Below are 124,664 nucleotides of genomic sequence, written 5' to 3' on the forward strand. Positions count from 1 at the left end.
CCCCCCCCCCCCCCCCCCCCAAGAGAGCCTTACTCCAGGAGTAAGGTTCGTAGAGGTTGCCACCTGCTATACTGTTTCATCAGATGCTGTACTGTTTTACCTCCCCTTCTACGCATCAGAAGCCACAATGTTTATATAAATCACCCTGGTGAATTGCCACCCACTGTAGGTGCAAGTACAAGAGCAAGGCTGAGCATGAAGCTTGAAAATACTCAACAGCCTACTTTGAAACTAATGCGAAAAATTGATACTGGCAGAAGTTTATACTTGGTGTATACAGGTTATACGAACCCCAGCATTATAAGATTGGAGCACAGTAATCACAAGTGTAGGCTTAACATATCTTTGTCCTGATACAGGGTTGTTGAGAGAGGGAGACTTTGCATGCTAGTCTCATTCCCAGATACCAATTCCCAAAGGATCTTTTGCACAAGGTACTATACTGCTACCAGTTCTGTGCATCCCACCATCTCCTCAGCTGCCATCAAGCAAAAAAAGGGTGCTGCTGTTCAGCTACACTCTGAGTTTCATCGATTTTTCCTCTGAATTCCATAGTTCTCTGGCTGTCCTGTTCATTCCCACTGAAGGCAGTAAAGGAACCTAATGGAAAGAGCACGAAGGGATGCTCTGGTTTAAGTTGCTGAACCCAGGACAAGAAAAATTAATCTACTGAAATGAAATTAAAGAGACAGCAAGTTAATTTAAAAGGAAAGATAGGTGCAAGCTGGGCACTTTCTGGTTTCTTCTTCATGCAGAAATTAATGATCTGTGGTATCAGATAGGGATAAGAGAAAAGGAACCCTTTTTTCCTCCAAATAATAATACAGTAATAACTAGTTTATTGCTTTCTGCAGCAGCCCCGTAGTTTGGAAGCATTTCTCTTCTAAAAGATTTAAAAGTGATTTGAAGAAGAGAAATAATGGAAGGAATTTTAATACTCCCTAGTACCTAGCAGCATCCTGCACAGACAGCACTGGAATTTGTTTTGAAAGTCTTACCCCCCCGTTGCCTACGTTTTAACAAAACTCTCTCTCTAAAGCTGAGTTTTCTTACATAAACCAATCAGGGCTGTTTATTAGCAAAAAATCATTCACTGCAACTGAGTTGTTATTCACATTTACACTTGTGCCAGAGATCCCAGGCAGTGTCTGAAAACCCCAAACACTTCCTAGTCAAAACTTCCCTGTTCAGAATATATCTGTTATCCAGGTGGAAATGGGAAGATAAAAGAGGGAGAACATTTACGCCACATGACCCAAGAAGACCATGTCATGAAAAGCTAGTGCTCTGGTGCACTAACCCTTCCTCCATATGGTAAGGACTTCTAAATGCATCCAAATAAAAGGCACCGCAAAGAAAAGTGACCACCAACAAACTCCAGGCACCAAGACCAACAAATGCTTGAAGACCCTGTGCAAACCAACCAAAATCTGATGCTCATCGTAGTGCTCACAAAGATTAGAAACATGCACATGTAGCCCAGTCTCACTGAAAAAAGCTTTATAGAAGCATTAGTAAATCACTTACAAATAATCTGCGGCTGAAGAAACCACCTCCAATGACACAGGATTACACAAAAATTAGAGTAAAATTTAGACAAAGTGGAAGATAACACAGTAAGAACACAAGGCTGTGTTGCAGCAGATCCTCCACCAGGTTCCTGTATGACCTTGGTTAAGTAATTTACCTTCACCATGTCTCATCCTCATCTCCAGTAACATGAGAATGAACGAATACTGAGAACTACTCAGATATTAAGGGGTCACACAGCTATAGAGAGATAGCATTTGAGATAAAAAGTACCAAACAATTTTTGAAGCAGAGAGGCCGACTACATAATTTTCAACTAAATCCCCACTGGAAATACCTTGGTCCCAGAATCATATGGCCACAAAACTCAAAGCTGACCTTGTCTCTGCTGGAATCCAGTGCATTGTTTCTCTGGGTTGCCTTTTCTTTTAAAGACTCAGTTTTAGCTTAAGAGACCATCAGAAAACAAGAACAACCAACACACCCACTCTCTTAAGTTAGTAAGAGCTTGTGAGCTTACAGGAACAAAAACCTCAAAAAAGCCTAACTTTAAATGAATGGCACCTGAAGGCTCTTAAAAGCACATTATTTTTAACAAGTAGGACTGGAAGCTTTTAGAGGCTTGTGCTGTCACAGCCAGAGTCAAGGTAAAAATTTGAGGGGGAAAAAAAAAAAAAAAGGGGAGAGACTAGAAATGTTCCAAATTAGCAGAAAAAAAAAAAAAAAAGGCCTGAAAAAAATAAGGAACAAACAACAACAACAACAAAAGGTAACAAAAAACATCAACAGGAGATGCTGATGAAACCATAAGCTCAGTGAAGTGAGAAGTTCCTCTCAGGGAATCGAGCAATTGATTGATTACAGGCATTTTAATATACTCTATTTTAGTTACAATTCAATCAAATGTATGATTTAAAGTGGGAAAGCAAGCATCTTGAAGGAAGTAATCTATATAAATGTAATGGATGTGGATAATATTGCAAAACATAAATCAGGATACAGGTGCCAGTGGGCTTGATTTAATTGTAGGGGAAAAGAGTGGCCATTTCCTGGCAGAGAACTTGGATGTACTTGTGAAAGAACTCACGTTTTCAAAATCATCATGTGCATCATGAAAAGGGCAACAGCCGCACAGCAGGAACTTGACAGGCAGATTCCTGCTTTTATTCAGTCCACATATGCACATGCTGATAATAGAAACATAAAAATATTCCTTTTGCATTATCATATGCAGGAGGGATATAGTCGTTTACTCTGGAAAAAACTTGCTTTAACCCAAGAAAAAAATGCTACTTCACAAGCAAGCATCAAAACAGTAGTGCTTTCACTGCTGCTTTAGACTTATGAATAGAACTGGACTATGAGGGATATGAGCTGACCATAGGCTGACAAAGATGTTATGATAGCAGAAATTTCCGAAAGGCCACACTAAGCACTAATCAGGGACTGAGTTTTAATACGTCACTGCAAAGAAAAATCCAGGTAAACTGTTCTCCCCACTGAAACAAAATGAAGCTGGCTAGATGTGGCTCATACCACACTAAGCTGCATGCTTGTCTTAGCACCTTTCAGCACATCAGATTGTTCAATTACATGAAAAACTTCTATCAATGAAATAAAAAAAATAAACAAATGAAGCAAGTATGCTTTAATGGAGACTAAAGTGACAAAGGAGGTCACAGACATGCACCCGATTCCTAAATCAAATTTAGCAGCTCTGAAAGTTCCTCAATACACAGCCCTGCAGAAGGAAGTCCCTCATCTATAAAAAAAGCAGAGCAGATATATTAGAAACACAGGCTGAGCTGTATGAAAAAGTCATAAATAATGCAACTCATTGAATTCCTTCCCACCTCCTGCCAGAATGGAGCAGGAACAGCTCATGATCTTCAGATAAGTTTTGTTATTCAGAAATCATATATGGAATTATCTCCAGGAATTCCTATTTACTTATACCTTCTCCCTGAATAGATAGGTGCTCTTATTTGCTGTTGGAAATTCCAGCTGTTTTCGTTGGCACTTAGCTCACATCGCACATCTCTCCTCCTCCCCTGAGCACAGGCACTTACTAGGAATTCATACAATTATCTATTTTAATCTTAAACCTTATCCAGGGATTTGTTTTCTGCAAACCTGGTAGAATGTTTCCTTGCAAGCAGAGAGCATTCATACCACTGCTACAGGCTACGCAGCCACACTGAAAGAGCTATGAACACAGAGACCTGGGCTCTAGGTCTTGGGCAGATGGTCACCTCTCAATACTCAAGTACTACCTGCGTCAGAGCAGCTTCCTTTAACAGCCACTACCAGTGAATGAAAGTGTGCTGTAGAGGACTCGGGTATTAACAAACTCATACAACAGGTATGAACCTGGAAACATTCACAAACCTGTGCCATATTTACTCCAGCTCTATCAACACAGATACACTGCTCATTTCCAAAACCCTCCTGCCCATGTGTGAATAGAATGGTCTTGGGCTGAAGGCTACATTAGCTGTGCAGAGGGTTGGACAACCCAGAGGATGTTCCAGATGACTGTTTCCAACATACCAATGTAACAGATGTTAGTGTACTCTTTACAAAAGTGTATCTAGTTTTCATGGGTTTTTTTCTGGATTTTCCACCATTTTTAGTCAGATACTTACTTTATTCATTCACACAAAAAGCACTTGTCAAACATATGGCCTGAACTTCTTAAAGCTTTATCTCCAGATGTGAAGTCTTTAATCTGCTGTCAAGTAATCTCCAAATAAAGCCTTTGAAATTGGCTCTCATTCAGGATCCTAGTATAAAAGTGCCCTTAATTTCTGTGTTAGGAACTTGAGAGAGGAGGTAGTTGTTTGGTTGTGGGGTTTGATTTTTTTTCTTCTTATTTAGAAAGAGAATCCCCCTTACGACCAACTTTTTTGCCTCTTTGGGAAGCAAGGGGAGCTGCTGAGCTGAAATATAGTTGCTCAGGATAGCCTGTGTTCAAATCAGTCACTTCTGCAACCTGAATCCTGCAAAGCTATCCCTAGAGTAGTCAAAACCCCCACACATTTCAAAGGAATGTGTTTATTTTATATGGAGAAAGTGGAACTTCAATAGCATTAAAATATTTTGGTTTACTTTTATATTGAAAAAATTTAAAATGCAACTTTCACTGTTTTTTTCCAGAGTTTGAGGTATGCACAAAAAATTAACAGAATACAAAAGTAAAAACGTTATCACTTGGTTTCAACTCCAGCAGAAATACCTTCATGATCTCAGATAAGCTGGAAAAGACAGAGGAAGGGATTTGATATGTTTCAAAACTCAGCTTGGCTTTCCAACGAAAACAAACTCATAAAGGTAAAACTTCCTGACCAAGCTTGGGTCCAACAACCAGTCCAGATGACAACTCTGCTAAAAGCAGCATTACTTCTATTTGGGAACAACCCACCAAGGTCCAAAAAAAAAAAAAAAAATGCATACCAAAACAATGGGCAAGCATAGAGAGAGGCTTATAGTAACTAATATTTAGTTGTAGGCAACATGCACTTTGCATCCTACTTCCATACAGGCGTCACAATGAAATCTGAACATTAGGCTCATCCCCATTAAAGTGTCAAAGCAATTTTGGGATGAATGTGAAGGAGCTAAGTGATCCAGGGCCAGTTTTTAAAGGTCAAATGCCTCTAGAAATAGTACATTTGTCAGCACGTCGCTGATGCAAGGAATTGCACTAACACAGAAATTTAACTACTACTCATCAGCGCTACCCCAAGTCCCTGAGGAGCAATGCTAAGGTACATTAATAGGGCAATGTGGAATAAATAGTTTTAAAATGCGAAGTTGTACTTCTGCCAAAGCAATTCACAGGCCTTCAAGCGAGACAAGTATGTCGTCCTTAGCACACCAAGGATTCCTGTGCACTAAGGATTACCTACACCTAGGTAATACCTAGGATTGTTCTTAATAAGCAACGCCTAATGGAAAAAGCAATGATCAAAAAGCATCCTCCTTGATGCAAAGGACAATTAAACCATACAGAAAGGCAGTATGCACATTTACAGCATGTGTTGCTGGAATCTTTCAGCTACAGGTGTCCAAACACTTTCCAAGCAACTTGCTGTGTGTTCTCGCAAGAAAAGGCACAGTAACTTGGAGAGGTTATGCAATTTCCTCAAGAATATTCAAGGTTGGGCATCAACAGCTCAGTGACAGCCCTATGAATAGACTCCTGCTCTCCTGATTTCCAACTCCCCATCCCAGAAAGCAGGCCAGCAGCACCTCTCTGCAGCAGCAAGCCTTCCATTAAGGGCTGCCTATCAGGTAAGTTCTCTACCCACAGAAGATATATTAACCAAGATGTTACATATACTCCAGCAAACACATCCACAGGGTAATGAGAGGATGACACAGCAGCATTTGCATGAAACAACACCTCACCAAAGTGAGTGATGCCAATATTACATCTTTTCTAAAGGCCTTGGCTACAAACTTAAAATATTTGGAAGTGTAAATATTTCCTCTGCGTTTTATGACACAATAAAAACTGCTTTAATACAGCAATAAAAACTCAAATATGCCTTGACAAAGTTACTTTTAAGCTATGAGCTTTAGAACTGCGTTTAAGTTTTAGACAGATATAATCTCATTAGGGCCTTGACACAAATGCCATTTAAAATGAAAGTAAAGTATTCTGCATATCAAGACTTACTAAATAAATCTCAAGGTTTTTATGGCACTAATGAATGAGTATGAGCACATTGGGATTGTTGAGTAATTTGCATTAAAGCTATATATTGCAGATGCAAAAGCAGAAAGTGGCATAGGCCTTAGTACTGAAAATGGCGTTATTCATGCATACATACACGTGTGCACACCCCGAGCTCTCCACTTCTCCGACCCTTCCCACATTTAGCAAGCAGTAGAAGTGTCAGAATACTCTTGACAAGTAATGCTTGTGTCGACAGGAAGTTTTCCACTCCATGCTGCCTTCAGGACTACCAAGTTTACTGCTCAAGGTCAGAATTCTGGAAATAGCTTGCCTGTTTTTTTTGAAAGTGATAACTGAAAGAGTGATCAAAGTCATAAGGGATAAGATTATGTTGTCAACCAAAAATACCCCATTTTGATGAATTCCAGTTTGTACTTGACTTTTTAAAATGCCATTCAGGATGCACAAAAACGTAGGAGAACCTTTCTTTCAAAAGAAAAAAAAATTAGACTGCTTTTTGAGACCTCTAACCACGTATTTTTTAACACTTTAAATATGAAAGAATGCCCATTTTTAAAATACTGCTCAAAAATTAGCTGATTTGCTTTTCATCAGCATTAACAGCTGCTCAAAGGAGCAAGAGATGACCTGAACTCCTGTCCTCCCCTGACTTGTATGCCAACTCCAGTCCAATGGCTGTATAAAGCAGCAGCCCTAGGGTCAAGGTGGCAGACCCTGCAAGCATGATCACTGGGCTAGTGCCATGATGACAAACCTGCCAGCTAGAGCAGTCTCACAGCTGATCTTCCTGTGCAGAGGAATGTGGTTCTGCCTATATAACATCCATGTAAAAATGCTTGCAGCAAAACTCCAACCTAACATACATTAGGAGCTTATCTACTCATGGCATGCTCAGGAAAGTCAAAGCAAATCAGCTGAAGGCCAAAGTTAAAGCCAGGAAATGAGAGTATTATTAGATGATAGCTACTTCTAAGAAGGAATACTGAGATGATACTTTAAAGCAATATACCCTTATTTCCAATTCGCAGTCCCAGTAGGGAACTTAGGGAATAGACGGGCACATAGAATACGCTGATTCCCATGTACTTGTTACAAAACTTCCTGCAGCAGTAGCTCCAACTTTTGGGACATTGAATTTCATTTGCTTCCCACCACATCAAAACCCTCCACACTCCAACAGGGTTAACCAGACACTTCAATGAGATGTTCTGCCTCTTTCCCCCCACTGGCTCTTGCTGCCAATTAAGTTTTGCCAGTATACGAGAAGTCACACCATGGATCTGTATTCTTGACTGACTTCAAATGCTTGACCTCATGCCAGACTCATGGCTATTATGGCCACAAGACTATCATGGCTGTATTTCAATATATTCATCCTTTTCACTATATACAGAAGCATACTGCCCAATTGAGCACAGAGTTACAGGGTTAAACACCATCGATTCTGCACCTGAAGCCTTACCTCCTTAAAACTCGCCCTGCAGTCACACCCTATCACATTGAAACAAGCACAAAATCAAACCCAAAACCCTGGAAGACTGGCTTGGTAACACAACCTAACCAGGCTTGCTCAAGAGCTGTGTGTAAATTTTTGGCACACATAACACTGGAGAACCTACGTCAAGCTAGTTCAAAAAGCATAGGTAAGTATTGCTGGAGGCTGGCAATTTGACTACAGGACTACCTAGGTGACCTGGTTTTGGGTAATTGCAACACCCAGACCTCCCCTGGGAAAATGGCCAAGTCCTATTGATTGCAGGGAGGTAAGAATCACTTTCTCCTTCTTTCCAGGTTTTACTTTGCAGATTATCCTCATTATCCCACAACAGGCACTTCACAAGACAAATCTGTTTAAGAAAGGTGCTCAGATACAATATGATTATATACCACCAGCAGTTAGAGAAGGTATTACTTTATTTCCAGTGGTTATCTACAGCTCTTACAGCTCTCCACAAATGTATGCTGCCCAGTGTATCTGTGCTAAAACAAGTAATACATATTTCCCTTCAAGAGCCTATAGGAAAAAAAACCCACTTATTTTACAGCATCCATCATTAGAAGGTTTCTGGAGCCCACCCAGTAGTAGTAATAAAAAAAAAAAAAAAAAAAAAATCAAAACAGGCTAATTCCTCACTTATTTTCCTCCCAAGGCGTTCAGAAACAATCTCCTGCTGGTCTGCGCATTTGAGTTTATTTACTTATCCCTCTTTCCTGTTCCCTCTCTTTCCCTATCCTCCTTACTTATTTGTATTTCCTCACCTCCTTTACATTGTTGTCCTTCTTTTCACCTCTCTAATTCATTATGGTCTGCAGGGAAACTAAGTCAAATTGTATGTTCCAGCCTGAGCACAAGAAGACCGGTCGCTCTCATCTCCTCTCAAGATGAGTTTGAAAACTTAGGTCTTCATACCAAAACTGCACTGTCTGTGAAAAGAAGCATAAAGCAGAACAGTAGTAAGAATTGGGAAATACCAAATAATAGAGTTACAGACAACAGGGTGCCTCTGGGCTCTGACACATGCTCTCCCACCACACACAGATACAAGAGGACAACCTACTTGGCATTGGCAAAATCCAGGCTCTGCAATAGTGCTTGGCCAAATAAAAAAACCAAACCTCCCATCGGAGATCGGAAAACAGTGGCAGGTCACTTTATAGGCAAACACCTAAAAGCAGGAATGTACCTGGACAGGGAAAAGTCACACAGCTCCTGGGCAGCTCACTAAGAGAAATGCATCCTGAAATCCTGCTCAGAGAGTTTCAAGTAAACACATCAGTGGTAAGGACTATTTGTGCAGACAATTAACAAACGACACAGAAGTCAAATATGGGCTTTCTGTAAATCCAGTTCTATTACTAACCCTATTTCAGAAGTCAGTTGATTTACTTTCTCTTTTCAAAGGATGGGTGTGAACAGAAAGACAGAAAAGAAAGCAGTAAAGGCACAGTAAAAACCAGTCTTTCAGAAAGTACTAGTCATATAGGTATCATCCAAATAAATGTAATTATATGCAAATTCCATTCTAAAACAGAACACAATAAAGTTACCAGAGACTGGGGGGGTTCTATTTTGAGGCAATGTGCATTCATTCCCAACACCAAACCTGAAAGAAGGAAGTTTGGGAACCTCTTTTGGAAACCCTTGAGAATGCTCTCTGTTCTAGCACCTCTGTTGCTACTGTGGTAGGTCTATGTTTCTGTTTTCCTAAAATCAGGATTATAAAACTACAATCTTACTGCAATTTACCACCACTGAGTCCAGTAGGTCTCACTTCAGTACAACATCAGCCACTGCCTTTTCAGTCTGGAACAGCAACATTATAAATCAGTGTGAAGATGGAGGCACGGACCCAGAGGTAGAGTGCAAGCTGGATCGTTTATTGCAAAGATTACATGATATTTATATGCTTCAAAGCAATTAGCCAAGCACATCTGTGTTTGCCTTGCCGTTACACCAGGTGAAAGGTCCATCTGATTTTCTTATCGACATCCTCTTCCCAGTTCCAATGTCCTTGCTCCTTGCCAGTTCCAACATCTTCCAAGTACCAGTCAGGGATGGCTCACTCCTGACTGCCTACTGTAGTTCCTAATTCCCATGGTCACTCTTAATTGCCTGCCGTAGCTTCTCCTTCCCATGGTCTCTGACAGTTTCGATACATTCCACCCCCACAAATCAGGGACCTGACATCTTGCGCAAGGCAAAGTGACATTTAGTTTTAAAACAAAAACCAGAATTAAAAAAATCTTCATAAAAATACAAATGTGCACATTTATCAAATATTATATACCAATTACATGGGACCTTGGGCATGAAGACAACTTCATGCAGCTCACTACTGTCCTGTGTCCCTTAAGAGCCCCCTGAGCTCATTTCCCAAATGCTTCTTTAAACTCTTTCACCTCCTGATGCTCAGATTCTTCACCTACAACTACAGCAAATTAAGTCTAGAGAAATTCTTGCAGTGCAGAAAGAACAGTGCCATTTAACCTTTTACTGGTTTGCATTATTTAACCAATAATCTGAGCCAAGAGTTAATCCTTATAAAGTCCTTCCAAGCCTTGTAGAGTCTGTTCCTCATGGCAAAATCATCCTACACATACCAGGAGTTAAACCTCCAAGTTTTTCTTCTCTTGAGATTTTATATCTTTAAAATGAGATTATCTAAGCTTTGTTCAAAGCATTCTGAATTCAGTTTCAAGGCACAATCCATTAGAAGAAAAAATTTCACACCGCAAATTAAAAAAAAAGGCTGGGTTCTGCACAGCTTTCTACACGATTCCATTTTGGTCAACTAACTTGAAATTCATACATCAGTTTGTGCAAAACGGGACTGTAAGTATTCAATAAGACACTGAAACTGTGCATGAATTTAAGATTATGCATCAGTTTCTGTTCCTCGCTGAACTGGTCTCCTATATGTGATTCTTTTATGGAGATAAATATTTCAGAGGAAAAAAAAAAAAAGAAGACTTGCTAGAACTCTTCCATCCCCAAATACAACATGAAGACAAGAACACGGAAATAATCGTGGCCTGATATTTTGGTCACAGGTCTATTTTACTTTGTTCATCTGCATAAAATGCAGGTACCATCTGAATTCTGCTGATTTGATTGTTCTCCCTCCTCCTAGTAAACTGATGCTGCCTTTTTGTTAGGATTTCACAGGATTAAATTGTCAAATAGAAAGCAACATGAACTCAGCAGGAGGGAGGAAGACAATTAAATCTTTCTCCATATCTTGAGAAGAGAGCAGCCAATGGAGACAAAGTCCCAGGCTTGACTACTACAATAGTGTTTATTCAGACAAAACAAGGAGTGGCAAATTTTAAGTGCTGTGACTTTAAAAACAGATGTGTCTTGTGTCTGTGTGACCATATCACAGGATTTGATCAAGGCAGGAAGGGGTGGTGGTGATGAAGTCTAGCTAATCACACTTGGCTGAGCTACAGGATCTTCTCTCTGCAGGTGCAGTGTGTTACAACTGGCTCTTCCCTGCAGTCCTCTCAGAGTCTGGCACATGTCAAAAAACTTTTCAGAATTTTAAGAACAGAAACCAAACAGATCCGGGACTGCAGCCATAGGACAAGGGGTGATGGGTTCAGACTGAAACAGGGCAAGTTGAGGTTAGATCTAAGGCAGAAGCTCTTCCCTGTGAGGGTGCTGAGGCGCTGGCACAGGGTGCCCAGAGAAGCTGTGGCTGCCCCATCCCTGGCAGTATTCCAAGGGCCAGGTTGGACAGAGCCTTGGGCAACATGGTTTAGTGGAAGATGTCCCTGTTCATGGCAGAGGGGTTGGAACTAGATCTTAACCTCCCTTCCAACCCAAAACAGCCTGTGATCCTATGCTACAGCATACAGAAAAATCATCACTAAAGTATATCTGTGCTAACCATCAGTGATGCTATTTCTTTGTGATAGGATTTTAAAGCTTCAGCAATGCAAGACAATGCCGAACTGTAGTTGTCCTCCTGCAGCCCTGTCAGACACTGTTCTGCATGGGAGAACTCCTTCAAGCTGTTCAGCCAGAAGTAGAAGTGTTCTGATGCCACTTGAGTGAGCAGGCTTTGATACAGTTCTCTGGCCATGTCACGGTTGCCCTGCAACAACGAGAATGTTTTTAAGAGGCAACATTCATGAAGGCTGTGCATTTCTATGACACAAATATACATAACAGAACAGTAACATCTCCAGAACTACTCTTACTTTAACGTTAGAAACAGTGACATTTCTTCCAATCATTTGATCATGACAATACTAACAATAAATAAAAGCACAAACGCTTATTTTATGGAAACAGCAGCCTGTGTATCTACTTATCTATATGTATATATATTTATACTCAATAAGTGTAGTACTTAATTACACAAGGTAATTCAACAATATGAGAAACAGATACTAAAATTTACTTTTATGACAGCATCTCATACTAGGGTTTCTACATCATTCTAACCCCACCTGTGAAAAGGGAAATAGTATCTTTTCTTTCCTTTTATCACATTGAAAAGAAGAGAAGCACACATCAGGATGGCCTATATCACCGTCTGAAGAACAGCTAGACAATGCAGATTAGGCATGTGCTCAAGAAAGTATCAGACTGTTACTTCCTTTCCAAATACTTCAAAAAACAAGTGAAAAACCATCCCAGTGGGATGACTGCCCTAAATGCCATATATCTTAATCAGCATTCCAGGGAATTAAGATGGAGGTTTCCAAATCCCCCATTCATTTCCTCCTCCCAAGTCCTACCACGTTCCTTATTTTCTTTTTCCAGTTCAAAGAAGTCAGTAGCACCCTTCCAACTGCACTAAACCATTTTCCTCCAGGTATTTCACTTACCATTCTGGAAGCCTGCCTAGCTATCCTGTAGGCGGTCCACCCATTGGAGGCATTCTCCAGCTGCTGTTTGATAACAGTTTTCATTTCTGAAGATAAAGCTTTCTGGCTGGAAACAAATATCACTGTGGCGAGAGAAACCTAATAAAGAATGGTAAGGAAGAAGGTTATATAGCAGGAGCTAAATAAAAAGGAAAGAAAAAGCCAGTTCTCTTTCCTAAGCTACCAGAAATGATCTGCTTGATTTTAGACTCAAAACTACATAGAAGATTACATAACCATTTTAACTGAGGAACTTCTCAGTCATGTATCTTTTAAGTATTTATTTAAGTAGCTTCATTCTTGGAGATGAAAGTCACTTTCATGTAAAGAATCTTTACTGTGGCTTTTAACTGAGATGTTTCAAATGCAATGAATGAAGTAACAAGAAGCTTGTAATTTCCTTCTTAAAATTCAAATTCATTTCCAAACAGACACAATAAAAGCATTTTCTTATCTCTTAGAGTGTATTAAGTCATGTGCATGAGAGTTACCAGACATGAAGTGAGCTAACTGCACTGAGTTAAAGCACAACTGAAAAGGGTGGCTATTGACTGGCACATCAACTCAGGCATAACAAATTACTTAGCCGACTTTCTAATAAAATCAATCCACGGTAGTTTGCACAGATGTTGGTGCAGGGCCTGCAGCACAAGTGTGATGGGGAATGGCTGAGGGACCTGGGGGGTTCAGTCTGGAGGAGAAGGCTGAGGGGGGACCTTATCACTCCCTACAACTGCCCGACAGGAGGACGGAGCCAGGAGGGGCTGGGCTCTGCTCCCAAGGAACAGGGATGGGACAAGAGGAAATGGCCTCAAGCTGCACCAAGGGAGGTTTAGATGGAGATGAGGAACAAGTCCTTCCCCAGAGGGTGCCCAGGCACTGGAACAGGCTGTGCAGGGTAGGGCTGGAGTCACTGTCCCTGCAAGCGTTCGCACACCACGTAGACCAGGCCTCAGTGCCAGGGGTTAGTGGTGGCCTTGACAGGGCTGGGGAACGGTTGGACTTGATGAGCTTAAAGGGCTTTTCCAACCTGGTTGATTCTATGACTCTATGAATATAAGGCCTGTTTAGCAGAAGGAAGTCTTACCAAGAGTTCCTGTTTTTTATCTGTGGCAGATTGTCCAGTTAATTTATAGAGGTCCATCAGGTCTCCTAGCATCCCATCTGCTAGGACAGGCAGCTGCATGGCAATAGCTGCTAAGCAATGGCACATGAGAATCCTGGCAGCATCCTGGGCGCTGTGTAGCTGGGTCAGCAGGGATTCAACTACTGACTGGCTCAGGTGAGGACGGCACTTGACCAGCTTCACCATGCAAGTTAACGTGATCTGCAACTCACACAACCAACAGGTACAATAAACATAATGTCTACTTAAAACTAAAAAAGCCAGACACACTTATCTGCAAGTATGGTTGCAGAAATACAGAAGACAAATTCAAGAAATTCTGATCTTTCTCACACCACCAGCCTTTACAGGAAAATAACCAGATAAAATTACCAGGAGCAGCTTATGAAGTGGGAAAATTAAAATAACAGTTTAGAGAAGTGTTGTAGTCATGTACCTTGCATCCCCATCTCCAAAGAGCAAGCTCTCTCCAATATTCTTTGTCCTCCAGAGACACCTCCATGCCATGCTCAACTTTATGTTTTATTATAGCTGTTCCTCTGAGAGGAGTATTAGTGTAGAACTTACAGCTGTGCTAGGGGATGACAACAGTAATATCACCTTTAAGGCTGCCTGAGCTCCTGGACTGTCATCTTGACTACAAAGAACAAGAAGAGCTTCTAAGCCAAAAACTGCACCTTGCTCCAAAGGCAGAAGATCTAAGAAAAGAAAACCAGAGTAAGTTAGTTCTCAGTCACATTTTCTGACCACAGGTGCTATAAAGCTTGGACTGGTGCTGCATTCACGACCAGTATCTTCCCAATACCTCTGCCTCACCTTATTTTGATTAGAAACAATTCTGCTATTCCATATCTCAGGTAACTTATCCTGCAGTCACACCAACTGTGGCATTTGTAGAGTGTAAGCCTCTGGAACCAAGGCTTCTAAATGCCCTGTTACTCTTTTGCAACAGGCTTTGTGCAAAGAGTTTTCAAAGGCTGACAAACAATTCTAAATCAAAGATGGAATTTTTCTAACCATTCATAAAATCATACAGAGTATTCTCTGCTAGATTATAGGCCCCATTCTCCCAAACCAGCATGAAGGATCAGACAGATCTACAGACAGGTTCTCAGACATGACCAGTTAACACATGTTAAGTGCATAAGCCTGACTGTAAACAGACACATTTCACTGTCCTTGCTTTCATTTACCTTTTTCCTGACAAAAGGCTGATATATTAGTCAGAATTCTCACACCATGAGCTGCAATGCCACGGTTATTATGGTAACAGCACTCCTGTGCCAGTTTTACTAAATCAAATGACCTCGCAGTTGTAGCTGCTGCTCCTAAACAAAGACGAGGCAAACAGGACATAAATCAGCACAGTCCATAATTACACCACAGATCTCTTCAAGTACATTTCTACAGAAAGTCTATATTGATTTAGGATTATTTCTTTTCTTATGTTTAAAGGACAGGATGAAAGCATCTCTTTCTGCACGCACAGAGGCTCTCCCTCCATTCCTGAAGACTATACAAGTTAGAGATAAGAAAGAACATTTGGGTCTAAAGGCTGATGTTTCAGGGACTCGGAGAAGTATTGCCTTAAGAATTATTATATCTCATTAAAAAAGCTGGTGAACATATTAATTATTAAGACGCACCAGAATGACTGAAGAGGATGTACTATTTTTCTCTGTTTCTGCAGCCCATGTAGTTGGGCTTGTAATGACTCATTAGGGCAGTCTGGCTTTTGGGAAGAAAAAGAAAACCATGTGATCATCATTTTAAGAACAAGACACCCTGAATCACTTTTAAGTACCTGCTCTATTTCTTCAAAATACAGTCACAAGGCAGAAAGGTTCACCTCGTACTGAAGCAGGTCATTCCCACAAATGTGGCAAAGCTTCACTGAGCCAGGATAATATGTCAGCCCACACTCACCACCATTAAGTCTTCATGCTACTCAAAAACTATGCAAATCCATGGTTTCAAAGCAGAACGCAGGACAGCCACTTGGGAGGTATTACATTTCTTCATTTGATGAAGAAAAGTTGAAGGATCATAGAATCAACCAGGTTGGAAAAGACCTTTAAGATAACCAAGTCCAACTGTTACCCCAGGATCGCCAAGACCACCACTAAACCATATCACTGAGGGCATATAAGACCCAAAGGTAAGAAAATCTTTCATAAAGCACATTAACCACAAAATCAAGAAGAAAATCTTAGACCATACCATGACTATGCATGGGTATGCAAATATCCCATTTTAAGTTTTCATGTGATGAACACATTCAGACTCTCACCTAGTATCCTGAAGTTCAAAACCAGTTTAAGAACACACTACAAAATGTTTAGATGAAACTGATTATCAGTAGACAGACAGGTCAAAGCATCCAAAATGCCAAAGATAATCATATGATCTTGTTTTCTTACCTGGGGCAGTGATGACGTACTGTTTAATGGCAGTGGTCCCCAGTAACACGGAAAGAACAGAGAGCATGCCCAGCTTCAAGCTGTCATAAGGAGTGTGAAGAGCAGATTCACAGAGTGCCTAAAGAGTTGCAGGAGAAAAGACCTAGAGGGAAGGAAGTCCCATGAGTTACCTTTGTTCAAAGTTTAGTTGCACTTGGCTGTGAAGTTTTGAGAGTCAAAATAGACTATACTGAAATCAAAATTAGAAGTCATGTCCTGAAGCATCTGTTTTAGTAGTAGACTTAGAACATGGTTTAGAGAAAAAGGACAGAGGGTTTCATATGCTAGGAAACACCAACTCTAAGTCATTTCTTACTTAAAAATCAGTTGCAAAAATGCTATCAGTTCTCACTGATCAAATATTGGTGTAGATGTTAAGACAGTTCTCCAGTCTTAGAGACATACATCAGTATTTTGCCTTGTAACAGTTTGTTTACCTCCAAAATTCTTCTTCTGGAAAGAATCCTGCAGCTAATTGCAAATTTCCGTAACAAACTATAGCTTAAAAGAATGCATCAACCTGAATATTTTCTCCACGTATGTAGTGTCTTATTGGCCAACAACTTTAAATCTTGGATTGCAAGCCTCTTCACAGCCTTCCTGGGGTCATTCTTTAAGTACTGCAACAAAAGCTGGATCTGCAACAAAGTAAATTCACTGTTTAAGAGAGATGCTACTAGAAGGAAGGTCTTTTTAAAGGTACTTGCGAAGGAATTTTGAGCATACTCAGCCAAAACTAACTTGCCATATCTGTCCAATTGCTCACCACATGGAAAAGCCACTGCTCAGGCTGTAATGCCACGGCAAGCTAAAATAGTCTGACAGCTGATTTCTCCCATGCTGCTCTGCTTGTTCGAACATCCTTCTCTATCTTCTCTCACACCGCATACCTGAGAAGCCTTGAAAGCTGTTTTGACACTCTCAGAACTATCATAAAGTATCTCCAAGAAGCTCAGTAAAAAACCTTATACTGTTGTGATAATGCTCCTAGCAACTACTCTGGGATTTGAAGCAAATTTGGGTGGCTGCAGGTAACAGACAGCAACACAGACATCTTCTATGTAGTTGTCAAAAACAACCCCTGAAACCAAATCACACCCAACTCCTACCCACCCCCTTTGAAGCCTTGACCTCAAATTAAATGACACTTAACTGCATGCCCCTTGTGGTGTTCTTTTCCTGGAACTTCACAGAGATGGAAAGATGGAATAGCCAGCACATGAAAAAGCATGAATGTGCTGGCCATGGTTTTGCTTACCATCCCCACCCTGGCTGTATCACTTTTAAGCAGCACTGGCTGTTCTGTTACAGAAATACAGCCTAAATCACCACTCTTACCTCATAAAGGTAATAAATCACCACTTTTTTACCCATAGAAAAACCCAGAAAAGCCTGTAGAGTGTTCTAATGTTATTTCAGTTGGCTTAAATTAGGTACTGTTGAAACATCCTCTGAAATACAGAAATCAGCCACATCAAAAAAGAAGTTTCAGACAGATCAATGTCACTGATTTAACAGTAACAGACACCAGCCTTTCACAGCTGTACAGGATGGAAAAAAAGCAGTGACTTTCATGACTAGAAGGAACAGTTAGTCTCAAATGTCACTGTGTTCAGACCTGCTACATAAATCATGTCAGCAAAGCATATTATCAGAACACAGAAGTATTGTATTTTTCTATCACTGTTTTCCCACAACCTTGGTTTGTAGCCCTAAATTATAGGAACAGATTCAACCTCCTCAGGGTTCTTCAAGAAATACATTTTTAAAATGCGCTCTTTGCTACTGAAATATTCCTTTGCTTGCACGCAAGGAAGGCAAAACACACACCCAGGACCTGAGAGAATGCACAGTAGTGAGAAGGGAAGCCTGGGTTCTACAGGTAAAGTTCTTATTTTCAGCATCAGCTAGAATCTGAGGTCTTTTAAATGTACTTTAAGTTGAAAGATGTAATTAGGAAGAATTACCTGCTTAGGAATGTCAACCAAAGAAGCAGCAGCAAGCAGAGTAAAAGTGTGCAGAGTAACAGTGACCATCTTGGTAGAGGGATATGATGTTACCGGCTGCTGGAGCAGCTGCCGGGAGCTGGAGGCCAGGCTAGCATCATGATGCATGTGCTGTAGAATAGGGATCAACTTCAAGTCCACAGGTGTGGCCAAACCTGCAACAGGGAAGAGAAACACAGGCAGTGTTAGTCCTATGTACTGGCTTTTGGCACTACTGAGGCACAACTAAGTCTGCATTGCTACCACTGCTGATCGCCCAATAACTGATCTACCAGCATAAGGACAGCCGTACCAAGCACTTCCACGGTTCTTGGAGAAGACTATTCCTTGCTTCATTGTACGTAACACACATCTGGTGTCAACATAAAGAGGACATGGAGCTGTTAGAACAAGTCCAGAGGAGGCCACAAGGATGCTCAGGGGCTGCAGCACCTCCTTTATGGAGACAGGCTGAGAACACTGGGGCTGTTCAGCCTGGAAAAGAGAAGCTGCGTGGAGACCTCAGAGCAGCTTCCAGTATCTGAAGGAGGCTAACAGGATTTAGCAGGGACTGCAGCAACAGGTCAAGGGGTGACGGGTTTAAACTTGAACAGGTGAAGTTCAGGTTAGATCTAAAGAATTTCTTTACTGTGCAGGTACTGAGGTGCTGGCACAGGGTGCCCAGAGAAGCTGTGGCTGCCCCATCCCTGGCAGTGCTCAAGGCCAGGTTGGACACAAGGGGCTTGGAGCATCCTGCTCTAGGGTGAGGTTTCCCTGCCCATAGCAGGGGGCTGGAACTGGGTGATCTTAAGGTCCTTTCTAATTCAAACCATTCAATGATTCTATGATTAACTTACCTGAAGCAACCTGTGCTAGGCTATGCAAGTTTATTCATCATGCTATAGATGAGCTTTCACTCTTTACCAAACAGGTGTTTTGAGAACTTAGATTTTAAGAGGATGTAAGAGCCAGGCATTAGATTAATGGTTAGCTAATTTAATTTAAAACCAGGAACCATTGGAGGATAAGGGCAACAGCGTCTAATATTTACATAAAGGTAATAAAGAATTCTCAGAGAAATCAGGTTTTCCCTTTTATCACTTAATATACACACGTACCTTGTATCATCTCACTGATTTTATTACATATGCCAGCAGCAAAATCCCTGTAGAGAAAAGACAAAGTATTAGGTGAGATAAATACAATAGGAAAATCATTACAAATTAAACTCAATTGAACTACCAAACACTGTGCTTTAACAATAAAAGCTTTCACAAAAGAGCCCTTGCCAAGATCTAGGTTCTTTTAGAAACCCTGCACACGGGCATGATCAAATGCAAGCTTCTAAGAACATGTCAAAGTGACAAGTAGCACTATGTTTTGTTCCAGAATACGATTTATGTAAAATAATCATTGATTAAAGCTGCTATTCCACTTTGCATTCCCATAGTTATGTGCTTTCCATTACTATTTTAGAAAAAAAAGAAGTATCTGTTAAACTTGTGCTCAGATTTCTTTACAATATTGTTATTCCACACAATTAAATGTTTTGCTAAAAATTACACGGTTGGCACTACCAAAGGTTTGTGAATGCCAGTGCTAATGGAGTTTCCATTCTCTGTGATATGAAAAACTGAAAACAGAAATGACATCTTACTTTGTGCAGAAAAATTGGCAGCAGCAAATATTGCAGCTTCGAATTCCACATTATCATGGGAATCCAAACTTTGACGAATACTGTGATGTGTATCCTTCCTTTCTGGAATGATAGATGCCATGCTGCCCAACATCCTACAGAGAGATCACAGAAAAATCAGGAAGAACAGTGATCGTGGAGAAATGCAAGATGAAACCAAATAGAAACTGAGAAGGACAACTGGTTAAAAGACTATTTTGATACAAATACATTAGTTTCTGTAATAGATGTGGATGAGCACAAACAGAATCACAGAATCAACCAGGTTGGAAAAGCCCTTTAAGCTCACCCAGTCCAACCGTTCCCCAGCCCTGCCAAGGCCACCACTGACCCATGGCACTGAGGCCTCGTCTCCACGCTGTGTGAACACTTGCAGGGATGGTGACTGCAGCCCTGCCCTGGGCAGCCTGTTCCAATGCCTGAGCACTCTCTGGGGAAGGAATTGTTCCTCAGCTCCACCTACACCTGCCCTGGGGCAGCTCCATCCTCCTGTCAGGCATTTGCAGAGAGCAATAACGCTAAAAGCAGGCATATAATTAAAAGTTAACAAGTTTTGTCATGTGGGTTATAGCAGTGGTTTAATAAAACATGAATTACAATTTGATACCTTTCACCTTGAAATGGGCGCAGTGAGAAACATCCCACTATGGCACTCAGAACAAGTTTTTTTAAGGGGCTTTTACATTCAAGCTCTGGTATCAACACAAGAGATTTAATGCTGAAGTGCACCCTAATAATGAGATTATCTAAGCTTTGTTCAAAGCATTCTGAATTCAGTTTCAAGGCACAATCCATTAGAAGAAAAAATTTCACACTGCAAAGTAAAAAATAAAGGCTGGGTTCTGCACAGCTTTCTACACGATTCCATTTTGGTCAAACTAACTTGAAATTCACACATCAGTTTGTGCAAAAGGGGACTGTAAGTATTCAATAAGACATTGAAACTGAGCATGAATTTAAGATTATGCATCAGTTTCTGTTCCTCGCTGAACTGGTCTCCTATATGTGATTCTTCTTATTGAGATAAATATTTCAGAGGAAAAAAAAAAAGAAGACTTGCTAGAACTCTTCCATCCCCAAATATAACATGAAGACAAGAACATGGAAATAATCGTGGCCTGATTATTTTGGTCACAGGTCTATTTTACTTTGTTCATCTGCATAAAATGCTATGAATTAATCTGTTTATTTAGATGGAAAATGCAACTCCTAATTAATTAATGTATTTGAACAGCATTTCAACTACTGCTTTTATATAAGGAGGCTTATGTTTCCCCCCTCTCCCTCCCAAAAGACTACGCATTCCTTCCTTGCTCATCTGCAAGGAATTTACAGGCATTAAATTAGCCACAGCAGCCTTACCTTTTATTCCCTGAATGCTATCAAAACATATTGAGAATTATAATAGAAGCATATTGAGAATTACAGAGGAAAAGTTAATAAAAACTTAAGCACTAGAAAGTTCAAACAAAAGATTTTTCCCCAGTTTATACCAAGACCTGGCTGCATGCAAAACTACACAAAAACCAGAGTCTAAAGACAAGTTCTCTCAGTGTCAGCTTTCAATTGAGTTTAGCTCATAAATGTCATCTGAAAGCAAATTTAAGATTGCTGCCTCCAATATTCATACTAAAATAGCAAGTTTTATGTTAAAGGCCACTGTCTGATACACAGGAAGAACCTTCTCCCCGTTTCTCAACAAAGCTTCGGCACCCAAGTACTGCGATTAACAAGGCAAGGATCTGATCACACTCCTTATGGAAAGGCTGATGCACATCCATTTATTTATTTCATTTTACAGTAACCAAAGCTGAAAGCTATCCATACACCTCAGAAACCATCATTGTTAACTTCTCCTCTCAAACATTATTTTTCTACCACAGCTTCCTTAAGGCAGATTTGATTAAGCATCACTGGGGAGTGTTCATGATTTCAGTTTCTGTGGCTAGTACTAGTAGTTTATCTAGAGTTTCGTGCTCTGGCATAAATTCAGTACAGGCTCTGGGACAGTAACTCTTCCAACATGAAGCTGGCATGAAAGAGAAGGATTAAGGTTTATAGTAGTGCTCTTGCCATAATGGTGTTGAGAGGTAAGATTGCTAAAGAGTGATAACAGCTTTTATTTAATCATCCACTATAACTGGGTAGAAAATTAAAAAAGGTACTCACATAAATGTTGAAGACGTTAAGAGCCAAAGTAGAACATATTGCCAGGAGAGCACAGATAGAGCATGATACATCCTAGAAAGCTCAAGCATAGAAGACCTGACCATTACACTGCCCTCACCTGGCACCACTACAGAATATTATTTAACAGGTACCACCCGTTAGGTTCTGCTCTTTTCACTTAGCATTTGCACTCCTGTCTCTCCATCTTTGCCAAATTCTTATTCCAAGCCTACAACCTGCTTTCTCCAGATGAAAACACTCCAAACTAAAGCAAATATATAACCCAGCAACACATTTCCACAGTAACAACAAATACTCCTCTCCTGCAGCAGCCATCAAAATCCATGCATCCTACACATAGACTTTCTAGAACATGCTACACTTCATTGCATCGCCCTAAGGAAGAAACTAGGCAGCCACTATGCTGACAGTAACTCATAGACATGTCTGTGAAAAACAATCACCAAACAGTTAGCATGACAACTCACAAAAAACTCCAACTCAGCTCTCTGTCTTCAAGGAAGACCTAGAAACGTCAAGTGATTAAGATTAATAACTCTAGTAGATATTACATACCCAAAATGGGAAGTAATCAAGAATTTAGAGAGATCCTTCGGTAACCCATTAAAATTTCCCCTCTTTTCACCCTAAGGGAACCTCTCCATGCAGGGAGGAAAACTGCCACCCCCACAGAGATAAGCAAGTCTCTTAAAGTGAGATCATGAACTTTTCAAGTGATGTGTGCAACAGTTAAGTATAGAAATTAAACCCTGTGTTTGTTTATCTTCTACTAGGCTGGGAGTGATTTAAAGGTTTTGTCCTGATAAGGAAAAATGCAGCTCAGAAGCTGAAGGTCAAGGAAACTGCTCAGCTTCCTTCCCTGGATTAAAAAAAGGGACAAATACTGAATTGTGTAAAAGCCTCTGACAAGTACTAAATTCAAGAAAACTGCTATCTGCCTCTGACCTTCTCAGCAGTGAAAAACAGAAGCTCAGTAAATTGTTAATTTCTAATCACATGCACAGTTAGAACCAAATGTAAAAGTAGCTAGCATTTGGGCATTGTTTCCTCTCTCTCCTCGTAACTTCACAGGCTAATCCTCCAGCACTTGTTTCTAGAAGCTGGGAATCCCATGCTGTGTGCAGGTTATGCTCACAGGCACAAAGACTCAGAAAAATATTTCAGGAGCCCCAGTCCTGTGAGAACTCAGTTTCATGACTAACCCTGGGAACCTGGGCCAAAATCAATTCGATAGAAAGTCCAAGTTACCCAGAACCAATGCAGAAGTACAAAATAGCCTAATGTAACAAGGACTAACTTTAAACAGCTGTACATATACAAATAATCACAAGACATGCTTTTTAACTACATGATAGACATACAACAAAGGGTCTCAATACAGAAAATCTAGCATCACTGCTATATAGTCTTAAGCACCTCTTTAGCAACATAATCATTACCACCACACAGGTACACTTCCTTTCCATAAGGCATTCCCTCCCCAGCCAGCATAGAAACAGGGTTAGACACAGCTGTAGCCTCCCAGACAGAAGGATTCACTCACTGCCCTGAGGAAAGGTAAGGGAAACCTCACCAGGCTGAAGAAGATGGAGCAACACCTGCATCACAGGTTCAACCAGCTCTGGCAGGCCTGTAGCTCACCTGAGGAGACAAACACCATGCAAAGATGTCTTTTCCAAGCCAAACCGAGAACGTGCAGTATTGTGTAGCTGTGCACACACAGTAATACTTGCTCAGTTACTGAGACCCGTAGAAAGCTTGATTAGTATCTGTATGTTTGCTTTCAGTACCCTCACAGCTCCTGCTAAGTCTTACTCTGAAGGGCTTTTAGCACCTGGTAGCTGTACCAACCCTGAGGAACACCAGAGCACACAGACACACAAAATAGCTTTCAGATGCATTTGAGATGCATCAATAGAAGTTATATTTGCAAATATACATAGAAGCATTTACATATGTTCGGCATACTGCTTTAAAAAGTAAAGTCTTATTAGTAAAAGCAATAAAGCTCAACCCTTTACCTTGCTTTAGCTGCATTAGAAATGACTGCTTGAGATTGGCTGAAGCTCCTCTTAATGGATTGTGAATGGAGAACTCTTTCTCCACCTCCTGTTTTAGAAGCCTCTTATCCTCTTTCGATGGACATCTCTCCATGTCTCTCCAATTAGCTGGTTAACTCGCAGTCAAACTGGGAGTTGTGGCAGCCTCAGCAAGACCCCCCCCACAAGCTTGACCTGAAACATTGCAATTAAATGCCACTTCCAAGTGAAGTGACACATACAGCAGAGCACAGGGCACACCAGTCCCACATGGTCAAGCCAGGCAGTCAGGCTATAGCTTGAAGTCCAGAATAAGAAACTTCACAGGCACAAACAGAGCTCAAGAGCAGCCTTCCCCCAACAAAGCCCACACAGAAAGCAAAGGCAGACAGCTGGGTTTAAATAGGGCTCCTGGGTGTGGTTCAATGCACAGGTGAGGCTGCTTAGGGTCATTAAGGCTTACTGATGCCCTCAGGGCCTTAACGAGGCCACCTGAGAGCAAAGGAAAAATCCAAATCTATCCACTGGGCACATTACCACAGAGTGAGGGGTGATTGCAGTGCTGTGATGGGGTTTTATTCCCTCAGCTAGCTGCTTGGTCTTCCTCCTCACCTATCCCCAGAAGCATTCTATCAGATCAATGTTCTGTGCATGAGAAGACACAGCCAAGCAAGCACTTTATTTCTTTGTGGTCCAGTAAATTCTCTTGGAGGCTTTCTGATTCTGTTCACTTCTGGGAGACTTTGGAAGAGTGGGTACATAAACACAACCCTCAGCAAGGCAGGCACCATTCCGAATGGGTAGTTCGTAGTAGCCCCTGTACTATTTATCTCACCCTACAAGGAGGCAAGGTGTTGACTTTCCATTCAGATCTGAACAGAAATCTAAGACAGGAATTTTGCCCGGTCTCCCAGAAGGAGGAAGGTAGAGAAACAGAAGACAACAACCTGATGTCAAAGCTGGAGGAGGGATCAGGATGAGGGTTAATGTGCAACTCTGGCAACCTGTTTGGCGGTTGTTCTGCATTACTGCAGAATTTGATAGTCTATATTAAACTTTTATAAGCAACAAGGATAAAAAAAAATCAGCTACGCAGAACACAAAGCCTATGTCTACTCTTGAATGAATTGACGCTCCTTGAGATAACTTTTCTCCCAGCAGATGCCAAGATATTTTTCTTGACGCTTGACAAAGAAAATGCTGTCACTTTCACAGAAAAAAGAGAGGTAGAGGAAACAAGCAAAAAGTAATACAAGTGTTTCAAATAGAAATACTGCTGAAGAATTCCTGGAACAGGTTGCTTATGAAATAAGCAAATGAACACTTGCCAATTGTGCTTTCCTGAGGCAACTGGTATGGTATTTTGGGTTTGCTGGTAGTCCTTCTCCAGCTGAATTAATCCCCTTTGGATTTTTTCACCTTGATTCACCTAAGTGGTCTTGAAAGAGCTTTTTTGGCTGTCTTGACTGCAATTATTACTTTCAAGGAAAATCAAAACAATTGTGCAGTCATCAGCGTATGGTAAATCTTGCTCCTTCCTGCAGCTCGCGCGCCTGAGGTCCTCAGAGAGTAAGGGTTCAGTTTCATGAATCACTGAAAGGGAGCAATGTGTTCTTACGCTTTATCTCCCAAATCTAGGTGATGTTTCTCCGTACACGCTATACGTTTTGCCTCATAGAAAGGAGGTCTGCCAATGAAACGTACGCAATTGCAGAGAAGTCTAAAAAGAGAAGAAGGAAGAAACCTTTGTGCTATTACATCACTTAAAGTTGCTGAAGTAATGATAAATCCTTTATCAGGTTTTTAAGCCCATCCCAACATAGGCAAAGCTTCCAGTTTTCTGCTTGGTCTGTGCTAGACTGCTCCATTGCTTATAGAAAGGAATCACATTTTACACCCAGGTACACAGAATCATAGAATAGTTAGGGTTGGAAAGGACCTTAAGATCATCAAGTTCCAACCCCCCTGCCATGGGCAGGGACACCTCGCTCTAAACCGTATTACCCAAGGCCTCGTCCAACCTGGCCTTGAACACTGCCAGGGATGGAGCATTCACAGCCTCCCTGGGCAACCTATTCCAGTGCCTGACCACCCTAACAGGAAAGAATTTCCTCCTTACATCTAATCTAAACTTCCCCTGTCTAAGTTTGGACCTGTTACCCCTTGTCCTGTCACTACAGTCCCTAATGAAGAGTCCCTCCCCAGCATCCCTGTAGGCCCCCTTCAGATACTGGAAGGCTGCTATGAGGTCTCCACGCATGGATGACCATGTAGTGACAAATTTCCTGGCCTGTCCTTCTGCAGCCCCATGTTTTATACCCCATTGTCACTGTGCTCTTTTTTATTTTTTCCCTCTGCAGGTTCCTCAGATATTTTTGAGGAAATCAACTGGAGAACAGTAGAAATTAGCATAGTGAGGCAGAGGCTCATTGCACTGATTAGCTGCTGGATGCCCAAGGGAGACTAAGAGACCAAGGCCAATTAGAAAAGAAAGGACAGGTAGAAAAAGGTCTCTCCAGGTGGTAAAAGGTATGAAATTTGTATGCATGCAGTGCAGCTAATGGTTGAAACAGGTTTTGGTGTCTTCTGCCAGTTTTACAAAGCCGGCTGGTAACGTGACACTTCTTCACCTATCTAAAGGAAAAAAGTAATCTGGTTCTCATGCATGCAACAGTGAGGCTGACTAGCTAGGATTACCTCTTGTTGCCCCATGAAAAATTACATTCAATTGCCAGAGAAAAGGCTATGAAACTGTGGGGAGACGATGCTTCAATATGGCTCTCAGAGAAGGCCCATGTATCATAAGGCTACTCTGAGTTTGGCTCACACTTGGTAGAAAGCACTTCAGTATCCTCCTTCTCCTCCCCCCCCCGCCACGCAAGCAGAGTGCATCAGTCAAAAGGACAACACCTAGAAGAAAAATGATAGTACTAGCTAGTTCTGAAAGAAAAAAAAAAAGAGTTTTCAGTAAACTCAGACACATGAGGCTAATTTGAGAAGGATGTTCCTACTCAGAAAAGTGAAACAGTTCAGAGAGGAGTTTTAAAGAAACAGAGGGTGAAAATCCAGAAGAATTTGTGACTGGTTTAAGGCTAAAGAGCTAATCCTGCAATTGCAGTTAGCAGTCACGGTAATTGAGCTCGTGATTAGAGACCAGACGGTGATTACAACTGGGAGAAAACACCCAGAGAAACTGATTACTAAAAGGTTTGGTTTCACTTGAAACTTAAAATAATAATAACACATGAATTAAAAAAAAAAAAAAATAAAGAGAGACTATAGCAAAGACATTTATTTACGTCAGGTAGGTGCTGGGAATGTCCAAAGTGTTTGTTGCTAAAGCCACCACAGAGAGCGTAAAACTGACAGAAACAGAACAGCATGAATGACTCAAAGAACTCAGAAACGTAGCACAAAGACCTCCTCGCAATGCTCTCATAAAATGGTAAATCTCAAGTCCCGTAAGCCCGGGAATGTATAAATGATTTTCCCACAAATGCTTTCAACCAAGGAAGTGTCAGAGTCCTCCTGAAAAGATGAGGTCAAACCCAGAGACCACTGATTTACATCCCACAGGTTGAATAGCATCCCACATATGCTCAAGCACAGAAGGTGACTGGGACTTCGCCCACATGTGGAAAACGTTAACTGATTACATAAAGCCCAGATGAGCTGAAACAGCTATGAACAATTTAATGTCTTGGTCAAAACGGGCTTGGCAAACAGCCTACTTCCCTAAAATAGGAAGATGAGGTTTTCCATCTGCAACGTATGAGCTCTAAAAGTCATGCAAACTTGAAAAAGATTTAATCGCTAATGGCACAAACACATCACCTTTGACAGAAATCTGAGGAGCCGAGTTTAAACCTGCAGTACCTACATGTCACTGGCCATTTCTTCAAGTTCAATTTCAAAAGGAGCGTCAATTGCTAGGTCATCTTCCAAAGCTGGAAATACCTACAGAAAGAAATGACCGAAATCATCATCATCATCATCATATTCTGATCTAAAAAGAAAACTGCAATAAATTGAAATGTTGACCTTCAGAAAAGAGAGACATGGAGAAAGAGGTTTTGCAAAGTCAACCAACCAAGTCCGTCATGGCAGCAGAGGAATAAATGATGCACTGGAGTATAGCAGGCACATATATAATGATGCTTAAAAAATAGGAAAACAATTGCCCTATACAAAACAATCTCATTTCCAATTCAGCCTCTCTAAAAGTTTCTAGAAATAAAGAGTTGATTGTCAAATCCTGTTTTTATTAGACCCACTGGTAGGATTCATATAATTTAATATTAGCTATCCAAAAGTGAGTACCTGGTCTAAGCTAGTAAGTTAGCTTCCTTCTCCAGTAAGTGAAGAAAATTAGGTACTTTGAGAGGATACATACTTTTCATATCATTCTAGGACGGTTATCTAAGGTAGTAGAATCAATTGCTCTCTGTAGCAATTGATCTTTACTGACTACAGACGGCTACTGCCCAGTTCTCCCCAGTCTATGATGGGGGCGAAAGCAGGACACACGCCAGCCACAGTACTGCACACCTCATCCGTTGAGCCCCAGACTGTTCCTGGTCCTCCAGCAGCAGAAAGATGCTGTTTTACAGCCATCTCCATCCTTTTCTCACAGCTGCATGCTGCTGCCACCTTATCTACCCCACCGTAAAGCATTTCCAGCAGCCACAGGAGATGCTAGCTTATCAGACTGCACCTCTTTAAAGATATTTTGTGCTCACCCATACCCCATCTGTGCTACATGGCCTGCTTTAAAACTCTCTGCTCATTTCCTCCCTCCTCCCACCAGTCTCTGATCTGCACAATCTGGAGCACTTCTGAGCCCCGGCGCTGGGAACTGCATTTGGGCCACACCTCCAGCTCTAAGGGTGGTGTCAGCCACAGCCCTTTCATGCAGCAGAGCACACCGGTCCGGTTTGCCTGCCTTGTACTCGAGCACAGAGGCTGCTGCTGGCACTGCAGACCAGGGCTGATGAAAGCAGTCTGGGCATCAGCCATGCCAGCAAAGACATCTGCCTGATGCGGTTAATGAGCGTAACAATGCGGCAGCTTCAGCCTCTGATGTAAGCTATTTCCCTACTGCTACTTACTGTAGTTCAGAGAGGTTTTCCTCAGGTGACAGCCAACAGCTTCCCTCCAGCGTGCAGGCAGCGAGCAGCAAGCCTCTGTTGGGAAACCCAGAGCTGAGCACACAAGAACTGGAGACAGCTCTGTGCAGGAGTCACATCAGTGCCTGTGAGTGCCTAAGACACTTACCTATCCCCCAGCAACTGAGTTAGTTATTTGTGCGTTTATCGGTCACTGAAGCCTGATTTTGCAGCAAGTGCTCTCACCAGCTGACCACAGGGAGGTCTGAGTTGCTTGCAGAGGCAAATAACTGCTTAACCAGGCCTGTTCGGTCATGGTGTTCCTTCCTAAATCTCTAAAAGCTGCAGGGTTTCACCACTTCAGTCTCCTGTAGGAAAGGCAAAAAAAAGGTACTTCAAATTCAGAGGTTAAATTCCTTCCAAAGCGCATTTAGGTGCAAGCAGAAATTCAGGGACGTATACACAGAATCACCAGTTCAGAGAACTGTTCCTTCCTGCAGGCCACACATACAGCCACCGTGCACAGGATGGGCCCTGACAAAAGCTGGTTTTTATCAGCCCGTGAACTCACACTCTCCACACAACCGGTTTGCTTGCAGAGCATCCTGCAGCCAGTGTGACACAGACTCGATTGCTACTACTTACTTACATCTGATGGACTTGGCGGGGTGGCAGAATGCCTGCCTTGAGCAGGAGCCACCTCATGCAGCCCTTAATGGCAAGTTCCTTGTTTTGCACTGGTGTTCCCTCTTTCAGGTGTGTTCGTCTGCTTTACATCCAGAGAATCCAACTCTCTCCTGGAATGCATGGGCTTACAATCAGGTTAATCCTTGCACCTCCCCACTGCCCTCACAAGGCGTGGACAGCTACATGCCTCACTCACTTAGGGTTTCAAGCATGCCTTTGGGATGCAAGAACTCAGATTCATCTCCCTTCCTCAGCTCTGAGCAGGAGCTCCAGGTTTGCAAGGCAGCCCAAAGGCTCAGAAACCTGCCCAGTTAGAGCCAGAGCACGAGCATGTCCACCAAGAGACATCTGCTATGCCCCTCCAGGCCTTCACACTGCTCCTCTGTCTCCCAAGCCAGCAGACCTGCTAGAAGAGCTTTTGCTCATGGGCTGTGCTGGGCTTTAGGTTTGGTTGCTGCAATCCCTGCCTAGCTCATAACCAAGCTAAGGGTAATCTTACCTCACTTGCACAGCCTGGCCTAAGGAATCCCATTCTCACAGAATGCCCTCACTGTCTCTTGGGGTTCTTCTCACTGCTATTCCACCCCTCCATTCAAGATGCCACTATTTAATACAGACTGTCTGTCGTGTCCTATTGAAAGCGTACTTGGAGATATTTACTCCTGAACTGAGTAAATACACACAAAGCTTGACAAAGGACGCGTCCCAGGTAGAGGCTGACTGAGGCAGCCAGCTTTGTAGACTCAAATTCACATTTGTGATGGGCAAAGTAAACAGTTACTTAAACACCTCATTTTCTACGCGATACGCATCTATCAAGAGGCAGGAAGACAGTCTTACCATGTCTTTTCCTATTCCAGGTCTCAGAGCATCACACAACTTCTGCACAGCACGACAATGACTGTGTCCAGCAACTGCAGTATCACAAGGCTAGAGCTTTATCACCGTGTGTCTCTTCGAACTTGCTCTGCATAACGTCATTGTCTTTTTTTGGAGCTCTATTTAATGCCCTTGCCCTCTGGGTGCTCTTCTGCAAGATAAAAGAGGTGGACAGAAACAAGGGTGTATGTAATCAATTCAGTCTTTGCAGACTGTTTTGTCATCTGCACCTTGCCTTTAATGGCTTATCTGCTCTGGAGTTAAGTCAGCCTGGGATGAACTCTGCCAGTTTACAGAGACGACACGTTTCATCAACATGTTAGTGAGTATCTATGTAGTTACATTTACCTCCACTGACCGATACATTGCTTTAGCTGCACGAGCCTAAACAGGAGGGTCCCTGCATGCTCCTAAGAGAAGAGCTTGTAAAATCCCTCTCCTTCCTTACGGTTTCTGAAAGAAGAATGGGTAAGAAGGCCGCCAAAGAAAACCATATTTACGTTTTAAAGGCCTGACAGTTTATTCGACGCTTTTAAAATCTGCTAAGAATTCACAGCAATTTTCCCCTGAAGTGAATCTATTAAAAAAGTGAAATTTGAGATTAAATTGCAAAATGAGCTTTTCATACTGATGAAATAAAGCTGTTTGGTTGAATTTGCATCCCTTGGAGAAAATCAGTTCCCTTCTTAGGATTTAAAAGGCAAATGAAAGAGAAAACCCAGCTCTACAAATCCTGTCAGAGGATAAATGCAAATAGATCTACTCCTTTCCTTTCCTAGGTACCACAGCAGCATTATTCTTGGTGTCACAAGGTGGTGCTCTTCCTTTCAAGTCATCTGTTTCGCCCTAAAAACGACCCCAGTGATTTAAAGAGGAAAGCGCACTTACTGTGACTTATCCACATACACTGTTACTGAAAACGAAAAGCATCTCATCTCTAGCACTATTTTGGCACAAAGATGTACAATAGCCACTTCTTTTCTTCATAGGTGACATGCTTGTTAACTTGGACATGGTAATGCATGACCTGCACCAAACTATTTTATAGTCCTAAGAACCCTGGCTTAATTGAGTATTTAAAACTTGCAGTTTCGTGGTTGTTTTGCAGGAAGTTCAACTTACCTAAAACTTTCGGCTCTCTCCAAGTGATGTTTTAATGATTTAAGCACCAAACCTATACCTGGTTTCTTCAGATTCACAACTCGTAATTCTAGAGAAAAGTTCCATGGTCACAGAAAGATGGAACGGCTGGGGCACTAATTATTACCATAGGATCACCCAGGTTGGAAGGGATGTCAGCATGCAGTGTAGCATCTAGCTAGGAGATTAATGATTACTGAACCTCTGGACTGAAACTGCAACTGCAAATAATGCTGTATTAAACACAACAGAGAAGGACAGTGCTTGCCTTATACCCACAAGTTATAAAGCCACAGAAATAGCTTAATACATTAAAATTTAAACAGGGCATTAATATATTAACTGATGACACAGCAAACATGTAAGCTAGGCCAACTGCAGCCAACAGAAACAAAGCACTGCCAAAAGCGAGGGACATCCTGTTAAAACAGGGCACTGCAGATAGTAGATACAGCAAGAGATGACACACAGCAGAAGGCCACATGCAGTGAGGCATGAGAAGGAGTGGTGCTCAGGGAGGACAAGTACGTTGAAGTCTTTCACTGCCAATTAGTATCTGTGGAGGACAGATCTGTAAGCCAGAAAGGGTTCCTGGAGCATGGGATCTAACCTTCAACACATTATACTCCAGTATGTTTCATTAAGCTATCTCATCTTTCAAACTGCAGATTGCAAACGGACCTTGGCAAACACTCAGGTCTTCCAATGCCAAAAGAAAGTGTTGGAGAGGGTGTAAAATCAGAGTCCAAAGTCGGATCCCAGACTCCGGAAAAGGCTCTGTTAGTCTGTTTGGACGACTGGCCTAGAAACTGCTCCCACCGCCAGCCAGCATCCAAGCTGACTGCTTGCAGCTGTGGGAGACAGAAAGCAGGGCTGGTTTTCACCCAAAAGGTCCCCAGCGCCACGGCAGTGGATGAGCTGTAAACAAAACACTTCCAAGTAACATCAGTGTCGTCCGGTTTTGAGCTGAGTGGGGAAGAAATAGGACAGAAATACATTCTGTTGTATTTAGCATCTGATTCCAGCACGTCCTTCCTAAAGATAACTGGGGTGGAAGGGTCTGATTGTCAAGGAGACTAACATCCAAAAAGCTGATGTTGCTTGTTCAGAGATGCTCTTACATCATAAAGTTACTAACAGCAAACAGGTTAAGCTACTTGAGACTGACAGACAGGCAGAGAAGAAGAAAACAAAAGGGAAGGATGGAACACAGGCCTGCTGCTGTTTATTTGCCACTCCGCTGAGAACAGGCATCGCAGAAACTGCCACCACTCATCCTAATTTCAACAGCAGCAAGAGAGCTCGCTAGAAGTTTTACAGCAATACAGGCATAAAAATCTCCAGAGCAGGTTCAAAGTAGTGGTGGTAAGACAGATGCGTCACAAAGAGAGTTTGCCGCAACACTGAACGAGCAATAGCCAAGAATTCTTCCATCCTTCAACTTTCTTCAAACAGAGCTACAATGAAACAAGATACAAGATGAGATACAGAGAACACAGGAATCAAGAATCTCGGCAAAGCCAGGCAGAGGACTCGGGTACGAACAGCATACTGAACAAGATGAGAACAACGGTCTTAAGTCCCTGCTGGGGAAAAAAAAAAAAAGTAGTCAAATGAAGTAAAGCCATGTCTGCTTTGCTAGCATTAGCTACGAGAGAAGATGCTAAATATGTTACTGCCAATCAAATCAAAACAAAGCCAAAGATGAAACAGATCACTGCAGACTTCTTCTACTGACAAACCTTAGTGTTGTCTTGCAACATACAAAATACCACAGACTGGCTGGATGTTGGTTTCTCTCCACAAACAGCACACAGATGAACTTGCCTGCTTTAGGATATTCTGTCCTCATGCTAACATCCTGAAGATGACTGTGGAAAGAAAGGTCAGCTCCATATAGACTAAAAGATACTTTTTCTTTCCTCGCATCTCAGAACTCATTTTGCTAGGAACTGCGCTAGGAAAACTGGATGTTTCCTTTACGAATGATAAGTGCAACTCTGAGGGCTTAATGTAAAGAAATGGCAATGGACATCTTAAGTTCCTCACACATCTAGAGATAAAAGCATTAAAATGCTTTTCAGATACTTAGCCCTTTTGAAATTAACAGGATCACTTAAGCATTCTAAATGCCTTAGAGCTTGCAAACCCAAGGCCAAGAGCTCTCAAGCCAGCAGTGGTTTCTGACTGACCCAGACACATACAGCACAAACATTTCCACTAGACTGGTATTCCCAGAACGAAGCAAGTAAGTTCCCCTGCTACCTACTGAGAGCAGAAAGCTCCAATTGCTGCAGCACATGGTGGCACCAAATGGAACCACGTCAGTGCCAGAATGAACGGCAGCCACTTTGGAGGCCTGGGAATACTTAAATGTGGTTCTTGGAAGGCAAAATGAGAAGGCAGACACACAGAGACAGGAAACTAGCACACTTGATGTTTTTTCTTAAGCTTCATCAGAAAACCATCTATTGTAGTCAACTACAGAAAAAAAAGTAAAGGGAAATCAACAGCCCAGGGGTAAAAAAAAAAGCTGTATTAAAGCTATCACTTCCCTGCAGGATGATGAGCAATATCTTTTGACGTGACTGTCACAAGACAGCTGAGAAAACGAAGCATCCCTACAGTTGTCAGGAAGGTTGAAAATAATGCAGATGGATACTTCTTAAAAGGGTACTTTAATACTGGAAAAAGGCAAATGATCAAATGCTTCACATTCCAATCAAATTACACCAATTGCACAACGTGTTGGCCCAAATCAGAACTCGGCTGCTCACAGCCTCAGAAGGCAGGAGAACATTTGGGCAGAGCAGAAGCAGGATAGGCCAAAGTGCCAGGCAAGGCACGAGACTGCAGCCTCTGCAAGGAATTGGAAACTGGGCCTGTCACTAGCATGCACTTAACCTGAAAAGCTTGGAGGAAATGGTGTCCTCCGCTCTCATGGACAGAGGCAGCAGAAAAAGGGAAAAAGGAAAGGTCAGGCCTCCCAAAATTACACTTCTTTTTTTTTCCTTTTCTTTCCTTTTTTTTTTAAAGACAACTTTTTTTCAATACCAAACAAACAACCCAAAGTGAAAATGCCTATTCTTTCGGCTAACCACACTTGCTTATATCCATGCTCCCTTTTGACTCCTGCCGCTTCACCATACGCTGGACACATCTGAAAAGGAATCTGGTTTCCAAGTCTCAAAAACGCAGGTCTGCATAAAACTGTGCGTTTTTTCTGGATTTCCACCCTGCCTGGACCGCTTGCTCTTTGACCAGAGGGAAGTCCTCTGTCAGGCAGAAAATCCAGTGCATTTCTTTCAGATATATGTAAGTATCAAAACAGGAAACATTACCCTGTGAGCTGATCACATGCATACGTATTTCCGTCTCATGTCTCGGCCCTCATCTACCTCCCAAATCATGGAATATGCAAACAAGAATAAGACTTTTCACCCAGCAAACGCACTGCATAGGCTCCTCTGCTGTCATTAAGCCTGTGTAAAATGCTGTGGAGGGAACACATGCTGCAGTCAGTGTAGATCACAATAAAACACTGTTATTGTCTCTATGTTCTAAAACGTAGAGAACGCTTCTTTGAAGACATACAATATAGAAAAGAGGAGGAAAGAAAAGAAAGAAAAAGCCTAACACTTTGAATTGTAGCTTTCATTAAACTTGGAAGAAGTCATCTAGGTCAAGCCTAAGAGAATGCTGTCAATCAACCCTGACATGACACTGGAATTCAAGGAACTGCTATTCTCTCGCTGCATATTGTACATATTCCATTTCTAAACCTAGTACGATTGAGACCAACAGTTCTGAGTTTTGTGACAAAGCGAGGATTATGATCTTCTTATTAGCTCTTATTTCCCTCAAGTTACTTGCTTTCCCTATGCCACTCCACAAAGGCAGCTACTTATAGACTTTTAATCGTAAGAAGGAGAACAGATTTGTTAGAGGTGCTGCCCCATAGCGGAGGTCCCACACTGATGGACCACGGACTATGATCAAGTGTGAATTTCACAGTATTATATAGCCTCACTACAAGCTACATTCAACTGCAAGTCCAAATCCATCTACTCAGGAAGGATAAAAATATTATTTTCTTCATGGCTCACCGAGTGTAAGAAATTCCTGCTCACAGTTACTCACTACCAGCTCTCCTTCCCCCTCCAAACAAGGCTGGGATAAAACTCTTAAGTTCTCAGGATGCTGGGGATAGAAAGCTCCAATTAAGGGGACAGGACAGAGGGAAAGACGAGCCACTGAGAGTGCAGGAAATAACAGTAAGGGAGACGGTTCTCATTTACCAGCTGAGCTCAGGAGAATCCTGAGCACCCTGGTGCCCAGGCGCCAGGACCAGGATGGAACAAGCTGCCAAGACCAGTGCACATCTCGCCAAGTGCTGCGAAACACTGCCCTAGAAGTAGCAGAACTCACTGCCAACTACAGTACCAGGTAAAGCTAAGCTAAGGAATTTCAGAAGGTTACCGTACCACTACTAAGGCGGTATCTGAAGTCTTCACAGAGATTCCAAGTCTGAGCTGCAGATCATTTCATTGCCTTCGGAGGCGAGAAAAGAGTATCGCAAAAATTAGAAACTGCTCACTTCATTTTGCCAAACTGACAACCTCCAACACTTGCAGCTATGAAATTGCCTTTATCTTCAACAGTATCTCAAGATTCAGCTCTCTCAGTAAAACAATTACTTTCCTACCATAAAGCAGTATTTTTCACATGTTCCCATTTCACTATAAGTACCAATAAGGTAGTGTCTTTTCATACAAGTCACACATTAAATATCCTGGCTCTAAGATGGAAGGAAAAGTTGGCCATCCGTTAATTGCCTACCGACGAGACTTCATTCAACCAGCTCTGGGCATTTCATTATAAAAGAAGGTTGGAATTAATGTGATGATTAATACGTCTTTAAAATTGAGAAAAATCAATTCTCCCTGGACTGGCAATATAATCAAGTTCTCAGTAACTCTTATACTGATATTAAACATCCCGACTTTAACATTTGCTTTTGCAACGAAAAGGAATACAAAAGAGACTGCAGAAAAATTAGTCAACAACTGGGGCTTCTAATTTCTCATTTCATTTACAAAAAATACGGGTACAGTGGAATTATGCTGTTTTAGAAAAGCTGAGTTACAAACGTGATTTTTACGCAGTCTCCTAAGAGTGTCTGGCAAGTGAAGAATTTGCCATTCAAGTACAGTGAAACACTGGCTTTTCTGGCACATTATTCCGAACACAACCTAACCTGTTGAGAGTGTAACAACTCGAGTCAATAGATTTAGTCTCATAAACTTGACCTGACCTTCCGTTAGATTACAAACGCACAAAGATTATACAGAGAGAAGTCTCAATAAATTAACCGAAAAATAAGAAAAAGAAAAAAAAAAACCACCTCGTTGACATGAATAAAGGGAGGATTTCATCCCCAAATTCTACCATATTTGAGTATCGCTTCGCCTTTTAGACTGAAGCTTCACCTCTCATCCCCAAGGCTTTCTGCTAGCCATCGCTTCTTTTTCACATTTTATCCTCACAAACTCATCCGTGGCTGGGCTCTGTTTCAGAACTCCGCCTCCTGCTTTTTGTACTCACAAAGAAGCAACATCTACTTTTGGCAACAACAATCACAGTTTTCTCTTGGATATAAACCATGGGTATTTCTATGCACAAATTAGCAAACGGATTGTAAAACAGTTACAAAATATTTGGATTTAAAAAAATAAAATTCAATGCAATGCGACAAACATTCCTATTCAACTCTTTGCCTTATTCCAGTACGATTACCCAAACACTGGCAAAGAGCAAATCCACATTTCTTTAAACAGCGCTTTGCTTAGTGCTGTACAGTTACTGATCCTCTATTAAACACGCCAGTATTGGGGGATTATGGGTCACTTGAGTCTTAATCTCTACCATTTTCTGGGAGTAAAACAGATGGTAACCGACTGGCGGCAACACAGGGAATATACTGATGATGAAACCCAGCTTTTTTTGCCAGGTTCATCATCTAAACAGCTATGGAAATATACGGCACACAGAAATGTATGTCAAGAGTCAATACTTTTATCCTGAGCAGTTTATGCTTGCATTTCCCCGGATGCCACAATACTCAGGAAATAAAAATTATGTTCACAATTTCAAGGTCAAGCTTAGGCAGCCCACACTATGCTCCACGCTCAAAAAGTTGAGATGAGCACTGCAAAAGGGTCGTTGGACAGACTGTGCCCAGCCCTGTTGTCAGTACACAAGAGAGAAAACAGCAAACTGTTACCACCTCGATAAAAAGTCATGTACGGTTCCAGGTGAAACCTGCTATGAATTTCACCTTCCAAATACAGACCAGGTAACTACATGCCCATTTTTTTTTGTCCTAGCCAGCCAAACAGACCAAATACAGTGGGGGTAAGCACAGAAATACGTTAAGATGGTGAAGACCAGGTAAAAGAGCAAATACAATCTCCAGACACTAAGTAGCTGTCATCACATTATTCACTGAATCAAGGTGCCTATGGAAATAACACATGCTGCACCCTGCAGCAAAGGTGGACTATCCCACATACCTTACAATCATTTGAAGCTCAGGCTATGTTTTAAAGTTGTTCATCTGGCTCCTCCATGCTGAAATCAATGGAGCAACCCTGACTGACGCCAGCTGAGGATCCTGTTAATGAAGACAGGGAAGTTTTCTGATTTACTTTTACCTAGGGAGCTGCCCTAAGAACTGGTCTTTTACAGTTTAATGACAATGGATGTGCATATTCTGTTGCTGCCATGTAACATTAAGCTGATGTCATCCTCCTCCCGCTGGTCCACTCAAACTCTGCTGGAGGAGACTGCAAAATAAAGCACATTTCAGACTGCAGGGCTGAACATGCTGTCACACTGCGGTTGCTGCTATTAAAATACTATGCCTGAAATTAACGCGTTACACCTTTCAGACCAATGTTCTCTAAATCAGACTGAATTTATCCAAGGGTATTCTTAGGCAAAAATACATCCTCGCAAGCAAGTAATGATCAGCGCTTTTTCCCCAGATGCTCTAATATGGAATAAAACCTATGCAGTAATTAATATTTATGAAGTGAACGAGTTCCTCTTAAACTCTAAATCACATATATATGGGATTTGAACTATAAAAATGAAAAACCAATAAAATAAAAAGACATTTACATACAGATTAATTGTGAACTTTGGTTAAGCTGCTCAATACTGGTTTAGTAAACTTAAAATTAATAATCATGCTGGTCTAAAAACTTATGCACTGATCAATGTGATTTCTGGATTATCCATATACAACAGAGGAAGTTTCATTGTAGTACATTAGGGAACGCTTGTAACTCGATCAGCAAAAACTTGATCTGACGTCCTTCGCTTGGCAACACTGCCTTGCTTATACTCTCGCGAGTGCTTTCGCCTGTTGAAATGCAGAGAAAGCATTATGCACAGAAGGAAAGCTCTTTGCAAAATGAATTGTTATGTAATTCAACCTGTGTCTTAGGAAGAAATGCTCTTAGAATCATAGAATATTTAGGATTGAAAAGGACCTTAAGACCGTCTAGTTCCAACCCTCCTGCCATAAACAGGGACACCTCATCCTAGACCATGCCTTACCCATTATTAAAAGTTAAAACAACAGCATTTCTGGAACACACATTCTGTCTATATCACAAAGTCCAAGAGTAAATAACACTTTTTACGGAGTGCTTTTTACCATAAGATCTTGAATTGCTTTATAAAAGCTGCTCGTTTACGTATAAGCCATTACTGAAAAATTAAAGGATTACAGACATTCATACAGTGATGGATGCTAAAAGTATTTCAGCATCGCGAGGAAGCGACATGATTTAGCAACCTGAGACCTTTATTTAAGAGTTCCTCTATGAATTCAACAGTTTAACTGCAGGCACCCAATCCTGAAAACGTCTGCTTTCGTAAGGGCATCAAAGCATTCAAAAGAAATGCGAACTCATTCAAGCTAAATACAACATTGCCTCCTCAAACCCTAACCCCCCTTCTCAGATGGCATGGTGCAGAGCACCCTGCATAATGCCAGGGTCTTTGCTGAAACGCAGGTGGTATGCTACAAGGAAGGATAGCAGTCAAGGGGCAGACACGAATCACATTTCACACAGGTGGAGAATTTGCTATGATTAATTAAGGATTTGCAGAGAGACCTTTCTCGCTTTTATAACTTAGGGAGTGCAGCACAAATTCAAGATGAAGGCTCAAAGACGGTGATTTTCTGAGAAAGATCTTCTGCCAGTCATTTAGGAAAAGAGATGCAGTCTCCCAGAGAAGATTACAGAGCACAGTATCCTGAAGAGTAACACTGAAACCTCCTTGTGCGGAAGGGGAAAAAAAAAGGAATAAAGGAAAGGATAAGACCAAGCTCTTTGCGTGGGTTCAGAGCACTGAGGGGAAAGCTCGTGCAGGCACCAGATTTTATTTCCTTGCCTTTCAAAGTTTTCCTTTTGTTCCCTGCTTGTGATACAGCTGTATGCTAGCAGCTGAATTAGGAAAATCTGCCAAGCACTGTCCTGTTTCCTTACCTGAGGGGAAAGGAATTTCACCACTGAGCTTATCAATAGCTGAGTCAAGGCAACGGTGGGCAAGATTTTAATCCCATCTCTGAAACCGCACTTCAGGGGAGCCTTTCCAAGAGCTACGCGTATATAGTCAACACGGGGCTTCATTCCGATTCCATCAGTTTAAATATTTCAACAGATAGCAGAGACACCAAACAGGGCCAAGAAAGCCTTAAGATGGGTTAGAAAGGAACCAAAATGGGTTCGCAATGGCCAAAACATGGTTCAAACCGAGTCAAGGAAGGGCAAAAATGGGCTAGAAACGGCAAGAAATTGGTAAGAACCGGACAAAAAAGGGTTTGGAAATGGCCAAAATTGATTCAAGAAAGCTAGAATTAGGCAAAAACAAGGGTTGGAAATAGCCCAAACCAGTTCAGAAAGAGCCAAGATAAGCTTAAAACAGGCTAGAAATGACTAGAAACTGTTCAGAAATAGCTAAAAATGGCCTACAACTAGGAAGAAACGGGCAAAAATAAGAGAGTGGGCCATCGATTGTTTAGAAATACTGAAAAAAAGACTTAAAATGGGCTAGCAACGGGAAAACATGGGTTAGAAACAGCCAAACTAATCTTAAAACTGGCAAGAAACGGGCAAAAACGGTTTAGTACGAGCCAAAAAAGGCTTAAAACTGGTCAGAAATGGACAAACATAAGACAGAAACGGCCAGAAATTGTTTCGCCCCTTCCCCTACCCATGAAGGTACAGTGTGAATCAACGACCTCCGGGTAACACCCCTCTCCCCCCCGTGTCTTTACTCCCCCCCAGAACCGAGCACCGGGCGCTGTGAGGCTTCCCGCGCCGGGCGCCCAGAGGGCAGGAGACGCCGCTCTGCGCCCGCCCAAGGCCTCCCCGCTCGCCCCGGACCCCCGCTGGCTCGGATCTCACTGCTACCTGCTGCCGCCGCCGGGACCCGAACCCTGCCCGCCGCCATGCTGCTCCCGGGCGCTGCGCGTGCGTCACCGAAACCCCGCCGCAGGGACCGGAGCCGGCGCGCGAACACCGGGCTGGGGCCACGAGCACGGCGCGGGCCCGCCCGCACCCCAACGAGCAGCCGCGCCGGCCATTGCTCCCCGGAAGCCAGCAGCCACCACGTGACACCGGCCACTTCCGGAGATACACACACACACACACACACACACACACACACACACACACACACACACACACCCACACCCACACCCACACCCACACCCACACCCACACCCACACCCACACCCACACCCACACCCACACACCCCTTTCCTGCCCTTCAAAACCTTCCTTTACCTGCAGAGGGATGGGGCGAGAAATAATTTATTAGCAGACGTTCAGCTACATTTACTGTTTTTAATAAAAAAAACCCCAAAACTTTAAAAAGGGGACTTGGTTTCCACTTAATGATCCCTGAAGATTTGTAATTGGAGGTATTCGGCACCAGAGCCACGGGCAAATTTGCATTGCTGCTGTTCAGCTGGGTTTTGCCTCAAGTTAACTCATACTCCGTGTTCTGGTGCAGCTAATCTCCTGTTTTTCCATAAGCACAAAATACTCGCTTTCCTTGGAGAAAAGACAAAAGGCAAAAAAAAAAAAACCAACGAAAAAGCCCCGGGTGCACAGACACAGCACAGATTACTTGTAGCTGCCATCATTTCAGGGCAAAAAGAATCCTCTTATCTCACCTGCAAAGTGGATTCAAAACATGAGGGCAGGAAGAGAAATTAATTGCTGAAAGGAAGTTTTGGAGGACGGGTACAAGGGCTCAAACATGGAACGCTCCAAGGAACTTTTCTGGCTTTGTTCTCGCGCCCCAGTGCTGGCTGGTGGGATAAGGACTAGCCTGTCACGCTGCCAGCTCCAAGGAACATTACAGGTCTCCCAGCAGGGAAGATTTCAGCTAACCCAACACAGAACACAAGTGCTAAAAAGCAACCTCAAAACTCTGCTTCCAGGAAAGAAAACATCCAGAGCCCAATAACAAAACCAGCAAAGCGGACCAATAGGCAACCTCAGGAAACCTAAACCCCTCTCATAAACATAACACCTCCGAAAAGAAAACCTGACAGAGACACTCGTTAATGCTGGGGAGCGGGCACCAGAGAGGCCGTGCGCAGACGGAGCTTTAGGCGGCCAAGCGAGGGCAGGAGCTCTGTGCGTGCAGGTGATGCCTGCGAGAGAAACGCTGTTGGGTTTGCAGAACCGGAAAAACCGCTCCGAGGAACGCTCACCGGAGGATGGAAACCGGGCGGGGAGCAGCGGTTTCGGAGCCCGTTGTCTCTGCGCCACCGAAAAGGTGAGCGTGTGCTGCTCCCAGGTGTCCCGACGTCGGTTACTGCAGGTGGGGCAGAAGGCGGGGGAGAGCGGCTCCGGGCGCCGCTCGCTGCTGCCATGTTGTATCGAACTCCCGGTACCTACGGGAATGGGGGTCGCGCTGTGGCTCTGCCGAAAACGCAGCACCGAAGCGGCCGGTGATGGGCCGGGTGCGGCGGTGATGTGGGGAAAGCGGCTGGGGGCCGCGTTCCGATGCTACCGTGTGTCCAAACCGCGGCACTGCACGGGGGAAAGCAGACGAACGCGGCCGGAAGACGGTCGGTGCTGGGATCACGGGGCCGATATCCGGAACCGACCGGACTGCAGAAAAGAGGCTGCACTGGTGAAGCTGAACCAATCAGAGAGGCGGAAGGGCGGTGCTCGCGGTGATTGACGGCCGCGGGTTGCATGCACGCTATTCCGGTGCCACTGCCGCTCCGCCTCCTGCAGTACCGGCTTTCGGCAAGAGGATGGCAGCAGCTAACGTTGCACTGAGCCAGTCGTTTGCCCCGCCCCATCTCCGCTGCCTGCAGTACCGAATTTAGACTCACGATGGCAGCAGCGAACCGTGCCCCGCGCCACGCCATGCCCCCCCCCCCCCCCATACCTACAACACCTGCAGTACCCACCTCTGGACACGTGGTGACAGCACACGGTCACTTTTCGGTACCCAGGAGGCAAAGGGCTGAGAGCAGCGGCCGCTCCCAGCCCACTTTACATCCCCCGGGGACATCAACTGCCGACTGGGGACCTGAAGTCTCTGCAATACCGGGGCTGGGCTAAGTTGCTAAGGGAACTTTTATTAGAGATTCTTTCAGGCTTGTTCACTTTTATCCCTCTGTGCTTGCGTTGCAGCAGTTTACAATCACATTCTGCTCTTGCGCTCTTTATTCTCTTTATGCGTTTGTATGGATTTGGAGTTTTTTTTCAGCTGTCCCTGCTTTTTAGTCTCCTTTAGTAACTCTTTTTATGAGCGTCCCATACCTAAAATGACATGAGAAACGGGCAAAAATGGTTTAAAGCAGATTACAAATGGTCAAAAATGGAATAGAAATGGCCCAAAATGGATTAAAATAGGTAAAAAGTGGGTAGAAAAGAGAAAAAATGGCTTAAAACGGGTTAGAATCGGGCAAAAATGGGACAAAAATGGCCATGAATTGTTCAGAAATAGCCAAAAAAAGCTTTACATGCGTTAGAAATGGGAAAGTTGGGTTTAAAATAGCCAAAAATAGCTTAAAACCGGTAAGAAAAGGGCAAAAAAATGGGATAGAAATGGCCCTAAATAGTTTAGAAATAAATAAAAAAGCTTAAAATAGGTTAGAAATGGGGAAAAATGGGTAACAAGGAAAATGGCTTAAAACGGGTGAGAAATGGGCAAAAATGTGTTGGAAGTGGCAAAAAATTGCTTCAAAATGAAGAAAAATGGTTTAGAAAGGGCCAAACTGGCTTAAAACAGGTTAGAATGGGACATAAAAAAGCTTCTAGCCACAAATGGCTAAAAATGGCATAAATCATGTTAGAAGTGGCCAAAAATAGGTTAGAAATGGTCAAAACCAGCTTAAAACTGGGGACAAATGGGCAAAAATGGGTTAGAACAAGAAAAAAGTGGATTAAACCGAGTTAGAAATGGGCCAAAATGAGGTGGAAATTGAAAAAAAATTGCTTTAAACGCGTTACAAGTGGCCAAAAATGGCTCAGAAACGGCAAAAAGAGTTTAGAAATAGCAAGTAAAAGCTTAAAACGGTTTATAAGTGGCCATAAATGCATTAGGAATAGCCAAAAGAGGCTTAAAATGGGTCAGAATTCAGCAAAAATGGGTTGGAAACAGCCAAAACCAGTTTAGAAATACAAAAAAAAATAAAAATAATGGCTTAAAATGGGTTAAAAATTACCAAAAATGGCTTAAACCAGGTTAGAAAAGATCAAAAAATGGTTAGAAGTGGGAAAAAAAAAATGCGTATAATGGGTTAGAAGTGGCCAAAATTGAGTTAGAAATGGCCAAAACCGGTTTAGAAATGGGGAAATAGATGTAAAACGGGTTGCAAATAGCAAAAAAAAAGGCTTAAACTTGTCAGAAATGGGCAAAACCCGGATAGAAATGACCATAAATGGCTCCTTCTTTCCCTCCCTCCTTCAATCCTTCCTTTTTTCCCCTCCCTCCTTGCTTCCCTGTCTCCTTTTTCCCTCCCACCTTCCTGCAGAATGAGAGTGCATACAAGAGCAGAGGTTCTGAGACAATCGAATGGAAGAGAAGGCAAGAGTACAACTGAATATGGGGAAGAGAATAGAAGGGAACAGAATCCAAGAGATTACTGGAGAAGAGCATCTAGGGGAAAAGAGTATCAGGGAACGTGAGAGATCTAATAGAATCTAAGATTAAGATTAGAGAATTGAAGAGCATCTAAGAAGAGAATATAGGGGGAGAGAATATCATGGAATAGAAGAGAATCTAAGATTAGAAGAGTAGAGAATCTAAGAGAAGACAAGAGAGAAAAATTGAAGAGCATACAGGAAAAGGGAAATTTAGAGAATCTAAGAAAAGGAAACGGAAGAGACTATAAGGGTATACAAGCAAATAAAGGAAGAAGGGAATCTAAGAGAAGAATACGTAAGCAAATATAGAAGAGAGACGGGAATAAGCGAAAACACTACATAGGATAAGACAACGTAAGAGAAAATAAGAAAATGTAAGACTACAGAAAAAGGGAAGAGACTCTAAGAGAGCATAAGGGAAAATAATGTAAGAGGAATATACGAGGAGAGACTATAACAGCATCTAAGATAAGGGAAGAGAACGTAAGAGAATCTAAAAGAGAAGGGAATGTAAGAGAATATTAGAGAACATAAGGGAAGGGAAGAGACTAAGAGACTATAGGACAACTGAAGACAGTAAAGAGAAGGGAAGAGAAGAAAATGCAAAAGGAGAGAAGAGAAGGGAGTGGAAGAGAACAGAGATTAGAAAAGACTAGGAGAACATATGGAAAGAGAATATAAAAGAATCTAAGAAAACAGAACCGGAAGGGCAGAGACTGTAAGGAAATGGAAGAGACTAAGAGGATACAGGAGAGAAGTACAAGAGGAACCAGGAAGGGAAGAGAGACAGACGGGAAGGGAAGAGACTTAGTAAGAGAGTATTAGAGAGGACAAAAGGCAAGTGCTCCTGGCCTGATGACATCTATTTTTTCAGGGCAACTATTTAATTGCATTAAAAGCAGGAATCATTAAATATACATAGTCTTGTCTGTCACGGAGCTTCATCAAGCCGTGAGAGGCAGCTGCACAAAGGGAATCCTTTCTCTAAGGGAAGCGGCTGAGCAGTGATCTGTTATAGCCACCCATCTATGTGAGCTGTGCTGCGACACTAATGCCACCGACAGAGCAGACAGGCTCTGGCAGCAGGCACCGAACAGGAGGGGATGCTGCTGCGTGCACGGAAGGCAGAGGCACATGCCCACAGCGCTTGCTGCCTGTGCCCTAAGCACAGAGTTTTCCATTCACATCCCCAGTGGCCTTACCTCTTCCTCCCGTGCCACTTTGCCATGCTTCATGGCAGCATCCACGGACCTTATCCCTGTACGGCTGGGTTCATCATCACACTGCCTGCTGGGCAGCATGCATCACCTGCAGGGCTCTGTGATCACCAGGGTGCGGCAAAGGCAGCAGCAAAGAGGGGTCCCTTGGAAATGTGCTGTCTGCCTGCAGGCACCGCTCCGTTACGGCGTCTTCTTGACATCAGGGGCTAAATACCCATCTCTGTCCCTGCGAGCGTGTGGTGCCCGGGGCTGCCGGGAAAGCCAATCTCTGGAACAGGCTGTGTGTGTTCTGGTCTGTAAGCCCCCCCCCCCCACCCCATCAGCTATGGTACAGACGAAGCCTTGTCACTGTCAAATGTTTAGCAGGTAATACCCTTTAGTGAACTAGAAACCTGCACTGACGCCGCACGCCTGGCAGGCTAGGAAAGGTAGATGCATTTGGGGTTATGCACATGAAAGCTCTACATCCTCCTGCGGTTCAAGTGCCATTTTTCTCGTAGGTAAATGGAAAAGCAGCCTCAGGCCTCCTGCTGGGATCAGGGGTCCTTCAGCTGCACCAGAGGAGCTTTGCTTTCAAGATGCGATACTCGCTATGCTGGTACGTGACCAGTTCAACTAGGTTGAAATAAAAGTGAATTTGCCCAGAGCTGGGTGTTACTTGCATTGGTACTGTTACTTGTGGTAGCAAACATTTATTGTGAACCACATGCTGAACAGACCTCAGGATTTCAAATAAGCCAGTTTGCCCTCCCTGGCTGCATTAAAATACGTTCCCCCAGATGAATTTAACCTCGTGTCAGCAAAGCACTTTAGCTCTAGGTACCAAAGACGAGCTTCAGCAAGGGCACAATCCCACCAGACACACCAAAGAGCGTGAGGATGAGAAGCCCTTGTGTAAGAAAGAAGGGTAATTGTGGCTTTGGGGTATTAAAGAGACCCTCAGCAGCTGTAGGGAAACGCCTGCATTCCCTAGGGTTCTCATCACAGGATCACGGAATGGTTCTGGTTGAGAGGAACCTCTAAAGGTCATCTAGTCCAACGTCCCCTGCAATGAGCAGGGACATCTTCAACTAGATCAGGGTGCTCAGAACCACATCCAGCCTGGCCTTGAACGTCTCCAAACAAAGTAATTTCTTCCTTGTTCAAGCAGAGGATGTGCTTTTGCTCTGATTTACTGGCCCCAGGTATTTCTATAGCAGGATCTAGATCTGTCCAGCTGTTAAAAAAGTGTCACTCTGCATTTATGCCAATGTTAAGAGAAAACAAAGGCCTGCATCCAGATCTTGAGCCCCAACTCAAGAGGGATGTGGAGCTGCTCGAGTGAGCCAGAGGAAACCACGGTGACGCTGCAAGGGCTGGAGCAGCTCTGCTCTGGAGCCAGGCTGAGACAGCTGGGCTTGTTCAGCCTGGAGAAGAGAAGGCTCCTTAAGGGGAAACCTTAGAGCAGCTCCAGTGCCTAAAGGGGCTTCAAGAAACCCGGAGAGGGGCTTTGGACAAGGACCCGTAGGGACAGGGCAAAAGGGGATGGCTGTAACCTGACAGAGGGGGGACTGAGACAAGCTCTCAGGCAGAAGCTCTTCCCTGTGAGGGTGCTGAGGCGCTGGCACAGGGTGCCCAGAGGAGCTGTGGCTGCCCCTTCCCTGGCAGCGTTCAAGGCCAGGTTGGATACAGGGGCTTGGAGCAAGCTGCTCTAGTGTGATGTGTCCCTGCCCACCCCTGGCAGGGGTTGGAACTGGATGAGCTTTAAGGTCCCTTTCAACATGAACCATTCCATGATTCTATAAAATGCAGAAATGGGGAGGAGAACTACAGGCCAATTACAGACCAGTTGGGGAAAGCAGAGGGTAAATGCATTTCCTCTCCTGGCAAGGTCAGAGGAGCATGTGCTACAATTACCAGACATACCTCTGCTCTCCTCTGTTGCTTCCCATTAGCAGAAACCTTTCTTTTCTTTTCGGTCTTGCAGCTGAGAGAAAGAGGTTAAAAAGAACTTCTGGAGCTCCTGAAAGGGTCTGTTCTGGCACACACAATGTCCACACGAGTGCACGCTGCTCCGAAACAGAAGGGTTCTTGTATTTACCTAGGAGCAAGAACTGGGTTTTTCTTCAGTTCAAGCAACCACTGACATGAGTCCACAGCATCAACACTGATGAGGCTGATAGGCTGGTGTGTCTAATACCAGATATCACATCTTCCACCTTGCTTACCTTAGGGTTCAGCACAGCTACTGAGCACCACTGCTAGCCACCAAACACACCGGCTGAGGAAGTGATGAGTGATGAGAGGCTAGACCTCAGTGGAAAGTTCTGCCACCATTTATTTAGCCAGCAGATCGACACTCAAGACCAAACGGGGGTAAAATCTCCTATGCAGGAGGAGGAGGTGCCAGGGAAACCCTTAAGTACCAGCGAGCTGTTGGTGCTGGGCACCAGCCCTGTACATGTAGCCTGTGCCCATCCTGCAGCCCCACAGGCTGGCCCTGCTCCTCCTGGCCAGGATGCGTGGCTGCACAGGCCCCACACGTCCTGCCTCTGCTGACACCCGCGGCTGATTCTGTGGCCCTAAACCTACAGGGAATATCACCTGGGGTGCATTCTCTCTTGCTCTCTGTGAACTGCTGCTCAGGGTCCTGCTGGGGCTGCAGGGAGGCAGAGGAGCACCAGGTACCTGGTTTCTGCGCGGCAGCGCAGCCCCTGCGATGCAGACGTCCATGCAGTAGGTCGTCACCTCTTTCAGTTTCTGTTCTTACTCCAGGGTATTCTCTGGGCACTTTACCTGGAAGATCACATCACGTTATTTCCTAACAGGACCCAGGAATCGGAAGCTAAATCCATTCTAACATGGGAAACAAGCAATTCAAAAACTTCCCTTTTTTGACCAAATGAACCCCTCATCCGCTCCCAAGGTCTTCTGAAGCAGTTCCGTGGTTAGCGTGGTGTCATTGATGCTTTCAAGGGATGCAGTGACAGATGAGCCTGAAAGAACACAAAAGAACAAAGCACTGTGCCTTAGGTCATTGTATTTGAGAGCTGTGAACAACAGCAGCAAGGCCAGAGCAGGCAGTCGCCACGTTTCTTCATGCTGTTTGGAAACGGGGAGGAACAGCCCCTCACCTAAGTGCTGTGGCCCTTACCTAGAGCTCTTCTGCCCCAGAGGCAGTGCGTCCGCTCACTCTTTCTGGCTGTGCTTCCCTCCCAGGTCAGCTCGCTGCCCAGGGCCTGCCCAGCAGTGCCCATGGTTGCATTAACACCCCTGGGAAGTACTGCCCTGCCCAACTCTAGCCTCATACCTGTGCAGCATACATATTACGTCTTTGCTGACAGCTACCCATCCCTTCGAGAGGAAAAAACAGGGCTGTTGCCACAGATGTGGCAGGTTTGAAGGCAGCCGATGCAGAAAACGCCATGCTGTACACCATGCTTCCCACCCCGTTTCCTTCTTCTTCTGCCTCTGCTCAGTTCAGGTCCCTTCCCTCACCCACCACACCTCCTGTGCTGTCCTTAATCACTTCAGCCACCACAGTCACCCCTCACCCCTCCGGTACCTGCTCACTTCTGAGCTCCCCACACAAGGAAGGAAGGAAGGAAGGAAGGAAGAGGATTTTACATGCAAGGGGTCTGGTGCATCTGCTTCTTCGTGGCATCCTGCTGGGAAAGCCACTGGATGTTTGCCACCACGGTGCTACTGTGGCACCCACAGTGCCTTCAGCCTCTGCCTTGCTTCTCCTCCTCCAAGCTCTGTTAAAGGTCTGGAAGAAGCCTGACCCCAACATGACACCACTGAGCCCCTGTGGGACCCCATAACCCCCCCCAGTGCCCCCATAACCACCTCTGGGACTGTCCTATCACCCCTCCTGGGACTCTCCTAAACTCCCCCATGACGCCTTTTGGACCCCCCCCGCCCAACACCCACTGGGACCCCCATAATCCCCATTGAACCACCCCCAACACCCCCACCCCTTCTTTCGGCCCCTCCCCCCAGAGGGGGTCCGCTTGGGGCAGGGGGGGCTTATGGCCAGAGCTGCGGGGGCTCCTGCTGCTGGTGCTGCTGGCGAGGACCCTGCTCTGCCTCAGGTGAGGGGGCCACAAGGGGCTATGGGGGTAATGGGGACTATGGGGCATAATGGTGGCTATGGGGCTTATTGGGAGGTCACTGAGTCACCTGTGTCCTTTGTGCCCCCCCTTCAGGCGCAGCAGCCTCTGGCACAAGGAGGACATGGAAGAACAGATGGGGCACGGTGAGAGTCACCCACTGACACCTGTTGACACCCATGGACACCCACTGACATACATTGACATCTATGGACATCCACTGACGGTTTTTGACACCCATTGACACCCACTGACACTCACTGACGACATCCATTGACATCTATTGATATCTATTGACTGCCACTGGCAGTTATTGACACCCATTGACATCCACTGACACCCACTGCCATCTATTGACTGCCACTGCCACTGCCACTTCTTGACACCCGCTGACAGACACCCATTGACATTTATTAACTGCCATTGACAGTTATTGATACCCACTGACATGCATTGACAAAATCATTGACACATGGGGTACCCATCTCTGGGTGACGCTGGGTGCTGGTGGCAGAGGGGAAGCTCTACATTGACCCACTGACACACGAGGACCAGGGGCTGGCGCTCAGGGACTTTGCACAGGATATCGATGTCACCTGCGTCAAGATCGAGGAGGTCATAGGGGCAGGTGACCCCCATTATCCCCATGGGGTCCCTATAGGTCCTATGGGTATCCTACGGGGTGACCGCATCCCTGTCCCCATTGACGTCCCCATCACTCACCCCATTGCCATCCCCATTGAGGTCCCAATCGACGTCCCATTGATGGCTCTCCCATGCAGTCCCCATGGTGGCCACAGGGCGTCGCTGTCCCTATAGGAGAGATAGGGGAGGAGCTGGAGGGGTTGGGGGGGATGGGGGGGTTTAGGAGTTAGGAGGTGAGGGAGCACTGTAAGCTGTGCTGTTTCCACTTGTAAATAAGCTTCTTTTTTTTCAAACAGGAAAGTGTGTCAGTGTCCTCCCTTCCCCACCCCCCACCCCCTTTCCCCCCCTCCATTCCCCACAACCCCCACTCCCCCAACCCCTCTTCCCGCCCCCCCGCCCATCCAACCCCCCAAACCCTCCCTCCTACCCTAACTCCTCCTACCCCTATGTTCCCTATCTCTATTCTCAACTCATGTCTCTGCTATAACCAGCCTAATAAAGCTCTTCTATGCCACATTAGCATACCCAAAGTGCCACCTATGCCACCCAATCTAACACCCACACTTCCCAAAGTGCCACTTAGCATACCCAAACTAAAACCTATTGTTCCCTAAGTACGACCTACACGTGTGAAACCCTAAGTGACACCTATGATACCCAACCTAACACCTATGGTTCCTAAGTACCACTTACCATACCCTACCTAAGACCTATAGTATGTAAAGTGACACCCATGATACCCACCTAACACCTGTGGTTCCCTAAGTGCCATCTATGATACCCAACCTAATACCTATAGTATGCAAAGTACCACTTATGATACCTAGCCTAACACCTATGGTACCCAAAGTGCCACCTATGATACCCAACCTAACACCTATGGTCCGTAACTGCCACCTATGATACCCATCCTAACACCTATAGTATGCAAAGTGCCACCTATGATACCCATCCTAACACCTATAGTACGCAAAGTGCCACCTATGATACCCAAACTAACACCTATGGTTTCCTAAATGCCACGTATGATACCCAACCTAACACCTGTGCTTCCCAAAGTGCGACGCATGATACCCGAACTAACACCTATAGTATGCAAAGTGCCACCGATGATACCCAGCCTAACAACTATGGTCCCTAAGTGACATCTATGATACCCAACCTAACACCTATAGTATGCAAAGTGCCACCTATGATACCCAACCTAACACATATTGTTCCCTAAGTACAACTTAGAATGTGCAGCCTAACCCCTATGGTACCCAAATTGCCACCTATGATACCCAACCTAACACCTACAGTACCCAAAGTGCCACCTACAATACCCCCCTAACATCTATCGCTCCTGAAGAGCCACCTACGACACCCAGTCTAACACGTATGGTACCCAAAGTCCCACCTATGATACCCACCTGACACCTATGGTTCCCTCTTATGATACCTAACTTAACACCTGCGGTTCCCAAAGTAACACTGAGACTACTCAACCTAACACCTATGATAGCCGACCTAACGCCAGCTCAAGTGCCACGTACACTACACTACACTAAGTGCCACCTACGCTACCAGGCCTGACTCCTACAATACCCTAAGTGCCACCTACACTATCCACCCTGATACTCTACCCAGCCAAACACCCTTGGCACCCAAAGTGCCACCTACCGTATCCAACCTAACATGAACACTACCCAAAGTGCCACCAACAGCACCCAGCCTAACACCTATGATTTCCAATCTAACGCCACCTCAAGTGCCACCTATTCCACTAAGCCTGACACCTGCTATACCCACGGAACCACATGTGGTATCCAACCTAACACCTATAGTACTCAAAGTGCCACCTACCAGAACCCATCTAACACCTCTGCTACCTCAAAGTGCCACCTACCTATGCATTGTAACACCTATTGTTCCTGAAGAGCCACCTGTACCACCTAACATCAATGGCTCCCAAAGTGCCATCAACAGTATCCAACCTGACCCCTATAATACCCAAAGCAACACTGACACTACCCAACCTAACACCTTTGTTATACAAGCTAACACTTATGCAAGCCAAATTGCTGACACTGACCTCAATTGCCACCTAAACCACCCAGCCTGACACCTGTGATACCCAACTTCACACCTGCGATACCCACCTTGATACCTGAGCCACTTGACACCTACGCTTCCCAACCTGCCACTGCCTGTGCCCCTTAACTACTGCCTGTATCCCTCCCAATAGGACAACCTGCAAATACCCTACACTGTGTCTCCAGTGTCCTTACCTGCATGGGGCCTCTCCTTGGGCCTGTGTTCCAGCTATGTCCTGTCTTCACCGTCTGCTGCTCATCCCTAAACACCCAAGGTGACTGCCACCAACCAGTGCCAAGCAGTGCCCTCCTGCATGGGCCAATGCAGGTCTCATCATCATCCTCTGATGTATCCTCACCTTTCAGAGCTTGTGCCATTTGTGTCACCCTTAGTGACATAAATCTCCATCTGTGTATGACCTCGCAGGGCAGTGCTCTCAGGCACTCCATAAACCAGCTCCCTATGTGTGAATGTCCAGATGCTGTGCCTAAACCTAATGTGTAAACACAAAAAGAAATACCTGGTCAGGTTCTACACAGGGTGCCCTCCAGAAGGGTGCCCCCAATAGGTATATCCTCACTTAGCCACCTACAACTCCATCTGTGTAAAGACTCACTGGACAGCAGTCTCCGGTGAAACACAAGCCAGCTCCCTAAGTGCGCATGTCCAGAAGCTATTCCTAAGCCTAATGTGTTAGGACAGACAGCTGGTGCTGGCCATCAGCTACATGTGGTGCTCTCTGACACAGTGCCACCAACACGGCAATCCACCCTTGCTTAGCCACGTAAAACTCCATCTGTGTATGACTTTACAAGGCAGCGCTCTCAGACACCCCATAAACCAGCTCCATAAGTGTGAATGTCCAGACACTGTGCCTAAACCTAATGTGTAAGGACAAAGGCAAATAGCTGGCCAGGCTCTATAGAGGGTGCCCTCCGGAATGGTGCCAACAACATGGATATCCTCACTTAAAACACCTAAAACTACCTCTGTGTAAAGCCTCACTGGAAAGCACTGGAAATCCCAATCCCTGAAATGATTAGGAATGCCATAATGAGACTGCAGAAGAAAACACATCTATAAATTTTTGAGTCTCTGAACACCGCATAAGTCAGAAATAAAAATAAAAATTTTATTTCCATGTTGGTAATAAAAATAATTTCATTACTTCTGTAAACCACTGTATAAATGCTATAGCATAAAAAAGTTTTAACAAGTGTTACCAGTTTTAAACAGTTCACTCCAAGTAAATACGTATTCATTATAAATAAAATGTTTTGTATTAAGAACAATTTAATTCACAAAATCATTTCTGTCTTTACACTCAAAACATTAATGGCTTCTATAAATTGACATAAGTAAAACTTTTGTATTTATTTAGGGTCTGATGATGACCATGGTTACATATGCATAGTGTGACAATAATATTACTACCTATATTTAATACTAGGATGCTCTGAAAATGATAGAGAACAAAACCAGTATGTTTTTAATAATATGCCATTCGAAGACTAATAATAAGTCTCTAATATGCATCTTGGGATCTATCTGTAATTAGCATACTTCTGTTTAAATTACAACTCCTAACTGTAAAACCCCTGAGAAATCACAATTTTAATGTACTATTCCCCAGTCTAAAATAATTGCGACAACATAATTGCATTCACATTAAAATTTATATTCTGACAAAAATTTACACAGAAATTTGTCAAATAACAAAATGAATCTCGAAAATCTATTTAGTTGCGTTTATGCATTTTGTGAATTCAGCAAGTTACTATACTATAGTGTCACTGAAATATAATTTATTGTATCTGTTTCTAGATAGTGTATAGAGCATAGGGACAAATACTTACAAGGGTCAGGTTTCTCTTTTGACTTCTTCCAAGTAGTTGTCAACTAGTCAACTGTATGTATTTTGTTTTCCTCCATTTTAAGCCACGTACATACTTGTATACACAATTATCTTGCTTTACTAAGATACAGAAATTTTGTTTTCAATTCCTCACATAAGTAACTTTGTGAAGAACAACTGTATTATTTCCATATGACTGCAGTGTATGATGATGTATGGGTCAAATGATTACTTAAGGATTTGTCTATAATTATAGCAGGCTGCCCAGGCTGAGAATTTCACACATAGGTATGTTTCTTTGGTATGTGTTTATTCCTTCTCCAAAAAATGGTTTCGTCGTAATTCTTAAATTTGTTTGTAATTCAGAACCAAAGAAACTTGCAGGGATCACCTGTAAAATTTTCAGTACTGGTATTACTATAGGACACATAATTATTTCCAAGATTCATCATTGTAAAACACAAAACATAAAAATATAAAAAGCAACAGACTAACCATATTAGCTCATTGCCTCTAAAAATGAAGCACGTTTTAACTGAGCGTGAATGTGATGATGCACACTGCTAGTGCTGTTCATATTCTTTTTTTGCTAGTGTCACGAGATTAGGAAAACTGCCTGTTACTACCAAAAAAACCCAACCAGGAATCAAAACCAGCCCTACAACATAGGCAAATACACTAAAATACACAAGAAGAACTATAAACTTGCACAAGACAGCACAAAGTCACTCTTCTGTATCATGGGTAACAAATGTCATTTAGCTGCATATGGGCAGCACAATGTGGCCTAAGCTGGTTTCTTCTAAAATACCAAAGCAAAAATTTCCACTAAGACATTTCTTAGTGGAAAATTCTTCATGAGCACAGTGGCTGCAGAACGCTGTTCCACACCAGATAAATGCAGCAAACCAGCGTCCAAAATAACTGCTTTTTGGAAAAATGTGTAACATAATTTCAAACTATAATTGTATATTATTCTTTGATTTGATCATTCTTTAAAAAAAAAAAAAACAAAAAAAAAAAAAAAACAAACCCAAAAACCCCTCCAAACAACAACACCTGACATAACTAAGTTTGCTTTAGTCCAAAATGCTGTTAAGGTTCAAAACCCAGTCTTTGTTCACAGACTGCACAGATGAAAAAAACAAACCAAACCAAACCCAAACCATTAATATCTACAGCAAACTTGATGTTCCAAGTTCCTTTTTTTGAAAGTCCAAACCTGGATATAACTTCAAAACATCACTATTTTACTTTAGGACAGAAAAGTGTGTCTGAAAATGCAAATACTGTCCAATTTTATATTCTTCTCAGTCCAACATTTTAGAGAAACTGTTACAAGCAATAAAACCCCATTATTAAATCCAACTTTGTCCTTTGACGCAATCTTCAGACAAAATTCTGAAACAGGAGCAACTAGAAATATATTTTGTATTTTACTCTACTTGTCCCTTCCCAAAAGGTCTCCAATGTTCCTGCAGATTGACATCTTTTAGGAAAGCAGTGACAAATCTGTGCATTTAGTCCTCACAGAAAACGTATAATGATTTTTTGTTAACTCAAGCCTTTGTACAAAGAATGCTAAAGGATACAGTGATTTCAGTAATACTGGCTTGGGCCCTTTATTTAATGCTGACACAGTTCTAAAACCTCTATTTTGTCAATAATAGTTTAAGTATACATCTTATTTTAACATGACTGAACTTTAAATATATTAACTCTTTGTTGCAAGTATGAACTCACTTTTTGTACTGAATACAGTAATCTGGAGATACAAATCATGTAACACAGTAGTAGATCATTTCAATCTAAGCTGTACCACTGCCACACCTGAACTTAATAGAGGGGAAAAAAAAAAAAAAAAAGGAGAGTAATGCAGGCACTTATTCCAGGTAAGAAAAGTAAAAATATACATGCAGTAATCAATTACCTTCTCTTCCTGAATTTCATGCTCCCAAATACCAGGATGAGGTAAGGATATTATCACCTTCTAAAAGAATCACTGTGTCAAAGTGCCACTGCTTGAAGCAGTTTTGTAGTTCCTTTCAAACGTGCATTATTTCATTTCTGAAAAAAGTGTGCTTTAAAATACTTACTAAAAGCAAGAGATTTAGTCTAGTTATTGTAAAATTGTTTAATAGAAAATTGAGCAATAGAAATTATTTGCAAAATTCTTTTTTTATGTCTTCTGTCATTTCATAGGATATTGGGCATAGGCACTTGGCAATATTATTTGTATCGTATTTGCGCCTGATGTGTACCACACAACTTAGGAGATATACAAAAACTTTAGGACTATAAACATCCAAACTGAGGGAAATATGCAAATGCACAGTTGTTCACTAAAACTGATCTGGTTTTGTCTCTGCTGGTACATTTATAAATACTACAGTACACACTTAACTTATAAATTGCAAAAAAACTATGTAAATTGTCATCTCTATTTAATCATATTGTGACTTAACAGTAAAACCATGTGAAATATTTATTCTCACAGTACACATACAACACATCATATTACTGCATATTAAAAAATAAACGTAAGACCTAGAAAGCAGCTTGAGGCAATTTACAACATATCTTCTAACAAAACACAATAATTAAAATGTGCTTTTATATTAGAGTTTTTCAAACATCCATGTAAACATAGTGTTAGACCAATTCCAAATACTGGCTCTGGCATTCTGTTCCACACACAACAGACATAGCAAAGGGACCATTTGTACTGTTGTGTGTGTAGTTACCACATCTACGTATCCATCTTCTGTTAATGAAAATAACCCAGGTATGAACACTTCATTCAGACATGACAGAAAAATTCATAGTGATTACAGTGCAAATGAACCTAAGTAGCTTGTGCACTAGGAATGTAAGTGGGTCAGAAAAGGCTGTAATGGGTTTGAGGGGGAATGAAAAAAACCCAAGACTATAGAACCTCATCAAATGACTGGAGTTGATGTGTAAAGGTCAGCAGGCCTTATTCTCTATTTTAAAGCAACTAAGTTTCTTACATCAAAATAGAAATCAGTCTAGCACTACTCAATTGATTAATTATGAGTAATATAATTCTTATACAAAATACAAACCCACAAAATTACTTAATTCATAAACGTGATAGGAGTACTGTGCACGTATGTTACCACAGATTATTTTTTTTCTGGCAGCAGGGACATTCCTCTTGTGCAGCTGCACAGTGATCACAAAGTACATAATGTTGACGTGGATTCAGGATAACGCTACGATCACCTTCCTGACATATGATACACTTCTTTGACTGAAGCTGAAAAATCACCTGTAAAAAGATTATTGCACTCAGCGAAAACAATTCCAAAGTAGACAGTTGTATTCTTGCAGCTTTACACATAGTAGTCCTGAATAAACTTCTAATTAACAACACAATGTTTTTGTATGACAGCTGAATTGACTATCATAATACATGCCAAGCTTGTGCAACCTTTAAAGTAGCAGCTGGAGAAGTGTAAGTGCTTTTAGAAAGGAAAATAGCTAGGATTAAACCTCTTCACTGAAACTTTCCCGCGTAATTGGGACAAGTGACATAAATAGGAAAAAAAACCACCAAAAAAAACCCCATCCAAAACCAAATAGCAAAAAAAAAGATTAATATACTTCCTCATTTTGCTATTTCAAACTACTGTCACTTTTTTTTATGCCATGCGTTAGGACAAAATGGAAGCATCCCAAATGTGTGACCCTTCAATAAAGCTACAGGCTTCAGTAAAGATACAGACTTTGGGGAGGTCGTTACAATTGCAAATGAATGTCTCCATGTGGTAAGTCATATAGGCCCTATTAAGGAACAAGAAAAAAAATAAAACCACCTAAAAGCTGTGTTATTTTTTCAAGAGCAAGACCAGAATGCTATGTGTGGAACTGCCTAAGACAGCAACTTTCTCCTGGAAGACCTGGGTGAGAAGAGGCCGCAATACTACAGAAAATCTGAGAAGCTGGCAAAGGTAGCAGTGGTTCTGATGACTTCCATTCCAGGATGTAATGAAGTTTTTGGTAAGTGATCCCAAGACTCTCTTGCTCCTCTTTAGAATCTCCCTTAAGTGAAAATCAATAGCAGTCCCTAATCCAATACAGAATTCTATAAATGTACTTGATAACAGGAGTCTGGTAACTAGCAAGTTTTGCCCTTGTCCACCTTCTTCATTGAAAAAGATCTAATTTATGTTTTAAACTCTGCTAAAGTGAGACTGGCTTTTTTTTTCCTTTTTTTTTTTTTTTGACTGGACAGGAGGTACACTAAGACAAAAAAGCACAGAACTCAAGTACTGAAGTATGGCAGACTGTCCCAGTAGTGAAAGGAAACCTTCTTTTGGTCTGGACAATCCTGTCACAGTCAAAATAAAACAATAAGAATTGGAGTCAGATGTGGTGTTGCTGTGCTTGAGTCTGCAGGAAAGAAAGCAATGTGAAACCAAGTTGTGCCCAGCAAGGTTTGAAGTATGGTGCTTGGAACAGTACATGGTCGTTATTATCTTCACTTATGTGCCCAGAGGGGTGGCACCTGATATTCCCAGCTTGGAGAGCCCTGAGAAATGCCCTCAATCTGGCAGTGAAAGAGCATCTTAAATTCTGGCAGAAGCTGAGTCTGGATTTGAGAGAAAGTGAAATACAGCAATATGCTGCTAAGGGACTGAACCATCTGACATATGAGGAAAGGCTGAGAATTGGGATTACATAGCCTTTTCAAAGAGATGGCATCTTACTGGTCTGTATAAATACCTGATGGGAGAGAGTAAAACAGATAGGGACAGACTCTTTTCAGTAGTAGCCAATGAAAGAAGAGCCTATGGGTCCAAGTTAAAATCCCACACAGACATAAGAAAAAACATTCCTTACTGTGAGGATGGTCAAACACTGGAAAAGATTGCCCTCTGAGGCAGTGGGCTCTCCATCCTTGGAGATACTCAAAACACCACCAGGAAAGGCCCTGAGCAACCTGCTCAAGTGGACTCTGGTTTTAGCAGGGTGTTGGACTGGATGATCTCCACACATCCCTTCTAATGTCAATGATACTCCACTCCAAGTGTGTACTGGCCACTCTGACACAAAGTCCTAGCAGGGAATCTCACCACTTACCTTCTGAAGAAGTGAAAAGCATGTAACTACTTTCATTTGTTTAGGGCAACTACTTTTATTTATTTAGCTAGTGCCCAAAATGTTAGGGGTAAAAGCTGGTTTTTTGTTTGGGTTTTTTTTAATCAGCCAAGAATTCTTGTGAATCACTTGCGATTTGTTCTGACAGCTGAACAATTTCTTAGAAGAATCCATTAGGTTGAGAAATCTACTGCATCCTCTATTATAGGATGAATACAGGATGAAAAGAAAGACATTAAGACTTAGAGCAATATTGCTCTTTGAAATGAAACCTGTCATAAAAATTTCATTGAGGTTATTGAGCTGCTACTTTCAGTCAATCAAAAATAGTTATGCAGATGAATAAACTTACCTTGTCTATTGTTTCTAAACCTGAGTGCAGCCGATTTTGTAAGGAACGAAGCTTTGGCAAGGGTATCTTATCTATATCGCCACAGTTTTTCATATAAGGCAGTGTAGTACACAGACAAGCAGCTAATTGTGCCTTTAGCTTTTTTATTTTGCTTTCCACTTCCTCCTTCTTCTGAAGAGCTAGCTGTTTGTCTGCATCTGCAATGTTAGCACGTTCTTTTGCTTCTTGAGCCTCTTTCTGCCATGCATCGCATGCCTGGGAGAAAGACATTTCCAGAATATAATTTTTTTTTTAATTAACAAAATAAGAAAAAGTCAAAAGGCAAAAAGATATAACAATGCATTCACTGTCCACTTCACACTTCTCCCTACTTTTCCTACCTTCTAAATAACAGCTCTTCTTGTTTTGTAATTTGTAATGTGCTTTTTAGATATTGTCACTGTTACTTGTCTGTAAATAGCCAGAAGCCTTTTGGGAGGTCTATAAACAAAACATATTTTAGATGTTAAATTTGTAATTTAATGTCAAGAGACATAAAAAAAACTATCAAAATTTAGTTTAGCTACTCCTCATCATAGAGAGAACAACATGAGGGGAAGAAAAGGACTGAAGAAAAGGACTACAGAGAATGCATGACTGGCAGCTATCAATAACCTCGGTTTGACTGCTGAGGTGGCTACATACTGTCCAGGCACACTATGCACCCATGGCTGCTGACAAGCCTCTACTTTTTTGCATGCTTACCATGTAAAAGAGCTATGGGAGGGAATACCTATCTTTCCTTACTGAAACATCAAGATATGTTGCTGTTCAGCACTATCTTGAATATGTGTAAGTGTCCCTGTCTAGACAGGCAGATTAACCTTGGGAAAATAAACTGCCCTTTAAACAGCTGTTTCCTTTATATTGTTAGCATTTCAAGGATGAAAAAACACTCCTTTGACAGACTGTAATAAAACTGTGTCCAAGGATAAGAACATACGTAAAAATGAAAAAGAGAACTAACTGCTTGCTTGTTAAAATATATAGGTATATAATTAAATATTACCATAAATCAGCATACCTGTTTTACCTGTTGCCAAGATTCTTCCCATTGTTTTAGTTTTCTCTTGGCATCATCAAGTTCCTGTCTAACTTGAGTTAGTTCATTCCCAGTTGTGTTTGAACTTACTGAGGGGGTAGTGCCACTGCTTAGCACTGGGGATGGACTAGGAGAGAAATTCTCAGTTATGAAGTCCCAAGTGCTCCCTGTAACACCATTTAAACCTGTAAAACAAAGGCAGAAAAAAACAATTATTTTGCACACACTGCTGAAAAATGTTTCACATCTGAATAAAATAGATGTGCCACATATGCAAAATATACACTTTAATCTGAAAGATTCATAACATTATTTCACTACCTTCAGAAATGTGACAGTCAGGAAAATGTTTTTGGTATTTTCAGCAATTCAGGAGACTTACCACTTTTTTTTTTTCTTGCCACTTTTAATAAAAGTATAGTCCACAAAAGGAGAAGGAAGAGTGAGAATTCATTTACATACAAAATGGTTTGTTCCTAGCAGCTCATACGTAATGTTATTTCTTTCTCTTTCTCTGTTCTGCATTTTCCTTTAGCAAAATGCTGCAGCTAAAATGCATTCTTGCTGCCTGTATGCAATCTCTGTATTTTACTCCTTTCAAAACCTCTAAATATATCTCCTCTTCCACGAATTCTTTTTTTCCCTTCACTAGGAACAGAATTTCACTCCCTGAACTTTCTCCCACATATCACATACACTCCATTATCAGTAGTGTGATCAATTACAACCACAAGGCTTTGTTTTCCAGATGAAGTCATGAGAAACATGCAAAGCTTTGAACTGAACACTTCTCACCTGCTATTAAGTTCCCTTCTACAATACACAAAGTGCAGCCTTCAGCTTACTTACCTAAAGAGTTGTGAGAAGAGGCAGAGGTGCCTAACATGCTATGTTCTGTCTTCAAAGGCAACTGGTGGAAAGGAGCCGTAGCAGATGAAACAAAAGACTGAGACAGCGATTGTGAAAGAGAACTGAGTGGAGAATTTGAAAGGGATGATGATGAATGTAAAGATGAGGAACGAACAAGAGAACCTGGAATACTGACAGGTGCTGAACTTCCCAGTAATCTTTGACCTATGTACGCATAGGGGAAGAAAGAAAAAAAAACAAAAACAAAACAAAAACCCCATTTGTTCCAAAGCAGTACACAGCTTTCTGTAAGCAATTTTCTGAAAGACATATCAAATGTAAGTTAAATTACATATTCAAACATCTTACATTAAAAAAAACCAACAATCTTTATTTATCTCCTATTGCAAAAATATTTTTTTTAAATTGAACACTTGAAACCGAACATTTTCAGGCAATAGTTTTGCTAGTGCCAGCAAAACAGAATCTGTAGCTTTATACAGCAGTGGCTTCATCTGCAGCTACAAAGAAAAGCTTTTCAGATCAAGTTATTCAACTTACTCATTTTTATAGCCTACAACTAATGCAAGTGGAAAACCTGACTGAAACTTGAAGAATTAAGAAAAAATATGTATTTTGGTTAAGCAAGTGAGACTACAGACCTTGAAAATCATACGCAGAGTAATTATCAGACATATAGCTCAATTTCCTTTGTCTACATTCTTTTGCTTTTGCTCAATAGATTTACCTGTCAAATGTACTCAACTCTCTATAAAAACTGAATTTGAAACAAAGTGAAAATTAATAATATTATATTTTATGCTTTTCTGAGGGAGTGAGGGCACCTGATATTCACTTGGGTCAAAACGATTTCCAAGCTTTACGAAAGACTTGAATCTGTAATACTTGGGTAGTGTCCATTCCACTGCAGTCCCAGTGACAGTATACATATTTCAACAACATCAAATACATCTGTATATTTTTTAAAGGCCGTGGACTAAAGATACAATAATTGTCTTAAAGGAAGAAGAACTGCATAACATATAGAGACACTAAGTGCAAGCTTTTCTACCTGGAGCAAGGGACAGCAATAATGAACTAGGGTGTAGCTATAGCTGTTTTACCCTTTGAGTCTAGAGCCACGGGTCAAGAAGGACATGGGAGGAACATGTCTGCCATCCAAGAATACAGTTCTGTTTGTCCAAGTGGAAGCCCAACACATAGGCACAACCAACGTAATTACTCCTTCAAAGAAATGCTAGCAAAACAGGTATCAGAAAATAAAGTATTATAAAAACATGTCTGTTCTCTTGCTGTATGTCTCAAAGGGTTACAGTTCCTCAGCTTTCACTTACTATTTTTCTGGGTTTTTTTATCTCAATTATTTTCTTTTCTACTTACACAAGGAAAAGGTGTCATTTTAATTTCTTGATGTTAAACAGCCAGAACAAAACTAAGGAGTTTTCTTCAAAGTCTTTGCTGTCTGTAACTATTTTAATGAGCAAAAGTTTAGGAAGCCAGAAAAGAAAGATATTTTAAATTAGCATAATTTTACAAATTGGACCTCTTACTTGTTAATCCAAGGTCACTGCCTTTTTGATCTTCTAAGTCTCTATTTACAGATGCAACGTTCACATCATTAAAATGCAAATCTAAAGCAGAACCTGTTAAACAAAACATTGTATCAGTACATTATCCTTGAATTACCCATAAATCACGATGGCTGAAATGAGAAAAGTTTGTCTATTTTTGTTAGTGCTTCCTTCATGGAACACTTCTGCATCTAGGTCATGATCTTAAGCACACTACAGACACACAGTGAAGGATATCTGTGTTTACTAAAAGGGAAAACTCTCATATATAAGCTATTACAGCTCTTTAAGTTGGTGAGATGAATAGAGAGTAATGGAAAGATGGCAGTTTATCTGGTTTTTTAAGAAATCTGTGTCACCCGGTGTGCTTTCAACAGAAAAAGAGGAAAAACAAAATTTAGATACCTATGTAAACATATTTTTTATTATTATTGAATAAAAGCAGGTATGAAACCTTCAGAGAGACTGCAAATGTCCTTTACAACAATTAGCCCTTGGGGTAACAGAGTTACATATCAGGACATACAGATGTAAAGAATGTCACAATATTAAAATGAAAATGTGCAATACTTTAAAATAAATTAACTAAAATTCAAATATCAGCATTCCTTTTAGACTGAACAGTTAGACTGCCTTTTGTAATGTCTTACATCAGTCTAAGACTTCTCTGGCCAATGACAAAGTTCTAAACAGTATACTTCTTATTAGGTCCACTGCTTATAAAGCGTTAGAAGTGAGGTTTTTTTTCCCTTTCTTCCTCTTAACTTCTTTTCTGTGCAGAAAGGGGTGTAATTAAGGAATTTATCCCTCTGTTCCTATACTTTATCTAATGTTGAACAACTCCACAATCAGGAAGACACAAGAGAAGTCTACAGACATACTGATTTTGCAGGCAGGAAAGTGAATATCCCAGTCATTGTGGTCAGTGATAGTGATCACCTTTATGAAGAATTTTTTTATTTTATGTTGAAAATCACTATTGCAAACTGGCACAAAGCCTAAATGAAAAGGAACCAACAGAAATTAAAGACACACTGACTTGTGTAAAAGTTTCAATAAGATCCAAAAGAGATCACTCAATCCCTTTGGAATTAGACTGATTCCTCTCTCATAGCCTAGTCCTAAACAATATGCACTGTAAATGGCAGAAAATCTTTGGTAGAAGTACTATATAGTTGTAAAAGTCTAAAAGTCAGAAATTAAAGTACAATTTGGATCATTAATACATATATAGCACTGCATTACTACATATAGGCATTTTCTGATGTTGACTAGGCTATCCAACAGACTCCACTGACTTGGAGCTCCAGATGATACATAAAGGGAATTAAGTGATCTAGAAGCAGGATCCACAGAACAGTGCACAGCAGAAAGCTGCCTAAGCTGTCCAGAACAAAATATGAGCCGAGAAATGAAGTTCACATACTACATAATGACACTCATGACAAAGATCCCTGAGACTTAATATAGCTCTTTGTGAAGAGTTACTAATCTAGGTCTCAAAAGCAACACAACTTTATCAGTATGGAGCTGTGCCCTAACAATAATACTTATCTTCCAGCAGTACTGACAGAGCAGCTTAGTGTCCAGCAGTCAGAGGAAGGAAGTTCATCTCTACATCATCATTTTGGCCTGAAGAGATATACCCTAGGTTTTTAAAGTTTTCCAGCAATAACCTGTTCTAGGAGACAGGTGCCCAAGCCTGTCATTCTATAAAACACAGGATGGGAGAGACGGCCTCCTTTTATTTGATGACATCAAGTGGCCACAAGCGCTGTGTGAAACCCAGCTTAAAAGTTCCTCTTCTGTACTGAGTTTTGGATCCCCACTGCTGCACTGTGCCTTCCCTACCTTTGCCTTATATAAGTAAGGGTCTTTCATCTGCAACACTGTAGCCTGCCTCTTTTGCCCTTTCACCCTACTGCATTGGTAGAGCCTTCCAGAGTTTCTGAGGCAGTATATGTTTCCTTTCTTGTTCTCACGTTCACCATCTTGCTATGCTCACCATCTGGCGGCACCTACCAACCAACCCTCAGAGCACTGCTATGGTAGGGTTTTAGGGGAAATGACTGCTGCTGGTGTGAGAACCACGCTTCCTTTCTCCTCTTCTCCTGCTTCTGATTGTAACTTTTGATTTACATTAGAGGGACTGTACATCTCTGGACATCTCAATAACAAATTAGCACGCAACATCATCCACCGACCAAAGCGTGCTCCAATTAATACTACTAACATCATAAGCAGGAAGAGCCCATTAGGAGTTTGGGACAGTCTTGGTGAAAAACTACAGTTAATACAGTTAGCATAGGAAAAGTATTATGTGGGAGAGAACTAGCTGCTACATTTAAGTGGATGCCCAAGAGATGATGTTCATCCAGCCTGCCTGTCGCTTCTATTTCCACCCAGCCACTAGGACAGTTTTCTCTCCCCTTTCCTCTCTCACTCTTGTGTTTGTTTGTTTGTTTAGGAATAACTTTCACCACTATGTGCCATCTGCTATGCTACCTACTAATAAACCTTCCCACATGTGAACTTGTCTCAACCTCCTCCATGCAAAACCACCATACACCTGTGAGAGCAAACTTTTCATCACTATGCTGCACGATGTTCTGAGAGAGATCCTTCTCACTTCCACCAATTGAAGCTGTTCCACTTTCTTTCAAAAAATTCAAAATTCTCTCAATCATGAAAAGAGAGGCTTTAAAATCCCATCATTAGCACCATCATTATCGTTAAACAGGAAAACAAACCAGGGTTCTTCCCAAGGTCTTGCAATTCCACACATCACTCATATGTTAATATTTGAAGTTATTTGTGATGTCTGGCTCAGTATGTTGCTAGCAGGAAAAAAACACAATGAGGCTGACATAAATCATGCTGCTCAAATAGTAGATCAAATCTAAGCCTGCACCCTACTAATCATTAACCTGTCATGCTCTTCTCATGAAGCCTTAACTCACTCTGCCACACTTGTCCTCCCCTACCACAAAAAGGATGGACATGTCTCCTTAGCGATTATTATATGGATTTTCAAAGCTTAATTTTTGTTACCTTTTGGCTCTCTCAGATTTCACATCACACAGTGGAAAGTCAGTGGAGTGCAGGGAAAGAACACAGACAACATCTTAAGATAACAACATATATGGGAAGCAAATTGAGACACACCAATTTTCCTTGAATGGCAAGTTTCCCGGATAGGCAAAATCCCCACGCTTGAGTATGCGACAGAAAGCAACAGAAGCAACCAAAACATTCCCAAGGGGAGGTCTACCCAGAAACCTAACAGACAACAGGGTGGAGTATCAGATGATGGCAGATGTCTCGCTTTCTCCCTTCTATCAATGGAGTGATTTCCCTTCACTGCTGCCCATTCCTTATTTATTCCTCTTCAAATCTGTTTCCTTTGACACCCTTCTTACCTAATGTCTCTATTCTCTTAAAAATTATTTTCATTTGTATTTTCTGTTTGTTTTGGTTTTGTTTGGGTTTTTTGGGTGTCGGGTTTTGTTTGTTGCTTTTTGTTTGTGGGGTTTTTTTATTATTTTAAGTTTTCAAGAGGATTTCAAGTACCCTGCAGCTCTTATGTTCTCTGACTGTATTTCTTTCTTTTTTACCAGAACAAAATCAGGCAACTCAACCAATCTCCCTGAGAGGAGAAGACTACAACAATGTACCTTCTACTCCATTATTGCTCAGCTTTGAACATATTGTCCAAGCCTCTATGCTAAATACTAGTTCTGTCTGATGGGCCTGTCTTGCACCCTTTTCTGCCCCAGCTCTTGGGGACTATTACTCAGAAAGCAGAGAGAGAGGGCTTGTAACTCCCCAGGACATCAAGATAAAGGGCCACAGAAGGGACTATAGACCCCACTGCCTGACAAAGCTTCTTTAGGCCTTGCTAATATAACTCTCCTGACTTTTCCCTAATCCTTCTCCAAACCCATTCATCGCTTTTTCCCATAATCACCAAGCCCCTTCCCTTGTTGCAGCTCATTTTCTATTCCTTTTTTATGACTTTCTACAAGATCACTATAAGTGTATTTTCTGTACTGCAATAATGTCATAATCTTCTTTACTCAGATTACATGCAACACTATTCTCAATGCCATCCTATATATCCATGAAACAGAACTCTTGAAAAAATAATGTATATATACGAAATTCTTTTAATGAAAAAAAACCCTTATCTACACAGTTACCGTAGACTAACTTATATATACATGAGGTGTGTTTCATGATACATATTCTGTTTACAAACACAGTATACTGAAAACTGATGTAAAAAGCCATCAACAGATAGCAGAGGCATATTCTATCTCAAAGGAATCAAGAGTCTCTTATGTGCAATAATATAATCACACTAGGACATGCGAAACATAGCATATCACTGTTTTAATGATTCTGCAACACTTGTTTGTATATCACGATTTTCAAATTATGCTGAATTAGCACCACATCTAGTACACAGAAATTAGACCACGGTTCTTACTGTATAACTTGTTACAGTCAATTAGCTTCTGATTATTTCAGAAGCAATGTTTATCTTGACAAAAATGTGATTCCATTCCATAGTGTATCTTAAAATAACTATAAGCCAATTAAATTATATTACTTGCATACAATAAAAACTAAAATTCTGCTCATTCTAATTCTGAAATTAGAGTCAAAATTTACTTTCTGTCTAAAACAAGATCATTGAACAAACATTTAAGGAAAGCAAGCTATACATTTGTGAGACTGCAGAAAAAGATCCATCATTTAATATTCTGCATAAGTTCTTTCCTAAGAAAAATGAAGAGTGAATGTCTAACTTACCATGCTGAAGTGCTGACTCACTGTCTGCAGTCTCCTGGTTGCTGCTACACATCAATTTAAACACAGAAAGCTTAAAGTACACCAGCTAATCACAGCAACTCCCTGATCACATGACTTACATCACAGAATGTGAAATAGTGCATTTTTCAAATCACAACATTCCCTGCCACAGCCTCCTGAATAAATCACATTTAGTGTAAAAGTGCCTCAAATTTAAATGAGTTTGTGGGTAACGCTAAATTAAGGGAAGCAGCTGATAACGCTTGATGGCAAGACTGCCCCTCAGAGGGATCTCAAAAGGTTGGAGAACTAGGCTGACAGAAAGCTCCTGAAGTTTAACAAAGGCAAATACAGTAATGCTGCACCTGGGACAGAATAATCCCTTGCAACGGTACAGGCTGATCAGAAAAAAGCACTGCAGAAAAAGATCTAGGAATTCCGATGAACACGTTCAACATATTCTGCGGCAATAAAAGCTAAGGGTGTATTTGCCTGCATTAGCAAAAGTGCAGCCAGCAGGTTGGGGGAAGTGGTTATTCCTCTCTATCCAGCACCTGTGAGACCACAGCAGGAATACCAAGAGTAGTTTTGCAGTTCCCAGTGTCTAATTATTATTGAAATATTTATTGCCTTTTACCATTTTCTACACAAACAGCCTAGCTGGTTGGAGGCACAGGAAAAGCTTCAGGCTAATAATAGAAATTTTGGGACTATTTCCCAGAATCTGTCTTTTGCACCCAGAAAGGAAGGGCTCCTCCTTTTTGTGTCCTTTCAGATCTGGTCCACATAGTGTGAACAAAAGATTTTGTCCTTGAGCATACAAATAACCAGAACAAAGAACATGCAGTCAGCCATACTGCAAGAACATGACAAGATTTGTAACTGCACCTGCTATTTTAACATTAAAAAAAGTCAAATCTCATCAGCCCACCAACAGAAGTTGAGGAGACAGTACTTCCAGCAACAGGAGGTGCATTATGAAAGTCTGACACTTTTTTTAAATCACTGGCTAATACAAAGGCTAAAATTCCAATTTAGATGTCCTATTCACTCATTCCTATGCTCACATTGGAGACTTGGTGAAAAATAATAACTTGGGGTTAAAGTATTACATTAAATTTCAGATATTGCCATATATTATTATCATACGTAATATGTTCTTTACCAGTAAGTTCTTTGACTCTAAGCTGAAACAAGAACCTGAATAATGCAACTAAATATTACAATCAGAGATTAGATATTAAGACTTACCAACTACTGGTTCAACTTTGTTACTGCCAGAATAGAATGGGAGAGCTTTGGCACTAATAGAAGGGACAGCTATGGGAGATGAACAATCTGATCCAACACTGGAGGCCAGACTAGAAGTTATATGTGAAGAAAGTGGGTTAATGGCTGAAAAAACACTGAGATGGTTCTGTTAAAAAGAAACAAACAGTATATGTAATCACCTAAAACCACACTTTTACACAGATGTACATACAAACATATAAAATAAATACTGTATTTTTAAAAGAACCACCCTCTGAATTAATACATTAGGGTATTTTCACTTATCAACAAATGCGCTTCTCCAATGTGGCTGGACATAACTACCATACAGTTGAATTCTGCTTTCAGAAAAAATATATCTAAATGCTAGCAAATAAACTCATAATGATCTAATAACATAATTAGTCAGCTAAGCATGATGCTTGTTTTCAAAGGGAAAATATCTTAGGAATTGTACCATTTCATTATGCATTCACACACAAATTATATTCTATATTGGAGTTTTGGTCTCTAAATTTTCTCATTTAATCTAAATGCAGTTGGTGCATAAATTGATCTTTGGTTTAGAGAAGACAACCAAGAAACATGACTGCACTGCACATATACATCACATTATATAATGACCTATACCTGTGCTACTTCTTTCTAGTGGTAGAAAGTCATGCAGAAATACTTTTTAGGGCAAATCACAAAAAACGTGAAGAGTTTCCAAGGCTGTCACTCTCCCTAATTTATAGATGTGTAAAGGAAAAGACCCAATGTATACTTCTAAACTGGTTCATGTGCTTTCACTGTTCTATACAGAAAACACAGGATCCACCCCTATCTTGTGTTTTTTCTCATTATTTATTCAGCACCACTCCTCCTGCATTTTAAATGTAACACACATTTCAATCCTCCATCTCAGTTTATACACTCCTGTATGGCTGCATGAATGGCAAATGGTAGAACTTCTGTTCTCATTTATCTTGATCATTGTCATTAGCAAAGCAGCAGGGCTCTTGTTCTAGCAGTGCAAAGATGGCAGAGTTTTAAGATCCTCTGCATATACAGAATCACCTCTAACACTTAGTGTTAGATGCGTAACAGGTCAAAGCTATGCTCTCTTCCCTGTCACTTTAACTGTTTTTGAGCACAAAAATGACCAGAGGGATGGAACACCTCTTCTGTGACAAATGGCTGAGAGAGTTGGGGTTGTTTAGACTGGAGGAAATCTCCAGGGACACCTTACTGGGGCCTTTCAGTTGTTACAAAGGGCCTGCAAGAAAGATGCGGAAAGATGGTTTTAAACTAAAAAAGGCAAAATTCAGACTGGATGTAAGGAAAACATTCTTTACAGTGAGGGTGGTAAAATACTAGCACAGTTTGCGCAGAGAGGCAGCAGATGCACCATTCCTGGATATATGTCAGGCTAGGCTGGATGTGGTTCTAGGCAACCTGATCTAAAGGAAGATGTCCCTGCTCACTGCAGGGGGGGTGGACTAGATGAGCTTTGAAGGTTTCTTCCAACCCAAACTATACTACGATTCTATTATTCTGTGATCTGACACTTGAACAACTGTATCATCATCTTCCTTTGGGCCTTCCTTAAACTTTATCAATCCACCCTCAAATCACATTAATCAAGAATTTCACTGTGAAAAACTATGCCACAGAATTGCTAGAATCAGAAGCATCCCCGAATTGCCTCATAATCTTGTCACCCATCTTACTCCCTGCAGTACAAAACTACTGTACATTTCCACAGAATCTATAGCTTGCTGTCCAAGACCATGTTCAGACAACTTTGCATTAACTCCAAGGAGGGAGACTCTGCAAGCTATCTGGGCAGCCTGTTCCAATGATCAGTGTTTCACGAACAGTAAAAACTACTTTTATATGCTTAGATAGAACCTCCTGTGTTTCAGTTTGTGCCCAGTGCCTCTTGTGCTGACACTGGGCACAAATTTTACTTAGACTATGTTGTAAAGTGCCACGTAACTTTGACAGTGCTTTAATAAATTATTAGAAAGGAAAAATATTTACAGCATTTAGCTTTTGGCAATACCTGCTTGTTGTTTTGCTCATTTGATTTCTGCTGATTCTCAGCTGGGAAGCTTCGATGCTTTGCCTGGAACAAGAATAATCTCTGTAATATATGAACTTAATGAGTCATTGCTGTAAACCATATTACTAGTTTATGAAGGGTCAGGGACATCTCTGTAATGACATCTTCAACTGGCTGACTTTATTTCCCTCACTGCAGTCCCATATGGATAACTAAATTTTAATGATCATAGAGTAAATCTACATGGAAAAGGAAGAGCAGTTGCAGTTGTTCCACTTAGATGCATAATTGAGCCCATGCAAGTTATTTCTGGTCCAAAACTTGAGCAGCCATGTTAGCATTACGTTAGCATGTTGAGCAGCCATGTTAGCATATGGGACGTGTTACTGCTGTGACAGAAGTAACATGTCCCATATGCTCACCAACTGGGGAATACTTCTCCAAGAGGCTGGTGGGATAGAAGCCCGAGATAACCAAAAGTTTGAGTGGAACTGCCTAGATTTTCCCATAAAGTGATTAATAATAAATACAAATAAAATAAAATAAAAAAAATCAAAGTGCGAATTTTCTTTTAACACCATTCTATGAATTAAAGGTAACTCATGAAACAAGTGAGACATACTTAAATAAAACAATTCTAAGAAATTTCTCATTGCCCACTGTGTTTCTGCAGAGCAGGATCCCAGGATCTCTATTTTCAGACCAGTAATTTTCAGTGACTTCCTAAAATTGCTGTAAACTCTGCAAGGTGCTCTCTTCTCCCTAGGAAAAGATGATTCTTTTTGCTGCCTTTAAGCAGTCTTGTTGTGTCTATTCTTTGTTTCCTTTGGGAGAAGCTGTCTTGTAGTGAAAGCTCCCAAGCAGTAACAACTCTCCTCCTCTTTAGACGCCCACCACTTTAGAAACGAATTTATCAGTTGCAAAGTCCATCACTAGGCAACTTCAGTGTGGCCACTAACAGGCAAGTCCATGACATTTCTGTTGCTGAGACACATTCTTTGGAGCAGTATATTACTCACTAAAACCAGCAAAATAGATCTCCACCAATGGTTACATTATTTTGCAATATTGCTGTCTCATGTTCAGAAAGCAGTCAGCTGACACTGTAACTGCCTTGCTTCCACAAAATTTGATCAATGATCATTTGATCCCTACATATAGGGAAACTGGAATTTTCCTGTCACAATGACCAGCTCTCTTACAGCCTGTCTGAACATGTACACGGAAGAAAGCAATTCTAGCTGCACAACTTTAAAGTAATGATCTTGCCATTACCTACAACTTACCATTTAAAAAGAAAAAAACCCAACACTTTCCTTCAATATTCTCCATGTTTTGCTTCTGCTCTTCTCTGTGCATCTCAGGTTATAAAAGTCAATTCTGACAAATCACAGGTTTGCAAGAAGGCTGAACAGCTTGACTGTAGGTTATTTAAATGTGTTATTTGAGGTCCTTTTTTGAACAGGTCCTTTCTGACAATTCAGAAATGTAACCAGTATTATAACAGAGTGAGAAAAATTTAGATTTAACAGGTAAATCCCGGGCTTTCAGCTTTTTTCTCACAGGCCAACAGAGCTGTTTCATATCCCTGAAAAATACCAGTCTTCCCTTCTCCCAGCTATCTGTAGCATTGCCCATTTTCTCCCCAATCCCCAACTAAAGGATTGTAACAGCTCATCAACTGCAATTTCAACCACTCTCCTCTCATTGCTAATGCTACAGATCTCTCTCTCTTCAAGAGGCTTGTTATATTTTACCACCTATGTCTGTCTGGAAAATTAAGTTGCTCAAGGAGAGAGGCAGCTGCAGGTGGGAGAAGAAACAGACTGCAATTAAATCAAAGATTGGAACTCATAAATAGTACCAACAGATGGAAATTAATGTATCTTTTCACCATTCATTTTCAACAATAATTAAAACTGAATCTTAGCAAGCCTAGCTACAATTCCACCCCCTTTATCTTCTTCTGTTCTGGGCAATACAAGCTTAAAGTGACAATCGTAACATTCTGGAAAGTTACAATTTATTGCATGTCTTCTGAGGTGGAGTGACTGTATGAGTGTTCTTGGCCTGTGACAACTGTAACTTTGATGCAGTTTAGCTCACTAAAGATGATAGTTCAAACTCTGTGTTCTAAATGATCAAAAATCAGTGCTGATACACGAGGCAGATGACATTTTCTGCAAAATCTAACTTAAGATTGCATTTGTACGCAAATGTACACATTTGTACACTGATGTGTATGCATTATTCACATACCTGATCTTCTCGCTCAAAGCCTGGTGCTTTTGGATAGCTGCATGTCGGTGAAGAAACACCTGATGTGCTAGACTCAGAACACAAAACGCCATTTGCTAATGATCTCTGTCTACAAAGAGGTCCAAGGGGAGATAAAGAACTACTGCTACCAGAACTTGATGTTACAGTTGGACTTGAAGAACAGGAAATCTGTAGAAGACAGAAAACAGTGTCTAATATACTCTAGGATATTTTTATTTTATTTCCAGCTATAGTTTTCCTTTGTAACGCAATCTGTTGAATTTATAAATTCGTATCAGTCTTATGTCAATACAACCCTAACTTCGTTTATTTGCATGTATTTTTGGTATTAGCTTAAAAAGTAGCAGATGACAAAAGTAACACGGAGCTTTTGGAAGTGCACAGACTTCAAAAGGAGATGCATTTGTACACACCAGAATATAGCCTTGTTTGCTTCTAAGCACAAAATAAATCATAGACAGAGAGTACTTAATGGATATTAATTTACAATAAAGGCATACTTGCTTTCTGACAACCCTGATTTCCATTCATTCATATATTTCTTCATTTACAGTTTAATACAAGCATTATACAACATTTCACTCTTGTAAAAGAACTTGTATGGATCAAGCCAAGCAGCTCAAAAAGAATAAGACACGTAGAATCTTGGCAAAAAGCATCTCAATGACTTCTTTTTTTTTTTTATCTCAAAAGCCTGTTTTTTTAGATTTTTAGACATTACTGAATTTATAATTTTTAGTTCTGCTGTATATTTTCCATAGAGTTTCAAATTTATGAAGTAGAAAACATAAGCTAAAGGTACAATCTGTAAGTAGCGCTGGATATTTTTTTTTTGCTAAAAGTACAATTCTGATCAATCTGGAATTTATGAACTCAGATGCCAGCATCCTACAATATGTTTGACTGGAATTGGGGGCATTGCTTGCTATCTTTTAGTAAACATCTTTTTAGTAAACTCTTCCATTTTCTTAAACTAGATTCATAAGTAGACTCACAAAGGCAGTATAGGAACAGTTGCATCCTACATTTATTTATCTACATTTATGCCTAACAGTCCAATGGTGAGAACCTCAGTAATGACACACATTTCAATACCTTCTATGCTTGTTTCTGAACAGAAACTGCCAGCTCTCAAGGAACTGAACTAGTCGATACAGTAACAGAATGAAGTTCTGCCAAAGTGGTTTTGGTTTGTTTAAATACAAAATACACACTGAACCAGAAGAAGATTATCGCCATCCCCATATTACCATCGGCGAGTCAGAGCTTAAGACAGTTCAGCAGTTCAGCTATCTGGGAAGCATCATTTCCTCGGATGCCACGATCGACAGAGAGATAGACAACAGAATAGCAAAGGCATATAGAGCCTTTGGAAAACTCCATAAAAGAGTCTGGTGTAATAAACACCTGAAGAAAAGTACAAAGATCAGTGTCTACAGAGCCATTGTATTGTCTACTCTTTTATATGGGTCTGAATCATGGGTCATCTATCATCATCACCTGCGACTCCTGGAGCGCTTTCATCAGCGCTGCCTTCGTACAATTCTAAACATCCATTGGACTGACTATGTGTCTAATGTCACTGTCCTCGAACAGGCAGGGGTCACCAGCATCGAGGCCACATTGCTGAAACTGCAGCTGCGCTGGGCAGGGCACGTCTCTAGGATGAAGGATCACCGCCTCCCCAAGATCGTGTTTTACGGTGAACTTGCCACTGGTAGCCGCAAGAGAGGTGCCCCAAGAAGAGATACAAGGACTCCCTGAAACAATACCTTAGCCTTGGCCATATTGACTACCATCAGTGGTCCACCTTGGCCTCCAATCGGGAGACTTGGAGGCACACCATACATAATGCCGCTGACTCCTTTGAGAGTTCACGAAGAACTAGTCTCGAGGAGAAAAGACAACGCAGGAAGAATCGTGTCCCACCTGTTCCACCCAAGGAGACCTTCTGCTGTGCTTTTTGTAGCCGGATTTGCCTATCCCACATTGGCCTTCTTAGTCATCAGCGCGCTTGTAGTAAGCGTGGGTAAATGCCCTTCCCAAATCTTTGTTCGCGAAGTCAAGCCATGATGATGATGCTTGTTTCTGAACAGAAACTGCCAGCTCTCAAGGAACTGAACTAGTCGATACAGTAACAGAATGAACTTCTGCCAAAGTGGTTTTGGTTTGTTTAAATACAAAATACACACTGAACCAGAGAGACTACATAACAACTATATAGTTTATTGTTAAACTCAAACCTTGGGGTTAACCCTAACCCTTAATTTTATTCTATGCTCCAAAGAATGTAAAGTATGTTCAAGCAAATCAGGATTTTAACAGGAAACACCTCTCTCCCCAGAATCACAGAACCTCAAAATGTCCTTTCTGCGCAGCAGGAATTTCACATTCAAATTCCTGTAAATCAGGAAGGGGACCCACATGAACCTAGATGAGGTCTTAACTCTGGAAAGAAAAACGAAACACCTTCAATAACTGTAAGCCCTATACTTGATGAAGATTATTACTTATGCATTCACTCCTACACTACAGAAAATCTCCAGTCATGAACCTTATGTATGTGGAGCTCTGTAATTAGATCGCTTCTGAAGTCCAAAGACAGTTTCTCTATACATGTCTGAAATGTACTTATACCTTGAGAGCTGACAGAAATAGAAGAATGGGCACCACAGCCAATATAATTAAATTGCTAGCCAAGATCTACTCAACTTCTGAAGTCAAAGGCCGAAGAATTAATGCTTTGACCACAAGCTTGTTACGACATGCAGTGTTTCTGTTACCATTTACTCTGAATCCAAAACTAAGGACTGCCCAATACATGGCGACGCTAAGTTTGCACATTTTTTAGTTCTAAAACACCAAAATCCTTACTTTATCCTAGAGAGAAAAAGAAAACAAAAGGACAGGGAAAAAAAACACAACACCAACCAAACCCAAAACAAACAAACAAAAAAACAACCATCAAGTGAAATAAATTTGTTGTTGTTGCTCTGGTCAATAAATACATGCTAAGGTATTCAGTTCCATATCAAAAGATTTTGAAAACTTTTTATGAATAACATCGTTACATCTTGTAAGTACACTTAAAACCATAGTTCTTGTAGCATAAGGCTGCTTAATGCAGCAGATAAATATGTAAGCAAAAATGAGTAGGCAGCAAAGGCAGACTAACACGTGAAGTAAGATATTGATTTTGACAAACTTACTGACTCAGTTTAATGATGAGCTCCCTAATTTGCACAGAATATTTCTCAGATGCTATTTTGTGTTCATTATTTCAGCTAGGCAGGAAACAGAGATTATTTTCCTGACACAGGAAGATGTTCATCATGGTTGCTCCCCTACAATGTGACCTAATAAAGATCAGGGGGAGAGGGAGGAAGGAAGATAGCCAGTATGGATTACTTTTCCTGGAGGGCAACCTGCGGACAACAGAGCCGTAAGTGGAGAACAATGCCCTTGCTCATCCAGAAGCACTGGTCTTGAGGTACAGTTACTGATCAAGATCAGATGGTATCAGGCACATAGACCATTATACAGGACCAAAATGTGGGCCCTCTCTGGAAGGAAACAGGAAGGAAACAGGAGACCTGATTACCTGGGCTATGGAGAAGGCTGAATATTTTTTGCATCAGTCTTCATTGGCAAGAGCTCCAGCCACACCACCCAAGAAGGTAAAGGCAGGGACATAATCCAAAACAGTCTGTGGGAGAGTGAAGAACCGCCTGCTGTAGTTGAAGATCAGTTTCAAGAACAATTAAGAAAACTGAAGGTGTACAAGTCCATGTGACCTGACAAGATTCACCCACGGGTTCTGAGGGAACAGTCAGATGAAGTTGCCAAGCTCCTATTACGCATGATGTCTGAGAAGTCGTGGCAGTCTGGTAAAGTTCCTTCTGCCTGCAAAAGGGAAAACAACCCACATTTTTAAAAAGAGAAAAAAGGAAGGCCCAGGGAACTATAGGCCAGTCAGTCTCACCTTGGTGCCCAGCAAGATCATGGAGCAGACCCTCCTGGAAACAGTGCTAAAGGCACATAGAAACTAATGAGGTGATTTGAGACAGCCAATATAGCTTCACTAAGGGCAAATCATGCCTGACAAATTTCGTGGCTTTTGATGATGGAGCTATGGCATTAGTGGATAATGAGAGAACGACTTATATCGTCTACCTGGACTTGTGCAATGCATCTGACACTGTCCCAAACAACATCCTTGTCTGCAAACTGGGGAGGCATGGATTTGATGGATGGACCACTCGGTGGGCAAGGAATTGGCTGGATGGCCACATGCAAAGAGTTGCAGTCAATGGCTCAATGTCCAAGTAGAGACCAGTGACAAGTGGTGCCCCTCAGGGGTCAATACTGAGACCAGCACTCTTTAACATCTTTGTGGGCGACATGGACAGTGGTATTGAGTGTACTCTCAGCAAGTCTGCTGATGAGACCAAGCTGTGTGCTGCAGTGGGCAAGCCGGAGGGAAGGGATGGGATGCAGAGGGACTTTGACAGGCTGGAAAGGTGAGCCTGTGTGAACCTCATGAAGGTCAGCAAGGCCATGTGCAAGGTCCTGCACCTGGGCTGGGGCAATCCCAGGCACAAATACAGGCTGGGCAGGGACCAGATAGAGAAGTCCTGAGAAGGACTTGGGGATGATGGTTAACAGAAAGCTCAACGTGACCTGGCAGGGTATGCTTGCAGCCCAGAACCCCTCTTTGTGTGCTGGGCTGCATCCCCAGAGCATGAGCAACAGGTCGAGGGAAGGGATTCTCCCCCTCTATTGTACTCAGGGGAGACCAGATCTGGAGTACTGTGTCCAGCTCTGGGGCCCCAATATAAGAAGGACACAAAGCTGTTGGAGCAAGTCCAGAAGAGGCCACGAGGATGATCGGAGGGCTGGAGCAGCTCTGCTCTGAAGCCAGGCTGAGAGCTGGGCTGGTTCAGCCTGGAGAAGACTCGACTCCTTCAGGGGAGACCTTAGAGCAGCTCCAGTGCCTAAAGGGGCTACAAGAAACCTGGAGAGGGGCTTTTTACAAAACATGTTTTGATAGGACAAAGGGTAACTGCTTTAACCTGAAAGAGGGTAGATTTACATTAAATATAAAGAAGAAATTATTCACTACAAGTGATCAGGCACTGGCACAGGGTGCCCAGAGAAGCTGTGGCTGCCCCATCCCTGGCAGTGTTCAAGGCCAGGTTGAACAGGGCTCGGAAGTGTCCCTGCCAACGGCAGGAGACTGGAACTGGATGATCTTTAAGGCCCCTTGTAATCCAAACCACTCTGGGATTCTATGAAAAATAGTGCAATGGGAAGAAGGAAAACTGTCAATGATTAATTTTTAATCAGTGCTGAAGAATTTACATTTTGGTATCCGTGTTGGCACAAACAGCAATGTTCTCAGCACTACTGACGCTACAAAAATCTATTGCCAATTGTTAGTCTTAATTTGCGTGGTGGTTTTTTTTGGGGGGGGGGCTTTTTCTTATTTATTAAGACAAGCACAAACAAGCTAGAATCCAGAGTTGCCTCAACTCTGGAGGAAGCCTTCAGCAGTATCTTTGTAAACTGATCTACAAGTGTAACTGAAGATTTGTATCTTTTTATTTTCTGAGGGCGGGATAGGGGCCCAAGAGATTTTAGTACTCTTTAAGAATGTGTCCCTCCTAAAAATGGAAATTTGCCCTGTTGTGCAGTCGAAGACATAAGCACAGGAAAGACACAGTTCAACCCCTAAGGATTTAGAGTCTACTCTAATGAAATACTAGTACTTGGTGACATTCCTTACTTTATAAGCTTACCTTAACAAGGGTTACATCCTCATAATGTATAATGAAATAATTTATCACTATTCATCCCTGCAGCTAAATTGCTTAGAAAAAGAGCATGTAGAACAAGTGATACATTCTTTCCCTTTGTTCTTGTCTGCTCTATGCCTCTGCATACAGCTGAACTTCTACAAAGAAAATGAGAAAACATATACCTCTAAAACCAGTTGTATTTCGTGTGAAAACAGAAGCTTCTCAAGTTCCTTGATTTGCATTAGATCTTGTAGCTTTAAATGTACTGTCATGCTGCCTACATTTGAGAGGTGTGGAGGAGAAGATGACAGGAAGTGGAAACGTGTTTTTAATTAAGCTGTAAAACTAATTTTGCTCTCAAGTAACTTATGTCCTTCCTACATCCCTCACTGTCTCAGAACACCAATTTCATAGTAAAGGAAGTATGATTCACCACCATTGTTCAGATTTAGACTATGCACATGTAACTAAACTCAGCTGCATTATCACAGTTTAATAGATTATCATTCACCAAATGAGTGTGGTAACTGACCATGTGCACACAGTCAAGCCATCTTAGTTATGAAGTAAAACAGACAACTTGAGGCTTAATGAAGGCAGCAGAATATCAGCACCGAGTCTGCGATCAGGATAAGGTATGAAGGCATACAATCTTTACCATGACTGAACTGACAAACACTGACTTAACTGTGCTAACTTGAATGTGTGATCAAGTACTTACACGTTTGATAAATTCGATAAAATAAAGATGGTGCTGGTCATCCTATCTTCATCTGCTGTAATCAACATACATCCTATGCAAACATTCACTTTTAAATACATCATGGGAATGACGACATGATGGCCATTTCTTTTTACTTTTCAAAATGAAACTATGATTTATTGCTCTGAGCCTAGAAGGACTAACAGAAATATTCTATAGTTGATAAATGCAATTAATCTTTGATGTATCTCCTACTTAATCTCCCAAATAAACGGCAAGTTTTCCTGTTAATTTTGCAATGCCACAAACATGAAAAATATTTACAGACAGAATTTTATCCTGAAGACAAAGTTTTATCATACAATTAGGTGTTTGCTCTGTGCCACTATGTAGCTTAGGTACACCACAACTAGGTACCAGTAACAGAGGCCTGATGTATAGAGATCAACAGTATAATCCTGAAGTGTCAGCTGAGCGTGTTTTTAGGGAAAGGTGATAAAGTTCTTCGAATTTTTTGGCTGAAAAGTTGCTCAACAGGATATGGATTTTGTACTGATATAGTAACACTGGAAAGCTAATCACCCAGCTAGAGAAAGCATACGAAGCAGCAACTATGACTACGGTTGCACGCACTGACACAGCCTAGTTCATCCAACTTCCATGGCACTGAGAAAAACAGACATTGGAGAAGACCATTTGGGTATGTTAAATTCCAATAAATTTGAAGGATATAAATGATAACCATGGAAATGAAGTGATGGAATTAAGATGAGGCAGAAGCTTCTGGCTGAGAATGATGCATATAGACAGGGTACAGAGAATTACATACCAGAGACATTATTTTGGCAAAAGTGGCTGAGGAAATGGGTGGATCACAAGTGACTGAGGAAAACAGGTGCACAGCATACCGGATGATGAAACATTACATAGAATAGTTAGGGTTGGAAAGGACCTTAAGATCATCAAGTTCCAAGCCCCCTGCCATGGGCAGGGACACCTCGCCCTAAACCATATTACCCAAGGCCTCGTCCAACCTAGCCTTGAACACTGCCAGGGATGAAGCATTCACAACCTCCCTGGACAACCTATTCCAGTGCCTCACCAACCTATTCCAGTGCCTCACCAGCACATAACTGAAGATTCATGGAAGGATATGTATGGAATAATGGAAATATGAATAAACATGAAGAAGTGGGACATAACCAACTTCATTAACCAAGTAGGACATCAAAGTTTAATTGATGTAAACAATGTATCTGAAATAAGAATCAAACTATTTCAGGACTTGCATGCACAGAATTATTCAAGAAACCTTGTCTACTACCATTTCCCACAACCAAGGACTACAGATACATGAATTTTATCAGCTCAACGGAAGATATAAGGAAGACTCTTTCAAAAATTAAAGAAAGAGTGAAAGAAAACAAATTTATGTCAAAAAAAGGAGCAGTAGGAGAATGAGTAAAAAGGAGTATTCCTTCTGACAATTAGTTGATGCTGACCAGAGCACAAAAGACTAGTAATGGTTAAGAACAAGTAGCAAGAGCTGAAAGTAAAAGGTGCTGGTGAAAATGCAGCTCCTAAAGAAGACACATATAACTGGGAAAAGTGTAAGCGAACTTGTTGCTACAATGCATATAAAGACTCTGAATCCTACCATAGGCACTACCCAGCCCTCATGCATAACAGAATAAAGGGGGTATGCCAAGAAAGCCAACACACAAAAAGAAAGAGATGATGCGAAGTGTGGAGAAACAAGTAGTACTAATCGAAATGAAAAATTACAATCAATGGAAATACTATACCACACTGGGTGAACTGCATTGTGTGAGTTAAGTATATTTAGATGCTGCAATTGGTGGAGTACAAAGGGAACTGCAACGAGACACTGATGAAAAACAGTACTATCACAGATCAGGTGAAGGGACTGACATAAGTACAATGTCAGATGCTTCAAACCAGAAGGCAGAATAGGAGGTAAAGAAACACAGATGTATAAGCTCTCCATGGAAACTGAACTGATACTTACCAAAAAAAGCTGAAGAATAGATTATTTACGGACTGAAATGTTAAGGAAAGATACAGCAGATGAATGACTGATGACAGTCCAATTGACAAGGCAATTTAAGATGAAGACATAAGAATACAGTATAGGTAAGATAACAAGGTATATATTTAAAACAGTTACACAGCCTCCCTTCACTATCAACCTGAATCATACGGAATCTTAACGGACTCATTCTTCCAATAATGTTCGTAGACAGGCGAACAGATACTATCACAATCTACAAATGGGGACCTAAGCCACTTGCTCAAAGAGGAGTATTACAATTGTGCAAAGAACTGAGTTTAAGTGTCTCAAATACTACATGATCCTTTCCCTCTAGAAGCAAATGAAACAGTAGGATACTCCCCCAACATACTGTAACAGGGTATGTGAGAGAAGTTTTGGAAGATAAATAGAGGGAGTTTGTTTTGAAAACACAAAGGAAGAGAGGCATGGAAAGTCTTATTTCATCACGATAAAAACCTCTAAAATTAACTTTACTCAGGGCCAGTATCTGACAGTGATGAGAATGAAGATGAAGGAGGGGACAGAAAAGCAAACAGCTTACTGGAACAGAGAGAAAAACACAAACTATGAATGTAACTAAGTTGCTGGAATATGGAAAACGGAGGAGGGAGGAAAACAGACTGACTACTTAAATAATAAAATTAAGCAGTTTACGGCAGATGGAAAAGGTAAAAGCAAGCAAACAACAAAATTCAAAAATTAAACATGGAAAAACAGAAGACTAACCTACTAATGACTGAATATTGAAAAAAAAAAAAAAATAAAATAAAGGAAGTGCATCAACCAGTGCTGCAGGTATGCAGTCAATTTAAGCAGTCAGCTGGAAGAATAAGAGGACATTTTGCCAGACATCAGAAAAAAGGTGGCCACTTGCAATAAAAAAAAAAGTAGAAAGTACAAGAAGGAGATGGGGTCAACTTTTCCATTTTTACACTTTAACAGTAGCACAGGCAGAGACTCACTGAGAACGAATGGAAAATGTAGACAATGTTCATCAGACTCCTAATGACTAACAGAAAAATATACATATATCGAAGAATATTCCCTATGGCTGGAAGGAGTAGGTAATATTTTCAGCTGTACCTAAATCATTCATGAAAGGCTGAGAAGCTTCTGTGAGAAGAGATGCTTTTATGGGTCTCTCCTGAAAGGTCCAGAACCTTAGCAACAACAAAATTAGCTTCCTGAGTAAGAAGGTAGACCCTCTCTCAGAACCTTTCATATAAAGAAGCAGACTTCTGCACTGGGAACCTAAGATAAAAGGTAGGCATATTAGTATCTTCATTCTGAATCTACAGGACAGCAATATGAAGCTACATAAAGAAAGCCAGGAGTTTCTGGACTATTTATGGGCAATTCCTTTTAAACGTTATTTTAAATACATCCTTTTATCTCGTTTCTAACCAAACAGTACCGATTGACAGTGCTGGAAAGCTAGAAGTGAAAATTCTGGGAATGTGTATGTACTTATGACTCTGCACCTGAAACAAGGTAAGAAAAACACAGGTCAGGAGAGAACAAGAGAGATGTCACTATATGTATTATTTTGGAACAATCAGAAAACCTAACAAAACAATATATTCCAACAAATGCTAGAAGGAAAATAATGAAATCTCTGCAATATTATCTTTCTCCTTCCTCTCCCTCACCCTTAGCTGATAAAATTTGTTAATACACATTTATCACCCTTGTAATTAAACTCTCTACTACCAAACACACTACATGTACTGCACCACTGAAAGATGCTTTAAGCATAAAGCATGTTAACCTAGGTTATCAATTCATTTCTAATGTTAAGAAATTAGGGAAGAGAAGAGGGCTGGGACCAGTCAAGATCTTCCATGAATAAAACCTTTCCCTCAGAAAAAAGAGACATATCCAAATTAAGCTGTCTTGTAGTTGCATATTTGATTAACAGTGATGTTCCTCACATTCAAAATATTGCATCTAAAGACAAAAAAACAAGAAGAGAAAAAACAAACAATACATAGTTAAATCTGGTGCCGGGCATACATTCCAGTTAGGCTTACACTACCAGTTAAATATTATTGCCTGATATTTACTATAGCTGTGTTTTTCTTCTCTTTTGCTGAAGTACAAAGAAATAAAAAACAGATGTTTAAGAAATAAAATAAACATTGTATATTGGCACAGTGATTATCAGTAACTTTTCCAGAATTATTTACACTTACATTTCCAGGCTGCCCACTGCTATTTGTAATGCTGTTTGTGGAGTTAAGACTGCTGCTCCATTCATTTGCAATTCCTATGCTGTCTGTTGAAAACAGGTGAGCGCCTGGCTTTGATTGACAGCCAGTTTGCAGTATGACTACATTCATGGTGTCCTCTGTTGAAGGAATCCCCAACAAATTACACACAGATTTGATACTTAGCTGTGTGAATTAAACAATTTCATACCCAGTACCAAACAAAGCACCTGTCACATGGAAACATAAATCACACACAAGAAATTCTTCTCTCTTTTTTTTTAATATAAGCATAAAAGGCAAGGTAAGAATATATAACAAATATATAATTCGCCGTTATGTATTTGTGGCTACTAACAAATGTGAAACTCTTATTTTCTTGTTCCATCAAAAACTGGTGGGACATTGATTGAAATCGATATATTTAAAGTATTCTAGATTTTGTTTTGTTTTCCAGAATCTGTCACACCAGGGTTTAAAGGCAACATTTGTTAGAACTCCTGACCAGAAAGGTAACATTGTCACTGCAGGGTTCTTTGTTTTCTTTTTCCAGACTAGAATCAACTGGCTTAATCGCAAAACAATTTGAAGAGAACATGGGATTTGTACAGTTTAACTTAAAAAGGAACAAAAATCTTTGAGAAAGTTCATTAGTAACTCACATGTAAATGGGTGATCAATGATTTGTTAATTTTCATACCAGAAAATTCAGCTCAAGGTGACTGAACAGTTACTCTGCAATTCCCCAAAGGCTACTTTGTTAAACCATTACACATCTTGGATATTTGATTCTCAATCTGCAACATACTAAGGAGATTTAGACTTCTAGTTTTATAGGCAAATGAGTTAACAAAAAAAGTTAAGTTTAGCTTAGTAAGCAATTGCTGTTACGAACATTCTTCACCTCATAATCCATGCACACAAGACATCAAAGTAAGGAAGTCAGAACTGAAAGCAAAAATCTCTAACTAAATTCTACAGGTATAGCAAGATTTTTTGCATCTCTAGCCACTTCTGTGTATTTAATGGGTAATGATAAACTACAGTTAAAAATCAAATTTAAATATTTGTCTCTACTAGAAACAATAAGTAGGTCTCACAGAGCACATGAAACTATAAGTCACAGTAAGAAACAGCATGAGGATGAGATACATAGATGCTTCTCTTTAGTGGAAGATTGTTTCTAATGATGCAGATTTTTCCTACCTGGTATTTTATTCATCACAACTCTGCAACCTGCTGACTACACAGTTCAGTGCTTTACCAAATATTTCCTCTATTGTATAAATTACAAAAATGTGGAAGTGGCTCACAAAAGAGAAAGGAAAAAGCTCCACTGAGTACCACTCTGCACACAAGGCCACCCACACACCCCCAAAAAAGGAAAAAGCAACTATAGGGTTTACAAAGATAATGTTACTAGAGTCCTGCTGTTCCTCCTGCAGATCAGGAGTGCAAATAACAATTGGGAAGACAAGAACAGACGTGCTGGATTTTTGTAATTTACCTGACTTCCACTATGTATCATCTTACTGTAGAGCTGCTTGGCCACAGCGGCCACCTTTTGTCCAGTCAACCCTCACACTCACAAGAAAAGCCCTATCTGATTCATGCTCTCTCCTACATCTTCCATTAGCATTTTTTCCCTGACACAACCACACACCCATCCAACATTCTGTAAATGAGTGCAAGTAGTCATACCACACCAAAAGGGTAGTATAAGACTGCTTTCCAAACATTTCAAAGAGAAATGGTGTCTTCTTTCTCTTTCCAAAGTATCTAGGGAGAATAACATTATTTATTCTTGCTATTCTGTTTATTGATAGTTAAGTCAGACACATTAAATTCAGAATGTATGCTTCTATATCATTCTAATTTTTTCCAGGAATGTACATCATAGTTTGTGGCCAGCTGCACAAAAGTAACAAATTCTACAGCATAAGCTTCCCCAAATCTAGTCATATTTTCTCAAAGACCTGACAGAGAAGCAACGGTCTCGTGTGGTGGTCTATCTCATGGTGATCCCTGAAGCTCATGGAGGTTAGCACAGTTCTCAAAAAGAGCTTCAACTACGTAATGCTAATACAGCAGTGCTTCAGGGATAATGTATCAGTAGCCTATACAGGAATAGGGTTGTACTCTATGAGATACAACCTTTTCAGCTATACAGGCTCCTTAGTGTTTGCACTAACAAGGCTTGGGTGTTATGCATAATACAAGAGTTATCACAGTTGGGCTAGATCTGGAGAATCCCATCTTTCATGAAGTCAGAAGTGTTTTCATTATTGCAGTCTTGGTACCAATAGGAAAGAACAGTCTTGGATGAACAACCTGAAGACAAATGCCTTCAGTTAACAGAAGCTGTTACAGAGGAGACTGAAGAGTTTCCAAACTCTTGCCAGCAGAGTTTCAGTCTGCCCATGTTTCTGTTTCAAAAAAAAAAAATAGATCTGTTCTTCTTTAATATGCCAATTGCAGTCAGGCAGTCAGTGCACAAATGACTGCCACAGATTGCTGTTCATTACTTTAAGAGAATCTGTTACTGAAGTGTCCCCACATACCCTGGTTACCCTCTGTTTTGCAAAGGTAGGTATGTCAGATCCCACTACCTCTCTACTTTTCAGGATTAGGTGCCCTCCCTCCTTTCATCACAAGGTGTCTTTGGGACTACAGTTGGACCTAGGATTTCAGCCGGGGTGGGGAGGGAAAATCAAGAGGTGACACAGAATAATACTGTCTGCAGCCAGGGCCTGAAGGGAAAAGCACACTTGGAGGAAGAATGGGGGGTGGGGGTGGAAATGGTCAGCTGGTTCTGAGGAAGTAACTGAGAGAAGACTAGGAATGCAATTATAGAGAATGTGTGCTCCCACAAATTATTTCACACAGAACAATAAAAATTGCCAGGATACATGTATGAATGGTGGGAAATACTCCTCTACCCATTCCACGTAGGCAGGGCTTCAATGAAGTTAGGTGGAGAACACCTGTAATTTGTGATTCAAAGTGATCCATGAACCAAGAGTTCCATGCTTTTCTTACTGATAATAAGATCTAGAACTCTGAAACCATTTTCTCCCCTTCCCTAATATTGAAATCATTTTATTCTACTAACAGAGGAGACAGAATGTCAGAGCTGTTAAACTAAGCCTAAAGTTGCTGCCAACAGCAGAAAGGCACTCTTGCTGATACTAAACAAACACCTAACTTAAGGATGAACTATTCAGACTATCAGAGACAGCGGGTGGGTACTGCTGCAAGATTTCAAGTTCATTTGTTGAGATTCCCTGCTTATATAGTCTTCATTCAAGATGATGAAAACCAGAGTTCCAGAGCGTGCTGGCTGAGCATGTCTCAAGTCTCTTCTGATGGACATAAAATTGTAACACAACTATGCGCAGAAAATTAAGCTGCTGCTTCTCAATTAGCACTGTTAATATGTTTAAAGTCTCAGGAATTCTCTCAAAGTTCTGAAGATTTTTAAAGAGTAAAATAATTCATCCCACAGAGTGGAAGAAAGAAGTGGGTGGTGAAAGAAGTGGAAGAAAGGGTGGGGGTAAAACATTAGCAACAGATTAGAAAGATACCCCTTAGGGAGAATAAAATCAGCAAATTGTTAAGTTTGCACTTTCCTTCAGCCCTCTATCTTTAGTCTGAGCAACGCCTAACTTTTCCTTAGAGATGGAAATCTTGTTTACTGTCAATAAGAGCTTCATTTGAGAATGATTCAAGCATCAACTGGACTATTAAAAGATACTAATGATCAAGACACACAGAAGTAGATCATGATAGGGGTCTCAAAAGAACTCCAGTCTCCAAAAGCTCTGCTGAGTTTATCCTGTACAGTCTTCATGCTGGACAGGCAAGAGGGGAGGCAGTGTTCATGATGCCCTAAGAAAGGAAACAAGAAAATGCTCCCACAGGAGATTTTCATTGTGTCACAACTATACCACGCTGCAATTTGTTTAAATCATACTCTTTCGGCCGTTTCAGAAAAGAAAAAATTGTATCAGATAAAGAGAAAAAGTAGACTTAGTGCCATAAATCACCTCTGTGAGAAAATGTGCATTTTCAGACTTCCTCAGTCAAAGACATACTTGCCAAAACTGGCAAACAGTGAAGGACTTGATCTAGGAGATAGCCTCAACAGTATGAATATAAAGACAGCAAGGTACTTTTGATGTGAAGAAGCAGTTCGTTTGAAAGCTTGTTAGGTCTTAGAATAATGGGCTTCTTGAAATAAATACAGGAGGTTACTTATCCTTCTTCTTCTCTGAGGAAAAAAACCTAACAAAAGTAAAATGGATCATACCACAAGGTCACCGTACCACACACTCTCAGAAACAAGAGCTGTGTGCAGTAAGAATGATTCTATTCATTGAAAGTCTTTTAGGTAAGCATGTGACACAGTTAAGAGTTTGTACAGAACATCACATTTGCTTAGACAGGTTAGACAGAGAGAGGAGACTGCCACTATTTATCATTACAGAATCCTAAGATAAATACTACTAAATTGCAGACATTTTGAGCTTTCAAATCCCTCTTTCCAGGTCTAGAAGCAGAAAGCAAAAAGTAAGATAGGAGCAGACTATCTTTTTATGGATTACATAATCAAGCAAAAACTTCATCATTAAAAGAAAAATTATCACTTATAAAACCAGTTACAAAGAAATGCTTCAAATTCTACCTTGCACCACAGCTGAGAAGAAGGCATGAATAGCTGCTGCAGCAACTGCACATTTCACATTTTGGAGTAGAGGAAGAATGGAGGGGTAGCCTAAGTTGATACTACTATTAGAAAGAATCTGATGACGCATACCCAGAATTAACATGTGTAGATCATACACCAAAGAACTGAATGCTTTTTTGAAGAAAAATGGTTCCTCTTCCCTTTATATAAGTTTGAGTGCAGTGAAGATGAAAGTGGGCTATGGAGGAGAGTACAGCTGAAAATTTTCTGTGTTCTTTTCCAGTTTAGCTAAGGCCCTACTGCAAATACTCTTAACTGAGAAGTTTACTGTAGGTTTCAACAGGACAACTAATATATTTTAAAAAGTCAAGCATGTGTGTAGAAAATTCCAAATCAAGCTCAAAAAGCTGCAGGGAACAAACTGCATTTGTAAAGAAAAGCTATACAAATTTTTCTGCTATACAAATTTGATGCAAATGCAGCCAGCTCCCACAGCAATGTATGGTATTAGAAAATATGGGGTAAATTTCTAAAAGCAAGTGACATCAAATCCATTTATAGATTACAATTAACAATGTCAAGTCACTTCTGTTATTGATGTTTCAAAATTATGGTTCGCTTTTATGAACACTGATACAAAATAACAGTTCTCTTACTTACTTTCAACATGTGCAAATGCACAAAATGGACCACGTGGGCAGTAACCTGTTTGGCGCATGTCATTGCACTTTGTAGACTTATATATCTAAACAAAACAGAACGGTGATTAACCTAAACGTATTTGTTACATAATGACAAAATTGCTAGAAAATTATAAAACCTTTAAAATGAAAAATTTTGAATACTTGCTAACAACATGTATCACAGTTGCCTTAGAAAATTCAGTTCTCATAAGTTTTAAAAAAAATCAAAGAGAACAGAATTTTAAGAAAAGCAAACCTGAGACAAGAGCATCTTAACCCTCTTCTGTATAACAAATAGTAAGTAACAATCATATTTTAGAAAAACAGTGCTTAAACTGCTTTGGTTTTCCATGTTGTATAGAAAGAAGTTGACCTTTGAGAATAAAATTTTCGAAGTAATTTACACCACTTCCAAGAAATCTTGCAGGAGAAATGATACATGTAGTAAAGCAGCTTACAGAACTGAAAAAACCCAAATAAAACAGTACGTTTTTTGCAACACAGGGCCTTCATCAGGACACCTCCAATATCCAAATCATCTTAATGCTCAAATATCTTTCCCTAATGTGACTGGGTGTGCAGCAACTGAAATAATGCTGACTCTTCATGACAGTAATGACTAAGATGCCAGTAAGATCTAGATTCAGTTTATTGCCCTACCAGGCTTTTCCATTTTTATAAAAAAATGAAAAAAAAAGGAAGGCCCAGGGGACTATAGGCCAGTCAGTCTCACCTAGGTGCACAGCAAGACTGTGGAGCAGACCTTCCTGGAAACAGTGCTAAAGGCACATAGAAACTAATGAGGTGATTTGAGACAGCCAAAATGGCTTCACTAAGGGCAAATCATGCCTGACAAATTTGGTGGCTTTTGACGATGGGGCTACGGCATTAGAGGATAATGGGAGAACGACTTGTATCATCTACCTGGACTTGTGCAATGCATCTGACACTGTCCCACACAACATCCTTGTCTCTAAACCAGGAAGGTATGGATTTGATGGATGGACCACTTGGTGGGCAAGGAATTGGCTGGATGGTCACATGCTCTGAGGGCTGGAGCAGCTCTCCTCTGGAGCCAGGCTGAGAGAGCTGGGCTTGTTCAGCCTGGAGAAGACTCCTTCAGCAGAGACCTTAGAGCAGCTCCAGTGCCTAAAGGGGCTACAAGAAACCTGGAGAGGGATTTTTTACAACTACATGTTTTGACAAGACAAAGGATAATCACTTCAACCTGAAAGAGGGTAGATTTACGTTAAATATAAAGAAATTCTTCACTATGAGTGGTGAGGCGCTGGCACAGGGTGCCCAGAGAAGCTGTGGCTGCCCCATCCCTGGCAGTGTTCAAGGCCATGTTGGACACATGGGCTTGGAGCAAGCTGCTCTACTGGAAGGTGTCCCTGCCTGTGGCAGACGGGTTGGAACTAGATGAAATTTAAGGTCCCTTCTAACCCAAACCATTCTATGATTCTTTGACCTTGATGATATTTGGATCTCACAACAGTGTGAGGAGGGGCTGACAAGCTGTCATATTGGAACAATATTAAGAACCTATTTAAAGTCAAATAGATTATTTAGAAAATTAATTCTGGTGATTTGCAAGTCTCCTGCAAACAGCAAGGGATGTTTTTGTTCCCTAAACCTTGGTACCTTGACTTTCAGTATCAGCTGAGTGATTCATGGCTCTGTAAGCAATAATGCTTAGGTCAGAATGCAAGTTCTTTGATGCTTCTGCATGTGCTGTCTAAAAATTGTACCTTGGATTTCTACCTTAGAGCAAACATGAAAAATGAAACTATATATTAAAAAAAATTAAAAACTAGTTCTGTAAGCTCTTTATTTTGGAGCTATTTTAAGCATCTTAGATAAATTTCCCTCTCATAAGTGATTTTGAATGAAAGGCTGAAAACTTAGTTGTTATATTCACACTAGTTGATGCATAATCCAAAGAGCATCCAAGAAACTATAGTAAAATGCTAAATCACCAAAATATTACTGATGCTTATAATTCTACAAATAATTAATTTTTCCTTGAACACTGAAAAAGTGACAAAACATCTACACTGCAGACAAGCACTCACCCAAATGACACACTTAGACAAAACAGCAGGACTGATCCTTCCATGAATTTCACTGGGAACTATCATAGTCATTGAAAAAAACATAGAAGTCATTTGTGGATACCACACCCAAACTAGGAAATGAAGCTGGGCTCATCTTTCTTTCCTGTTCTCTGTTTACTGTTTAAATATAAAACCCAATGCTGTATGCACAATGCTAATGATGAAGAAGAAAAAAAAAAAAACACAAAACAAACAAAGAGAAGGGCTGACTTCCAAATGCTTTCAACAAAACATGTAATTGGAAGTTCACTCTTAGTTTTGAGTTCCTCGCCAAAAAACCAGCCTCACCTAATTCTGTGAGCTACCCAGATGATACACAGTGCTTCTGGTAAATGCTACAGATACAAGTGATAATATAAATTATATCAAAATACTACTGGGGCAGAGCCTGCACCTCAAAAGACAGATCTCAGAGATGGACACGTCATCTTTGTATATCGGTATCACAAGACAGACAGCAAACTTGAAGAACTAAATCATTATAGGAGACTAACTTTCCAGCTGTAGATGAAAACATGTCTGCTATCTATTAACAGAAAAAGCAAGCTATTCCTGAGTGTGATAACCAGGAGATTTCTTCAACAAACAGTCACTGAGCTAAGAGGCAATGACAATATTCTTTATTTTAATTTGGTAAAGAGCAAGTACATGAAAACATCCAATGACAGAAGATAATGTTGAATGTAATGAGTATTAATTCAACTTGAAGGACATTAAAAAGTTAAGGATGCACTAAAGTTATGGATATCAAATAAGTAGATTGAGGAATGAAGTTAACTGATTAATGCCATTGAAAATACTGAATTTCATTATAAACTGGATCAAACGAGTGCTGTGAATCCTCAAGTCAGAGATGCAAAAGCTGTATGGAATTTCCACTCTAACCACACAACTGTATGAAAATCAGAGCTTGAGCAAAGGAGGGAAAGGATCACAGGGTAAGTTGCTGAAAGAAAATTCCTCTTTCAATGCAGGCAACATTGCTAGTTTCTGTGAAATTAAATACTAGACCTAAAATTAGACGAGGTCATAACACTACTCCCACCAAACTGCCCACCTATCCTGCCTCCACCCTTTGTAGGCTTTCCATTTGTGTCTATGTTTGTCCAGGAGCTTCTTCTTCATCCATGTTGCTCTTCATCCTCCTGTTATTCTTGACTGACTTCCCCTTCGTTGGGATGCGTCACTTACAAGCTTGGAGGAGGTGATGCTTGAATATTAACCAGCTTTTTTTGGCCCCACTTCCCTTCATGGTACCCTACCATGTAGACCCCTGAAAAGCCTAAAGTCTGCTCTTGTGAAGTCCAGGGTAGTCAGCTTGCTGTGTTCCCTCCTTGCTGCCCTAAGGATCCTGAAATCAACCATCTCATGGTCACTGCTGCCAAGGCTGCCCTTGAGCTTTACATTCCCCACCAACCCATCGTTGCTGGTGAGAGCAAGATCCAGCACAGCCCCCTCCTATTGGTTCCTGTATCACTTGGAGAAGGAGTTTACCACCAACCTGGATCGCTTGCGCCCTGCTGTATTGTTCCCAAAAGATATCAGGGTGGCTGAAGTCCCCCACAAGGACCAGAGCTTGTGCTGCTCCTATCTGTCCATAGCAGGCTTCACCCGTTAAGTCTTCCTGGTCCGGGAGACTGTAGCAGATACCTGCTATAATACCACCTGTCCCTGCCCTCCCTTAAATCCTGACTCATAAGCTCTTGGTTGGGTCCTCATCCACCCCAGCTGGAGCTCTGTGCACTCCAGCTGGTCACTGACATAGAGGGCAGCAAGTCTTCCCTTGTCTCTGCTTCCTGTTCTTCCGAAGAGCCTGTATCCTTCCATTCCAACACTCTGCCATTGGAGCCATCCCACGTCTCTGTAATGTCAGTAAGATCATTGCCTTGCAGGCGCAGGTACATCTCTAACTCCCCTTGTTTATTCCCCATGCTATATGCATTTGCAAGTTGGGCCACATATGTTTATATGAGCATTTAAGTAGCTCATGCATATTTGAGAAGAGAAAAAATAGCTGATTTAGGTCACTGCATGTCCACTAATTATTCCACCTGTTGCCATTTAGATTAAAGACAGAAAAAATGGGATAAAAACATAAATGCATTTGGCAAAGGCACATCATTATAGATTCACCATATAACTTTGAGAAATCAAAGGTCCTCTAAAATGGAAATGTGGTCATTCTAATAAGGACTTCAATAAAGGATGTGGTAAGATTAATTAAGATAATGAAGAACATAGTTCTTAACAGTGTTATATATCTGCTGTTAGACTGACTAATGGAGAGATGATGATGGATGGTATGAAAGAGGAAAGCAGCTGACAAAATTAACAGCAGAACTCAAGGCTCTGCCTTGTGACTTATTTTAGCTCTTTAATTTGCAGCTTTGTCATAAATAAAAGTATGGTGCAATACTAAGCAGAAAGACACCTTTAGTACAGAAAAAGAAGCTGGAATATGATGCAGAAGAAATTAGATGATCTGAAATAAATCTGAACTGTAAAATCCCCAGTAATCAGGACTGTGAAATTCTGGAGCAGCATCTCAAGAGTAGAGATAGCTGACACCTTTTTAGTGCCATGTAGCTGGTCAACTTATGATAGGAAATGTATGATATGAAGCTTGCAACAATCCTGGCGTCAGTAGTCTAAGAATTCCTTTTAGAGTATGATACTGAAATGCCTTCAACAGTCTTCATAATTTGAAGAGAAAATAGCAATTGAATGGTCTTTGCTTATAGCTTACTAAGTATTAAACCTTCTAGTGAAAGAAATTATATCCTGCTGTGAATCCTTCATGTCCATTCAAAGGTGCCAAAATGAAAACAGACATCCAGTGTTGTACAGACAGCTTCTAGCATAACATGTATTTTCCAGTATCATATTTGTTTCAATTAACTGGCACATTTAACATCTGCATAGTGTTGAATAAGAATTAAACCTCAGCAGACTGCATACCACTGCTATCTTCCCAAGCATTTCACTACTACACTCAAGCATCCAACAAACTTACAAAGACTTTGCCTACAGAAGAATCTAAAATGATTTAAATTGTTTTTCTGGAGTGTCTTACTTTACCCACTATGAGAATTTTCTGGTCTTTCCACATCCTCCTGATCTATTCAGGTTTCTCTTAATCATTTGCAATAAAGCTTTTTTAACTATACTTAAAACAGAAATTTGACCCAAGTTATTACTACTCTGACTTCCCTACTAATCCAAGAGGTTAGGTAAAAAAGAAAACACATATAAACCCAAATCCAGAGAATAATAATTATTTTTTCATAAGCAATAAAATAAAAATCCTTACCATCAGTGAAAACCACAGCAGTACAAATAATTATTTCTTAGAAAATTTTGTTTTGCTTAAGCAAATACCTCGACAACTCAAGTCTTGAATGCATGTCACACGTTTTTTCATAAATAATATCTTAATTGATAATCTAATCCATAATAAATTTTAAATCACTAAAAATAAGCAGAGATGTAGTTCTTACCTCAGGATGAAACTGCTGCTCCGGACGAGAATGACAATATTGACAGCTATCCCCACTTTCACACCTTGAAGGTTCACCCCATTCATCTGCATGTTTTACTTTGGGGCAAGGAGTGGGCCTAGAAAAAAGTGATGTCCAGAGCATGTCTGCATCTAATTCTTAGCAGAAATCTCAAAGAATTTCCCACTAAAATCTCAGCACCTTAGATTCTGGGACCTACAAAGTTACAAATTCTGAAACATTCTGACTTTCTGTAAATTCTTTGATAGAAAGTTGAGCTACTAGGATTCTATCTATCTTCTGTCTAACAACATTTATTCACAGTCCTGAGACTGTCAAGCAAAGCCCATCAATTCTAAACCTTGTACTGCTCCACAAAAAAAAACAAAACAGCAAAACCAATGAAGAAACCAGAGTGTAAGAAAATTATGAAAAACGATATAATGATGAGTGATGTAATGGTAAAAAGAGAGAATGCATTAAATTTTGCTCTTAAAAATATTGCTCAGAAATAGAAATTTATAGGACGAAATCAGAAAACAACACAAATTTTAATCGATCTTTTTGTTACAAAGGTCTGAGTTAGTGATTCCAAGTTTGTACAGAAATTGCTTTCATTCTTCACAAGTAAGAAGGGTATTTCCATTACAGATTCATAGTTTTTGTCTTTAGAACTGCCTGATCATTCTCAACAGACACTTTTTTTCCCCCAAAAAAAATTTAGCACAGCTATTGGGAAAGACATGGTTGTATTCCACTAGGAACACCCAATTGCATTACAGAAGAACCTATCTGAGCAGTCCATTAAAGAAAAGCTGTCTGACTGATCAACAAATCTATTGTTAATAAGTATTTATGTACCTGTATTTGAATTTTCTGGGATTTCGTCTTCTATCTCGACTACTGTGATAGTGTGGACATGCATACCCCTGGTGGCAGAGTCTGGGTGGCTTGGTACACTGCTCTGTCTTGTAGCCAGCTAATACAAAATTTGTGTCTGTAAACAGGTCAACAATTAAAAGAAATAAACAGCTAAATTTTGCATTCAGAGTGTCTTTAGTGAGCGTGGGTATCATGCTGCTTTTGGTAAAAAAATTATGTTTTTTGGTGTAAAATTATAGACCGCTCCACTTGTATAAACTCAGACTGACTTCTGCAGTTTTTAATAAAAGTCTAACACATTTACATGCAAAGCAATTATCATTGCTTTTATATTCAATACCAATATTACAATAAAGTACACAAATAATGCACTGCAATCTACTGGTAGAGAAACTACCTAGGAATTCTAATTATATACATTCAACGTTTTGAAAACAAACATTTGAAAATAAATTATTCATTTTAGTAAGACAAAGACTAAAAGCTCATGCAATTTTATATCTAGGTTTCTCTTAAGTTTAGGGTTGACAGTCCTTATTTCACCAAAACTGCTTTCATGTTAAGGCATGTTAAGGCTGTCCAGTAAAATCTTCCTGGAGAAATTCGAAGCCTCTTTGGAAAAGAGGCTTTGCCTCTGTCTCTACACCTTTGGTTCCAGGAAGGAGGAGCTAAGAAATGACAAACAAGGTTCTGTGTAGAGACAGAAAAATTCACAGAAACAATGGAGCAAATAAATAAATTAGAAGGTACAATTCAGCTACTGGCAAGCCTGGGTTTGTGAGGAATAAATCATGTCAATACAATCTAACTTCTTCCTAAGATGGGAAAATGGATGTAGGCAAAACAGAAGTAGTCAATGTCATGTATCTTTAATTCAGCATTTTAGCCTGATGTTCTCAAAAATGAACTGCACAATACTACAAGACTCTTGCAGAATTTTCTAAAAACTAGCTAAAGAAATGTTCTCAAAATTTCATTACTGATGCACATTCACAAAGCAAAGATTACCATGTGTGAGGGTGCTGAGGCACTGGCACAGGGTGCCCAGAGAAGCTGTGGCTGCCCCATCCCTGGCAGTGTTCAAGGCCAGGTTGGACAGGGCTTGGAGCAATCTGCTCCAGGGAAAGTGGTCCCTGCCTGTGGCAGAGGGGTGTTGGAACTGGATGAGCTTTAAGGTCCCTTCCAGCCCAAACCAGTCTGGGATCTCTGGCTACAAAATAAGCAAGCCTAAACCATGAACATGAGAACCAACTTTGTTCTTATTTCATGTTTAATATTCTATTTTATTCCTGTTAGTCAAGTTCAGCAAAGAATATGGTCCATAAATTAGTATATTAATGACTCAAAAAAACAAGATTCTAATCATTAATGCTACTTAGCACAAACCAGAACTCCTACTGATTTTAACACTTCAATGTTCTTAAACACTGTTCTTAAGAACAACAGAATGACAAAGACTAGCAGCACTTGTACTGAATAGAATGACAAAGACTAGCAGCACTTGTACTGAATAAACTGACCTATTACATATTTTCAAAGACCCTTTTAGACCAAATATTTTAAACATTTTCAAAACAAAACATTTTCAAAATGCAATCTGAATATAAAACGTGGCAGAGAGTACGACTTGTTCACAAATATCTGCATTACTTGTATAAACCAATTTTTACTCTGTTAAAATAGACTTTTGACCTTCTCCCAGATAAACATCCAGGATCAACAAATTGGATCAAACACCAAAAAAGAAACAGAGAAAGGAGACTGTAATGTTACCGTGCCATCTTGGATCTTCACTAAGGATCTTCTCAATCATTGCCTGGCTTGTTAAATTTCCTGGCTGCAGATCTGGAAGGCCTTCACCACATCCTAGCTGTCCATTCTGTAAGGTTTCCTGTGCCTGAAGTTCTCTGGAATGGGGGAAAAGAAAATAACACTGCTGAACTGTACATGTATAGCTGAAGTAACCCTATTTGCTGCAGGTATAAACCTGTCCAAATCTACCAGAATTCTAACACTTGATCCAGCTCTTAACAAGCCTAAGTTTAAAAAAATGACTGTATTTCATACCATGACTTGCACTGAAGCTGGTAAACAAGTGTAAGGAATTACTATGTCATACAAATCAAAAAGAACACATGAAGGAATGGTGGCATTATATAACACAGACAATGTTTGTATCAGCAATGCCCATCTGTACCTCTGCATGCTGGTGTGCTGACATTTCAAATACGCTATTATTTTTTGATATTTCACTGCCACAAAGGACATGGTAGAATGAAAAAAGATATAGAAAGGACAATAAAGGTGATGAGAAATACAGAAGAACTCTAGGAGAAAGAATTAAATACCATAAGATGCTCTGCCTTAGAAAAGTTATTCCTGAAGACAATTCTATTACACCATTTTAGTAAAATTAAGCTGTACAGAGATTCAACAATACCAAACCACTATATAAGATTATAAAGAGTAAAAAAAATACTACAGCATAATTATATTTGGCAGACTTACAAGCAACAAAGGAACTAGATGAGAAATCAAATACCAGAGGTGGACCTACAATATGAGAGTATATTCTCCGCTCTATGAGAATCAAAGGCCTCTACTGTCAATTGGCACTTCTTTCTTGAGATACAAATAATCAAGCAGCTTGCCTCCTGTACCAAAATACTCCTACTCAGGATCTCTGAAGAGCAGTTTGAAAGGTTGTGGTTTATAAATAATTCACATATTATTTCAAGAACTCCACGTATCTCAAAAAAGAAAAATTCAAAGGGAAAGAAAACAAGACAGACCCAAAGCCAAGTCTAAAACCTCTAAAGCAGTCAAAATATTCCTTTACAGATTCAGAAAAGGTGCAGGCAACGAGAAGGAAACCAGTTCTTAGAGAGTGCTTTTCTTTAAGCTGGATATATGGAAGAACAAGGCTATTAAGGGGAATAAATTTAACGTGTGCATCAGTGATTTGACTATTATTCCTCTGCTCTTTACTTAAAATGAAGAAACCCTAGTATCTGTGCCCACCATAGTGCAAAAAGACCACCAAAGAAAAAGACCTGTTTGGATGTTCTTATGAATGCTGGAAGCCTGACATCAGAAGCAACAGCATATGACCGTTTTTCACAAACATCAAAGAAGTTTGAGGCAGCCTATTTGTAGGTTCAAGCTGTCAAACGTAGACTCCTACCACAAGTGTCTTCTGCTCCTCCTGATGCTCTGTACATAACCAATCACCAGTAACCAATCAAATAATACATTAAAAGACATTTAGAGAACAGAGCTTGGTTTCAGTCTTGCCATACATTGGCTCCTTATTCTAACTCAGTACAAAAGATTACAAAGATGTTAAGCATTCTTTATTCAGACATCGCCTCATGCTGCATATGCTAAATGAGGGAAGCTAAAAAGGAGAAAATATACAGACATCTTGCAGAAGAAGCATCAGCTAGCTAACTGAAGAAAGTCTTCTGGAAAGAAAAGCTATATAAAACTAAACAGTATGTGACCAGGCAATGCAGCAGTGAATTCTGTGGCAAAATATGACTTTATAATTATGAAAAAGCAGTGATTTTACTAAAATTATTGTGAAGGGAGAGTTATCTCCCAACAGAATGTTGAGAATAAGGGATAACAAAGTTAAGAATGTAAGACAGCAGCCATACCAGCTCAGATCAAAGGTTCATCTAGCCTGGAATACTGTCTCCAACAGTGGCCAATAGCAGATTCCTAGGGAAGAGTATAAGAATAGGGCAAGCGTATAGTGATACTTCCCCAGAATGTTCTTCCAGTGCCCGATAAGAGACACTTGTGACCTCCAAGGCTTCAAAGCTCTCTAGGAATTGGAATCCTTTCTTACTGAGTATAAACAGACCACTTTTTGTAGCAAGAGCTCTGCCTCCACCCATTTATAATACCTCCCAACAGCATGCTTATCTCCCACCTCTGGCCAGAGCTAAAACTCATACCTACTTGACTACAAATTAGAGAGGTAGAAAATAATACTGATTATCTTCTACACGAAAAAATACAACATAACTAAACAAAAAACCAAAACAGAACATCAGTAGGGAAAATGACACACAAGCTGAGAACCTGAAAGATGGCTTTACAAAATCATAAATTTCTGAATGTAAAAACCACATGCAAATTTACAAGGCATAAATGACAAAAGGTAGAGCATCTGGTCTTTTATGAGTCATAAGCTTACCACATATGGTTCTTGAAAATGAAAGTTACAGAAAATCAGTATTTATATTTCTCAGCGTGCTTCTATCTGCTATTATGATTCAGTGAATTGTATCTTTATGTTTACAGTTACAGAAGCAAGTATATTTTCCATGCAAAGCATACTGCATTTTCTGGTATGTGGTGATATTATAGACATGCTATTTCCTGCTAATTAGGCTGAATAATTTGAAACAAGACTACCTTATATCATATACTGGTGGTCTAAGGTCATGTGCCCCATGAGCAAATGCACAGTGAATTCCATTCTTTGCACAGGGACCCCGGGCATCTGTTTCATGAATGCATGTTCCAGTCTTGTAATATCGGAGATGGTACTTCCTTTCTGTGTCGCCTGTTGTCCGATGAAGGTATGGGCAACTACATAAGAGAAAGAGGAAAGTTAGAGCATTGATTTTGAGTTTTATTATTTAATTCTGAATTACGCTGTACCTCTTATTAACTTATAACAAGTAACTTTGCAGTATTCTTCAAACAAAAATTGCCCCAAACATAGCACCATCACAGATCAGCTTCAAAATTAAAAACATTAATATTTATTTCTTAGTTTCTGCTAATGTTATAAGAATTTAAAGAAGGCCAGCTCATAAAGACGCTAGTCTATGTTTACTATGTCTAGTAAACACCCCTGTAACATCATCTGAGCTAAGGAATGACATTTTCCATACTGCTACAAGCTCAAATAATTTCTGCAGTAGGAGGTAGAAGATGGTCTTGGTTTTTTTAACGTTATCATCATCTAAAACCAAGGAGTACTTGAAGCATGGTGGGTTTTTTTCCCTGCCTGCTTTTTTCAGACATGAGACTTATTGAACAATTTTAAGGAAATCTACAATGACTCATCTATTAAAAGAAGAGAACAATTTTTACATCAGCAATACATCTTTGCACATATACTAAACATTTTTCAGACACAGTTATGTGAGTTAGAGTCTATACTTTAAAATGGTTAGCATCATATATGGATTATAACTGCAACTACCAACAGTAAACAAACTTTAAAAACCTCACAAAAATATATGCAAAGGGATGTCTGCTCCCTCCAAGTTTATTTCAGTGTAATTAATTTTGGTCTCTGCTGGTTTTGAAAAATCAGTAATTTCTAAAACTTTCCCCCATCCCAAAGTAAAAAGAAACTGCACCAAAAAAAAAACCAGAGTGATACAGAACAAGAAATGAAAAGTCTCACAGAAATATTTTACTTTGGAGGGAGAATAGTGAAGAACTAAGTAGACTTAAACACCCACAAGAATTTATGCTGGATTAAGCTTTATTTACCGTATTCTAAAAAACATTACTTGGAAACTAAGCAAATGCAATCATTTGCAGACATTTACAAGTCTGGTATTTGTATAGTTACATCAACATCATACATTTTTCCTGCTGTGCTAAACATCTGCAGCTTCTGCTGACTTCCAGGAATTTATACCATTTATGATTTCTGAGAGTCAAGATGCTTCCTTGTAGAAATTTAAGACCAGCATTCCGTTAAGATAATGGGCTTCAGCTAGTGATTTGTAACTATCTCTTTAAATCCCAACGAATTAATTAGTGGGAAGACTACGCATACCAAATTCAGTGCTACATCTCATTTTGTCAGTGTAACATGAAGCATAGTCCACACTCAGGATTTGAAAGTAATTCTTTCACTCTTCTTGGCTCCCCATGAAAAGACAGTCACGATGCAATCTTTGTTGCATCCATTACACTGTCTCAGCTGAACTTTGTGAGAAATTGGTTATTATGTGTGAATAGCACTGATGCAGACCTCCTGCTCTGCTAGAACTGCCACTGATACCGGAAAATGAGAAAACCCACAAGAGTCAATCAGATATTTTTGCCAGTGCCAGTCCTGTACAGAGCTCTAAACAAAAGGAAATGCAACTGAGACTACATTTTTATTATTGCTAACTGTCCAGAATCATTGCAGGGGCCAAATGTTTCCATTTTCCCCTCAGACTGTTCATTACAAACTCTGGTGTTCCACTCACATCTGCACACTTCACAAAGGTGAGAATACTCTGTCATATTCTCATGCATAATGTTCATGCCTCCATTTTTTGTCTACTGAAGTATGCTAGTTCCTGTTGGAAACAAGAATTAAATGTCTTAACTTCCATATAAGAAGCGTAAAGGTGTTTACATCTCATTGCTTGTCTCTAAGTCCATGATTCCTTACGAGAGAGCAAACATTTCTGCTTAAATATCTGCAGATATTCCCTACTGAAATTGCCTTATCAGGGAAGGACTCCACTAAAAAATAATAATAATAAAAAGAGAAAGCCTTCTATTATTTTAAATGAGAGAGAAAGAGAGTGGAGACCTCAGAGCAGCCTTCCTACAAGGATGCTGGCGAGGTACTCCTCATCAGGGACTGTAGCGAAAGGCCATGAGGGAATGGGTTTAAACAGGGAAAGTTCAGATTAGGTATAAGGAAGAAGTTCTTTACTGTGAGGGTGCTGAGGCGCTGGCACAGGTTGCCCAAAGAAGTGGGATATGCTCCATCCCTGGCAATATTCAAGGTCACATTGGACAGAGCCTTGGGCACCATGGTCTAGTGTGAGGTGTCCCTGCCCATGGCAGCAGGGCTGGAACTAGATGATCTGAAGGTCCTTTCCAACCCAAACCAGTCTGTGATCCTATGAATATAGGCACAGCTGTCAAACAAGATAGGCACAACTTGTATGCAATGCAAGAGAAGGAGAAATGCTCAGGTCACAGTTCTTCCCACAAGACAACACGGATTCCAGAGACAAGCTGGGAAAGAAATGCAACAGAATGCTTGAATGAGACTACCCGGTGGAACAGTTATTTTGTCTGAATTTTGTCTAAGACTTGTAAAGAACTAGATGAGGACTAGTTCTAAAGGTGACTCAGGGGGACTAGAACAGTGTGCAAGCTTCAAAGAGCACAACCAATGGCAACAATTTTGCATGTGCACATTTTACATAAAAATGTGTTATTCATATGATACCACAATAATACATATGCAATTAACCACAGATATCTTGATCAGCTGTAGCTTATGGTAGGATTAGAAGGGCAAAGACCCCTAATAAAAGCAGCTTTAGATGGTAGATAGTACTTATCCACACCTAGTATCAAACTAAGCCAAGGCACTGAAATATCCACAGAATGGATGTCCTATTCAACCTTTAATGAACTAGAGTGATGTTAGATCTTACCTTCACTTTATTAACAAGATATTTTAATGGAGCATAAACCATCGCAATACATAGCTTTAAACAAGACTAGTATTTTGATTTAAAATTACTGATTTTAATTATTGATGGATTACATGGATTACTGATAAATTTGTCTTATGTACCTTAGTTCTGTACTAAGGTTATTCAGGTATCACTTATTCTTTAATAGCAAAGTTTTTATTACAAAACAAAATAAAGCAAAAAAAAAGTTGTTCAACTGTTCCCAGGTAGAATAAGAAACTTATTTCAACGCCCATATCTCTACAGCCATCTCCCAGCTTAAAATAACTATACTGATGCTTTACTTCTAAGGTAATCATGAATTAGTAAAGAACATCACTCTGCATTTTTAAGTTCTATTAAAGTCTACACACAACATTTAACTACCAAAATCAGCTTTGTTTTCTCCATCCAGATCTCTCAATATTCAAAGTAGATGTAACACTATGAAACAGTACATTCACAAAAAGCTTAAAAGGTTAACTGATTACTGAAAAGTATTATTTCCTTTTCGCATTCTTAATTCAAATCATAAACATTCCCAAGATATCCTTTAAGAACAGAACTGTTTCAGTTTAAAAGGTAATGCTAGAAGTGTATGAAAACAACTACATAGTTCTAACTCTGTTAAACATTGAGGGACTGACATTTTTTCCTATGATTACTTGAAGTGCTCTTCTGTAATTCATTCACTCTTACAGCAGTCTAACGTTACAGACACATATTCTAAAACAGAAGTTATTTTGGATCTGACATCAGTTGACAGTGGTTGAAAACTACACCAGATTTAAAAAAAAGAAAAAAGTCCCACTTCTATTCTCAGATGTTAAATTGAGAGGGACACTTGTCACTGTTAAAAATGCACACCTTTAACTCTGTGAGTATTTGAGCCTTTCTCACAGGCCCTTTTCTCAGAACAGATTGTTTTAATCTGCTATCCTTAGAAAAGCCCTTTTCTAAACAGCTTTAAAATTTTGGGCTTTCTTTCAGTACAAACTGAAAATTGGAAACAAATACCTTAGCCAAGCCTGGGTAAACCAACAATTTCTACTGTAACTGTCCTGAAAATGTGTTCCTGAGAACAATTATGGGTGTCATCACTGTACCTTTCTTGCTAGTTCTCTGTCAACTCAGGAACTGCATTAACCTAACCATGCATTCAGATGAGCAGAACAGCCAGAGACATAGAAAAAAGGCAAAAAAGTACCAACATGTTGGTTGTCACAGACAGCTTAAAACAAAGTTGTCTTGGCACTACTGCTTATAACCTATTTCTATAAGAATTTGAAGTTGCTCCAAGTAAAAAGCTAAATTTTAGGCAGACAACAAAACAGTGTCAAAACATACTCTTTTGCAAAGTTCTGAAACAGGAATACTACAACACCGTAAGCATGTCCTCAGAAATGTAGGTGCTTTCCTCCATTTTTTTCTCCTGCCACTTGAGATATGCTGTGGTATTGTCTATCTTTAAGCAAGTTACCCTTGACTTCTCTTGCTTTTCCCAACCATTTGCCATGTATTCTTTTTCTCTTCTGACTTAATTTCAGTTACCAACTTACAATAGCTAGCTGTGATTTCTAGCCAGCAGTTCTCAGGATTAGATCTAAAATAAGGCCTCCACAGTTCTGAAACTTCCCTCACAAATGTCTTCACTAATCTCACCTTATAACTGAGCCAAAGAAAACATTTCATTTTGTCTACTCACATCTATCTTTGTTTTCTTAATTTGCTGTCTGCTCTTACTCATTTTTTTCCCCTTGAAACATTATTCTCCTTCATTTATGGGAATTCAATTATATTCACACTTTCCTCTCAATCCCTCCCTGCAGCGTACCTTCCAACTTCAATATTGTCTTATGTCTACAATCCCTAGGATTGGCAGGAATGCTGTACAAATGCCTGAAAAGGTAATTAATTGTTCTCTTTTACATCATACTTCAGAGACATTTTCTTCTCTTTCTACTGCTTAGGCATGGAACTCAGTATTTTCAAGCTGCCTAGGGCGTTCCTGTTGTTTCCCCTTCTCTTATCTCTGTTGTTTAGTTTGTAAAGCCTCTGGGAAAAATCCACCTTTTCCTTCTGTGACTACAGCATACAACACAACAGATAGCTGATCTGTGACAAGTGCCACTATACACCCCAGTAACCAAAATAATTAATCTTACATTTTTTAGAACAGCTGCTCAGCAAAACTACAGATTTAAAGTTGCTTTCCTGCCTTTCGTTCTTTTCTTTTTGTCAGAAGTCCTTCATTGCTTCCACCACTGCAGATGAAGGTAGCTCTTCTGACATACAACCACAATGTGCCCAGCTCCTCTATGTATGCCTGCCTGCCATATTGTACTATTTGCTCATTCTCATCTCCACGAAGCTTCTACCCCTCCCCAGATTCACTGCAGGCCCCTGTAGCCTTTCTCTAGAAGAGATGTATGTCCATGGAAATGCAAACACTAACGGCCTAGCAGGACAGCTAACAGTAAATTACTTCCTTTGCCTTTTCTCACTGGAAGCATCATGGAACAGTCATTCTCCTTTACTACCCATCAACCTTCATAAAACTTAGGCAGGTTTAAAATCTTGGAGCCAGCCCTACACAGTATGGCTGGCACCTAGGTGTCAATTTTAAAGCTGCCAGGAGAATAAGAAAGCACAACTGGAAAAGTAAAAAAGGATCAGCAACAATACTGGGACAAATGTACAGGAACAATACTAACAGAAACCATTTTCTTGCGTTATGCTTTAAAGAGCACTGCAACGCAAAATCATAGTTCTAACTCTACAATAGCCTCAAGAATACATGCTTATATAGAAATGTATGTACCAAAAATTAACAAATCACTTATTGAAATCTGTTTCCAAATAAATTGCAGCAGGATTCTATCAATCACTTCTGCTAAGTAAAAACTATCATTTTTCCTTAATATCATTGATAATACTATAAACACCTAGGACTGAAAGAAATCACTTACTCATCTCCATCTGGGCAGATTCCTGTAGTCTCATCATATTTTGTACAATAAACATCTGGACTGTAGTTAAAAGTCCCATCACGCCTTCGTACAGGTCTACGACGACGCTGATTTAGGGAATGCCAATGAAAACAGGTAAATGGTCTGTGCTGGGTACACTTGTGCTGCAAAAATAGGGGGCACTGCTCTGTCCTAAATTCCTTTAGATACCTAAAAAAATTCAACTGTGTTACAAGTTTATCTTGTTGGAGGCACATTTTTACAAATTTATCTTGTTGGAGGCACATTTTTACAGTATTAATAAGTCACTTAACAATTCAGTGCACGTAGCCCATGAAAAATTCTACAAATGTACCTGCATACAGTTTTAGTTCTAAGCACAATGCACTGTTTAGCTGTTACATACAAGTGACTTTCATTATTTTGATAAACGTATTACTAATAAAATACAATGGAACACCAGGTAAATTATACTATATTGTAACTAAGCTAAAATCAATTAAACACATTAGTTTAAAAAGAACAACATTTAGAATATTGTACAAAGGAACGACCAAAGAGATTATAAATCAAACAAGTTACTAGAATAAGCATTCACATTGCTTGCTACCATACCAGGTAGTCCTACAAAGGCTATTTTACCTTAACAACCCACATCTAATTTAAACTAGTCTTTAATCACAACACTCAGAGAATATGAACACACTGTATAAAAAGCTTACGGGTTAAAAGAGCTTTATGAAAGTTACCAGGACTATGAGAGAGCTTCATCAAGCTTACTTTAGCAACTATTATGTTTCTGTTGAGACAGTCTGCGATCTTTGGAGGTTACTTAGGTGTTAGTAAGACAGTCCTTCTTTAGCAAGCAGGGCACAAAAGCTAGATAGAAAGTCCAATACTTCTTTCCACAGGATATCAAGATCATGCCAGACTGGGCACTACTGTGGCAATTCTCAAAGAACGTAAGACAGCACTTCTTCCTGCCTCAGTTTATATGTCTATTAGCCAACTTAGCAAGTTCATTACTTTGCTAAAGTTATGCAGTATTTGCAGAGGAAAGAGTATATGGGGACTTTGCAGAAGAACCTTAGAAGTCCAAGATGTCTCTAAAACAACTTAAGATATCACACAAAGAAAGGATCAGAAAGAGGAATTGGGCATCTTTTCTTTCCCAGGTGCTTAAATTGGCACAAGGGGGGTACCATAACACAAAATGACGAAGCATACCTTTAAGTTGAGACAAGAATTTTCAAACTACCCAGGACTGTGGGGAAGGGAAAACCAAACAAAACCACCCCACACTAGAACAGATTATTTGTACTTTAAGGGCTGTAGCAGTATCTGAGTAAATGGCCTCATTCCTACAGTCTTTCTGAGCATGCTAGAAATGTGACATTGAAGAAGTGAAGTTAAGAGAGATGGGATTATATGTATGTGATAAGTCATTCTGCATGTGTGGGGAGCACCTGCTCCCACACGAGATAGGCTGTCAATAACGCCAGCGGGCTGCAGGGACTTTATAGACCATACAAGAAAACAGGCAGGTTTGTAGAGATGGCAAGCACACGGGAACTGTCTTTCAGTAAGGGAAGGTCTGCCAAAAATCACGGAAACACTCCAAGGACTCGAGCTGAGGCTGGCTGCAAAACGCTCAGAAGAGGGAAGGCTGCTGTTACAGCCTGGAGAGAGCGGTCTCGGAGCGCGAAAGGGTGCTGCAGGGCCCGGGATACCGGCGCACACCGTGCAGCCCAGAGAGGCACGACCGTGGGAGCAGATGCAAGGCGAGGAGAACCGCCGCAGGGCCCTGCAGGCAGCCGTGCCCGGACCACCACCAATTGGCCGGCACAGAACACGGCTTCCTCCCCGAGGTGCCTGGAGCGGGAAAAGGAGCACGGCGCGAGCCGGCCAGGGCCAGGTCTCCTCACGGATCTCCCGCCAGCGCAGCAGGCCGCGCGAAACAGGCCTGGCATGCGACCGGACCCCCCGCCTCTGGTCCCAGGGCCCTGCCCTTCCCAGGCGACGCTGGGGCTCGGGGCGCCTCCAGGGCGCAGTACCTACGTGTAGTGTGCCGGCTGCTCGGGCTGCGCAGACCCACCGCCCCTCCACACCACCTTCACAACCGACGGCATCTCCCCCGACCGGCCAAAGCGCACGCGCAGCTCGGTCCTACCGGCCCCGCCCCTTTAACGCGGGCTAGTCCCACGCGCGCCGTGCGGCCCGCACCTCCCGGCAGGACCCGCCCGCCGCAGTGCTCCAACGAAACGCTGCAGGCAGAGCTGGCAAGAGTTTCCACACCTCCAACCCAAGAGACAGCGGGAATAGCTTTATAGGTAATCGTCTTTATTAAACACCTATCATTACCAAAAACAAGGCAAGCACGAAGGGGCAGCTCGTTTATCTCCTTAAATACACTAGTACGTTGCTGGGTGCATTGATTCAAAGAACGTGGAGAAAGCAAAGTAGACAGAGGAACCGGCATTACACCTTCGGGCAATATAATTCAGAATCACTGTTATTCGCCAGGACGCGCCTACGAGCGTATCTCAGTTGCAACAGTCTACTGCAGTAGAAATTGAATCCTAGAACTAATTAAACCTTATGGCAGTAGCAAATCAACCATACTCAATTATTAGGCATCACCTGGATGAACTACAGGGGGACTCAACAACAAAATTAAAGCACAGTGTGCATGTTGTTCAGAGATTCACCAGCAGTGTCAGACAAACATGATGCTGTGCCAGTTTTTGCTGTAAGCCTTACTGGCTGCTGCCACGGTTGAAGTTACAGTGGTGGTGATGGTGTTTCAGGTTTGTTTTCTTTTTTAAAGATTAAGAATTTTAATGGCACATAAAGGTTTGCGTTTTTACATTAGAAAGCTTAAAAGAAATGCCTCTGACTTTGAAGAGAACTAAGCTGTAGGAGTAGCTTAAATTTCTCCTCTCCGTGAAATGTGTCCAGAGTGTGCAAGTTTGAGTATCGATATACCTGTAAAGAAAAAACATACTACACTGTTCATGAAATGAGCGGTTTCCTCCTAACACACTGCAACCCAATCAATTCCCTACAAAACCTCTCCTCCCAGTAATGATGATCTAAAGCAGGCATGCCTAAAATGTTATAGTCAGAAAGCAAGCACCAAGTATGAATTAAGGGTTGTGGATTATTTCTACACCACTTAGTAGAATTACAACAAAAAACACCCCCCCAATCCAAACAAAAAACAACCAACCAAAAAAAAAAAGAATACAGAATCACGTATTAATGAAACATAGTTGTCTTCAATGCAAGTTGAATATACTGTGACTAGCAAAATGTCAAATGAAGGTCACCTTCAACAACAATTTTACAGACTTACAGCTTTGATATTCTAATATACTGTGCATGTAAGAAAAATGACCCATGAAAAAGAGATGGGTTGTATAAAATGTATCTTCAAATGCAAGTTGATTTGCAATACATCCTGTCCACCTCTACGGTGCAGCACAGGAAGAATCCATTCTTTGTGCTACCAGCTTAGATTACTAAAACCAGCACTGAAAGCAGCACGACACATTAAGGAATCAAGCTTATAAAGGCAAGCCTGCAAAAACAAGTTCTCCCATTACATTGCTAGTACAGCTTTTAAGTAGGTGAATGCCAGCAAACCTCTGGCAGCTCCTTCACTGCACCCGCATTCCCGTCCTCGTCATTTCTCCTCCTGCAGTTGCAAGGGAGCGTTGCTTCTGTGCGCCACATCTGAAGAGTCCATCATCTGACCAGAGAAAATTGCTTCCAGTCGCTCATCGATCTCCGTTGGTTCCCTGAACACACACCAGAGCAGGAGCCCCGTGCACAGGAGGCTGACCGGCAGCACTTTCGCCCACGGCCTCTCGTGGTCGCTCCCCATGGACTGGCTGACACTCCACACCCGCGGGCTGGCCTTGCTGGTGGAAAAGAGGATGGGCGCCCCGTCCTCCGGCTCCGCGCCCGCCGCTCCCTCGGGGCCCCGCCGCCGCGCCAGACACATCCGGGTGCCGGGCAAGCGCAGGCACCGCGCCCTGCAAAGACACACGCGTCAGGGGCGGCGGGCGCAAGGCCTCCCCGCGCCCCACTGCCGCCGCTCACCGCCAGCGGCCCAGCGCCCAGCTCATCCCGCCGTGCCCTCCGCGCACCTCCTCCCCGCGCACAGCGGAAGCGGAACTGCAGCGCTCGGCGGCAGCAGCCGGCCGCGACGGAGGGGGGCGCCGCAGCGGCACCGGGCTGGGAGACGGCTGGTGACGGCGCTCCCGGCGCCCGCAGTGACGTTTCATTGCTCGCGCTGGGAGAGCCCGCTGTGTTCCGTATCGCATACAGGGAACTACCAGGTATTCCCGTAACACAACTACTTTTTTTGTGACGGCTGGGGGTTTCCGCAGACCCTTCTGTCAGACCCCGAACAGCTTTCCTTTTCTCCACCTGCTGTCCAAAGCTGACACCGGCCTCCGAACGGGCGCGGGGGAAGCGGTGCATTGTGCACTGCTCTGGCAGAAAACCTTTTAGCATACAGACACGTATTCTTAATGTTAAACTTATTACATTTCATACAACACCTTACAGCATTGGCCTTGAACTGTTTCGTATTTACACCACCTGGTACCATGCTTGATCAAAGAAAGGAAAGCCAGGGCTGGAGGCACAGAACCTGTAAACCTCTGCCCAACAGCAGCTGTAGCAAAGACGTTTTACAAATGTTCTCAGAAATCAGCCAAGTGTTCTCAGCAATGGAAAGCCCTCGCTCGTTTGGCTTTAAGGCAGAAATTCAGGAAGCTGAGAATACCGGCAGAAGGTAAGTCATCTCAGTGGCATGATACACATTCAACTTGCTTGATGCTCCATACACGCTCACTGTTTACCACCCAAGTTTCTTCATACAGTGTCATTCCAAACTCCTGTATCGCCATGGAGGTGTTCATCATCCTTTGACCAATTAAGAACAGTTGTCATTGCAGTTGCCAGTTTGTGACTTACATGTTCAGCGCTGGTATTTTCAGCTGTAATATTCAGTTTAAGACATCAGTTATTTCTGCTTTTAAACATCAAGACATTTTTGCCACAGAATTCACTAAGTAGTTTGAAATAGGCCATCTACAGTAAGCTGTGAATTATGCTTTTGATTACACAGTTCTAATTTACATAATTAAATAATCTACCAAACAGGCAGAAATACTGTGCGAGTTACATAGTTAATAGTTTAAACATGCAGACAAAACGTTTTACAAAAATTCTAATACGATGAGTTTTCCCCAGAAAAGAAAAAAGAAAGTTTCTCAAAACAACAAAAAAGGACATATGTCACTAATTTTAAGCTAATTAGCTCAAAGGTCCATTGTTTTCTTGACGTGCCAATTCTGAACATAAAAGGTGTAAATATACAGAGAAATTAAATCCTCCTTTGACAAATAGTCCATGTAATAATAGGTACGATAGATTGGAAGGAATGGGACAAAAAACACCAACCAACACAACAAAACTAAACCTCGACTGGAATTAATCCAAATAAGCTTTGCTTCCAGGACCAGTCTTCCCTTCCAAAAACTGCATGTGATAGGTACTTACCTAACAGACATTGAAAGGAAGAAAAAAAGGTGACTAAAAAGGGATAAAAGCAATACAAACAGATACAGAGAACATTTCAAGTGTTCTTGATGAAGTCAGGCCTTGTGGTTGACTATGCAGAAAGTAGAGTTACTCAGAAGCTGCTTATGTGCTATGAATGCTGTAACATGGACTTCCTTTCTCTTTAGCACCTTAAGGACTGGAGACAAACCTCAATTACAACAGCAGTGAAAACTTTTCCATAAAGCTAACATTTTATGTCATCAACAGATTTTTCTGGGGTGCAAAGTAAGTCCTCTTCCACAGGAACCAAGACCTACATACTTATTAAAAGTTTTGTCTACTGAATCTTACCTCCATATGTGACATATTATGTGATTACTGCTGTATCCAAAAGCATGATTTATGTATTCACATTCTGAATAGACAATAACAAAAAAGAACAATACCAAAAAACTCACCAAAATTTCCTTTGTATGCAATACCATGCTGACTTAATAAATCTTTCAGGGTTTTTATTTCATTAGAAAGTTGCTTGTATTCCTAAGAAACAAAATGCATTTTAAATGGCTCTCCCACTCTCCAAATGCATACATAAAATGGGAATTTATAAAAAGTAATGGGTCTGTTAACAGGTGTTACTTAAAAGATCATAAAAATAAACTGCTTATTCCAAGAACAAGATACAAAATTTATAATTTCATTTCTGTGTTGCCAAAACAGGAGCCAGCTTTTTCCAATCCTGAGAGTAAAATTTAGGAGTGCTCTCTGTGACTATTTTGGATCTACTCTCTAACTAGCATTTTATTGTAGCACAAAATTACATTCATAAGTTTGCTACAGGACCAGCCTTATTTTATTTTATATCATCATGCTAAAGTCTGGAAATTCACTGGCTGCCCAACTCCTGACCTAGTAACTTCATCTTCTCACTTTCAGCAGTTTCTCTTAACTTACAGAGACTATTGATTCTGTTGCAGAAAGACTGTTCACACACCTGAAAGTAATTCAGAAATGGACACAGCATAGATCATTCTGCCTTTTCCTTTTTGCTTCTGCCAATGCATTCTGATGCAAGTCTGGGTAATTATTCAGAGAGAAACGTTCCCAAGGCTGGTTACATGTTTATTTTCACTAGTAATTCTCTCTCATTTCCAGACTGTTATTCCCCACAAAAAGCACTTGCAAGTGTTCATAACCAAAGCACCTACACCAATTCCTACATACCCACACTCTGTCTTCTCATTGGGCATTCAGTTGTGCTGGTTTGTTTTTTACTTAAGAGCTAGAATAAAGATATGAAACCACTCTGTATGCAGCCTGTTACATGCTAAAACCAGAAAAGAAAATCCCATTAATGGATTTCAACTGAATCCAAAGTTATTTAGGTAACACCGTCAGTGATACTCTTACCCAGTAAAAAGGCGGCAACTTAATTCCACATTGTAAAGATTATACTCTGTACCTTACTGCACTTCTCCACTGTTTCAAATTCAAAGCTTATTTTCTTATTCTGTTTCTCAACTTCCTTTTCTTCTGTTGCTTTTAGAAGTCCTGCTTCCTCAAAAATCTCTTTCAGTATTTTTCTGTAACCCTAGAAAAAAAGTTTCACAAAGACAATAGATCAGTCCACTCCACTCTCATCTGCTTGTAATTTGCACTAGCCACTTCAACTCCTCAAGCTTCACTACAGAAAATATTATTATTACCAGTTGATACAGCAGTTACAGAGCACAAAAATGACTATTTGCCAACTGCAGAACAAATGCATCCAGTCCACAAGGAGAAACTTGGAAAATGCCAAGGTTGGATATTTGACAGAAATGTTTTTTTACCAAATAGAGTTGGAAGACACTAACAAACCTGGTCAGTTATTAGTTCATCATACAGAAGCTGCTCTGCTTCATCCCACTTCTTTTGTAGTGCTTCAGTCAGAGTTGGATAAACTGAAAAATGGAAGTCAAACCATGTAAAAATCAACACCTCTGTCCTGCATTAGTTAAATGTTCCTCTAGTAGCACGCAAGAGTATTTGTTTTAAGAACTCAATGTTTCTATACAGTACACAGCCTCTACTGCTTTCAAGAGTTGGGGTTAAACTTAAAGTGCTTCACATATTTAAAGTTCCTGAAGAGTGCCACCAACCAAAATTTTTTCTCATATTTCCAGCTATAAGGCCTCCTATTTCTTTGTTGAATGTAATTCTAACTAAGCTGTGCCTTTTTGTAATGTAAATAAATGAGGAGACACCACAGGGACGATTCCTATAGCCAGTACAGGAAAAAAAAAAGGAAAAAAAAAAAAGAAAAGCCCCAAACAAACCAAACCCCAACCCAAACCCCATCTCTCACTGGATCTAGGCTAGCAATGGCATTTTATCTGAGAAATACCTATATGTTTATAATGATTATAATTTAAAATACACTTCATATGTTACATTTAATACTAATTTATATCAATCTACAGACTCAAAGAAACAAAAAATTTACACTCTGAGGTTGGTGTAATACGCCAGCTGCTCCATACACAAATGGTTTCCTAAGTCTTACCTAAAAGAGAGTGGGGGTGGCACACAAGAGGAGTCTCAAATGTCAGAGAGTAAACACAAGTGCTTGGCTCAGACACATAAGCCAATTTATTGCTCCTTCCACAAACAAGATGAACCTAAACAGCAGTAAAAACAAAGATGAGCAAAACACCTCCTCGAGAAACAGGACCAGCATAAATAATCAGTTTGCTGTCTTCCAATGCTAACAGATGCATTTCTGTACATTTCTGACTGTTATGTCAAAGGTTGCAGTGCTGTCAGCCACAGAAAAAGAAGAGCAGCAAGCACATCTTCAAATTGCTTTATCAAATGTGAAAATTGCTTCTTCTAATGGGAAATGATGCCCCCACCTATCATTGTTCCTTGGACTCCCAAGCAACATACTTCCAGCAAGAACGAGAGTAAAAATGAGGGTAAATAAGATACTCCTTAGAAACTTACCTGACATAAGCATAATTCACATAACAAATCTTAGTTCTGACCAATGTGCTAAATAAAGAGAACAATATAGAACTAGACTATAGAAATTTGTTTTCATCTTGAAACTTGCAGCATCAGTATTTTCTGTCTGTTCAAAACTAACCAGTGAAAGATCTGAATCCCAGTATCAAAGGTCATACAAGAATACTAACTCTTTCTGCAGGCCTATGGAAGATAAAGATGTTAACAAGGCACCTCCATTGCAGTACAAATATTTTCGCCTTTGCCAAGATATTATTCCTTATCCATCTTCAGATCAATTATTATTCCAACTAAATAACCCTCTCTCTTAAGTATTGTATTGTCACCCATCATTTTAATAGCCTACACGAAAAGCAGCCTGTTATGAGCTGTACTGAAACTCCTCTTCATAACAGCAATCTACATCACCATGGAATGCGAGTTTTAATTCACTGTATCTGCAAAACTGTGTAACACACAGAAATGGGAGGTGGAAAAAGAAAAACATCAATGAATAAAAGGATAAAGGATACACACAAATGATGTGCCATGCACTGGCCAAGTCTCAGACACCATTCCTTACTGTTGTAGCTGAATTGTTACTGGGCACAGAGACTGTTTGAATGTGAAACATTTTAGCAACTCCACAAAATAAACATTTTTACATTTTTCTTTAAAATGTAGGCACACCAGAATGTTTCTCTTGACATTGTTCCTTTGCCACGCCCATGTATTTGTTTCCTTCCTTAACCCTTTCATGACTTCTGCTGTTGTTTTTAAACCTTACCTAGCTTCTCAGCATGCTGTTTATTGCCTAATGCTTTTTCCTCCTTTTTCCTGAATGTTCTTAAGCTGGCATGCTGAATTCAACAAATAAATTTTTCTTTATATTTTTCCTTACACAAATTACAAAGCACTGTCTGTTTCTACAGTGGTGATACCAGAATATTCCACTCTATCAAGGAAAAAAGAGTTAAAAGTAACCAATGAGAATACATAAATTTCTTCAAAATTTTATCCTGATTTTAGCTTCCCTCCTGCATCCATTCACCTAGCTCCTACAGGAATTAATCTTTACATTTTATGTTACAGCTTAAATGATGACTGCTTCAAGGTAGGAATGTTTCAGTCTGCAGAGTGTCATGAGTGTGTGTAGAGAACCATACTGTCAGAATTAGCATAGTCTATCTAGATTATTATACCTTTGTCTGTCTGCTCTTGGTTTCACATGAGTCTCCTTCCCTCATCCACATTCCAGTGAATGTGTTGTTGTCAATTTCCCATTCATGCCAGATTCTGAAAAAACACAACATTGTTTTACTTCAAGTTACTGGAACGAAAAAAGTGAACACTCGGAAAAAAAAAACAACCAAAAACCAAAAAACAACAAACCAAGAATACCCTACTCCATGGTGAACTTAACTGTATATACTTAATTTTTGCTGTCTTAGTATTTCCATATCTTAACAGCCAAGGCCTTACAAACAGTATAAACAGCGTAGTTTGCTATCCAGGCTGCTACACAGGGGACATCAACATTATTTTGAGAGTAGTTTTGGATCAACTTTCAGTTTGCAAACCATCTGCAGTTACAAACCCATATTTAAATCCAATGGGTTGATACAACTGTAGATCAACCCCACAACAAATTTGATTATGCTAAGTACTCTGAGCAACACAACATGGTTGTGTTCAGGGCTTTTACTGCTGGTGAAAGCACCTAAAAAAACTAGTCTCTACTTCTGCTAGTCCTAAAGCAAATGATCCGCTCAGCACAGTTTTCCCCTCATACTATGCACACTGGGTGGGTGGGGGGGGGGGGGGGGGTGAAGAAAAAAAACCCAAAAGAGATAATAATAAAAAATATTTAGATAGGCATTAATTTTAAAGCAGTGCTCTGGTTTTTAATAATAATCATTAATACTTATTAATATTTAATAAATAATTAAATTTATTTTATTTTAGGTGTTATGATTTGTGTATTTTGGGGTCTTTTAATACTTTGGAATACTTTTTGGGGTCTACAGTGAGTCTTTTGTCACCTTTTATTAAATATGTTTAACAGGACCACTGGGCATAAAGCACTAATTTCATTTTTTAAGGTTATACTAAAGTTAAAGCAAAAATTGTGAAGAGACACGAAATTTTTGTTAATATAAGCTGTAGTTATACATTACTGAATTTCTCACATTAACATACCACTTTGCAGTTGTCACTGGTTATTTATCAGCCTCCAGCTACAGCAGGAGGTTAGCATTTACCAAGAGAAAAACCTGGATTTTTCAAGACAAGGTATTTTTATGCATAAGGCCTCGGGAACTACAAGGACCTAAGCTGACCAATAAAAGACTCTCAATTTTAAAACCATTTTAACAATCTATAAAACGGTCTGCTAACAACATAGGTAAAACTTAACAGTATAAAAGCCTCACCCTAAAATCCCACTATAGGCGTTCCATCGAAAAGTCTGCTCATGCTGAGTGACATTATGGAAAGGACAAAACTCATACTTGTACCTTAGAAGGAGGAGTTAAAAAAAAAAAGAAAAAAAAAGAAATGTTTCAGTGTGAAATAAGCAACTACTTCATTCCTAATAAAGAATTCAATATCCAAATCCATTACTCACGTTGATTCCACAAAACTGAAACACTTGCCAGCAAGCCTAAAGAGATGTGCAGGGCCTAAAAACACCATAAAATGACATCAAGAAAGAATAATGTTTTAAATGCATTTAAGCAAGTTACTGTGATGACATAACTGCAAGAAGTATTTGGTATGCTGGTTTGCATAATGATCTTAACATATATAAGCCTCTTTCTATGACAGAAATAAGAAACGTGTATACAAACAAATATTTGGGGGGCCAGATCCATAAAAGGAATTATCAGATCCTGCCAAAATCTAACACTGAAATCACTAGAACTCTTGCTTAGCAGCTGTCTGTCCCCAAAGTCATCCAAACTCCTCGAGTTTATACTAGGAAAGCCCATTTGCTCAGAATGTTAGCAGTACTTCAATATTTAAGTTTTATCGAGATCCTTGAAAAAGATACTCCTTTCCAGTTTGTCTTCACAGTCTTAACCAGTTAGCATTCAACAAGATAAACTTTTTACTGTCAGACAGGCCAGCAGTTACAACTCCAGTCTCACAGAATTGACCCTTCCAGCCTTGCTGCCTAAAAGAATTCAAGACAGGTAACTCATCATTCAAAAAATGGCCAAAAGTTCTTAACTGTGTGCTACAGAGGTATTACAGTGTCCCTTTTTTAACATAATTTGCATGGAGTGACTAAATATTTGTGAGGAAAGGAGAAATTAAAAAAAAAAAAAAAGAAAAAAAGCAGCGAATGAAATAAAAGGCCATCCTAGACTCTAATGGCCCACTGCCAGGATTACCAATGTAATTCTTGCAAAGATCTAGGCAAGCAATCCTAGAAAAAAAGATCAGACCCCCAGAATCATGCTCTCCAGAATGTCCTCACCACTGGGATAAAGGCAGGTTCTCTTTCCCATGTGATTTTTCTGACTGCATGATCACACATTTAATTCTACATATTATCAGTGGCTTGCCCAAAGGGTTTGCTGCTCTACTACATGCAAACTATCCCTTAGTGATTAGGATCCTCTCCCCACAGAGGAAGAAAAGCAGACTCGAATGTCCCTGAGTAATGCCTTAAACTCATGCCTCCATTTCCTTGCAGATGCTCTAATTATAGGAACTGTTACCCCAGCTGTCTTGTTAAAGAAAAGACCATGTAAGGTTTCCACCCTGAAGAAATAATTCTGCAAGACATGGTTCCATGCCCTAGATTCCAGTTCCATAGACGCTCACAGGTTTGAGCTACACGTAAGTTCCCACATCCAGGAAATATGTATTTTTAGCAGACTTTTTAACTTTTTTCCTGATTTTTGTGTGTCTTTCCATTCAGCATTCTAACTATTGCTAACTATTTCACTTTTCACATGCAGCGCATGCAAAATTTATACATTTGAATTGAGTTTATAAAACATGACAGAAGACATTAAGCATAATCAAGCCCAGTGTCACCATTCCAAAGGTGGCCACTGAAGCTGAACAAGGGTTAAGGCTGTGCCTAAGGTTGGCAGAGACTTTTGCTTACTCCTTGCATTGTTTATTTTATCTATGTACTCTCCTCTATATATATGGCCCAGAATTTTTTCAGTTCCTGTTCATTTTGGCAAAAGTGGTGGGTTTATATTGCAGCACCCAGGCTTTGTGTGTGAAACTGAGCCTCTGTGACCTGCTCCAACGCTACTCTTAGGCTTTTTTTAAAACAATGTTGAATATTAAGACCTATCAGCAGATGGGATGGCTTCTGTATGACAATGTCAAGGATGGCAGGGTTGTTCTGAGAGGGAAAAAAGTAAAGATCAGAAGGATCTGTGACTGGCTAAAAGCACCACAGAATAAAACACAGATAGGACTGGTAGGTAGAAAAGCAGTCCGAACAGCACTGGGACACTGAGAACCAAAGTGATTAGGTTTTAACCCTTCAGAAGCACAATAAAATGTATTTGCTCATGCTTATCTTCCATGACACTCATAAATAAATATGACGAGTAAAAGTCTTTGTCTGCATACAGTCACGGCAGACCGCTTCGCGAATGGCTGTCACTACATGATGCAAACTACAAAAAAGGTAACGCTTGCATATACCTGATATTGCGGACGGGGACGTCTTTGGCTGCAGCCTGTTTGTCTGAGGCAAGAAGGGGTTATTCAGCCTTTCAAAAGAAGGGAAGTGAAACGTTTGAGACCGAGGGACGCCCCTGGGCACCCGCACATCCCTCTGCCCGAGTGCCGCAACACCCGCACCCCGCGTGGCTCCCGCAGGGGCGCCCCGACCCCTTCCCGGAGGAAGGAACGGGCTGAGGCGGACGATGACCCCGAGCGCGCCAAGTCCGGGTGGGTCGCGGCCACGGCGAGCGGGGAGCCACGTACCCGAACGTGTTCGGCTCCTCCACGATCTTCATCTTCCCCGCCAAAGAGAAGGGCCCTGCAGGGCACAGAGCGGTTGGCTGCAAAGTAACACACCGCCCCCCCTGCCCTTCCCGCTCCCGGCCCCGCGCTCACCCAGCGCCGCGCCCAGCGCCACCAGCAGCAGCCGGGCCGCCGCCATCGCTCCTTCCGCTGGAAACGGAAGGGCGCGGAGCCGGCCGCTCCGCCCAGCCGCGGAGCCATGGAGCGCGGAGCCGGGGAGCGTGGCCGGCCGGCTTCCTCGCGGCGTGGTAGGCGGCGTGGCGCTGGCAGCCTCGACGCCTTCGCGGCGGAAGCGGAGGCTGCGCTGACAGGTGCGGGAGCGACCGCGGGGCCTGTGGGCAGAGCGGCTGCGGGGCCTGCCCTGAAGCCTGTTCGGGCCGCGTGGCCGCTGGGAACTAACGCGCTGCTGCTGTTTTCAGCTTGCCTGGAGGGCGATGGGGGCGGCCCAGTGGCGAAGCTCCCTTGCCCTCTTGCCATGTGGGAGCTCGGGCACTGCGACCCAAAGAAATGCACCGGGAGGAAGCTAGCGCGGAAAGGGCTGCTCCGAACCCTGCGCCTCAGCCAGAGGTTCTCGGGCATCGTCCTCAGCCCTCTGGCTACCGAGCACGTCTCTCCGGCTGACAGGTGGGTTCCGGTGAGGCCTCTGCCCGTTTGCGAGGCCCGCGCAGGCACACGTGGCTCAGGTGTTGTAGTGATCGCCTACTGAGGAGAACACTTCAGCCGCTTGTTCATGGCCAGAACTGTGCCACAGGATAAACTTGACCTTCCTGTTGCGTTACATTGATGCATAAACATGAGAAATACGGGCACTTTATTAAATCGGCTTAACATTTTTACACAGCTGGTATCAGGTGAAGAAAGCATCTATAGATCCCGGTGAGAAATCAAAGCATGTGGTTTGTGGGTTAATTTGTGCAAAAGCACAAGCCTGTAGCTACCGGATCTTTCACAATTTCATACCCAGGTTCTTCAGGTAGGCAACACAGTGCGTTAGCGAGAACGTTTATTTGGGGGAAACACTGAGAATTTTCTTCAAATGTGACTGCAGAGTTTTTATAAAAATTTATTTACTTGGAGAAAAGCTGAGGCTTCTGCCGCTGGCAGCAAACTTCAATCTGAATTTCAGTGTACTTCTAAGAACATGAACATTACCATTAATCATAGAATCATAGAATAGTTCGGGTTGGAAAGGACCTTAAGATCATCAAGTTCCAACCCCCCTGCCACGGGCAGGGACACCTCGCTGTAAACCATATTACCCAAGGCCTCGTCCAACCTGGCCTTGAACACTGCCAGGGATGGAGCATTCACAACCTCCCTGGGCAATCCATTCCAGTGCCACACCACCCTAACAGGAAAGAATTTCCTCCTTATATCCAATCTAAACTTCCCCTGTTTAAGTTTTAACCCGTTACCCCTTGTCCTACCCCTACAGTCCCTAATGATTAATCACCCTCTCCTGTCATATTTTTAAACCTAGAACTTTTAACTTTCAGTATGGAATGTATGGATAAACCTTTTCTACCATATGCATCTTCAGAGGAAAAGCAGGTTGTTGTTCTTTCTCATTGCATCTGTATTTTAGATCATTGTAAAACGTATGCCTTGTGATTGACAAAAGGGGGGGGTATGCAGATTTGTCAGTGTAAAGTGGCAACTGTAATCCTCCCATTCAGTTACCAATACTACAGTGGTGATTTTTCAAATAGAGCAACATTTGGTTTTGCAGGTCTATCGTTGCCCAGAGTGGAATTGCAGTCATAGATTGCTCATGGGCCAAATTAGAAGAAACTCCCTTTAAGAGAATGCGAGGAAATCACCTACGGCTGCTGCCTTACTTGGTGGCTGCAAATCCTGTGAACTATGGTCGGCCGTGCAAACTGTCCTGTGTGGAAGCTTTTGCTGCAGCCTTTTGCATTGTCGGTAGGTCGTAATGCATCTGATGTGAAATATGTTACCAGCAATTCTTACATCCTTAATAAATCAGAAGAGAGAATCTGCAACAGAATAAACTGTACGGCTGTCCCACTGGCCATCATTTATGTTGAGTCTGGAATCAGATTGTCTAGCTTTCTTCCAAGTACTTGTATCTGGCAGTATTGAGGTATCTGTGGGGACACATAAACTGATAATCCTGGTTTTGTCAGGATGGCACTTCATTTAAGAAAAACCTAAAAACTCTTTAGAAGACAGAGCGTGAATCCTTTGGCACCTCTGTCTTAATGACAGGAAGCAGCTGGCTCTTAATAGGCTGGGTTCTGATTAAGAACAAAATTAATTGCCCCCTCTTGTGATGTTCTGCAGACTCATCACAGCTTTCCTGACAGGACAAGACTGCAGATAAATCTTACCTTCTGAAAAGTCTGTATTTACAACTGCCGTCTTCCTGAAGGAGTGTGGGAGCTAGAGCTTGAATCAATCATGTGGTGATACGTTGGTGTGTTCTGACCTTAGTAAGCTGAATGAAATCTCACACTGAAAAAGAAAACTGATTGTTTATTTTCTGTTTTAGGATTCCCAGACCTAGCCACCATTCTTCTAAGGAAATTTAAGTGGGGTCAGGCATTTACCGACTTGAACAAAAATCTCTTGGAAAGATATGCAGCCTGTCAGTGCCAGGAGGAAGTGCTCAGAGTTGAAAAGGAGTTTTTAACCAGTGTCCAAGAAACAAAAGAGGAAGAAATAGGTAAGAAAAACCAGACACATAGCACACCCTCTTTTCCTAACTAGTTTTCTTACTATCTTTTCCTTTAATCTCATGAAAATACTGTCAAGGTACAAGATCAGAGCTTTGCTGAGATGTGTTGCTTGGTTCTCTCCTTGTGCTGGGTGTTCTCTCTATTCTTTCTATAAGCAAGTTTGCTTTTTTTGTTGTTTTCTTTTTTCCCCCAACTCAAAAAGATGAAAATGAATGACCAAAGCAATTGAGTGCGTATGGAGCATATCCCTTAGGGAGCTGTGGAGCAGCCACCGTGATCAAATTAGGGATGTTAGAGAACTAAGGAGTAAAAAGAAAATGTGATGCTTCCTCATTTTATCTGATGTTAAAAGGTGTTAAAAAGAGAGTATGAGTAAAAAGAGTAGTAATTCAGGAGGACTGTAAGAGAACCACAGGCATACAGTCCGACAGCCAGTTACTTAAACCTAAGACAGATTTTGAAAAGATACATGTATACAGTCCCATATCAATATATTTAAAATCAGACCTATAAAATAATGAAAATAGCCAATAATAGATAATAAAAATAATGAAAATGAGTAGTTTATTCCAAAATCTTTCCAGTAACTTACCTGTATCCCAGTATTTCAGACTATATTCACAGGTGAGTGCTTGGTCTCAGTCTAGGTAGGACAAAAAAGCCAATCAAAATGATCAAGAACAACATGAAGAGAGATGCTCCTAATTAATGTTTTCCTTTCACAGTGGTTAAGTGCCATAAAAACTGGCTAGTGGATCACTGTAAGGAGATAGTAGACAGCTTTTAGTTCCCCTGAACTTTGGTCTCTTTGCCATAAGGTGCTAGGCTGGATGAAATTGTTACCTTGTTTGGTGGAAGCCTAACTACTGTTACATCAAAGTAAAGACAGATCTTAAGGGACAGAATTACTACACCAAATAAAACACACT

The 124,664-nt window shown here is 41.0% G+C and overlaps 4 protein-coding genes and 1 long non-coding RNA gene across 16 annotated transcripts; all 5 read right to left on the bottom strand.

Annotated features, from left to right (window-relative positions):
* Window positions 1-16,707: 16,707 nt before the first annotated feature.
* On the bottom strand, window positions 16,708-28,204 carry LOC133210023 (integrator complex subunit 7-like). Its single transcript, XM_061349050.1, has 7 exons — window positions 28,193-28,204; window positions 27,983-28,059; window positions 27,402-27,464; window positions 19,835-19,968; window positions 19,296-19,445; window positions 18,160-18,353; window positions 16,708-16,830 (listed from the first exon to the last, which is right to left on the bottom strand). The coding sequence occupies exons 1-7, from the start codon at window positions 28,202-28,204 to the stop codon at window positions 16,708-16,710; spliced, it is 753 nt and encodes a 250-aa protein (XP_061205034.1).
* A 23,377-nt stretch (window positions 28,205-51,581) lies between these two features.
* Window positions 51,582-52,363, bottom strand: LOC133210008 (uncharacterized). 3 transcript variants are annotated; one of them, XR_009724828.1, is made up of 4 exons: window positions 52,340-52,363; window positions 52,228-52,296; window positions 51,769-52,186; window positions 51,582-51,658 (listed from the first exon to the last, which is right to left on the bottom strand). It is a non-coding gene; the product is annotated as an uncharacterized LOC133210008 (long non-coding RNA). The 3 variants fall into 3 exon arrangements; XR_009724829.1 differs by lacking the exon at window positions 52,340-52,363 and having other exon boundaries at window positions 51,769-52,102; window positions 52,228-52,333; XR_009724827.1 differs by lacking the exon at window positions 52,340-52,363 and having other exon boundaries at window positions 52,228-52,333.
* Window positions 52,364-57,800: 5,437 nt separating this feature from the next.
* On the bottom strand, window positions 57,801-109,625 carry UNKL (unk like zinc finger). 10 transcript variants are annotated; one of them, XM_061349059.1, is made up of 16 exons: window positions 109,532-109,625; window positions 107,474-107,683; window positions 101,482-101,658; window positions 98,830-98,963; window positions 97,036-97,171; window positions 96,175-96,292; window positions 90,538-90,622; window positions 85,176-85,330; window positions 74,388-74,576; window positions 72,129-72,191; window positions 70,061-70,226; window positions 63,974-64,066; window positions 62,403-62,627; window positions 61,536-61,738; window positions 60,473-60,727; window positions 57,801-58,288 (listed from the first exon to the last, which is right to left on the bottom strand). In XM_061349059.1, exons 1-16 carry the CDS (start codon window positions 109,600-109,602, stop codon window positions 58,133-58,135), a joined length of 2,436 nt encoding a protein of 811 aa, XP_061205043.1. In that variant the 5' UTR covers window positions 109,603-109,625; the 3' UTR covers window positions 57,801-58,132. The 10 variants fall into 10 exon arrangements, with proteins under 10 accessions (XP_061205043.1, XP_061205044.1, XP_061205048.1 ...); XM_061349060.1 differs by having other exon boundaries at window positions 62,403-62,620; window positions 63,967-64,066; XM_061349064.1 differs by lacking the exons at window positions 107,474-107,683; window positions 109,532-109,625 and adding exons at window positions 100,716-100,779; window positions 103,290-103,492 and having other exon boundaries at window positions 62,403-62,620; window positions 63,967-64,066.
* A 1,187-nt stretch (window positions 109,626-110,812) lies between these two features.
* On the bottom strand, window positions 110,813-111,678 carry LOC133210041 (ubiquinol-cytochrome c reductase complex assembly factor 4). Its single transcript, XM_061349091.1, has 2 exons — window positions 111,578-111,678; window positions 110,813-111,510 (listed from the first exon to the last, which is right to left on the bottom strand). The coding sequence occupies exons 1-2, from the start codon at window positions 111,601-111,603 to the stop codon at window positions 111,159-111,161; spliced, it is 378 nt and encodes a 125-aa protein (XP_061205075.1). The 5' UTR covers window positions 111,604-111,678; the 3' UTR covers window positions 110,813-111,158.
* A 324-nt stretch (window positions 111,679-112,002) lies between these two features.
* On the bottom strand, window positions 112,003-121,656 carry GNPTG (N-acetylglucosamine-1-phosphate transferase subunit gamma). Its single transcript, XM_061349081.1, is given in 12 exon segments — window positions 112,003-112,482; window positions 113,509-113,590; window positions 114,513-114,641; window positions 114,911-114,993; window positions 115,596-115,710; window positions 117,238-117,331; window positions 118,468-118,551; window positions 118,662-118,716; window positions 120,713-120,780; window positions 120,998-121,052; window positions 121,130-121,367; window positions 121,370-121,656. Coding segments are annotated over 12 exon segments (1,374 nt in total). The 5' UTR covers window positions 121,616-121,656; the 3' UTR covers window positions 112,003-112,357.
* Window positions 121,657-124,664: the final 3,008 nt, after the last annotated feature.

The sequence above is a fragment of the Neopsephotus bourkii genome, unplaced genomic scaffold, assembly GCF_033783945.1.
Source record: "Neopsephotus bourkii isolate Nb327-2 ecotype Australia unplaced genomic scaffold, CSIRO-AGI_Nbou_v1 NB_384, whole genome shotgun sequence".
In the NCBI taxonomy this organism is placed as follows: Eukaryota; Metazoa; Chordata; class Aves; order Psittaciformes; family Psittacidae; genus Neopsephotus; species Neopsephotus bourkii.

Bases quoted from the DNA above. Each gene is read 5' to 3' on its own strand.
- LOC133210023 (XM_061349050.1), bottom strand. The intron at 27,465-27,982 runs GTAGGTACTGCA...TGTTTCTGTCAG, and splicing joins GAAGAAATGGCCAGTGACAT to TTTTACGCTCTCTGTGGTGG. The intron at 16,831-18,159 runs GTAATTCTTCCT...ACTTTGTTGCAG, and splicing joins TGGTTGACATTCCTAAGCAG to ATCCAGCTTTTGTTGCAGTA.
- UNKL (XM_061349059.1), bottom strand. From the start codon at position 109,602: ATGCCGTCGGTTGTGAAGGTGGTGTGGAGGGGCGGTGGGTCTGCGCAG. The intron at 64,067-70,060 runs GTAAGTCTTAAT...TTTGTTTAACAG, and splicing joins CAAAGTTGAACCAGTAGTTG to GTTCTGCTTTAGATTTGCAT. The intron at 60,728-61,535 runs GTATGCTGATTT...TCTTTCTCCCAG, and splicing joins CTTGGCAACAGGTAAAACAG to GCATGCGATGCATGGCAGAA.
- LOC133210041 (XM_061349091.1), bottom strand. From the start codon at position 111,603: ATGAGCTGGGCGCTGGGCCGCTGGCG. The intron at 111,511-111,577 runs GTGAGCGGCGGC...GTGTCTTTGCAG, and splicing joins TGGGCGCTGGGCCGCTGGCG to GGCGCGGTGCCTGCGCTTGC.